At 45.8% G+C, this 142,778-nt stretch overlaps 1 protein-coding gene and 1 pseudogene across 2 annotated transcripts; both read right to left on the reverse strand.

Annotated features, from left to right (window-relative positions):
• Nucleotides 1-15,269: 15,269 nt before the first annotated feature.
• LOC309558397 lies at nt 15,270-68,734 on the reverse strand (annotated as a pseudogene). The gene is made up of 2 exons: nt 68,428-68,734; nt 15,270-15,811 (listed from the first exon to the last, which is right to left on the reverse strand). The product of its transcript is annotated as an uncharacterized misc_RNA (transcript).
• A 13,547-nt stretch (nt 68,735-82,281) lies between these two features.
• On the reverse strand, nt 82,282-101,635 carry LOC309558204 (uncharacterized protein; the record flags this gene model as incomplete). Its single annotated transcript, XM_082261224.1, has 4 exons — nt 82,282-82,829; nt 91,942-92,015; nt 97,453-97,576; nt 101,320-101,635. The coding sequence occupies 4 exons, from the start codon at nt 101,633-101,635 to the stop codon at nt 82,282-82,284; spliced, it is 1,062 nt and encodes a 353-aa protein (XP_082117350.1).
• Between the last annotated feature and the right edge of the window lie 41,143 nt (nt 101,636-142,778).

Consider the following 142,778-nt stretch of genomic DNA (forward strand, 5'->3'; position numbering starts at 1 on the left):
GTCCTTCGAGTCTCGTATGGATTTTAAGGAGAAGCGAGCGCCCCCCCCAAACAACACCAGGCCACACGTGGGTGGGTGGGCTCTTCCCCACCCCAAAGCACCTCGTCCAAATGTTGATGGGGACAAGGACCTCTTCCCGACAACCCTGGGCTGTGGTTGTCAGGGTCAGCGGGCGGTGGGCTTATCTGAATTCAGAAATGGACCCCCAGATACTGCCCCTACCCCCACGTGAATGGGCATTGGGTACATCGTGCCCCTGCCCATTCACCAAAAAAGTGTCAAAAAGTAAAACCCACAAGAAACAGTTTTTGACAAGTCCTTTATTAAAAAATAAAAAGTAAAACAAATTGTGTCCCTCGTTGTATATTCATCGTCAATCACGCCGCCCACTGACCCAAAAAAAGAAGAAGAAGGACAACCATCATTGCGATCCTTCCCCTATCTGGGCTTTATGCCAGAGTGGCTAGATGGAAGCCTCTCCTCAGTGGAAAACACATGAAAACCTGCTTAGAGTTTACAATAATGTACCTGAACATCTCCCAGACTTTGAGGAACAAGATTCTCTAGTCTGATGAAACCAAGATTAAACTGTTTGGCCTCAATTCTAAATGTTATATCTGGAGGAAACCAGACACCACTCAACACCTGCCCAATATCATCCCACCAGGGAAGCATAGTGGTGGCAGTATCATGCTCTGGGGGTATTTTTCAGCAGCAGCGACTGGAAGACTAGTCAGGATTGAGGGGAAGCTGAATGGAGAAAAGTACAGAGATCCTCAATGAAAACCTGTTCCACAGCACCCAGGACCCAGGACCTCAGACTGGGCCGAAGGTTCACCTTCCAACATCACAGCAATCCTAAGCACACAGTAAAGACAACACAGAAGTGGCTTAGGGACAACTCTTTGAATTTCCTAGAGTGGCTCAGCTAGAGACCTGACTTGGACCCTACTGAACATCTCTGAAGAGACCTGAAAATGGCTGTTCACCGATGGTCCCCATTCAACCTGACTGAGCTTGAGAGGATTTGAAATGCAGAAAATCCCCCAATCCAGGTGTGCAAAGCTTGTTGCGTCATACCGAAAAAGACTCCATTCTGTAATTGCTGCCAAAGGTGCTTCAACAAATTACTGAGTAAAGGGTCTGAATACTTAAGTACATGTGATATTTCTGTTTTTTCTTTTTAATAAATTCACAGACATTTCTAAAATGTTGTTTTCACTTTCTGATTATGGGATACTGAGTGTAGAATAATGAGAAAAGAAAAATTAATTTAAAGAACTGTAGTAGAAAGGACCAAAATTGGCAAAAGAGAAGGGAGTCTGAATTTGAATACTTTATGAATGCACTGTATATGCCCTATAACCCAGGACCCTTCAATTTTTTGTTACTTTTAACCCTTTAAGTCGGCCATTGGTGTGATTTTGTTTTCTGCAACCATGTGCTGCAGGAAGGAAAAATGCTCAGTTCCCCCATCAACACAGTCAGTGATGATAAGGGAATCCCTCCCAGGGAGCCATTGTGTTCACCTGACAGGGGGGGCACGGGGAGTCTTTGCATGCTGGGAGAACACCCAGTGATTATTGCTAGCGGCTATAGCCACTGGCAATAATCAAATGAAAAATCTGACATGCTGGTTGATTGATTTCACCCCACCAACCCCATTCTGGTAGTGGATAGTGTGCACAAGTGAAAGCATAACATGCTTGTAATGACTGTTTTTATTAATTAACTAATTATTATTGATCACATAAAATAGGCGCCATCCTTCCAATAGAAGAATTTAGCTGTATTTCATGACTAGCAAAGAAGGTGTTTGGGGTCCAGCACATGGTAATCCTCTTGTAGTTCCACAATTTGTATATGTGATAATGATGATAACTTACCTATAATTTCATGTAACATATTCTGTTGGGGCTCATAATGTTTTTATTTTTTTATCTGATAAAATCACAAATATTTAAACAGTATATGAACAAGTAACACCTAACTAAATATTTGGATCATCGATTTGAAATCAAATTGATTCAAATTCAAAAGCTAAATTTAAAATGTTAACATATTACTGATAAATTCACGATGCCGGGACTATTGCCGATTTCCTTCAAAAACGGTGTGCATTAGTGCACTGGTCCTCAACTCCGGTCCTCAGGGCACACTAACAGGCCAGGTTTGCAAGATAACTGAAATACATCACAGGTGATATCATTTGCTGCTCAGTGATTGCAGTACTCTAGTCTGCATCTCCCCAAGGTAATACTTAAAATCTGGCCTGTTAGTGTGTCCTGAGGACCGGAGTTGAGGACCACTGCGAGTGTACCTAAAATAATTGATACTGCTTTGAAGCCAAAGTGTAATCAAATATTCATTTGATTTCGGTTTTTCTTCTGCTTGCTCGCTTTGCATTTTTTTAAATTGATAAAATAATTATATTATTATTATTAATAAAAATAAACAAGTAAAAGATGTATTTCTGAAATCATTTTGTACTTTAAGTTATGTCTTCACACCTGCCTAAAACTTTTGCAGAGTACTGTACATAGAGACAGCATAAAGATGTTTCTTTTATAGCTTTGAACACTCCACATATGTGGAATAAACTTTATTAGTAATACAAAGAAGATTATGTCTCTAAGAGGAAACCGTCATTTTTTTTTTTTTTTTTTGTGAATGAATAATTTTGGCATCATTTGGGTCCTGACCTACATACAATATATTGTCAAAAGTATTGGGACGCCTGCCTTTACACACACACATGAACTTTAATGGCATCCCAGTCTTAGTCCGTAGGGTTCAATATTGAGTTGGCCCACCCTTTGCAGCTATAACAGCTTCAACTCATCTGGGAAGGCTGTCCACAAGGTTTAGGAGTGTGTCTATGGGAATGTTTCACCATTCTTCCAGAAGTGTATTTGTGAGGTCAGGCACTAAAGTTGGATGACAAGGCCTGGCTTGCAGTCTCCGCTCTAACTCATCTCAAAGGTGTTCTATTGGATTGAGGTCAGGACTCTGTGCAGGACAGGCAAGTTCCTCCACCCCAAACTCACTCATCCATGTCTTTATGGGCCTTGCTTCGTATGCTGGTGCGCAGTCATGTTGGAACATGTTGGGAGTATTAAATTGTCCAAAATGTCTTGGTATGCTAACGCCTTAAGAGTTCCCTTCACTGGAACTAAGGGGCCAATCCCAACCCCTGAAAAACACCAAACCCCCCCCCCCCCCCCCACCATAATCCCCCATCCACCAGTGCACAAAGCAAGGTCCATAAAGTGACAGTATGTAAAAAAAATGTCTTCATTTTCCAAAAAATTATGACAAAAGAATCAAAACTTCAAAAAACTCACCATGCCTATTACTACGTACCTCAGACTGTGTACTTTATAAAAAGGGATAATTTGGGTAGTATTCGTAGTGTCCTGATATTTTTGAGTCTCAAGAAATGAGATAGGCCGTCAGTACATCAAGATTGATCAATTTCAGATATACAGTCAGGTCCATAAATATTGGGACATGGACACAATTCTAATCTTTTTGGCTCTATACACCACCACAATAGATTTGAAATGAAACAGACAAGATGTGCTTTAACTGCAGACTTTCAGCTTTAATTTGAGGGTATTTACATCCAAATCAGGTGAACGGTGTTGGAATGACAGCAGTTTGTATATGTGCCTCCCACTTTTTAAGGGACCAAAAGTAATGGGACAGATTAACAATCATAAATCAAACTTTCACTTTTTAATACTTGGTTGCAAATCCTCTGCAGTCAGTTACAGCCTGAAGTCTGGAACGCATAGACATCACCAGACGCTGGGTTTCATCCCTGGTGATGCTCTGCCAGGCCTCTACTGCAACTGTCTTCAGTTCCTGCTTGTTCTTGGGGCATTTTCCCTTCAGTTTTGTCTTCAGCAAGATTTAAGGAGTGCTGTGAGTGGCCAGCATGCCTTCTTGTCCTTGATGGCACATTGGTGGCAGCCTAACATGACAAAAGACATACCACCATGTTCAGGGACAAGAATCTCAGGCACGCAGGGGCACCATTCCTTCCTCCTCCATGCTGAGGTTATGGAAGAGCAGCATACCTCCCTCAACATACTTTAGTCACTGAAGAAGATGGTGGCACAGTGATAAGGAGAACTGGCAGGCACAAAGGCAGAGATGGGGTTTGTGGTCATTGATGGTGGTGTCAACATGGTTAAAGCTATATGGGATGTACGCTGCTTAGCTCATCTGCTGCATCTAGTAATGAAAGATGCCCTTTATGAAGAGTATACAACTGGAGGGCTGGCAATACTCCTGGACTCCTGTCACAAGATTGTGGGACGCTTTTATTGTAGTGTCAAAGACAGATATATGCTCAGAAAGGTGCAAAGGAAGGCAAGCCTGAAGGAGGGTCGTCTCAAAGTAAATATTGTGACGAGGTGGAATTCAACATTGTGTAACACATTCTGGAACAGCAAAAAGCCCTTCATACCATGGGGCATGAGCATGATCTGTGATGCTTATAGAATGTTCCACAACTGATCAATGAATACTCTCACTGATATCTGAAGTGATCTATAAACAAATAGGTCTGTGAATATTACAGAATGTTCCACAACTGGATAGAATAAGATTAACCAGCGCTATGGAATATGTGAAAAATCTATTGTGTACAGGTGTGAAGCTGCCACCAACCAACCCCTAAATTAGGGGTCAAGTATAAATGAAGGGTATAAGAGGATTGGTATCAGCGCTACCTGTTATAAAGGTGTACAGTATTGCACTAGATCCTATAGGTGTGTGTTAGTGGTAAACACAAGAATATAAAAATGATATATATAAAATCGCAAGTGATAATAAAGTGCAGGTGCCAAATAGCAGGATCTGTGTTTGGGCTGAGAATATATATATGCCCACAAAGGTGCTTAGTGCTAGAAATAAATGTGAAACATATCAAATACAAAGTGCGGATATATTTATTCAAAAGTGCAATGTCAGTACGGGTATTATATCAAAATAAAAGTGTTATCCATAAAACATATAAAAGAAAACCTTTTGCTACTACTATGCTAGGAGCGGTGCTGGTGCAAAATGAAAGGGAAGTGGAATAACTGAGGCTAGTGATAAAGGTGCTTACACCTGTGAGATACACTAGGTATCGGACTCACCCATTCCACCCCTCAGTACAGGGTGTTGAATGCAGGCAGGGGTAATCTCCACGCACACAGTAGGTAAAAAAACTTCAGGCTTCAATCTTTTTATGATGGGCAAACCTCAGGAGGATCCTCCGGATGAGGGTCCAATCTGGGTGCTCAAAACAAAGAAAGCCCCATGGTGTAGTATATAAATTCAAATTGAAGGCAAGTATAGTAAACTCACAGTGCAGGCTGATCAGTTCAGTGTGCAATGCAGACGCTGGGATACTTCTGCGTTCCACGGCTAGAGACTGCAAAACCGGAAGTGACGTTGACATACAAAACTCCGCCCTACGCGTTTCATCACAGGACGTATACTGTGTGCGTGGAGATTACCCCTGCCTGCATTCAACACCCTGTACTGAGGGGTGGAATGGGTGAGTGCGATACCTAGTGTATCTCACAGGTGTAAGCAACCTTATCACTAGCCTCAGCTATTCCACTACCCTTTCCTTTTGCACCAGCACCGCTCCTAGCACAGTAGTAGCAAAAGGTTTCCTTTTATATGTTTTATGGATAACACTTTTATTTTGATATAATACCCGCACTGACATTGCACTTTTGAATAAATATATCCGCACTTTGTATTTGATATGTTTCACATTTATTTCTAGCACTAAGCACCTTTGTGGACATATATATATTCTCAGCCCAAACACAGATCCTGCTATTTGGCACCTGCACTTTATTATCACTTGCAATTTTATATATATCATTTTTATATTCTTGTGTTTACCACTAACACACACCTATAGGATCTAGTGCAATACTGTACACCTTTATAACAGGTAGCGCCGATACCAATCCTCTTATACCCTTTAATGTTCCACAACTGTCCACTCTGACTGATATCTGAAGTGATCTATAATCAAATAGGTCTGTGAATATTATAGAATGTTCCACAACTGATCAATAAATACAGTGACTGATATCTGAAGTGATCTAGAACCCTATAGGTCTGTGAATATTATAGAATGTTCCACAACTGACCACTCTGACATATCTGAAGTGATCTATAATCAAATAGGTCTGTGAATATTATAGAATGTTCCACAACTGATCAATAAATACAGTGACTGATATCTGAAGTGTTCTAGAACCCTATAGGTCTGTGAATATTATAGAATGTTCTACAACTGACCACTCTGACTGATGAAGTGATCTATAATCAAATAGGTCTGTGATAATTATAGAATGTTCCACAACTGATCAATTAATACACTGACTGATATCTGAAGTTATCTAGAACCCTACATGTCTATGATAATTATAGAATGTTCCACAACTGATAAATGAATCCACTGACTGATATCTGGAGTGATCTAGAACCCTACAGGTCTGTGATAATTATAGAATGTTCCACAACTGATCAATGAATACACTGACTGATATCTGAAGTGATCTAGAACCCTATAGGTCTGTGAATATTATAGAATGTTCCACAACTGACCAATCTGACTAATATCTGAAGTGATCTATAATCAAATAGGTCTGTGATAATTATAGAATGTTCCACAACTGATCAATAAATACAGTGACTGATATCTGAAGTGACCTAGAACCCTGCAGGTCTGTGATTAGTATAGAATGTTCCACAGCTGATCAATAAATACACTGACTGATATCTGAAGTGATCTAGAACCCTACAGGTCTGTGATAATTATAGAATGTTCCACAACTGAGCAAAGAATAATACTCTGACTGGTATCTGATGTAAATAAATAAATCTCTCCCTACCTCACACAGGAACCTATCCCTCCCTACACTGCTAGCAATGTCTCTGTGCTGTCTAATATGATGTAAAGAAATCAATCTCTCCCTACCTCACACAGGTACCTGGCCCTCCCTACACTGGTAGAAATATCTTTCTGCACTGTCTGATTCCAAAAGAAACTACTCTCTCCCTGCTTGAATCCCATGCCTGTCCCTGTCTCATCGCCCACACAATGACACTACAAGCTGCTGCTGCGCGAGCAGCCCTTTATGTAGTGTGGGGCGTGTACTTGGCCCCTGAGCCATCATTGGATAAAGGCAGCCTGCCTTTAGTCCAATCATGGCAGAGATAATTTGATTGGCCAAAACATGAGGTCAGGGTGCATGCTTTGGCCAATCACATAACGGGCTGCTCGTGCGAGGCGCATGCAGTGCATTACGGGAAACTCGAATTTCCCACGAAGAAGCACATTTGTTCATCATTCGACGAACGATCGAATGACCGATGTTCGAGTCGAACTTAGCTTCGACTCGAACTCAAAGCTCATCCCTACTTATTGCCAATTTTGTATATACAGTATGTGTACAAATGTTATTGTAGTATAGTTAGTCAGGATGTTTGACCTTTCCCTGTCAGACAAATTTTTGTTTGGCGTGGGGTGCATTGATCCAATACACCTGGTGGAAACCTCTGTGTACATTTGTAAATTCCTGTACAGTAGATGTCTATATTTTTTCACGTAAATTATTGTATCACTGGCCACATATGGTGTATGCCCCATGGCCCTGTATGTATGTTATTTCCTTTTTCCCAAGGGTGATTCTCCTTGTAAATTATATATTATATATATATTAATGTATAGGTATTTTTCTAGGGAAGGATGCCCAGAGCCAGTGAGGACATGGCTCAGTTACACGGGGGGGGGGGGCGTTGGATGTAGCACCCTCCTAGGTAGGTGCTAGAGAGAGAGTATAGTTTTGGGGTCTTTCTGTTTACCAGAGATAGTGTCAGGTAAATTTACAGTATGTTTCTCTCTGCCTACCAAAGATGGATTTATTAGTAAGGTCTGCTCATGGTGCTCAGGGACAGCTCTGCTTGTCTGAAATGTTTCACACTGGTCCAATAGGGAGGCATATTGGACAGTGGGGGGAAAACTGCGCTCTCTGCTAGAAAATATCAAATGGGATAGAACCTTGGGAACAAAGAACACGGAGGAAAAATGGGAGTGCTTCAAGAGCATACTAAACAAAGGGATTGGCCAGTGCATTCCAAAGGGAAATAAATTTAAAAGAGCAAAACTAAACCCTGGGTGGCTAAACTCCAAAATAAAAATGCATATTAGTGCTAAAGAAAAGGCCTTCAAAAAATACAAGACCGAGGGGTCATTGGCAGCATTCAAGCATTACAAAGAGTGTAATAAGAAATGTAAAGACGAAATCAAGGCGGCTAAAATAGAACACGAGAGACATATAGCGGAAGAGAGTAAAAAGAGCCCCAAGAAATTCTTTAAGTGTATAAACAATAAGAAAGCGAGGCCAGAACACATTGGCCCCATAAAAGATGACTAAGGAAATATGGCCACTGAGGACAGAGAGAAGGCGGAAGTGTTAAATCATTTCTTCTCTTCAGGCTTCACAAAAGAATCGGAAACTACACGAACCCAGCTTGTAAGCCCGAACTAAATAACACACCTCAGGAAGTGCCGCCATGGCTAACAGAAGATAGACTTAGAACCAAACTAGGGAAACTTAACATAAATAAATCACCGTGACCGGTTGGCTTGCACCCAAGGGTTCTTAAAGAGCTCAGCCAGGTGATTACCAGACCATTATTCTTGATCTTTAAGGATAGTTTACAGACGGGTATGGTGCCAGCTTATTGGAAAAAAGCCAACGTGGTACCAATATTTAAAAAAGGGCAGAGATATATCCCGAGTAACTATAGGCCGGTCAGCCTAACATCAGTAGTCTGCAAGATTTTGGAGGGGATGTTAAGGGACCACATACAAGACTTTAGTAATGAAAATAATATTATTAGTAGTAATCAGCATGGATTCATGAAAATTCGTTCTTGCCAAACCAATCTATTAACCTTCTATGATGAAGTGAGCCACTTAGATAAAGGTAAGCCTGTGGATTTGGTGTATCTGGACTTTGCAAAGGCCTTTGACACTGTTCCCCACAAACGCTTACTGTACAAACTAAGGAAGGTAGGTATGGACCATAAGGTGAGTACCTGGATAGAGTACTGGCTCCAGGGGCGAGTCCAGAGGGTGGTGATTAATGGGGAGTACTCGGATTGGGCAGGTGTGGAAAGTGGGGTCCCCCAGGGTTCTGTCCTGCGACCAATCCTGTTTAATTTATTCATAAATGATCTAGAGGAGGGGATATCTAGTACAATCTCAGTATTTGCAGATGATACTAAACTAAGCATGCCAATATCTTCTATGCAGGATGTGGAAACCTTACAAGCGGACCTGAACAAAATAACGGGGTGGGCAACTACATGGCAGATGAGGTTAAATGTTGAAAAATGTAAAGTAAAGCACTTGGGTGCCAGAAACCAGAAAGCAAGCTACTCACTAGGGGGGGAACCTCTGGGTGAGTCTAGGATGGAAAAGGACCAGGGGGTACTGGTAGACAACAGGCTTGGCAGTGGCATGCAATGCCAAGCCGCTGCAAGCAAAGCCAACAGAATACTGGCATGTATAAAAAAGGGGATTCACTCCAGAAATAAAGAGATTATTCTCCCACTCTACAAGACTCTGGTCCGGCCACATCTGGAGTATGCTGTCCTGTTCTGGGCTCCGGTCCTCAGGAAGGATGTGCTGGAACTGGAGAGAGTCCAGAGAAGGGCAACAAAAATAATTAGGGGAATGGAGGACATCAGCTATCTGGAAAGACTTCAAGCACTGAGCTTATTCTCTCTCGAGAAGAGACGATTGAGGGGTGATATGATATCAATGTACAAATACTGTACTGGGGACCCTAGCATAAGGAACAAACTATTCAGAGAAAGGGAATACAATAGGACACGTAGCCACTCACTAAAACTAGAGGTTTAACCTTAAAATACGCAGGGGGTTCTTCACTGTCAGAGCAGTAAGGATGTGGAATTCTCTTCCACAAGCAGTCATATCAGCAGGGAGCATCGATAGTTTCAAAAAACGATTAGATGGGCACCTTAAAGACCACAACATACAGGGGTATACAATGTACGGTTAAAAGCAAACACACACACACATCATAGGTTGAACTGGATGGACGGATGTCTAAGGGGTTCTTCACTATTCAGAGCAGTCACATCGGCTGTTAATCCGATGTAGTTGGAAATCTGTCGGTCTAGGCGTTCCCTGATGCTGGATCCAGAGTACAGCTGTCGATGGTTTGGCAAAAATAAGGATCTCATATCTGAAGTGACCAAGACATCTTCAAACCGCCCTCTTCTTGCAGGCGCTGTTGGATTGCTACCCGCAACTGTCTCTCTGTGACTGGAAATTCCTCTGCCAGCGCACGTAAAAGCAGAATGCAGCATTTCCCACAGCAAGGCCTGGAAGTGCTGCATTCTGACCACCCTCTGTGATTGTGGTAACATTTCCACCATTTTTGGTTTGTACCGTGGGTCTAAATACGTTGCCACCCAGTACTGGTCCTTGGCCTTTATGCTTTTTATACGGGGGTCCCCCTTAAAACATTGGAGCATGAAGACCCCCATTCGCACTAAACTGGAAGCGGTGTAGTGGCCTGTTTCCAGCTCATCATCCAGGATAATGTCATCCTCCCTCCATCCACAGATAACACGAGGAATTCCAGAAAGTTTTAAAGCATGCTCTTCTTGCTCCTCCTCATCCCCCCTCCCAGTACCATCCTCCTCTGACTCCTCTTCAGACTTCTGCTGTTGATTTGTCTCAGATGGAGTAGCACCCACTGGGAATTCATCCAACATTGAGACTTCCTCATTTTCCTGCTCCTGCTCCTCGACGGCTTGATCAATGACATGACGCAATGCACGCTCCAGAAAGAAGGCATATGGTACGAAGTCACTGATGGCACCCTGGCCGTGACAGACCAGTTTTGTGATCTCATCGAATGGCTGCAGAAGTCTGTATGCGTCCCACATGAGCAGCCACTGGCGAGGTGAAAAAAAGCCAAGCTCCCCAGAACCTGTCCTGCCGCAGAGTTCGTACAGGTAGTCGTTAACTGCACGTTTCTGCTGGAGCAGCCTATCAAGCATATGCAACGTTGAGTTCCATCGCGTCAGGCAGTCACAAATAAGACGCCTGACGGGCAGGTTGTGTCGCCGCTGAATGTCAGCAAGGTGAGCCATGTCTGTGTAAGATCTTCTGTAATGGCCCGAGATTTTCCTGGCCTGCCACAAGACGTCCTGGACCCCAGGGTATTTGGCAATGAATTGCTGCACCACCAAGTTCAGGACGTGTACCATGCATGGCACGTGTGATATTTTGCCCTGTTTCAGCGCACTCAGCAGATTGGCACCATTGTCGAACACCACTTTACCAACTGTCAAATTCAGCGGTGTCAGCCACTTATCTGCCTGAAAGCAAAGCTGAAAGGAGTACAGGACCAGTGTGGCTCTTGGCTTCCAGGCACAACAGGCGCAGCACAGCATGGCAACGTCTCACCTGGCATGTGGAATTGATTCTGGGGATCTTGGGTGGCACAGCGGAAGAGACTGTAGCAGCGGAATAGGAGGAGTCAGCCGAGGAGGATAGGAAGGATGGAGGAGGAGGAGAAGAAGAGGCAGGCTTGCATGCAATCTGTGGCGGTACAACCAAATCTACACGGGTGCCATGAGTTACATGCTTGACGGCCGTCAGAAGGTTCACTCGGTGGGCAGTAAAAGTGATATACCTTCCCTGCCCGTGTTTGCTAGACCATGTGTCTGTGGTCAGATGTATCTTGGCACCAACACTGTGTACCAGATATATATTCACTTGCCGCTGAACATGGCCATACAGCTCTGGAATGCACTTCTCCGAGAAATATTTCCTGCCTGGGACCTTCCATTGTGGTGTTCCAATGGCCAAAAATTTACGAAAGGCCTCCAAGTCCACCAGTTGATATGGCAGTAGTTGGCAGGCTATCAGTTCCGACAAGCCAGCAGTCAAACATTGGGCAAGAGGGTTATTTGGCGTCATCATTTTTTTACGCTCCAACATTTGGGCCACAGAAGCCTGCCTTTTTCCAGAACAACATGACGACGGCATGATGGAAGGTGGAGTGGAGGACAATTGTGAGGAGAGAGGAGAAGGAGAAGAGGCTAGACGGTGAGAGCCTGGAGTGTGGCTTTGTGGGTTCTGATGGTGTTGCTCCCACTGGGCTCAGTGATGGGAGTTCAGGTGCCTTCTTAAGGCGGTTGTCCCTAGGTGAGTGTTGGGCTTACCGCGACTTATGTGTTGACTGCAAAGGCTGCAGATGGCAACACTGTTGTTACAACAGACACATTGAAAAAAGCCCACACTGCGGAGCCATATGCCGGCATCCTGGGAGCGCCAGATGTGACTGTTCATGGTTGATGGCTCACTCTTGATACATTTGCATTCTGCTTTGTACCTCTTTTGCAGTGCAAGTTCTGCCTGCCTCTCCTCCCTATCTGCCAGTCCGTCTCTCCCTCTGAATTCCCCTCCTCTTCCTCTCTTGTGGCCAACCACGTGACGTCCATAGACACGTCATCATCCACGTCATCTTCCTTCCCCCATGCCACCTTCATTCCAGTGACTCAAGCGGAGGGTATGTGGTGGTGGTGGTGTTTGTGGTGGTGTCTTTGGGGGTGCACACAGCAGAGAGTGAAGAGGGTGCAGATAGAAGGGATGAGGAGGGTGCAGAAGAGGAAGGCTGAGTGAGCCACTCAACCAAGTCTGGTGCGTCCTTTGACGTAATCAAACGCACCTTCTGAAACTTCACACTTTAGCTCCAGCCTACTGCTCCTGCCCTACCCCTACCACCCCTGCGTAAGTGTCTGCCTCTTCCTCTGCCTGTCATGTTTTTAAATTACCCTGTGACAAAAGTCTCTAGAGAATCGCAGTATATATGGAAAAAGGTATATAACACCCCGCTTCAATCTGTGGTATTGGGGGGCTACAGGTTTATCACACCAGTTCTACAAATAATTGGCCAGTAACTGTTGTCACTGTGTGTAGCAGAGTTAACACAGCAAAAGAGGCCACATTTTTGCAGGACTAAAATACAATCTTAGAAAAGTATACTGTTAAATAACACCCCACTTCAATTTGTGATATTGGGGGGCCACAGTTTTATCACACCAGTTCCACAAATAATTGGCCAGTAACTGTTGTCACTGTGTGTAGCCCAGTTAACACAGCAAAAGAGGCCACATTTTTGCAGGACTAAAATACACTCTTAGAAAAGTATAATGTTAAATAACACCCCACTTCAATATGTGGTATTGGGGGGCCACTGGTCTATCACACCAGTTGTTTAAAAAATTGGCCAGTGAGTTTGGCACAGTGTGTAGTAGAGTTAACACAGCCATAGGCATGCGCACAGGGTGTGCCAGGTGTGCCTGGGCACACCCTAATCACCTAGGGCACATAGCATTATCACTCTGTTTGCCAGTGAGGAGATGGGAAAGATCTCCCTCGGACCTGCTCTGCTCTATTTCTCTTTGCCAGCAGGGAGAGTAATATATCGGGGCCATGTACATGTAGGCAAACACATGCATGTGTATTTCAACTTTGGAGTGCACACCCTAATGCAATAGGCTGCGCACACCTATGAACACAGCAAAAGAGGCAATATTGTTGCAGGACACAAATACACTTGTAAAAGTATACTCAGATAACACCCCACTTCAATATGTGGTATTGGGGGGGGCACTGATCTATAACACCAGTTATAATACATTAAAAGTGCTTTTGTCACTGTTTGTAGTATTTCTGCAGCAACGCTCAGTCACCACACCTGTCACAATGCTGCACAGTGCACAATACAAATCCACTATAATATGCTTTCTATATTACAAAGTATATTATACCATGGATTACACCCCTATATAGTGCACTGCACACCTATACCAAATAAATAGCAGCCCTTGAAATGACTTTTGTGGACATTAACAGAGCGATTTGTGTCACTGCTGATCTCTGTCCCTGGAGCACACTGGATACCTGTCCCTAAACTGAAAAATTGCATACCTATACCAAATATATAGCAGCCCTTAACATGACTTTTGTGGACATTAACAAAACGATTTGTGTCACTGCCGATCTCGATCTGTCCCTGATGAACATAGCATACCTGTCCCTAAACTAAAAAGAAAGAGTAGTAGACTTATACCGAAATACCAGCCCTGAAAAGGACTTTTGTGGATCTTAACAGAGCTATTTGTGTCTTGCAATCTCTTCCTGATGCACACAGCTGACCTCTCCCTATGCTGACAAAAAGCAGAATGTGAAATGGCCGCCAGCTCAGGTCTATTTATAGGGTAGGGGGACTGTCCATGTGCTGAAATGTTTCAATTGGCTATCCCGTTCCACCTGACGGCTGTGTCATGGGTCAAAGTTCTCCCCAATGTAAACTAATATGGCCGCCGTGAACAACGCCACGTGTTCGCAAAATTGGCGGGTAGCGAACAAGCATCCCTACTTGTGAGGCCAAGTGACAGCTGTCCTTATCTACTATGAATAGTTCAAGTTGGAGTATCCCACTATTCCCTTCTCTTATCCAAGTTCCACAATAAATATACAACCAAATCCCCTGGACTGTGTATTTAGTAAAGAGTAATGGAGGGATGTGTGAAAAATCCCCTAGTGACTGTCTGCAGGTTATCAGAGGGAGACCCAAGAAGTCATCACACAGCAAACCCTACAGGGAAAGTGCTACAATTGCATTTCCATGTTCTGTGTACTGTGGGAGACCAGATATAGTGAATACAGGTATATAAGCGCTGCGTAAATTGACAGTGCTATATAAGTACCTGAAATAAATAAATAAAATACAGGTTCCTGGGTTTCGTAGAACTTTAATTGAACAAGCTGAAGTTAGAGGCTGATTGGCTATCATGCATAGTTGCATCAGATTTTGCACCATCCAGTTTTAGTAAATCAAACCTATTGCCACCAAAAGGATATTGCTCACAGATACACAATGATATGAACCTCATAATATGCCCAAAAATAAGAATTATTTTACCTCAGTTTATTTTGCTATCATTATGTCATTATAAGTGCGCTTAAATAATTTCTGTTACATACAGTATCTCTCTCCCATTTACATTCTTTAGAAAAAAAAAACTTAAAAGTATACAATTTTTAATTGTAGAGGAAATTTCCTTTGCTAATTGAAGTAAGCATTTTTTTGTCATTTGAAAAAAGTCAAGGTACCAAAATAAATCAAGAATTACAAAAATGACAGAAAAAGCCTCCACATTTTTCTTTCTTTCTTTTGAAGCCGCTCTTGTTCAGCTCACAGATCCTCCTGTAGTTTGGCTAGTTCCATTTGTCTCTGCCTCTCCAGCTCCTCCTTTCTCAGTTTCATGACCTAGTTCTGTGTCTCCCTCTCTCTCTGCCTTTTGATCTCCTCTTCCTCCTCCTTCTTCTTCTTCTCTAATTGTAGTTGTTCAAGAGCTCTCTGCCTCTCAATCCTCTCCTGTTGGGCCTTCAATGCATACTCATGTATGTGATTCATTACAAAACTCTTTCTCTCAATTATCTCTTTTACTAGATCATGTGGTTGGTGTTCCATTTTAAATTGAACATCTTTAATGACTTCATATAGAAACTTCAGCACCTCCTCGTGTCTCCCCCTAGTCTTCATGTGATCTTCTTTCGTGTAGTTTTCAAATGAGAAAATTTTATCCATGCCCATGTTCCGAAACATCGTCTCTGTATCGGTGAGATTTCCCCTGCTCTTGTGGGTAAGGGCAACAATGGGGCTTAAACCTGAAAAAACAAACATAAAGATATGATTTTTTCCATGTTAATGAAATGTAACAAGGTTTTTGGGCATCATGATGACTGACATGGATTTGAATAACTGGAGCACATGATTAATGGTCCAAAACAGTGTGTGCAAATGTATTTATTTTTTTACTTTTTGAGTATGAGTAGGGGTATTATGCACCCCTTTTTCATTCACATAGATGGACTGTTATCTGGGTGACCCCTTATTGTTAAAGGGGGCTTTCAGATTCCAAAACCATCCTGCCCACAGATTCTCACAACCACCCAGCCAGAGTTGTGGGGAAGAGGCCCTTGTCCTCATCAACATAGGGAAAAGGTGCTTTGCTAGGGATCCCCCCCTAGCAGGATAACTGCCATATATGGCCAGTTCAGGGGGAGGTGTGCATGCTTGTCATCCCGCTTTCCTGGCCTGCTCAGTTGCATGCTCAGATGAGGGTCTGGTATGGATTTTTTGGGCACCTCCCATTTTTCTTGTGTAGGGCTCCTCCTTAAAATGTATACCAGATCTAAAGGGCATGTTATGAATGCTCAAGCTATAGCGTACACACACTGTATTTAGTAACAGGTATGGTTGCTATTAGTGTTGCACCGATACAGATACTGATACTTTCCGGCTCGGTTCTTTCAGCTGTCAATAAAATTCCACCATTATCAGCTGAAATGTAAAAAAAAAAAGGCCGGCATTTATTGGTTGTTAAGGAGTGGGGCCGCTGCGTTCTTAACAACCGATGAATCATTCAGTTGTCAGTGGGGTTCCCTTGTTGACAGCTGAAGTGTTAAAGAAGTCTGGCAATTGGGGCTGTCAAAAAAAAAAAAAAAAAAAAGCAACCTGGCAATGTTTATCAACAACATTTCTCAGCCCCTGAATCACTAAGATAAAAGACACATTGTTTCTTTTTGTATTTTTCTGTTTCTTCATCTACAGATCAAAGAGGTGAACGTCAATCTGAAGATGAAGTCAACCACTAGCTAACCGTATAACTTACATATACAGCAGCAAGGCAGCTCTGTTGCTGTCAGGGAAGACATGCCCGTACAGGTGGAGGTTTGCGCCTGTCACTAATGCTGGCGCCAGGCAGACTATTTAAACTGGCTGCAGTATGGACTTGTCACTGTTTGGTCTGCAGCTTCAGTGTGTTATTCCTGTTTCCTGTGCTGACCTCTGATTCTGAATCCGGCTTGCTTCTGACATATGTTTGTCTGCTTAATACCCCAACCTCGGCTTGTTTTTGGATTCTTCTTCTGCCTGCTGTTTTTGCTCGATCTACCTGAATGTTTCCGGCCTGGCTCGACTGACTCTGCACCTGCACTTCCAGTCTGCTTTAGCCACTTCTTCAGTCTGCCAAACTGTGTGCCAGCTTACCCATCACTAGCCTGTCTGCTGCACATCCTCCTGCTGATTGCTGCCACACAGATTACTAGACTGATTGCAGGTGCTCCTACTTCTCTGTGCTCGTGGTTGCTGTCTCCATATCAGTAACCCCCGAGCTGGTGCTGTACAAGAGGCTCTACTCTACACATCAGGCTTACTGACCAAGTACATGACAGTTGCGCAGGATCGTGTACCTGCTGCACTTCTGGGTCTGGGGCAAGCATGCACGTGGCTGGCGGCCCACTCCTGCTATGTTTGTACACAGTGGGAGGGGATTTGCCTGTACTATGGTTTCGCTGTCCGCCGGGACCTGCTAATCATTCAGCACAGAGGCAGAGTGGCGATCTGCCTATGTAAACAAGGCAGATCCCCGTTTTGTCCATAAGAAAGGCATGAATCCTGTGTTCCTGCAAAGCAGGAACACAGATCAATGCCTTCCCCTAATAAAAGCACCTCCCCCACAGTACATAAACACTGGCTAGGCACACATTTAACCCTTTGATCATCCCTGATGTTAACCCTTCCCAGCCAATGTCATTGGTACAGTGCATATTTTTGGCACTGTAATAATGTCACTGATCCCCAAAAAGTGTCAAAATTGTCAGTTAGGTGTCTGATCTGTCGGCCGCAATATTGCATTCCTGCTATAAGTCGCTGATCGGCGCCATTACTAGTATAAAAAAAAATATTAAAAAAATAAAAAAAAATATCCCATAGTTTGTAGCCGCTATAACTTTTGCGCACACCAATCAATATAAACAGATTAGGATTTTTTTTTTTTTTTTACCAAAAATATGTACCAGAATACATATTGGTCTAAACTAATAAAAAGAAAATATTTTTTAAATTTTTTTGGGGTATGATTTATAGCAGAAAGTAAAAAATATTGTTTTTTTTTTTTTTTTTTTCAAAATTGTTGGTCTTTTTTTGTATAGTGCAAAAAATAAAAACCTCAGAGGTGATCAAATACCACCAAAAAAAACTCTATTTGTGGGGAATAAAAGACATCAATTTTATTTGGGTACATCGTTGCATGACCGCGCAATTGTCAATTAAAGTAACGCAATGCCGCATCGCAAAAAATGGCCTGGTCATTAAGGGGGTAAACCTTCCAGAGCTGAAGTGGTTGAAACAAATCTTCTGTTAATGCTCTGTAATTGATGTGTTATCTATTTATTTTGTACATTTTTTGTATAAAGATTTGCATTTAGACAACTGTATGGTGAAACATCAAGATAATACAATTTATAGTAATACAATTACATTTTCATTTTAACCTCCTCCTGTCCACCGTATAGTAAAATTACGGCGGGCAGGATCCCTTCTCATTCTGGGACAACGTCATATCTCGTCGCCCCAGTGTAACTGCTCCTTTGTGCCCAAGGAAGCGTGCAGCATGGCGATTGCAGTTGCGCCGTGTTCCTAGGACACATTGTTACCCTGATTTTGGTAAGGAGCCAATTACAAGGCTCTTTACCCATGTGATTGGCTGTGTCCAATCACAGCCTGTCACATGTAAACGTGGAAGTGTCATTTATTGGCTCTCCTTGCCTCACACTGACAGAGCTATCTCCTCGCAGGGGAGATCTGTACAGGTAATCAAGGCACTGATTAGTTCAGCCCCAGCAGTGCCCATCAGTGACACCAATCAGTGCCCATTAGTGACACCAATCAGCACCCATCAGTGACACCAGTCAGTGCTGCCCATCAGTGACGCTTATCCATGCCGCTAGGGATGAGCTTCGAATTCAAGTCAAAGCTAAGTTCGACCCAAACATTGATTGTTCGCTCGTTCGTCAAATGACGATCAAATTTTCTTCTTTGCGGGAAATTTGAGCACCCATAATGCACCGCATGCGCACGGCGCGTGCAGTGCGTTATGTGATTGGCATAAGCATGCACCCTGACCTCCATGCTTTGGCCAATCAAATGATCTATGCCATGATGGGACAAAGGCAGGCTACCTTTATCCAATCATGGCTCAGGGGCTAAGGACACGCCCCACAATATATAAATTCTGCTCGCACAGCCACAGCGTGTAGTGTGATTGTGTCGGCGAGATAAGAGACAGTGAGAGGAACGTGTTTGAGGCAGGGAGAGAATAGCCATTTGCAGATTGTCAGACAGTGCAGTGTAGCCTAGAGACATTGCTAGCAGTGAGTTAGGGAGGGAGAGGATCCTGTTTTTCACGCAGGGAGAGCAACGTGATTTCCAGTTTTTCAGACAGTGTAGTGTAATTAGAGACATTGCTAGCAGTGAGATAGGCAAGGGGAGAGGTTTGTGCTTTTTACAAGTTAAGAGATCAGATAGTGAAGTATATTCAGATAGTGCAGTATATATCATAGACCATATACCATATATTGAAATCTATATATAGGGCCATTGATTAGATCTCATCAGCCCATTCAGTATCTATTGGTCAGTTGCGTATACCCTATATTGATCTCTATCCACTTCAAGTCCAAAAGGCCGACAAGGAGAGGCAGATGCTCACAGGCCACGAAAAGAGGGCAAGCAGCCTCTGTGTCCACTGTGAAAAGTGATGGTCACAGACATGGTGCATCCTCTGCAGGCGGGGCACGTCCGTCCTTTTTGTCCTGTGCTGGCTGTGTTATTCAGCCACAACATGCAGAAGAGTTGGTGGAGTGGATCAATAAGCCGTCCTCATCCTCCTCGACCTCTGAAACCAACGCTCACACTAGTTTGCCTTCCATCGTAGTTGCCACAGGCTCCTTCTCCACAGCTACTCCTTCTGTCACCCCACCATCATGCACGGAGGAGTCACCTGAACTATTCGATCATAGTGTCAGTGACATGTTGCTGAAGGATTTGCAGCAATTTGAAAGCTGTGATGTTGGTTCCCAGGTTGATGAAGGGAATAGCGTGAGCCTAGAGAGAGGGGGTGACAATGACGGACAAGAAACCAGCAGTCATGTTCCCACAGCTGCAGCATACTGCCAAGCTTGCTCCAGTGACGAGGAGGGAGGGGATGATGAGGTCACTGACTGTACTTGGGTGCCTGACAGGATGAAGGAGGAAAGTGAGGGGGAGGAGGAGGCACACCTCCAAGGATGCAGGATGTGCTCCAGGGGCCTCCATAGGAGTAGCCAACTTATTGCATCACAGCACAGAGCTCCACAGATGAAGGGTGCTGAAAACTCCCCGCAGACTTCAAAAAGTTAATTAGTGTGGGCTTTTTTCAGCACATGTGCAGGAGACAGAAGCATTGCTGTTTGCAACATCTGTCTGAAGTGGATCAAGCGTGGCCAGAACGCCAGCCGCTTGGGCACCACATGCTTGACAAGGCATACGAAGACCTGCCAAGCAGTCCATTGGCAACAACACCTGAAAGAGTCACACAATCAAAACAAGTGTACTGCACCTTGCTCCTCATCTTTGATCTCTAACCTTATACCGCATGTCTTCCCAAATACAGTACCTACATTGAGAGGGATGATGGTATAGCAATGATTGCCACAGAGACTTGCACCCAATCTGCTAGCAGTAAACCATCGCTTTATTTGAGCAGCAGGCAAATTTCACTACCCCAGTTGCTAAACCATAGAAAGAAATACTGTCCCAGCCATCCACATGCTCAGCGTCCCTAATGCTAGCATGGCTGAATTGCTAGCATTACAACAATTGCTGCCTTTTCATCTGGTAGACTCTGCTCCCTTTCACAAATTTGTGGAATGTGATGTGCCTCAGTAGCAGGTACCAAAAAGGGATTTCTTTTTGCATAAGGCCATTCCAGCTCTCTACCGTCATGTGGAAGGTAGTGTTTTGGCCTCATTGGAAAGAGCAGTCAGCAGGAAGGTTCACATGGACAGGGACGTTACATTTCTTTCACGGTACACTGGGTAACTCTGCTGGCAGCTGGGAAGGATGCAGGACAGGGTTCAGTGTTGCAGCTTGTTTTGCCACCATGCCTCTAAAAATTTGGTGCTGGTTCAAAAGGGGCCAGTTGTATCTGTAAGACTAGATGTTAAGAGCATCCCCAACCCTTACATAAGACATCAGGAGCCTCCCCACCATCAAAAGTTGAGTCCCCCACCCTCCCTTACATTACAGTGCACCACCCTTACCTTGTGCTGCTGCTGTAAAGAAGCTGGAGGCATTGCAGAAAGACAGGGTCTGGAGGAGGGCTGGAGCTCTCCTGCAGCTGCAGGAGAGGTGCGAGGGCCACATGAAAGGGCCTGGAGGGCCGGATTCAGCCCGCGGGCCTTGTGTTTGACACATGTGGTCTAGGGCATAGGAGTCCCACCAGGGCAGAGATTCTGTCAGCTCTGCAGGGGCAGGCTCAGAGATGGTTTAAGCCACAACAGCTTGAGCCAGGAATGGTTGTTTGCGACAATGGCACCAACCATCTCTCTGCCCTCTGTCAGGGACACTTGACACATGTCCCATGCTTGGCACATGTTCTGAATCTGGTGGTGCAGCATTTCTTGAACAGATACCCAGCCTTCCAAGATCTCCTGAGGCAGGCCAGAAAAGTATGTGGCCATTTCCGGCGTTCATACAATGCCAGTACAATGGGGGCGCCATATTGGTCACTGGCAAATGCCCTCAAACCGCTACTCAGACACAGCAGAGGAAAAATAAAATAACAGGAACTGAAAGTGAGTCCATCCATACAGGAAACAGCCGCAAGGTGGAACACCACAAACAAAGTAAAAACATCATATAAATGTCTACAAAAAACCTTTTCATTGCCAAAAAGACAAAAAAGGGGGAGGGTTTAGAAAAACCCAAAAATCTCAATAAAACCCTTTAAAATATTTTGAATTTGGATGATTCCCTTCCTCTGATTCAGAAGGACTTTTTGATTGCACTTCTCATCTTCGCCACTAACCATAATTATTTCTGGTTTGGTGGTAGTTTCTACTTGCACAACTGTGGCGTTGCGATGGGGGGCCAAGTTCGCTCTCAGTCTGGCAAATTTATTTATGGCACACTGGGAGAAGGATGTCATCTGGACACGGCCCTCATCACAGCTACGTCTTTGGAAACTATATATAGACAGGAAAGCCAATTGAGACATTTCAGCACATGGACATACCCCCTAGTTTATAAATATACCTGAGCTGGCTGCCATTTTACATTCTGCTTTTTGTCAGTGTAGGGAGATTTTTGCTGTGTGCAGCAGGAACAGATTGTCAGTGACACAGATCGCTCTGTTATAGGTCCACAAAAGTCCTTTCAAGGACTGGTATTTGGTATTTGGTGTACTATCTATATTGATAGTGAAGAAAAGTAGGTGCGCTAAACTTATACACAGTGTTCCCCAAAGGGGAGTAAATCACAACGTGATTAACTATTTTAAAGGAACAATATTCAACAAAATTTAAATATAATAACGTGCTCTAGTGTATCAACTAAGCAATCAAGGTGGAAGATGCTCTCTTCAAAACAATAACAGAAACTGGAATAAAAGTCCAATCCAAACAAAAAGTCCAAGTGGTGTTGTAAATAAGATGAACTCCTTAGTGAAAAATCCACAGCAAATTAGAGTGCACATAGTCCCACCACCATATCTGGATTGGCTCCTTACCAAAAGATGAAAATGTAAGGGCGTAAATAACACAAATCCAGATACAAGATACCCACGATGGATCCCTTAGACCACACTTAGGGAGAGGATGTGCCTCTTACCAGAAAAAACATGGATATGGGCTTAATCACACACTCTCCTGGGAATGGATGGTATCCCTCCTATGGTCCCTGGGTCTGGATGTGTCCCCTCCGGTGCCTGAGATATTCTCGCAGTGTCCCAGAAATAAAAATCGTGCCATAGTGTAGTACTTTACAGACCGTTTAATCGCAAAATACTTAAAACACTTACATAAAACGACTTGTTCCGGGCACAGAAAGCACAGCGGTGGAGAGGAGAGGCCACGGCCGCCTGCAGCGCGGTCCGCGGCGATGAGTGATGACGTTGCGGCGCTCCTTCTGACGTCACTGGTACTGGTGCTGGTGGTGGTGGTGGTCACTGGTGCTGGTACTGGTCACTGGTGCTGGTACTGGTGCTGGTACTGGCCTGGACACTGGTGCTGGTACTGGCCTGGTCACTGGTGCTGGTACTGGCACTGGTACTGGCCTGGTCACTGGTGCTGGTACTGGTCACTGGTGCTGGTCCTGGTACTGGCCTGGTCACTGGTCACTGGTACTGGTACTGGCCTGGTCACTGGTGCTGGTCACTGGTGCTGGTACTGGCCTGGTCACTGGTACTGGCCTGGTCACTGGTACTGGTGCTGGTCACTGGTGCTGGTACTGGCCTGGTCACTGGTGCTGGTACTGGCCTGGTCACTAGTGCTGGTACTGGCCTGGTCACTGGTGCTGGTACTGGTGCTGGTACTGGCCTGGTCACTGGTGCTGGTACTGGCCTGGTCACTGATGCTGGTCACTGGTGCTGGTACTGGCCTGGTCACTGGTGCTGGTACTGGCCTGGTCACTGGTGCTGGTACTGGTGCTGGTTCTGGCCTGGTCACTGGTGCTGGTACTGGCCTGGTCACTGGTGCTGGTACTGGTACTGGCCTCTTCACTGGTGCTGGTACTGGCCTGGTCACTGGTGCTGGTACTGGCCTGGTCACTTGTGCTGGTACTGGCCTGGTCACTGGTACTGGTACTGGTACTGGTCACTGGTGCTGGTACTGGTCACTGGTGCTGGTCACTGGTGCTGGTACTGGCCTGGTCACTGGTGCTGGTACTGGCCTGGTCACTGGTGCTGGTACTGGTACTGGCCTGGTCACTGGTGCTGGTACTGGCCTGGTCACTGGTGCTGGCCTGGTCACTGGTGCTGGTACTGGCCTGGTCACTGGTGCTGGTACTGGTGCTGGTGCTGGCCTCTTCACTGGTGCTGGTACTGGCCTGGTCACTGGTGCTGGTACTGGCCTGGTCACTGGTGCTGGTACTGGCCTGGTCACTGGTGCTGGTGCTGGTCACTGGTGCTGGTCACTGGTGCTGGTACTGGCCTGGTCACTGAAGCTGGTACTGGTCACTGGTGCTGGTCACTGGTGCTGGTACTGGCCTGGTCACTGGTGCTGGTATTGGTGCTGTTACTGGCCTGGTCACTGGTGCTGGTACTGGTGCTGTTACTGGCCTGGTCACTGGTGCTGGTACTGGTCACTGGTGCTGGTACTGGCCTGGTCACTGGTGCTGGTCACTGGTGCTGGTACTGGCCTGGTCACTGGTGCTGGTACTGGTCACTGGTGCTGGTCACTGGTGCTGGTACTGGCCTGGTCACTGGTGCTGGTACTGGTCACTGGTGCTGGTGCTGGTGCTGGTCACTGGTGCTGGTACTGGCCTGGTCACTGGTGCTGGTACTGGCCTCTTCACTGGTGCTGGTACTGGCCTGGTCACTGGTGCTGGTACTGGCCTGATCACTGGTGCTGGTACTGGCCTGGTCACTGGTGCTGGTACTGGTCCTGGTACTGGCCTGGTCACTGGTGCTGGTCACTGGTGCTGGTACTGGCCTGGTAACTGGTGCTGGTGCTGCTCTCAGGTTAGGTCACTGTGTCTGTCACAGAGTGGGGTGTCACGATAATTGGTCCCGCGCGCCAAAATGCCTCCTGGAGTAGAATGTGGCTGTAGTAGAGAGCAAAGCCGCTGCTTGCTCTCTGCAGCTCCTCCCACAGGCGGAGTGCATGACTCATATTACTCCGCCTGTGAGCCGGATCTACTTCGGCTCCGACATGATTTCTCTGTGCAGGCTCAGCTTGCTGACAGCTGACACTCTTCTGCCTGCATCGATGAGTCATCTCATCTGACTCACTGTGACTCACAGTCACACACACAGCCGGGATATTGCCCTGAGCTCGCGGGTGTCCGTGAGCTCAGGGCGGAAAGCGGGAGTCTCCCGCGACTTGTGGGAGACTTGAGATGTCTGACTCTGTGACAGGAGGGTCAAAAGTTCTGGTAAGAGGCTACGGGTGTCAGCACAGGGTGTAACTCATCTCTCTCACTATTCACTGGTGATTGGCTGATTGGATCATGTCCTTTCTTTCTACCTGCAGTTCTATTCCATTAGATTGTCCTTGGACTGTATTACTGTGATAGATTGTTTAATATATGTCTGGCACAGCTCCTAATATACATCTACTACTTTATATGGACTGTGATCTTCCTATTGAGCTAGCAGCCTTGTCTACATATATTTTATATTGTCTTAGTATTTTTCTGTCTTAAGCGCAAATATCATTCCCTTTTTATCAGAATCTATTTAGGCCTGATCCCTGGATTTGGCACGCTTTATGCGAGTGTCTAGTTCTGGGGCAGGTTCCCTATCTGTCAGGGACATTGCTAGTGATAGGAAAAGGTTCCAGTGAAGTAGGGAGAGAGCAGGGACTATGGGGTCAATTCACTAAGAGTTAAATAATGGCAAAAAAAATGCTGTAAAATACCACAAGCAGTAAGTCAGTTGTGAAAGTTCAATTCACTAAGAATTTAGCATTAACCACTTAAGCCCCGGAAGATTTTACCCCCTTCCTGACCAGGGCCTATTTTGCGATTCGGCACTGCATGACTTTAACGGACAATTGTGCGGTCGTGCGACACTGTACCCAAATGAAATTGACGTCCTTTCAGAGCTTTCATTTGGTGGTATTTGATCACCTGCGCAATTTTTTGATCATGCGCTATAAACAAAAAAAAGCGACAATTTTGTAAAAATAACAATATTTTTCAAATTTTTTTTATATGAAATCCCCCCCCCCCCCCCCAAAAAAAAATGTAAAAATCAAAAATTTTTAACATTTTAGGACAATTTGTTTTCTGCTACCTATGTTTGGTAAAAAAAAAAAAATAGCAAAAAGCGTATTTTGATTGGTTTGCGCAAAAGTTATTGCGTTTACTAACTAAGGGAAAGATTTTTGTCATTTTTATTGTTTTCTTTTTAACGAGTAATGGCAGCGATCTGCGATTTTTTTGCGGTACTGCGACATTGCGGTGGACAGATCGGACCCTTGACCGACATTTTTGACACTTTTGGGGTTACCAGTGACATTACTGCAGTAATCAGTGCTATAAATATGCACTGTTACTGCAAAAATGACACTGGGATGGAAGGGGTTAACTTTATTGGAGAGGGAGGGGTTAAGTGTGTCCTAGGGGCGTGCTACTAACTGTGATTGGATGTGGCTTTGTGTGTAACAGCACAGATCAACGGTCCTACATAGCAGGACAGAGTGATCTGTGCTTTTACACAGGGGAGAATAACAGGCGGCTTTGTTTACATCAGCCGTCTGCCTTTCGACCTCTCTACCTGACGATCGCGAGTGACCGGCGGACATCGGGTCTGCCGGTCACACGCGCCGGCATCTTCGGGTACAAGCGGGGGCGGGAGCGCGCCTCCGGCGGCGTGTGCTCGCCCCCTATTCGCTCCCAGGCTAGTGACGTACCGGTACGTCACTTTGCCTGGGAGGGGCTGACCGCCGTCGTATGTAGTCGGGCGGCGGTCGGCAAGTGGTTAAATAACTGCAGCAGTATTCTCTTGATTCTGCGGTAATTACTGCATTTTCTCATGCGGTAATTTATCGCACGTGTTGGTGGTTAAGGGTGGATTAAGTTAATTTCTTGTGGGTGGAGCCAGGCATTTAATAACATCCGCCACGCTGTTGGGCCTGAACGATAGACATGAGGAGAAGCCAAACATGATGGGTTTAGTGGAGTGCATGGTAAGTAGCTATCTACACCCTCATGGCCATGCTCTATCATGCTGTCTGCTTGCAAGCTCTGCATGTGTACACCACACCGCCCAACTTTTTGAGATGGGAGAGAAGGACACTAGGGTTGAGCGGACACCTAGATGTCCGTGTTCGACGGGTTCGGCCGAACTTTAAAAAAAAGTCCGGGTCCGTGTCCCGGACTTTTACCGAACTTTTCCCAGACACCGAACCCCATTGAAGTCAATGGGGACCCGAACTTTAAGGCACTAAAATGGCTCTAAAACACCAATGGAAAGGGCTAGAGTGCTGCAAATGGCAGCAAAACGTAGTTAAGAGCATGGCAAGTGCTCTGCAAACAAATGTGGATAGGGAAATAACTTAAAACAACAAAAAAAAAAAACAGAAAAATAAAACAATGTTCTTCATCTCTGAAGGACGAGGCCCATAAGGAGTAGGAGGGAGGTTGAGGTGGTGGTGGATGTGGCGGTGTCATAGGCGTGCGCACAGGGTGTGCCTGGTGTACCTGGGCACACCCTAATCACCTAGGGCACATAGCATTATCGCTCTGTTTGCCAGTGAGGAGATGGGAAAGATCTCCCTCGCACCTGCTCTGCTCTATTTCTCTTTGCCAGCAGGGAGAGTAATGTATCGGGGCCATGTACATGTAGGCAAACACATGCATGTGTATTTCAACTTTGGGGTGCACACCCTAATGCAATAGGCTGCACACACCTATGGGCGGTATAGGTGGAAGCGGCGGTGGAGGAGGACCAGGGCCGGATTAAGAGCATCATGGTCTTGGTGCTGAGGATTTTGAAGGGCCTTAAGGGCCGTGCCTTGGCATGCACCCAGAGGAGGAAGGGTGCAGCCATGCATGCCTAATTCAACATGGGATGCTGTCTCTGAAGCCCATAAACACATCCATGCATCGGCAACTGTCCCTCCTTGTCCGGCCTTCGCGCTGTGTGGGGAGGTTCTGAGGGTGCTGCCTGGGGAAGCGAGCATAGAAGCCAGACTTCTGTGTTTACAAGTGACAGAAGAGCGGTCACAGTGAATATGGCCAACCCGGGGCCTATATAAAAGGTAGGGGCCTGCATGGAGCTGCAGCTCCAATAGCCCCTACGTTAATCTGGCCCTGAGGAGGAGGACGAGGTAGCCAACACTGCTTCTTTTCACAAATTTTAAATGAGGGTACACCCCAAAAGAGTGAGAAAGAGCAAAAATGGAACAATGGCTGGGTAAGGTCGGTATCCATTGCTATTCTGCACAAGGTACGGAAAAGTCCCGTGGGATCCATGCCTGGTTCTTTTTAATGAACGTGAGCTTGTCCACATTGTCTCTGGACAGGCGGCTGCGCTTGTCTGTTATAACATCCCCAGCCGTGCTAAATACCCGTTCAGATAATACACTGGCTGCAGGGCACGCCAGCACCTCCAAGGCGTAAAGGGCAAGCTCAGGCCATGTGCCAAATTTGGAGACCCAGAAGTTGAAGGGGGCAGACCCCTCATTCACTACATGTAGGCGTGTGCACACATACTGCTCCACCATGTTGGTAAAATGCTGCCTCCTGCTAAGACGTTCCATCTGAGCTGCTGGTGCTGCTGTTTGTTGTGGCGTGCTGACAAAGCTTTTCCACATTTCGGCCATGCTAACCCTGCCTTCTGAGGTGCTGGCTGTGCCCTGGTTGAGTTGGCGACCTCCTCCTCCTCCTCCTCTGCCTTGTGCTTCCACTGTGGCCCCGCTGTCAGATGGGAATGCCAGCAGCATCGCGTCTACCAGCGTGCGCTTGTACTCGCGCATCTTGCGATCGCGCTCCAGTGAGTGAATTAAGGACGGTACGTTGTCCTTGTAACGGGGATCCAGCAGCGTGGCCACCCAGTAATCAGCACAAGTTAGAATGTGGGCAACTCGGCGGTCGTTGTGGAGACACTGCAGCATGTAATCGCTCATGTGTGCCAGGCTGCCCAGAGGCGACGAAAGGCTGTCCTCTGTGGGAGGTGTATCGTCCGTGTCCTCTGTATCCCCCCAGCCACGCACCAGTGATGGCCATGAGCTGGCCTGGGTGCCACCCTGCTGTGAACATGGTTCCATCTCCTCCTCCAGCTCCTCCTCCTCCTCATCCTCCTCAACCTCCAGAACTGTGCCCCTGCTGGACAATTGTGTCCCTGGCGTTTGTGTGTGCAGGAACCCACCCTCTGAGCCCCTTGCGAATTACTGCCCTGAAAGCCTTTGAAATGTTACCTCTTCATCCTCCTCCTCCTCCTCCTCATCCTGTGCCACATCCTCTTCCATCATCGTCCGAATTGTTTTTTCAAGGAGGCATAGAAGTGGGATAGTTAAGCTGAGAACGGCATCATTGCCACTGGCCATGTTGGTGGAGTACTCAAAACAGCGCAACAAGGCACACAGGTCTCGCATGGAGGCCCAGTTATTGGTGGTGAAGTGGTGCTGTTCCGCAGAGCGACTCACGCGTGCGTGCTGCAGCTGAAACTCCACTATGGCCTGCTGCTGCTCGCACAGTCTTTCCAGCATGTGCAAGGTGGAGTTCCACCTTGTGGGCACGTCACATATGAGGCGGTGAGCGGGAAGGCCGAAGTTACGCTGCAGCGCTGCCAGGCGAGCAGCAGCAGGGTGAGAACGCCGAAAGTGCGCACAAACGGCCCGCACTTTCTGCAGCAGCTCTGACATATCGGGGTAGTTTTTAAGGAACCTCTGCACCACCAAATTCAGCACATGCTCCAGGCAAGGGATGTGCGTCAAACCGGCTAGGCCCAGAGCTGCTATGAGATTTCTCCCGTTATCGCACACCACCAGGCCGGGCTTGAGGCTCGCTGGCAGCAACCACTCATTTGTTTGCTGTTCCATGCTCCTCCACAAATCCTGCGCGGTGTGTGGTTTGTCCCCCAAACAGGCAAGTTGTAAAACTGCCTGCTGTCGTTTACCCCTGGCCGTGCTGAAGTTGGTGGTGAAGGTGTTACGCTGTCCGGATGAGGAGGCGGTAGAGGATGAGGAAGCGGAGTAGGAGGAGTTAGGAACAGGAGGCAAACTGAAGCGCCCTGCAATCCTCGGTGGTGGAAGGACATGCGCCAAATTGCTATCCGCCTCAGGCCCATCCGCCACTGCATTTACCCAGTGTGCCGTTAGGGAGATATAACGCCCCTGACCGTGCTTACTGGTCCACGTATCGGTAGTTAGGTGGACCTTGGCACAGATGGCGTTGCGCAGTGCACACCTGATTTTTTCCCTTACTTGGTTGTGTAGGGAAGGGATGGCTTGCCTGGAAAAGTAGTGGCGGCTGGGCACGACGTACTGTGGGACAGCCACCGACATAAGGTTTTTAAAACTGTGCGTCTCCACCAGATGGAATGACAGCATTTCAAAGGCCAATAATTTTGAAATGCTGGCATTCAGGGCCAGGGATCGCGGGTGGGTAGGGGGGTACTTCCTCTTCCTCTCAAGTGTTTGGGAGATGGAAATCTGAACGCTTCCACGGGGCATTGTGGAGATGGTTGTTAGTGACCGAGGTGGTGGTGTTGCTGACAGATTGTCTGTTTGCGGGGTGGCAGGTGCCGGTATCACTACAGATGTGGCTGGAGCGGCCGAGACTTCAGCAGAAGAGGAAGCAGGATGAGCCAGAGACGTTTCTTGGTTTTGAAGGTGTGTACTCCACTGCAGCTCGTGCTTTGCACTTAGATGCCTGATCATGCAGGTTGTGCTCAGGTTGAGAAGGTTTATGCCTCGCTTCAAGCTCTGATTGCACAGGGTGCAAACCACTCGTGTCCTGTCATCAGCACATTTTCTAAAGAACTTCCACGCTAGAGAACTCCTTTGAGCTGACTTTGGTGCGCTCGTTCCCTTGCTGCGTTGGGCAGTAGCGGGCGTAGTGTCTAGGGCACGGCCGCTCCGCTTCTGCACCCTGCTCCCTCTTCTGCTGTGCTGGTGGCTCTGTGCGACCACCCCCTCTTCCTCCAAATTACTCAGGTCACCTGCATGACGTTCATTCCATGTGGGGTCGAGGACCTCATCGTCCTCCACATCATCTTCCACCCAGTCTTCACCCCTGCCCTCCTTGTCGGTCTCCACAATGCTGAACGCCGCAGCAGTTGGCACCTGCGTTTCGTCATCATCGGAGACGTGCTGCGATGATCCTTGCATGTACTCATCTTGAGAAATAAGTGGTTGGGCATTGCTGCACTCAATCTCTTCCACTTCTGGGGCAGGGCTAGGTGGATGGCCCTGGGAAACCCTGCTGACAGAGTCATCAAAAAGAAGAAGAGACTGCTGTATGGCTTGGGGCTCAGACTGCTTGCCTGATTTGCAAGGGAGTGAGGTGAAAGACGGTTGGACATCGGCTGCAGGTGCCAACTCTGACCTTTCTGCAGTAGACTGGGTGGGAGACAATGTGAAGGAACTGGAGGCACTGTCAGCAGCAAACCAATCTACTATCGCCTCCACTTGTTCTGGCCTCATCACTTCTAGGGGCGTATGATGCCCTACCAAATACTGATGCAGGTTCTGTCGCCTACTCACACTTGAGGAAGGTGTTTCACTTGTGCGTGTAGCTGGCACAGATCGACCACGTCCTCTCCTTGCAACAGGAGCTCTAGCAGCAGCACCACCACGACCCAGGCCACGGCCCCTATTTGACGCTCTCCTCATATTTCTGAAATTTAAGATCTTGCCCTAGAAAGGTCTTTATTGAATAGCGGAACAAAAGAACAACAGTATCGCACGGGTGTATCTCACAGTCAAATATGCAAACTATGCCGCAATTTAATGTTTTTTACACCAAAAGGGTGTGTATTGAATAGCGGAATAGGATAAAAAACTGTGTATCTCACACGTACAAACACAGACTAGGCCCGATTAAATTTTTTCCTACCCTAAAGGGAGGATGAGGAAGAGGAGTATGGAACAGGCAGCACCCTCAAATCTTCAGAAGTAGGGTTGAGCGGACACCTAGATGTCCGTGTTCGACGGGTTCGGCCGAACTTTAAAAAAAAGTCCGGGTCCGTGTCCCGGACTTTTACCGAACTTTTCCCGGACACCGAACCCCATTGAAGTCAATGGGGACCCGAACTATAAGGCACTAAAATGGCTCTAAAACACCAAAGGAAAGGGCTAGAGTGCTGCAAATGGCAGCAAAACGTAATTAAGAGCATGGCAAGTGCTCTGCAAACAAATGTGGATAGGGAAATAACTTAAAACAACAAAAAAAAACAGAAAAATAAAACAATGTTCTTCTTCATCTCTGAAGGACGAGGCCCATATGGAGTAGGAGGGAGGTTGAGGTGGTGGTGGATGTGGCGGTGACATAGGCGTGCGCACAGGGTGTGCTGGGTGTGCCTGGGCACACCCTAATCACCTAGGGCACATAGCATTGCCAGTGAGGAGATGGGAAAGATCTCCCTGGGACCTGCTCTGCTCTATTTCTCCTTGCCTACAGGTACATGGCCCCGATACATTACTCTCCCTGCTGGCAAACACATGCATGTGTATTTCAACTTTGGGGTGCACACCTTAATGCAATAGGCTGCGCACACCTATGGGCGGTGTAGGTGGAAGCGGCGGTGGAGGAGGACCAGGGCCGGATTAACAGCATCATGGGCTTGGTGCTGAGGATTTTGAAGGGCCTTAAGGGCCGTGCCTTGCCATGCACCCAGAGGAGGAAGGGTGCAGCCATGCATGCCTAATTCAACATGGGATGCTGTCTCTGAAGCCCATAAACACATCCATGCATCGCCAACTGTCCCTCCTTGTCCGGCCTTCACGCTGTGTGGGGAGGTTCTGAGGGTGCTGCCTGGGGAAGCGAGCATAGAAGCCAGACTTCTGTGTTTACAAGTGACAGAAGAGCGGTAACAGTGAATATGGCCAACCCGGGGCCTATATAAAAGGTAGGGGCCTGGAGCTGCAGCTCCAATAGCCCCTACATTAATCTGGCCCTGAGGAGGAGGACGAGGTAGCCAACACTGCTTCTTTTCAAAAATTTTAAATGAGGGTACACCCCAAAAGAGTGAGAAAGAGCAAAAATGGAACAATGGGTGGGTAAGGTCGGTATCCATTGCTATTCTGCATAAGGTACGGAAAAGTCCCGTGGGATCCATGCCTGGTTCATTTTAATGAACGTGAGCTTGTCCACATTGTCTCTGGACAGGCGGCTGCGCTTGTCTGTTATAACGCCCCCAGCCGTGCTAAATACCCGTTCAGATAATACACTGGCTGCAGGGCACGCCAGCACCTCCAAGGCGTAAAGGGCAAGCTCAGGCCATGTGCCCAATTTGGAGACCCAGAAGTTGAAGGGGGCAGACCCGTCATTCACTACATGTAGGCGTGTGCACACATACTGCTCCACCATGTTGGTAAAATGCTGCCTCCTGCTAAGACGTTCCATCTGAGCTGCTGGTGCTGCTGTTTGTTGTGGCGTGCTGACAAAGCTTTTCCACATTTCGGCCATGCTAACCCTGCCTTCTGAGGTGCTGGCGGTGCCCTGGTTGCGTTGGCGACCTCCTCCTCCTCCTCCTCTGCCTTGTGCTTCCACTGTGGCCCCGCTGTCAGATGGGAATGCCAGCAGCATGGCGTCTACCAGCGTGCGCTTGTACTCGCGCATCTTGCGATCGCGCTCCAGTGAGTGAATTAAGGACGGTACGTTGTCCTTGTAACGGGGATCCAGCAGCGTGGCCACCCAGTAATCAGCACAAGTTAGAATGTGGGCAACTCGGCGGTCGTTGTGGAGACACTGCAGCATGTAATCGCTCATGTGTGCCAGGCTGCCCAGAGGCGACGAAAGGCTGTCCTCTGTGGGAGGTGTATCGTCCGTGTCCTCTGTATCCCCCCAGCCACGCACCAGTGATGGCCATGAGCTGGCCTGGGTGCCACCCTGCTGTGAACATGGTTCCATCTCCTCCTCCAGCTCCTCCTCCTCCTCATCCTCCTCATCCTCCAGAACTGTGCCCCTGCTGGACAATTGTGTCCCTGGCGTTTGTGTGTGCAGGAACCCACCCTCAGAGCCCCTTGCGAATGACTGCCCTGAAAGCCTTTGAAATGTTACCTCTTCATCCTCCTCCTCCTCCTCCTCATCCTGTGCCACATCCTCTTCCATCATCGCCCAAATTGTTTTTTCAAGGAGGCATAGAAGTGGGATAGTTAAGCTGAGAATGGCGTCATTGCCACTGGCCATGTTGGTGGAGTACCCAAAACAGCGCAACAAGGCACAATATATGCAAATGTCAAATATGCAAACTATGCCGCAATTTAATGTTTTTTACACCAAAAGGGTGTGTATTGAATAGCGGAATAGGATAAAAAACTGTGTATCTCACACGTACAAACACAGACTAGGCCCGATTAAATTTTTTCCTACCCTAAAGGGAGGATGAGGAAGATTAGTATGGAACATGCAGCACCCTCAAATCTTCAGAAGTATGAGATGAACCCCAAAAACTTGGAAAGGTGGATCTCTCTCACACGTACCAACACAGACTATCCCCCAATTTAACTGATCCCCAAAGGTTTTTGATTAAATAGCGGAATAGAAAATATGATCCAAAAAAAGTGTATGTATATCACACGTACACAACCACACTAGGCCCCAATTACTATTGTTTGTACCCCTAAAAGGCTAGATGAGGAGTAGGGGGAGTATGGAACAGGCAGCACCCTCAAACCTTCAGAAGTATGAGATGAACCCCAACAACTTGGAAAGGTGGATCTCTCTCACACGTACCAACACAGACTATCCCCCAATTTAACTGATCCCCAAAGGTTTTTGATTAAATAGCGGAATAGAAAATATGATCCAAAAAAAGTGTATGTATATCACACGTACACAACCACACTAGGCCCCAATTACTATTGTTTGTACCCCTAAAAGGCTAGGAGTAGGGGGAGTATGGAACAGGCAGCACCCTCAAACCTTCAGAAGTATGAGATGAACCCCAACAACTTGGAAAGGTGGATCTCTCTCACACGTACCAACACAGACTATCCCCCAATTTAACTGATCCCCAAAGGTTTTTGATTAAATAGCGGAATAGAAAATATGATCCAAAAAAAGTGTATGTATATCACACGTACACAACCACACTAGGCCCCAATTACTATTGTTTGTACCCCTAAAAGGCTAGATGAGGAGTAGGGGGAGTATGGAACAGGCAGCACCCTCAAATCTTCAGAAGTATGAGATTGTGTTCACTGTACCCCACAAAGATTGAGTTCACTGCACCCCACAATGATTGTGTTCACTGCACCCCACAAAGATTGTGTTCACTGCACCTCACAAAGATTGTGTTCACTGTACCCCCCAAAGATTGTGTTCACTGCACCCCACAAAGATTCTGTTCACTGTACCCCACAAAGATTGTGTTCACTGCACCCTAAAAGGATGTTGTTCACTGCACCCCACAAAGATTGTGTTCACTGCACCCTAAAAGTATGTTGTTCACTGCACCCCAAAAAGATTGTGTTCACTGTACCCCCCCAAAGATTGTGTTCACTGCACCCCACAAAGATTGTGTTCACTGCACCCCAAAAAGATTGTGTTCACTGTACCCCCCAAAGATTGTGTTCACTGCACCCCAAAAAGATTGTGTTCACTGTACCCCCCAAAGATTGTGTTCACTGCACCCCACAAAGATTCTGTTCACTGTACCCCACAAAGATTGTGTTCACTGCACCCCAAAAAGATTGTGTTCACTGTACCCCCCCCCCCAAAGATTGTGTTCACTGCACCCCACAAAGATTCTGTTCACTGCACCCCACAAAGGATTTTGTTCACTGCACCCCAAAAAGATTGTGTTCACTGCACCCCAAAAAGGATTTTGATCACTGCACCCCAAAAAGGATGTTGTTCACTGCACCCCAAAAATGATTTTGTTCACTCCACCCCAAAAAGATTGTGTTCACTGCACCCCACAAAGATTGTGTTCACTGCACCCCAAAAAGATTGTGTTCACTGTACCCCCCAAAGATTGTGTTCACTGCACCCCACAAAGATTCTGTTCACTGTACCCCACAAAGATTGTGTTCACTGCACCCCAAAAAGATTGTGTTCACTGCACCCCAAAAAGGATGTTGTTCACTGCACCCCAAAAAGGATGTTGTTCACTGCACCCCAAAAAGGATGTTGTTCACTCCACCCCAAAAAGATTGTGTTCACTGCACCCCACAAAGATTGTGTTCACTGCACCCCAAAAAGATTGTGTTCACTGCACCCCAAAAATGATTTTGTTCACTGCACCCCAAAAAGGATTTTGTTCACTGCACCCCAAAAAGGATGTTGTTCACTCCACCCCAAAAAGATTGTGTTCACTGCACCCCAAAAAGATTGTGTTCACTGCACCCCACAAAGGATTTTGTTCACTGCACCCCAAAAAGATTGTGTTCACTGCACCCCAAAAAGGATGTTGTTCACTGCACCCCAAAAAGGATTTTGTTCACTGCACCCCAAAAAGATTGTGTTCACTGCACCCCACAAAGGATTTTGTTCACTGCACCCCACAAAGATTGTGTTCACTGCACCCCAAAAAGATTTTGTTCACTGCACCCCAAAAAGATTGTGTTCACTGCAGCCCAAAAAGATTGTGTTCACTGCAGCCCAAAAAGATTGTGTTCACTGCAGCCCAAAAAGATTGTGTTCACTGCAGCTCACACACAGAAAAATGGATGTGGATCACTGACACCTGCCTATCTCCAATCCCACACCACACAGCAATATCGATTGTAGTTTGTAGAACACAGTTTCCCTAAAATTCAGCAGACTCTGTCCCTAACAGGATTGAGAAGAGATCGTAGATCAGGATTGAGTGCAGATTCACCCCACCCCCCACACAGCAATATCGATTGTAGTTTGTAGAAGACACTGACCCTATAATTCAGCAGACTCTATCCCTAAAATGCCTACAACTCGCCCTGCCTAAACACTCCGACCTGTCCCTCAATTCTATCCGGACACAAATGGTTTTTTCCTGCCTATCTTTCCCTAATCAGCAGCCAGCACATTGATGTGTGCTCTGTCCCTTAGCTAAGCAGCAGAATGACGCTGCTGCGGCGGCTGCCTCGAACTTATAAAGACTTGGTCACATGCTTCAGACGGCCAATCACAGCTACTAAGACATTTGCAGGCATGGCTGGGATGGCTTAAGGCACACCAGTTAAACGATTGTTGATTGGCTGTTGAAAGCCCGCCATGAAAAGAGCGCCAAAGCATGCAAAACCCGGAAATAAAACGACCGAACACGGATTTTTACCCGAACATACAGTAAAGTGTCCGTGTCCGTGTTCGGGTAAAAAAAATCCAATTATTCGGTACGAACACGAATAATACAGTCCGTGTTCGCTCAACACTATTCAGAAGTATGAGATGAACCCCAAAAACTTGGAAAGGTGGATCTCACACGTACCGACACAGACTATTCCGCAATTTAATTGAGCCCCAAAGGTTTTTATAGAATAGCGGAATAGGAAATATGATAAAAAAAAGTGTATGTTTTTCACACGTACAGAAGCACACTAGGCCCCAATTACTATTGTTTGTACACCTAAAAGGATGGATGAGGAAGAGGAGGAGGATGAGTATAGAACAGGCAGCACCCTCAAAGCTTCAGAAGTATGAGATGAACCCCAAAAACTTGGAAAGGTGGATCTCACACGTACCGACACAGACTATTCCGCAATTTAATTGAGCCCCAAAGGTTTTTATTGAATAGCGGAATTGGAAATATGATCAAAAAAAAGTGTATGTTTTTCACACGTACAGAAGCACACTAGGCCCCAATTACTATTGTTTGTACCCCTAAAAGGATGGATGAGGAGGAGGAGGAGGAGGAGGAGTATAGAACAGGCAGCACCCTCAAAGCTTCAGAAGTATGAGATGAACCCCAAAAACTTGGAAAGGTGGATCTCACACGTACCAACACAGACTATTCCGCAATTTAATTGAGCCCCAAAGGTTTTTATAGAATAGCGGAATAGGAAATATGATCAAAAAAAAGTGTATGTTTTTCACACGTACAGAAGCACACTAGGCCCCAATTACTATTGTTTGTACACCTAAAAGGATGGATGAGGAGGAGGAGGAGGAGTATAGAACAGGCAGCACCCTCAAAGCTTCAGAAGTATGAGATTGTGTTCACTGCACCCCACAAAGATTGTGTTCACTGTACCCCACAAAGATTGTGTTCACTGTACCCCACAAAGGTTTTGTTCACTGCACCCCACAAAGATTGTGTTCACTGCACTCCACAAAGGTTTTGTTCACTGCACCCCACAAAGATTGTCTTCACTGCACCCCACAAGGATTGTCTTCACTGCACCCCACAAGGATTGTCTTCACTGCACCCCACAAAGATTGTGTTCACTGTACCCCACAAAGATTTTGTTCACTGCACTCCAAAAGGATTGTCTTCACTGCACCCCACAAAGATTGTCTTCACTGTACCCCACAAAGGTTTTGTTCACTGCACCCCACAAAGATTGTGTTCACTGTACCCCACAAAGGTTTTGTTCACTGCACCCCACAAAAATTGTGTTCACTGTACCCCCCAAAGATTTTGTTCACTGCACCCCACAAGGATTGTCTTCACTGCACCCCACAAGGATTGTCTTCACTGCACCTCACAAAGATTGTGTTCACTGTACCCCACAAAGGTTGTGTTCACTGCACCCCACAAAGGTTTTGTTCACTGCACCCCAAAAAGATTGTGTTCACTGCACCCCACAAAGGTTTTGTTCACTGCACCCCACAAAGATTGTGTTCACTGTACCCCACAAAGATTGTGTTCACTGTACCCCACAAAGGTTTTGTTCACTGCACCCCACAAAGATTGTGTTCACTGTACCCCACAAAGGTTGTGTTCACTGCACCCCACAAAGGTTTTGTTCACTGCACCCCACAATGATTGTGTTCACTGCACCCCACAAAGATTGTATTCAGTGTACCCCACAAAGATTGTGTTCACTGCACTCCAAAAGGATTGTCTTCACTGCACCCCACAAAGATTGTGTTCACTGTACCCCACAAAGATTTTGTTCACTGCACCCCACAAAGATTGTGTTCACTGTACCCCACAAAGATTTTGTTCACTGCACTCCAAAAGGATTGTCTTCACTGCACCCCACAAAGATTGTCTTCACTGTACCCCATAAAGGTTTTGTTCACTGCACCCCACAAAGATTGTGTTCACTGTACCCCACAAAGGTTTTGTTCACTGCACCCCACAAAGATTGTGTTCACTGTACCCCACAAAGATTGTGTTCACTGTACCCCACAAAGGTTTTGTTCACTGCACCCCACAAGGATTGTCTTCACTGCACCCCACAAGGATTGTCTTCACTGCACCCCACAAAGATTGTGTTCACTGTACCCCACAAATATTTTGTTCACTGCACCCCACAAAGATTGTGTTCACTGTACCCCACAAAGATTTTGTTCACTGCACTCCAAAAGGATTGTCTTCACTGAACCCCACAAAGATTGTGTTCACTGTACCCCACAAAGGTTTTGTTCACTGCACCCCACAAAGATTTTGTTCACTGTACCCCACAAAGGTTGTGTTCACTGCACCCCACAAAGGTTTTGTTCACTGCACCCCACAAAGATTGTGTTCACTGCACCCCACAAAGATTGTGTTCACTGTACCCCACAAAGGTTTTGTTCACTGCACCCTACAAAGATTGTGTTCACTGTACCCCACAAAGGTTGTGTTCACTGCACCCCACAAAGGTTTTGTTCACTGCACCCCACAAAGATTGTGTTCACTGCACCCCACAAAGATTGTGTTCACTGTACCCCACAAAGGTTTTGTTCACTGCACCCCACAAAGATTGTGTTCACTGTACCCCACAAAGATTGTGTTCACTGCACTCCAAAAGGATTGTCTTCACTGCACCCCACAAAGATTGTGTTCACTGTACCCCACAAAGGTTTTGTTCACTGCACCCCACAAGGATTGTCTTCACTGCACCCCACAAAGATTGTGTTCACTGCACCCCACAAAGGTTTTGTTCACTGCACCCCACAAAGATTGTGTTCACTGTACCCCCCCAAAGATTTTGTTCACTGCACCCCACAAGGATTGTCTTCTCTGCACCCCACAAAGATTGTGTTCACTGTACCCCCCAAAGATTTTGTACACTGCACCCCACAAGGATTGTCTTCACTGCACCCCACAAGGATTGTCTTCACTGCACCCCACAAAGATTGTGTTCACTGTACCCCCACAAAGGTTTTGTTCACTGCACCCCACAAAGATTTTGTTCACTGCACTCCAAAAGGATTGTGTTCACTGCACCCCAAAAAGATTGTGTTCACTGTACCCCACAAAGATTGTGTTCACTGTACCCCACAAAGGTTGTGTTCACTGCACCCCACAAAGGTTTTGTTCACTGCACCCCACAAAGATTGTGTTCACTGCACCCCACAAAGATTGTTTTCACTGTACCCCACAAAGGTTTTGTTCACTGCACCCCACAAAGGTTTTGTTCACTGCACCCCACAAAGATTGTGTTCACTGCACCCCACAAAGATTGTGTTCACTGTACCCCACAAAGGTTTTGTTCACTGCACCCCACAAAGATTGTGTTCACTGTACCCCACAAAGATTGTGTTCACTGCACTCCAAAAGGATTGTCTTCACTGCACCCCACAAAGATTGTGTTCACTGTACCCCACAAAGGTTTTGTTCACTGCACCCCACAAGGATTGTCTTCACTGCACCCCACAAAGATTGTGTTAACTGCACCCCACAAAGGTTTTGTTCACTGCACCCCACAAAGATTGTGTTCACTGTACCCCCCCCAAAGATTTTGTTCACTGCACCCCACAAGGATTGTCTTCTCTGCACCCCACAAAGATTGTGTTCACTGTACCCCCCAAAGATTTTGTTCACTGCACCCCACAAGGATTGTCTTCACTGCACCCCACAAGGATTGTCTTCACTGCACCCCACAAAGATTGTGTTCACTGTACCCCCACAAAGGTTTTGTTCACTGCACCCCACAAAGATTTTGTTCACTGCACTCCAAAAGGATTGTGTTCACTGCACCCCAAAAAGATTGTGTTCACTGTACCCCACAAAGATTGTGTTCACTGTACCCCACAAAGGTTGTGTTCACTGCACCCCACAAAGGTTTTGTTCACTGCACCCCACAAAGATTGTGTTCACTGCACCCCACAAAGATTGTGTTCACTGTACCCCACAAAGGTTTTGTTCACTGCACCCCACAAAGATTGTGTTCACTGTACCCCACAAAGATTGTGTTCACTGCACTCCAAAAGGATTGTCTTCACTGCACCCCACAAAGATTGTGTTCACTGTACCCCACAAAGATTTTGTTCACTGCACCCCACAAGGATTGTCTTCACTGCACCCCACAAGGATTGTCTTCACTGCACCCCACAAAGATTGTGTTCACTGCACCCCACAAAGGTTTTGTTCACTGCACCCCACAAAGATTGTGTTCACTGTACCCCCCCAAAGATTTTGTTCACTGCACCCCACAAGGATTGTCTTCTCTGCACCCCACAAAGATTGTGTTCACTGTACCCCACAAAGATTTTGTACACTGCACCCCACAAGGATTGTCTTCACTGCACCCCACAAGGATTGTCTTCACTGCACCCCACAAAGATTGTGTTCACTGTACCCCCACAAAGGTTTTGTTCACTGCACCCCACAAAGATTTTGTTCACTGCACTCCAAAAGGATTGTGTTCACTGCACCCCAAAAAGATTGTGTTCACTGTACCCCACAAAGATTGTGTTCACTGTACCCCACAAAGGTTGTGTTCACTGCACCCCACAAAGGTTTTGTTCACTGCACCCCACAAAGATTGTGTTCACTGCACCCCACAAAGATTGTGTTCACTGTACCCCACAAAGGTTTTGTTCACTGCACCCCACAAAGATTGTGTTCACTGTACCCCACAAAGATTGTGTTCACTGCACTCCAAAAGGATTGTCTTCACTGCACCCCACAAAGATTGTGTTCACTGTACCCCACAAAGATTTTGTTCACTGCACCCCACAAGGATTGTCTTCACTGCACCCCACAAGGATTGTCTTCACTGCACCCCACAAAGATTGTGTTCACTGCACCCCACAAAGGTTTTGTTCACTGCACCCCACAAAGATTGTGTTCACTGTACCCCCCCAAAGATTTTGTTCACTGCACCCCACAAGGATTGTCTTCTCTGCACCCCACAAAGATTGTGTTCACTGTACCCCACAAAGATTTTGTACACTGCACCCCACAAGGATTGTCTTCACTGCACCCCACAAGGATTGTCTTCACTGCACCCCACAAAGATTGTGTTCACTGTACCCCCACAAAGGTTTTGTTCACTGCACCCCACAAAGATTTTGTTCACTGCACTCCAAAAGGATTGTGTTCACTGCACCCCAAAAAGATTGTGTTCACTGCAGCCCACACACAGAAAAATGGATGTGGATCACTGACACCTGCCTATCTCCTATCCCACACCACACAGCAATATCGATTGTAGTTTGTAGAACACAGTTTCCCTAAAATTCAGCAGACTCTGTCCCTAACAGGATTGAGAAGAGATCGTAGATCAGGAGAACTAAGTGCAGACCCCACCCCACACAGCAATATCGATTGTAGTTTGTAGAACACTCTGACCCTAAAATTCAGCAGCAGCCTCTCCCTAAAAGGATTGAGAAGAGATCGTAGATCAGGATTGAGTGCAGACCCCACCCCCCACACAGCAATATTTTTACATAGTTACATAGTAGGCGAGGTTGAATAAAGACAATAGTCCATCCAGTTCAACCTGTGTAGGTGTGTGTGACTGTAATCATCTAACATAGCCCTCAATCTCCTGATCCTTGAGATGTAAGTCTAAGAGTCTTTTGAAAGTCACCATACTACCCGCAGAAACCACCTCTTGTGGTAGACAATTCCACAATCTTGTAGCCCTAACAGTAAAGAACCCCCCACGTTGCCTGAGGTTAAAACGCTTCTCCTCTAATCGCATTGTATGTCCTCGAGTCCTCATGCAATTCCTTCGAATGAACAGCTTTTCTTCTAAGCTGAGATCCCCATTAAGATATTTATAAATTGCTATCATGTCCCCTCTCAGACGTCTTTTCTCCAGGGAAAATAAATCGAGCGATTGCAGCCGCTCTTCATAGGTAAGGTCCTCCAACCCCCTAATCAGTTTAGTTGCCCTTCTCTGGACTTTCTCTAGCTCCAACACATCCCTCCTGAGGACTGGCGACCAGAACTGGACAGAATACTCCAGATGCGGTCGGACCAGAGTTTTATAAAGTGGAAGGATTATAGTCTTATCTCTGGAATACATCCCTTTCTTTATGCATGCTAATATTCTGTTGGCTTTGGAAGCTGCCGCTTGGCATTGCATGCTGTTGCCTAATCTATCATCAACTAAGACTCCCAAATCTTTCTCCATTTTTGATTCCCCCAAGGGTTCCCCTCCTAACGTGTATTGTGTTTTTATGTTTTTGGTCCCCAAGTGCAAAACCTTACACTTCTCCACATTAAACCTCATTTGCCATGTCGTTGCCCACTCCGTAATTTTGTCCAGGTCATTCTGTAGGATATCTGCTTCATGCTGTGCAGTTATTGCCCTGGCCAATTTTGTGTCATCTGCAAAAACTGATAACGAACTACTGATCCCTTCCTCAATGCTGTTTATGAATAAATTGAACAAGGTTGGTCCCAGGACTGAGCCCTGGGGCACCCCGCTTACTACCTCAGACCAGTCTGAGTATGCGCTGTTTATTACTACCCTTTGGACCCGCCTTTTTAGCCAGTTCCGTATCCAAGAGCAAACCCTGCTGTCGATACCTGCAGACCTTATTTTATAAATTAAGCGCTTGTGGGGAACTGTATCAAACGCCTTAGCGAAATCCAAGTACACCACATCCACTGGTCTCCCCCTATCTAGCTCACAGCTCACTTCCTCGTAGAATGCTAAGAGATTGGTTTGACAAGAACGCCCATTTGTAAACCCGTGCTGGTTACTACTGATGATGTTGTTGTCTTTAGCATACTCTACGATATAGTCCCTTATCATCCCCTCCAAAAGTTTACATATTATTGATGTCAGACTGACAGGCCTATAATTTCCCGGGATATGTCTCTGGCCCTTTTTGAATATCGGAATCACGTTAGCCTTCCTCCAATCCCCTGGTACATCTCCTGTCCTAATACTGTCAGCAAAGATCAGGAACAGTGGTCTGGATATAACCTTACTGAATTCCTTGAGTACTCTCGGATGTACGCCATCCGGGCCTGGTGATTTGTTTGTGTTAAGTTTATCCAGTCTTTCCCTGATTTCCCCCTCTGTTAGCCATAGTGGCAAGTCCTGTGTATTACTACTAACCATACAGTCATGGTCAGTGTACCCTTCCTTTTCCTGCGTAAAAACTGACGAGAAAAAGGAATTCAGCACGGTTGCTTTTTCAGTGTCCTCTGTAACCATCCTCCCATCATCGTTAATTATGTGTGCAATATGCACTGCCCTAGTTTTTTTGCTGTTGATATATTTAAAGAATTTCTTTGGGTTTTTTTTACTATCCTCTGCTATTTGTCTCTCAAAGTTGATTTTAGCCATCTTGATTTCGTGTTTACACTTCTTATTTTCCTCCTTGTATTGCTGGAAGGCCGATACTGTGCCCTCTGATTTATATTTCTTGAAGGCCAATTTTTTTCCCCTAATAAGTTTTTTAACGCTACGGTTTAGCCAGCCAGGTTTGGCTTTGTCTCTTCTAAATTTATTCCCCATAGGAATGCACTGCAAGATGCCTTTGCTTAATATTGTTCTAAAGCATTCCCATTTTTCCTCTGTGGTCAGTGATCCCAGGGTTTGGTCCCAGTTTACCCTTTCCATCAATGAGTACAATTTTGGAAAGTCTGCCCTTCTGAAGTTTAGGGTTCTTATGTTCCCCACTTGCCTTTTTATATTGTTATTTATACTAAATGTGATCATCCTGTGATCGCTAGAGCCCTGGTTGTCCTGGACTCCTACCTCCGAGATTATGTCTGGGTCATTAGTGATCAATAGATCCAGGATAGCATTCTCTCTAGTAGGGGAATCCACCAACTGCGACATGTAGTTATCCTGTAAGGTTTCCGTGAATAGCCGGGCCTTATGCGAGTGTGCAGTCCCCTCTTCCCAGTCAATGTCGGGATAATTGAAGTCCCCCAATATGATGACTGATCCTAGTTTTGCCGCTTTACCTATTAGTGCTAAAAATTCCAGCTCTACCTCCTCCCCTTGGTTAGGTGGCCTATAGCAAACCCCCACAACTACTTTTCCCTTATCTTCTTCCCTATCGAGTTTAACCCACACAGATTCTAAATCCATGCTCATCCCATCCGTAATGTCACTCCTTTCTAGCACCTTTATATTGTTCTTGACATAGAGACATACCCCTCCCCCTCTTTTACCAACCCTGTCCTTCCGGTACACTGAATACCCTTGGATATTGGCCAGCCAGTCATGTGAGGGGTCGAACCAAGTCTCCGCTATTCCCACAAGGTCTATGTCTTCCTCATGTACTAACATTTCCAACTCATCCATCTTATTAGCTAGGCTCCTGGCATTAGCATATACCCCTCTTAGTTTTACGGAAGTTAAACGTGATTGGCGGTTTTGTTTATTTCTGTTTGGTCTGCTGTTCTCCCGCACAGACCCGCCAATTGATGTTGTTGACCTACTGTCGCTGTTGACCCTACAACTGCCTTCAGTCCTCTGCTCCCTCCTGACTGATTCTACTTCTGAGCCCTCCCCCCCTGTCTCCTAGTTTAAAAGCCCCTCCAACTCGGTGGCCATCTTTCTCCCCAAAAGAGCTGTACCGTCCCCATTAAGGTGCAGCCCATCCTTACTAAAGAGCCGGTAGCCGACTGAGAAGTCAGCCCAGTTCTCCAGGAACCCAAACCCCTCCTTCCTACACCAATTCCTCAGCCACTTGTTAACTTCCCTAAGCTCCTTCTGCCTCTCCTGTGTGGCTCGAGGTACAGGCAGTATTTCAGAGAAAACCACCTTGGAGGTCCTTTTCCTCAATCTATTACCTAAGTCCCTGAAATCGTTCTTAAGGATCCTCCACCTACCTTTAACTTTGTCATTAGTGCCCACATGCACCATGACCGCTGGGTCATCCCCAGCCCCGCCCAACAATCTGTCTGCCAGATCTGCGATGTGCCGAACTCGGGCGCCCGGTAAACAACAAACTGTTCGGTTCACGAGATCTTTTTTACAGATTTCCCTCTCTGTCCTCTTGATAATTGAGTCCCCAACTACCACAACCTGTCTAACCTTTCCTGCGTTACGGCCCCCCTTCTTCCTGGAGCCGTCCCTCCCCTGGCAGCTGGGGGAGGGCGCATGCTCCAGCTCTGCCACCCCTGAGTTGATATCCCCCTCAACCTGCAACTCGGCAAACATGTTAGGGTCTACCAACTCAGGACTGGCCTCCCTGACTCTCCTCCCCCTAACATTCCTAACAGTCACCCAGCTGCGTACCTCTGCTGCTTGCGTCTCCTCTATTCCTCCCTCCTCTATGCTGACCCCTGCCAGCGCCTGCTGGGTAATGTCCAAGCTCCTTTTCAGGTTGTAGATGCCACGCAGTCTTGTCACTGTGTTCTCTAGATCCACGATGTGGGCTTCCAGAGCAACAAGTCGCTCACATCTTGCACAGCAGTATTCGTCCTCGATTGTTTCATCAAGGAACGCATACATGCCGCAAGAAGTGCACTGAGTGGCATCCCCAATCCTGTCGGACATTATTACCCACTACTCTATGGGGATAATATTAACAACCTGCTCTTCCTTACCTACACTACCTCTAACTTCCCTGGTACAAAACCTGGGGTACCCACCAGTCGCTAATACCCTCACCAGTCACTAGATACTCACCAGTCGCAAGGATCCTCACCAGTCGCAAGATACTCACCAGTCGCAAGATACTCACCAGTCGCAAGGATACTCACCAGTCGCAAGGATACTCACCAGTCGCAAGGATACTCACCAGTCGCAAAGATACTCACCAGTCGCAAAGATACTCACCAGTCGCAAGGATACTCACCAGTCGCAAGGATACTCACCAGTCGCAAGGATACTCACCAGTCGCAAGGATACTCACCCGTCGCAAGATACTCACCAGTCGCAAAGATACTCACCAGTCGCAAAGATACTCACCAGTCGCAAAGATACTCACCAGTCGCAAGGACACTCACCAGTCGCAAGGACACTCACCAGTCGCAAAGCTACTCACCAGTCGCAATGATACTCACCAGTCGCAAAGATACTCACCAGTCGCAGGGATACTCACCAGTCGCAAGGATAAGTCGCAAGGATACTCACCAGTCGCAAGGATACTCACCAGTCGCAAGGACACTCACCAGTCGCAAGTTACTTCACCAGTCGCAAGGATACTCACCAGTGCAAGGATATTCACCAGTTGCAAGGATACTCACCAGTCGCAAGGATACTCACCAGTCGCAAGGATACTCACCAGTCGCAAGATACTCACCAGTCGCAAGATACTCACCAGTCGCAAGGATACTCACCTGTCGCAAGGATACTCACCAGTCGCAAGGACACTCACCAGTCGCAAGGACACTCACCAGTCGCAAAGATACTCACCAGTCGCAAGGACACTCACCAGTCGCAAGGACACTCACCAGTCGCAAAGATACTCACCAGTTGCAAGGACACTCACCAGTCGCAAGATACTCACCAGTCGCAAGGATACTCACCAGTCGCAAGGATACTCACCAGTCGCAAGGACACTCACCAGTCGCAAGATACTCACCAGTCGCAAGGATACTCACCAGTCGCAAGGACACTCACCAGTCGCAAAGATACTCACCAGTTGCAAGGACACTCACCAGTCGCAAAGATACTCACCAGTCGCAAGATACTCACCAGTCGCAAGGATACTTACCAGTCGCAAGGATACTTACCAGTCGCAAGGATACTTACCAGGTACTCAGTTGCAGAGACAGTCACACAGCAGTCAGTCGCAGTACAGACAAACAGCTATTGATTTCTTACAGAGTACAGTCACACAGCTTTCCCCCTGTTTGCAGCTGCTGCTCTACTCACAGCTGCTGACACACACACACACACACTGGGACGGATGTCTCCTCCTCCTCACTGGGCACGGACGGTCCTCCTCCTCCTCTTCTTCCAGGCACTAAGGAAGGCGGGTTCTGACCTCCGCCGCCGCCGCTCTCTGCCTCGGCTCCCGTCCTCCACCTCCGCTCAGTTGCTGGTCCCTGCACGGTGCACCCGCACCCCTTGTGCGGCTTCCCCCGCACGTGTCCCCGCAGCTCCTCTTCCTTCCTCCTCTCTCCCTTGCCGCACGAACCGCACGAGATTGATTGTAGTTTGCAGAAGACACTGACCCTATAATTCAGCAGACTCTATCCCTAAAATGCCTACAACTCGCCCTGCCTAAACACTCCGACCTGTCCCTCAATTCTATCCGGACACAAATGGTTTTTTCCTGCCTATCTTTCCCTAATCAGCAGCCAGCACGTTGATGTGTGCTCTGTCCCTGATCTAAGCAGCAGAATGACGCCGCTGCGGCTGCCTCGAACTTATAAAGACTTGGTCACATGCTTCAGACGGCCAATCACAGCTACTGAGACATTTGCAGGCATGGCTGGGATGGCTTAAGGCACACCAGTTAAACGATTGTTGATTGGCTGTTGAAAGCCCACCATGAAAAGAGCGCCAAAGCATGCAAAACCCGGAAATAAAACGACCGAACGCGGATTTTTACCCGAATATACAGTAAAGTGTCCGTGTTCGTGTTCGGGTAACAAAAATCCAATTATTCGGTACGAACACGAATAATACAGTCCGTGTTCGCTCAACACTAAAGGACACCTATTTACAAAAGTATGTAGACATAGGACACACACCCTGCCACGCCCACTAAAGGAGAATTATTTAAAAAAAAAAAGGATTAGTTGAACTCACAATTTTTTTTTTTTTTTTTTTTACCAATACTATTCTTTTATATTGGCTTTTCAAATCTACAAATGCAGCAATTTAGAAACTGGATGAAAGGTTTTGCACTGGGAAACACTTTTCGATAGATAAATAGTGCATTTTTATACAATTATTAAGATCAGACCAAAATGAGGGACAAATAAGGAGGAAAGGAGGACTTTGTTCCAAATCAGGGATAGTTGGGAGCTATGAACTCCAAGAAGAGAAATCAGGACAGGGGACATATCACATTGAATAATAAAAAAAAAAAAAAAAACCCCTGCATTGAAATCTACCATTAATTTTATTTCTAGGCTTACCGGTCAGCCTTCTGGCTGCTTGAAAAACATTCTTCAATTCATTCATTTCTTCAGGACAATTTTTACTATGTACACTAAACAAGAGGGGAGAAGACATTAATTTCTACAGTCACTAAGATAGGATATACAGTTGGGTTAAAGAAAGAAATAAACAATTTATTGTACGATGATGCCTTCTTAAAACATGAATTAAAGTGTATGCTGTCAAAAGATTAGGGAAAGGTTAAACTCCTTGCAAGTTTATTTTTTGCTGTCTATATCCCATTGGTGAGATTATCCTTCACATTCTGTCCAGGGGACATAAGGGGAAGTGATAGAAAAATTCTCCAAAGTAAGAAGAAGTTATTATCCCCATTGCATTTAGCCTCTTTTCCTATTATGGTGTCAACTGTAAAATTGTGGATTTGCCATCACTTTCTGCCCTAGTGAGAATGGTCAATATAAATCTACACTCCCCAATCTAACAAAAGAAAATATTTTCTAAATATCTACTTGTGCTCAAAGTGTAATAAATCCTATTAAGTTCTATCATATAACACAATGAAGTACTAATACAATCATTTGTGCATATTCATCTTGTAAACCATCACCCTCATAAAGGTGTCCTTTTATGAAACGGAGATGAGCAGTGATCCTGCTGATCGCAGCTCATTTCCGATCTTTATCGGTTTATGTAACAGAGATGATTGGGGGAGAACATGTTCTCCGCTGATCATCTCTACACACTGAGAATCTGTCATTGACTGACGCAGAAATGGCCAGGTTATGAAGCTGCAATCTCCGCACTTCACTGGCGATCTGTGCCAGAATTCACACTCCCAGATTCACCAGCCTGGAGGTGGTGAATCGGGGAGAGAAGACCGAATTGGGGGAGAACTGAGGGGGAAAGACGAAGATTATTGACTTCCTTCTTCCTCATTCAGACCCCCCAACAACAGTAATCATGTCCCCCTGCCATATTTATGTATATATATATATATATATATATATATATATATATATATATATATATATATATATAATGTGTGTGTATATATATATATATATATATATATATATATATATATATTATATATATATATATATATATATATATATATATATATATATATATATATATATATATATATATATATATATATATTGTGAGGGATTAGCTCGGTGGTAGGCGTATGGGTGACCCCTTTGGGGGTGCGTTTTCACAGAGAGATAGCCGAGCAGAGGTTGAAAACAAGACTGATTTATTCATGCAATTTACTTCACACAATTGCAAGCGTCAAAACAGCCAAAATAAAATAAAAGACAAAATAAATCCTTGCCTCTGTGGGCGGCTACCTTCTCACGCTGGAACCTACCTAAGAAGTCTTCCCAACCTACTGTTGGGCCGACACTGCTGATCCTACAGCAGACACTCAAATGTCCATTTGTTTGCTTTTCACACAGCACAAACATTGTCCATTGAACATGTCCCTTTGTTTTCTTTCACACAGCACATGTTCATTTATAACAGGATCCTTTACTCTTCAGATTCTTCACATTGAACACAGTTCATTTAACAGGTCCCTTTACTCTTCACACTCTTCACATGGAACACTTTGTCTTCTCACCTTTGAGACGTCTTCACTCGTGGTTACCCTCCTTAGCTTCACATCGCTGTAGGGGGTCTTCTCCCATGCTCACCAGCTTGTCGGGAGGCACACATCCGACTGTCCCCCTCTCCCAGCCCACACGGCGACAGGCGGCAGCAGTCCTTCTCCCATGCCCACACGGCGTCGGGAGGTACACGTATGTCTGTCCTCCTCTTCCCAGCTCACACAGCGACAGGAGGCAGCTTCTGGAGGCAGCAAACAATAGGAATTTCTCTGAACAAATTATAGAGCCTTAACTCCCTCATTCTGAACAGGTGAAGGCCTTTCAACTTCCTGCTGGCTAGCTCTGTAGCCAACACCCTAAATTAATTAATGGACTTTCTAAATCAGGTAGAAATGTATCTCCTTCCTGTGACTACATTCCCAGATTTAGCTGACTTCCTGTTACAATATATATATATATATATATATATATAATGTATTTGTGTGTGTGTGTGTGTGCAGTATATACATATATTTATGTAGGGGGACTAATTATTTTATTAACATTAGTGGGGGTCGAATGCACGTGTACTCAGCAGTGATAATCTATCACTACTTAATAACCGGGCACCAGTTATGGTAATCTCGCTTTGTCTCACAGGATTACAGGCGGCCCCATTGACTTGTACACCGATCTCGGCAGTTCTCCAAGGAAACACTTCTCCTGTGTTCACCCTGTCAGAACTGAAGTTCACCGCTTCATAAAAAGGGTGCCAGAGAAGATCATTTTCCTCATAGAACTGCCGAGAAGTGAACTGAGAAAAAAATTCACAAACGTACACCAAAGTGGAAATGCTAAAAGTTTGAAAAAAGGACTGTGAAATTCTAAAATTCAAACAATGTGTAAAAAATATATGACAAATGTACATCTACTCATTCAAAACAAAGTTATATATACAGTATATATAGATATATATAGCACCCTACAGGTAGGTGCTAGGTAAATGTATAGTGAGCCTTGTCTGCCTAGCAGCAGGGCTGTGATTTATTAGTCAGGGTGTCAGGGCTTCCAGATGTGCCTGCTGAGGGGAGAAGTCTCCCCACTGGCTCCGGTGAGAGGCCTCTCATAGGGCAGTGTGGGAAGGCCAATCAGGGGACACATCCCAGCTTGTAACTACCCCAGAAGGCAGATTAGGCTGCAAAGGATTCTGGGAGTGGGTATACGTTTGGGGGGAAGTGCATTGGATGGTGTCTTTGGCGGGAGCAGAGTCCCAGGAGGGAGAGTACAGCTGTCTCTCCTCCTGTCTGATGAAGAGGATATCTCGGGGTGTCGCCTGAGTATCCAGAGAGTGCTGAGTTGAGCTGAGGGGATCCGGTGTGCCGAGAGCCTGCAGAGAGTGAGAGAGGAGTCCAGTCCCAGGAAAGCCTACACAGGTCGTGAGTACTAAGGATTGCCCCTGGGGGTCTGCCAGAGTCAGAGGGGACCACTCCGGAAGAGGTTTGGGGATCCAAGGTCAGCTAGCGGAAAAGAGGGTACCTAGGTTGAGGACCCTGAAGTTACAAAGGGGGTACATAGTCAGTGGATCCTGAAGAGTTACAGTCAAGGGGGCCCCTGCATCTGGGCTCTGAATTGTATAGAGTGTGTCAGTTGCCAATACAGATTTACAGAGTTCTACTTCATACTACCTCAAGCTAGTCAAAGTGGGGGACAGTATTCAGTGATTTATACAGCATAACAGTGTCAGGAGTTCTACAGTTTCACAGTCCTGGATCTTCTGGACTTTCAGTCGAGGATTCAGCACTTCTATCAAGTTGTAGTGTGTACTCAGTGTTAGTGAGCGTGGGCGGCGCCGGCTGGCATCAAGGAAGCGCCAACGGGCATTTTCAGGATCAAGGTCCCAATTGTAATTAGTTCGAGCCTAAAAGAGTATCCCACTCATTACCTTCTCCCATCCCCTTTAACTTATAATAAAAACCACAAACAAAGATGCCGGAGTTGTTGCTGCTTCAGTTGTCACACCCAGGGACTCAGCTCACATGGGCTGGAGAGGATTCCGGTACTAATTGCAGACCCACATCGGACCACGGGCCTGGAAACCTTGCTAAATTTGGGGGCTCGTCTGGGATTTTGCCATTAGCTACTGGGCCAGTTGCCAGTTGCAACTGCGGGAGGCAGGGAGAGTGGATTGAGGCTAGAGGCCCACGGAGAGGGGTGCTTGTGGCAGAGCAAATGCTCCAAGGAAGACTGTAAAGTGACCAAGACTCTTCATATGAATTATGAGATGTATTCTGCTGTCAGGAAGTGGAAAGCAGGAGACAAGTGTGTCAGGATGCGTGAATGTAGCAACTGCCTGATAGCAAGTAGTCCTAGTGTGGACAGTGAAAATGGTGTCAGGGGTCCAGGGAAGGACAGAGAAGTTGATGCTGGAGGTCGTAGTGTGGACGGTGGAAATGGAGGCCAGGGACACGGGAAGAGAGGTGCCAGGGGCTGGGTGTTGGTGCAAGCTATGTGGAAGAATGTTGACCGTGCATTTGACAGCGGGACATTTATTTTTTATGGCTGGTGCACACATACTGTGGGGATTGTAGTCGGCCACGCCGAGGAGGGCCATGGAGCTAGTCCCAGAGCCAGTGTGTAACACCTGCCTTCCCCACATCCTTCAATTGTAAAATGGAGACAGGTGGAAAACTGTATGCTAAACAGCCAATGTAAGGTGAAGTCGGCAAACAGGTAAGTATTGATAAAATCAATCTTTATTCAATCTACAGGAGTACATACATTCCAAAATAGAGCCAACATTGGCATGTTTAATCCAACAAGGGCCTTAAAGTGGTAATAAACCCCAGTCATGGAATTTGAGCAAAGCACATATACAGTACATTATATTACCCAAAGCATTGGGACGTCTGCCTTTACATGCACACAAACTTTAACCATTTTACCACCGGAGGATTTTGCTGTCTTACGTCTGGGCCACTTTTTGCGATTCAGCGCTGTGCGACTTTAACTGACAATTGCGCGGTCGTGTGACGCCGTACCCAAGCGAAATTTAAGTCCTTTTTTTTTCCACAAACAGAGCTTTCTTTTGGTGGTATTTGATCACCTGTGCGATTTTTACTTTTTGCGCTTTAAACAAAAAAAAAAGCGTAAATTTTGAGAAAATAACAATATCTTTCACATTTTTTATATGAAATTCCCCCCCAAAAAATGTAAAAATCAAATTTTTTTAAAATTTTTGGCCAATTTGTTTTCTGCTACCTATGTTTGGTAAAAAAAAAATCACAATAAGCGTATTTTGATTGGTTTGCGCAAAAGTTATTGCGTTTACTAACTACGGGAAAGATTTCTGTCATTTTTGGTGTTTTTTTTTTTAACGCGTAATGGAGGCGATCTGCGATTTTTTTTGCGGGACTGCGACATTTCGGCGGACAGATCGGACCCTTGACTGACATTTCTGACACTTTTGGGGGTACCAGTGACATTACTGCAGTAATCAGTGCTATACATATGCACTGTTACTGTAAAAATGACACTGGCAGGGAAGGGGTTAATTTTATTGGAGAGGGAAGGGTTAATGTATGCCTGGTGCTTACTGACGTGTGTGGGGGGAGGGGGCTGAGTGACACAAGGACAGATCGCAGGTTCAGCTATGCTGAATCCTGCAATCTGACCCTGTCTGTCACTTAGGAGATCCGCCCGCTCTGTTTACACAAGCGGGCGGATCTCCACACTCGATTCCCCGATGATCGGGGAAGAGCAGCGGCGATCGCCGCCTCTCCTCCCCTGGTCCAACTCCCGCTGTGACTGAAAACAGCGGGAGCGAGCCTTCGGCGGCGCGCGCGCACCGCCGAGAAGGGGGAATGTCTGATGACGTAGTTCTACGTCGTCAGACGTTATCGAGCCACTTTGCCGCAGTAGTGCTCCTGTGAGCAGACGGCAAGTGGTTAATGGCCTCCCAGTCTTAGTCCGTAGGGTTCAATATTGGGTTGGCTCCACCCTTTGCAGCTATAACAGCTTCAACTCTTCTGGGAAGGCTGTCCACAAGGTTTAGGAGTGTCTATGGGAATGTTTCACCATTCTTCCAGAAGCACATTTTTGAGATCAGGCACTGATGTGGATGAGAAGCAAGAAGGCCTGGCTTGCAGTCTCTGCACTAATTCATCCCATAGATCTTCTATCGGGTTGAAGTCAGGACTCTGTGCAGGCCAGTCAAGTTCCTCCACCCCAAACTCGCTCATCCATGTCTTTATGGACCTTGCTTTGTGCACTGGTCCAAATCATTTGGTGGAGGGGGGATTATGGTGTGGGGTTGCTTTTCAGGGCTTTGCCCCTTAGTTCCAGTGAAGGTAACTCTTAAGGTGTCAGCATACCAAGACATTTTGGACAATTTCATACTCCCAACTTTGTGGGAGGAGTTTGGGGATGGCCCCTTCCTGTTCCAACATGACTGTGCACCAGTGCACATAGCAAGGACCATTAAGACATGGATGAGCGAGGTTGAGGGTGAAGGAACTTGACTGGCCTGCACAGTCCTGGCCTCAACCCAATAGAACATGTTTGGGATGAATTAGTGTGGAGACTTCGAGTCAGGCCTTCTCATCCACATCAGTGCCTGACCTCACAAATGAGCTTCTGGAAGAATTGCCAAACATTCTCATAGACACATTCCTAAACCTTGTGGACAGCCTTCCCAGAAGAGTTGAAGCTGTTATAGCTGCAAAGGGTGGGCCAACTCAATATTGAACCCTACGGACTAAGACTGGGATCCATTAAAGTTTATGTGTGTGTAAAGGCAGGCGTCCCAATACTTTGGGTAATATAGTGTATTTGCACTAGGATTTAGAAATAATGGCTTTCTAAAGTTTTAAAAGCAGATATTCTGTTTTTAATTTAACTTAAAAACAAGACTAAATAATAGAGGAGTTTCTCACTTACCTCTGCACATAAACCGGGACAATGAAATCTGAGTATTTCACTAATTTCTCTGACTTTAAAATTTTGTCAACAAGTTCGAATCCATTGGTAAATTCCACTTTTTGCCCCGGCGGGAGCAGATTACCTGGAAGGGTAAGATCTTTTGATAACTAGCTATAAAATAATGTCCTAAACATTTCTAATTACTTGAAATCATTGGTTAGAAATTCAAGTTCAACCTATTTTTTTCTAATCCAAAAAAATAAACTAGAATTTTGAATAAAATTATTGCATGACCATTTGTGATGGTCACTCCTGGCTCTATTGTACAACTGCCCTCACTTCCCTCCACCGAGTTTTCTGTTGGTTATATTGAGTGTGGTTGTTTGATACTTAACCACTTAAGCCCCGGAAGATTTTACCCCCTTCCTGACCAGGGGGTATTTTGCGATTCGGCACTGCGTGACTTTAACGGACAATTGCGCAGTCGTGCGACGCTGTACCTAAACAAATTTGGCGTCCTTTTTTTCCCACAAACAGAGCTTTCTTTTGGTGGTATTTGATCACCTGTGCGATTTTTTGATCACGCGCTATAAACAAAAAAAGAGCGTCAATTTTGCAAAAATAACAATATTTTTCACATTTTTTATATGAACTTTCCACAAAAAAAATGTAAAAATCAAAATTTTTTAACATTTTTGGCCAATTTGTTTTATGCTACCTATGTTTGGTAAAAAAAATTGCAAAAAGCGTATTTTGATTGGTTTGCGCAAAAGTTATCGCGTTTACTAACAAAGGGAAAGATTTTTGTCATTTTTGGTGTTTTTTTTTTTAACGCGTAATGGCGGCGATCTGTGATTTTTTTTGCGGTACTGCGACATTGGGGCGGACAGATCCGACCCTTGACTGACATCTGTGACACTTTTGGGGTTACCAGTGACATTTCTACAGTAATCAGTGCTATATATATGCACTGTTACTGTAAAAATACACTGGTAGTGAAGGGGTTAACTTTATTTGGGAGGGAGGGGCTGTGTGTATCCCTAGGGGCGTGCTTTCTACTGTGATTGGCTGTGGCTTCAGCTGTAAGGACACTGATCAACGGATCTACATAGTAGATCCGTGTGATCAGTGTCTTTACAGCGAGGAGAATGACAGGTGGCTTGTTTACACAAGCTGCCTGACATTCTCCCTCTCCCCCGCCGATCGCCGAGTGACCGGCGGACATCGGGTCCGCCGGTCACACGCGCGGGGGGGTCCGTGACCACGCGGGAGCGGGAGCGCGCCTCCGGCGGCGCACGCTCGCTCCCTAGACCCTCACAAGCTAGTGACGTAGCCCTACGTCACTTTGCCTGTGAGGGGCTGACTGCCGACGTAGATCGGCGTTAGGCAGTCGACAAGTGGTTAAAGAGGAGCTCCAGGCATCTATAAAAAAAAAAAAAAAGTCAGCAGCTACACATTTTAAGTAAAAAAACAGCCCACGTTCCCACGATCCAGCGATGAGCTCACTGCAGCCGCCTTCTTCCTCCGTCCTCCCTCGGTGGCGCCAGCATCTTCACTATGGGCACCGGGCTGTGACAGCTTGTGGCTTCACAGCCTGCTGCCCATTGCACATGCGCGAGGGACATCCTGTATTGGTGGATGCAGTCTGGGACCTGTCAGTGTCCCAGAAGACTGTAGGGGGGAGGGAGGAGAAGTTCCGTTCCCGACCGCCGCGGTGTTGGGAAGCTGGTACCTGTCAAGATCGGGTACATGCTCCCCCCCCCTCCCCGCTCCTAAACAGTGCCAATTGTATAAGAGGAGTGGTAGACGAGTCCTTAAAGCGGAACTTTTTTGGGTGGCGTTCCGCTTTAAAGTGCTTTAGACAATAGGTGTGAAAAAGGTATGGAAATACCACCTTAGAAAATGTAAAGGGTGGGGGGTGGATTTTTTACATTTGTTTGTCGTTTAACCACTTCTGGACTGGAAGGATTTACCCCGTTAATGACCAGGCCATTTTTTTTTAGATTCGGCACTGCGTTAATTTAAAGGGCAATTGCGCGGTCGTGCAACACTGTACCCAAATAAAATTGATGTCCTTTTTTTCCCACAAATAGAGCTTTCTTTTGGTGGTATTTGATCACCTCTGCGATTTTTATTTTTTGCGCTATAAACAAAAAAATCGACAAATCTAAAAAAATAAAAACAATATTTTTCAAATTCTGCTATATAACATTCCAAAAAAAAAAATGAAAAATCTAAAATTTTTATCCTTATAGGCCAATTTGTATTCTGCTACATATTGTTGGTGAAAAAAAAAATCCCAATAGGTGTATATTGATTGGTTTGTGCAAAAGTTATTGCGTCTACAAACTGGGGGAAAGATTTATGTAATTTTTATTATTTTTTTTTTTTTTACTAATAATGGCGGCGATCTGCGATTTTTTTGCGGGACTGCGACATTGCAGCATTGCGGTTCGGACCCCTAACTGACATTTTTGACACTTTTGGGGGGACCAGTGACATTACTACAGTAATCAGTGCTATATATATGCACTGTCACTGTAATAATGACACTGGCAGGGAAGGGGTTAACCCAGGGGTGATCAAAGGGGTTAAGTGTGAGCATAGGGGAGTGTTTACTAGTTGTTGGGGGATGGGCTTGTGAAATGATCATATGCCTCGTTTCCACTGAGCGGAATGGTTCAGGTCGGTACAGTTTGGAAGGGTTAGAATGGTCCGGTCTATTCAGTTGAGCGTTTCCACTGCAAGTCGGGCCACCAGGGACCATGCGGGGTTTACACCAAATGAGGTGTTTGTTTTGCTCTTTCATTTGATGTGAGCATTGAAGTTTTCCTGTCCGCCAATCAGTGGAATCTATCGTGTGACGCCAGTAGCTCCGCCCTAACCGTACCGTTCCATTTCCTATGGCCCTACATCTGAAGCAGGACCAGGAATGGTGCGGTTTGGTTCGGTTCTATGGGCCACTTTCACAATAGAAACACTCAAATTAGCGTACCGTACCGAACCGACCCGAACCGATCCGCTCAGTGGAAACGAGGCAATAGAGACCGGTGTTCCTATATAGAAGGATCACAGGCACTCTGTGATCATTTCAGGGAGAACAATGGTCTGCTGTGTTTACAACAGCTGACCGTTCTTCTCTCTCAACGGGGAGCGATTGCGGGTACCAGGCGCCAATTGCTGCCCTTGGCCCCATGGATCAGCTTCCTAGCTTCCTAGTGGGGGCGGTAGCGCACCTCAAGGCAGTGCACACTCGCCCCCCAGCACCACATGCGCAACCGACGAAGGGCTACATCGGTTTGTGGAAGAAAGCCAGCGTCACAGACACACCAACTGCTCACAGCCCACTGTTCACTGCTCACTGCAACTTGCTCACTGCACACTGTTCACTGCACATTGCTCACAGAACACTGCTCACTGCACATTGCTCACAGAACACTGCTCACTGCTCATAGCACACTGCTCACTGCACACTGCTCACTGCTCACAGCACACTGCTCACAGCACACTGCTCACTGCACACTGCTCACTGCTCACAGCACACTGCTCACTGCACACTGCACACTGCTCACATCACACTGCTCATATCACACTGCTCACTGCACATTGCTCACTGCACACTGCTCACAGCATACTGCTCACTGCACACTGCTCACAGCACACTGCTCACTGCACACTGCTCACTGCACACTGCTCACTGCACACTGCTCACATCACACTGCTCGCTGCACACTGCTCACTGCACATTGCTCACTGCACGCTGCTCTCTGCACACTGCTCACAGCATACTGCTCACTGCACATTGCTCACTGCACACTGCTCACAGCAAACTGCTCACTGCACATTGCTCACTGCACATTGCTCACTGCACACTGCTCACAGCAAACTGCTCACTGCACATTGCTCACTGCACACTGCTCACAGCACACTGCTCACTGCCCATTGCTCACTGCACACTGCTCACAGCATACTGCTCACTGCACATTGCTCACTGCACACTGCTCACAGCACACTGCTCACTGCACACTGCTCACAGCACACTGTTCACTGCACATTGCTCACTGCACACTGCACATTGCTCACTGCACGCTGCTCACAGCGCACTGCACACTGCTCACAGCATACTGCTCACTGCACACTGCTCACAGCACACTGCTCACTGCACATTGCTCACAGCACACTGCTCACTGCACATTGCTCACTGCTCATAGCACACTGTTCTCTGCACACTGCTCACTGCACATTGCTCACTGCACATTGTTCACTGCTCACAGCATACTGCTCACTGCACATTGCTCACTGCACACTGCTCACTGCACACTGCTCACAGCATCCTGCTCACTGCACATTGCTCACTGCTCATAGCACACTGCTCACTGCACATTGCACACTGCTAACTGCACACTGCTCACAGCACATTGCTCACTGCACACTGCTCACTGCACATTGCTCACTGCACACTGCTCATAGCACACTGCTCACTGCACAATGCTCACTGCTCACTGCACACTGCTAATAGCACACTACTCACTGCTCATTGCACACTGCTAACTGCACACTGCTCACAGCACATTGCTCACTGCACATTGCTCACTGCACACTGCTCACAGCACACTGCTCACTGCACATTGCTCATAGCACACTGTTCACTGCACACTGTTCACTGCTCACAGCACACTGCTCACTGCACATTGCTCACTGAACACTGCACACTGCTCACTGCTCACTGCACATTGCACACTGCTCACAGCACACTGCTCACTGCACATTGCTCACAGCACACTGCTCACTGCACATTGCTCACAGCATACTGCTCACTGCACACTGCTCACTGCACATTGCTCACTGCACGCTGCTCACAGCGCACTGCTCACTACACATTGCTCACTGCACACTGCTCACAGCATACTGCTCACTGCACATTGCTCACTGCACACTGCTCACAGCACACTGCTCACTGCACATTGCTCACAGCACACTGCTCACTGCTCATAGCACACTGTTCTCTGCACACAGCTCACTGCACATTGCTCACTGCTCACTGCACATTGCTCACTGCACACTGCTCACTGCATATTGCTCACTGCACACTGCTCACAGCACACTGCTCACTGCACATTGCTCACTGCTCATAGCACACTGCTCATAGCACACTGCTCACTGCACATTGCACACTGCTAACTGCACACTGCTCACAGCACATTGCTCACTGCACACTGCTCACTGCACATTGCTCACTGCTCACTGCACACTGCTCACAGCATACTGCTCACTGCACACTGCTCACTGCTCACTGCACACTGCTCATAGGACAGTTAAATTATTATTAGAATTCATATTTATGTTCCTATAGATATATGTGTGCCAGAGTCCTGTGTCAGCCATGTATTGTTTGACCTTTTCCTTTTATGTTATCTTTGAAAGAATTAGCTGGCCAGCCTAGGAGCTTCACAGACTTAAGACAGCTAACAATTTACTGCCCTCCTGTGCTTGAGCAACTGACTGCTCATACATTTTATTATTTTTTTTTTTTTTTTTTTGGGGGGAGGGGGCACTTAATTATTTCTTGTAAACTCCTGTTTACAACTACCATAGCTTTTTTTTCCCACACTGGTCACTACTAGGACACACTTGTACTATGTCCACAGTCTCTGACCATCTCCTGTATCATTTCTGCAGTCTCTGACCATCTCTTGTATCATTTCTGCAGTCTCTGACCATCTCCTGTACCATGCCCGCAGTCTCTGAGCATCTCCTGTACCATGTCTGCAGTCTCTGACCATCTCTTGTATCATGTCCGCAGTCTCTGGCCATCTCCTGTACCATGTCCGCAGTCTCTGACCATCTCCTGTACTATGTCTGCAGTCTCTTACCATCTCCTGTACCATGTCCGCAGTCTCTGGCCATCTCCTGTGCCATGTCCGCAGTCTCTGACCATCTCCTGTACCATGTCTGCAGTCTCTTACCATCTCCTGTACCATGCCCGCAGTCTCTGGCCATCTCCTGTGCCATGTCCGCAGTCTCTGACCATCTCCTGTACCATGTCTGCAGTCTCTTACCATCACCTCCTGTAGTATGTCTGCAATAAAGGGGGTCTACAGGCACAATAGGTGGTGAGGGAAGGTGTGCCTAGGCATGCTGAATAGTGAGGGATGGGGGGCCCAAGCATGGTGGGTGGTGAGGGAAGAGGGCTGCAGGTGCAGTGGGTGGTAAGGCAAGGGAGGCTGCAAGCACAGTAGATAATGAGGAAAGGGGTCCCAGGTGCAGTGGGTGGTGATTGAAGGAATGCCTAGGCACAAGTGGTGGTTAAGAAAGGCAGGTCTGTAGAGAAATTTTTAATGAAGGTACAGGGCAAGGGACTTCATAATCCAGGTAATCTTATATATTTTTTATAATGGCACACAGTGAAAATATAAAAAAGTGCCATTATAAAAAAAAAAAAAACACAGTGACAGATTACAAGAAAGGAACAGAACCCCCCCACCCCCACCCCCCCCCCCCTACATAGGAGGGCTAGGGATTTTTTAAGGTGCCAATTAACTTGGGTCAAAACATTTATTTAAAAATGTATACATTTTTATTCATCAATAAAAATAAAAATGAGCAAACAAACCACATTGTTAAAAAGTTCCTGAATACCTTATTCAAAGTTCACATATGTTTTTTTTTTTTCTTTGCGATATTGTCGCAGAGTAGCAATCCTGATATGTTTCACCAAACGGTTTCTTCAGGGGATATGTTAAATGCTACCTCTTTTGTCTTAAAACCCCGAGAGGATCCAACCTGGATCAGAGGGATCCTTAAATAAAATTACTAAAAGATCCAAATACAAGTATCCTAATTATTCCTCCTGCGGTTGACTAAGGCCACCTGGTCCACACCTTGATCTAAAATAGCCGTCTATTTGCATTTAAAGTGATATAGTCCCAGTTTTTGTACTCTATAGTCTGTGACAGCTATTTCTGGAGGTAGCATTTAACATATCCCATGAAGAAACCGATTGGTCAAACATGTCGGGATTGTTACTCTGTGACAATATCGCAAATAAAACCATATGTGAACTTTGAATAATGTATACAGGAACTTTTAACAATGTGGTTTGTTTGTTCATTTTAATCTTTATCGATGAATAACAATTTATATTTTTTAAATATATGTTTTGAACTAAGTTAATTGGCACCTTAACCACTTGCCGACCATAAATTTTATATATACGTCGGCAGAGTGGCTCTCCCGGGCAGAGTCACGTGTCAGTACGTCACTTGCCCGGGAGGAGCTAGGGGTCAAGCGCGCGCCACTGGAGACGCGATCCCGCCCCGCTTTCAGCGGGGAAGCTGGCGCGTGTGTCAGACGGCTCCGATGGCCGTCTGAAACTCTCAATCTCTCCCTGCTGAGAGAAAAGGACGGACAGCTGATGTAAACACAGCCGACCGTCCTTCTGCCTGCAATGATCATAGAGACCATGCGATCCTTCTATATAGGATCACATGTTTCTGTAATCATTTTACAAGCCACGCCCCCCCACAGCTAGAATCACTCCCCTAGGCTTACATTTAACCCCTTGATCACCAACAGGGTTAACCCCTTCCCTGCCAGTGTGATTATTACAGTAACAGTGCATATGTTTTAGCACTGATTACTGTAGTAATGTCTCTGGTACCCCCAAAAGTGTCAAAAATGTCAGTTAGGGGTCCGATCTGTTCGGCGCAATGTCGCAGTCCCGCAAAAAATCGCAGATCGCCGCCATTACTAGTAAAAAAAACAATAAAAATGACATAAATCGTTCCCATAGTTAGTAAACGCGCTAACTTTTGCGCAAACCAATCAAAATACGCTTATTGCGATTTTTTTTTTTACCAAAAATATGTAGCAGAAAACAAATTGGCCTAAAATGTTAAAAAATCTTGATTTTTAAATTTTTTGGGGGGGAATGTTATATAGCAGAATGTGAAAAATGTTTTTTTTTTTTTTCAAAATTGTCGCTCTTTTTTTGTTTATAGCGCAAAAAATAAAAATCATACAGGTGATCAAATACCACCAAAAGAAAGCTCTATTTCTGGGAAAAAAGAACATCAGTTTTGTTTGGGTATCGTAGGGTTGCATGACCGTGCAATTGTCCGTTAAAGTAACGCAGTGCAGAATCGAAAAATAGGGCCTGGTCATTAAGCAGCAAAATCTTAAAGTGGTTAAAAATCCCTTGCCCTCCTATGAAGGGGGGTTTCTGTTCCTTTCTTGTACTTTACAATCGAGATGTGGTGCCTTTGAGCCATTCTCTAAACATCACTCTCTCTTGTATAACTGTGACAGATTGTCACACAATACACACTGGGATCTGTGATCAAAGAGTGTGTTGGATTATTATTTAATTAAACATCAGAAAGCCATTCATTTTTTTTTTTTTTTGGGGGGGGGAGCGCAATTAGCTGGCCTCGCTGGTTGAGTGGATATGCAAATGGCTGAAGGATAGATATCAGAGTGTGAATATAAATAGGGTTTATTCAGGACAGAGACCAGTGACTAATGGTTCTGTTCTATTTAAAGCGGAGTTCCACTCAAAAGTGGAACTTCCACTTACCTGTCTCCTCCTCCCCTCCGGGGCCACATTTGGCACCTTCCAGGGGGGGAGGGGGGAACGGGTACCTGTTTTTGACAGGTACCCTTCCCCACTTCCGGGAGACAGCGCTGTCCCCTGGAAGTTCGGCCCCCTCCTCCTTCCCTCACCGCCGAGCCAATCCGAATGCACAGCGCACTTCGCGCATGCGCAGTAGGGACCCGGCCGTGAAGCCGACTGCGGTGCCGACATCGCTGGACTCCAGGACAGGTAAGTGTCCTAATATTAAAAGTCAGCAGCTACAGTATGTGTACCTGCTGACTTTAAATTTTTGGAGGGGGGGGGGGGACACCACTTTAATAGTTTAGTTGGCTAGAAGGGTCACCAGCAGGAGGAAGGAGGTCCTGATTCCTCTATATAGATCTTTATATCACTAGAAGGGTCACCAGCAGGAGGAAGGAGGTCCTGATTCCTCTATATCAAGGGTCTTCAAACTATGGCCCTCCAGCTGTTCAGGAACTACAATTCCCATCATGCCTAGTCATGTCTGTGAATGTCAGAGTTTTGCAATGCCTCATGGAAAGTGTAGTTCCGCAACAGCTGGAGGGCTGTAGTTTGAGGATCCTTGGTCTATATAGATCTTTATATCACTAGAAAGATCACCAGCAGGAGGAAGGAGGTCCTGATTTCTCTATATTGATCTTTATATCACTAGAGGGGTCACCAGCAGTAGAAAGGAGGTCCTGATTCCTCTATATAGATCTTTATATCACTAGAGGGGTCACCAGCAGGAGGAAGGAGGTCCTGATTCATCTATATCAAGGGTCTTCAAACTATGGCCCTCCAGCTGTTCAGGAACTACAATTCCCATCATGCCATGTCTGTGAAGTTCAGATTTTTGCAATGCCACATGGAAAGTGTAGTTCTGCAACAGCTGGAGGGCTGTAGTTTGAGGATCCTTGGTCTATATAGATCTTTATATCACTAGAAAGATCACCAGCAGGAGGAAGGAGGTCCTGATTTCTCTATATAGATCTTTATATCACTAGAGGGGTCACCAGCAGGAGGAAGGAGGTCCTGATTCCTCTATATAGATCTTTATATCACTAGAGGGGTCACCAGCTGGAGGAAGGAGGTCCTGATTCCTCTATATAGATCTTTATATCACTAGAGGGGTCACCAGCAGGAGGAAGGAGGTCCTGATTTCTCTATATAGATCTTTATATCACTAGAGGGGTCACCAGCAGGAGGAAGGAGGTCCTGATTCCTCTATATAGATCTTTATATCACTAGAGGGGTCACCAGCAGGGGGAAGGAGGTCCTGATTCATCTATATAGATCTTTATATCACTAGAGGGGTCACCAGCAGGAGGAAGGAGGTCCTGATTCCTCTATATAGATCTTTATATCACTAGAGGGGTCACCAGCAGGAGGAAGGAGGTCCTGATTCCTCAGTATAGATCTTTATATCACTAGAGGGGTACCCTGTAGAAAATATTGATAAGATAGAATGAATTCAAAGGTGGGGAACAAAAATGGTGAACTGTCTGAGTAATAAAACATCAGAGAAACTACAAGAACGTAATAGATACAGTCTTGGTGAAAAAAGGGAAAGTTGGGCGAAACTTAAACTTTTTAAATACATAAAGAGTGGGAAAATGATTCAGAAGGACAATATTATTGATATGAAGTAAAGGCAACAGGATATGACCTCAAACTAGCAAAGAAGACAATTAATAACTAACCTTAAATGTAACATTTTATCAATAGAGTGGATGATGCTTGGAATAGACTTCCAGCAGAGGTAGTGAGTCATTCAACAATTAGTGAATTGTTTAAACATTAAAAACAAATTTTGTGTTGCGCTATTATTAGAAAGTGCATAAGATCATTGTAATAATCATGCAATCAAGTGGAAGAGAAAAAAAAAATATGATTAAAAACATATGTGCAAGAAATAAAAAAATAAGTGCTTCAGCGCAAAAAAGGTCATATAAACATTTAAGTGTTAACAAAATACAGCGCACTTAAAAGTGAATAAAGAAGGATTCTTCACACCCAGACAGTGCACACCCCATTTAATAGCCGCTTCCCAGCTATTAAAACCCCAGGATGGAGGTCAGACTGTGCCTTATGCCAATATACCTACGGGATGGATGGATGGATGCCAGGAGCCAGGATTTCAAAATGGACAAACCAAGCAAACAGGATGATCCATAATCAACCGCTGGGACCCAAGGTGGAATTATAACTGCGTCTAAACCCAATATATTAATGCAAATGGAAATTTGAATTAGAAAAATTAAATAAATTACATAGGAACTTTTGGTGTTTAGATTAAAATAGAATTTGAATTTGAATCTCAGCACCACATAACATCTTTTCAGCTCTCAGGTAAAATACTGTATATGCCATACGTCACCTTACTGTGGACTTTTATAGGTTACCAAAAACTAAACTTTGTTATCTTTAGGTTCCCCTTTTATGACTGCACTCAAAGTAACATGCTGATATCTAATAATTGGATCAATAACAATAGTGGTGCCGAATTATCAAAAGGTCTAAGGTGAAGGTCAAAACCGCTCACTACAGGCGAGCGTATGTAAAGGAGAAGTGGGTCCAACCACAGCCAATTATATATCTGGCCAATACCCATTCCCCTATTAAATATCAAGAAGTCAACATTATCACCTAATCACTTTATCACTTTAACTATTTATTCACATATTTTATAATTTTTATCGGCAGCACTGATTATCGGCTCACCCCGATCAAATCAGACACATCACTGGTTCGCACAAAATGTAGTACAAAACATAATGTATTATAACATATTATAAGGTTTTTAATATGTGGAGTCGTATTCTAAGTTTTAAATAAAATGTATGTTTATGTATACGGCACACGCAACAAATAGGGAGTTCACATGATGAGTTATGCTATTTAGGCTGCGGTATGGGTGCACCAAGATGGCCGCCATGTCCGGCCTCAAATCAGTACACTAAGATGGCGCCGACCCAGCCTATAAAAAGACCGGGAGTAGCGATAGATGGCACGCTCCAGATAATGTCGTATGACAAAACGCGTAGGGCGTGGTTTGCGTACGTCAGTACATCACTTCCGGGAATGGTGGTTTGAGCTGGTGGAACGCGGAAGCAACCCGGCGAACACCTCAAGCTGATAGTGAACTCCCTAAATGTGAGTGGATGCTACGTTGTTTCACCCTAACAAGTATATACTACGCAATGGAGGCTTATTTTCTGTTCTAGTGACCAGGGAGTGCTGAGCCACCTTCCTAAGAGTGCGGTAAGCAACGGTGCAATCGGTGGTACACCCACTGGCGCCATACTTTGTTATAGCACGCAATCACACACGTGGTTATCAATAGCACTCAGCACTTTATATGTACACATGTGATTTTATATGGTACACTGAGCACAGCCCATGCGAATGTATTGAAAGTTTTTTAGCACGCAGCACTTTGGTTTAAGCACTATATGCACTTTTTGTATGAATTATACAGTTTATGGAATTGCACAGACATAATATTTATGTGGTAGCGCCGGTCCCAACATCACTTGCACTTTTCACCATTCTACTACCTCAGTGGTAGGTTGGGGGCAGCTTACACCACCATTTTTAGTCCAATAAAGTACTGAAACTCCATAGCGCTGGTATCTAAACCCTCTTTATACCCATTCCCCTTTGCCCTCCCCACCCCCTTTTTTTTCCTTTCCCTTTCTCTCTCTTTCTTTCCTTCTCTCTCTCCTTCTCTCTTTTTCTAAAGTCCCCCATAAACACATAAGCAATGGAGATGATAATTCTTTGCCTTGAAACAAACCTGTATTTTATTTTTCTTTCTCTGTTGAAAAACTGTATTTCGCACAAAAACCTCTTTATAGCCTAAGTTTGAATTACTGGTTTGTTTCTGGCTATTATGCTCGATGATGCAGCAACATCTTGTTCTCTACAATGTCCATGCATGTCATGCTCTCCTAAAGAAACGATGTGGTTTTTATGTTTGTAGCACTTTTATTGCTCTCAATAAATATCTTTGTGGGAAAAAAAAAGAAAATACTTTGAAACAGAGTTTATTATAGGTGTAAGCAATCCATTACATTCCAATTCTGTTTCTACCAGTCATGGTAAAGCATCACAGAAAATAAAATCACGGTCCTCAGTTCCAAAAACATTGAAAGCATCTCTAGATTATTCTCACTTACCAAGCTGAGCGTAGATCTCTCCGGTTTCGTAACCTTCCATTTTTGTCAGTCCTCGATTATCCACCAGTGTGATATTGTTTGTGAGTTTATATTCTATTCTTGCAAATGTAGCACCACTACCTGCTCCTGCCCAGTTCTGGTATTCACCATCTTCCCAGACGTATATACAGGTGTTAATGAATGAGGACCTTCCATGTCCCAAGAACCCGAACAGCTGGATGAGGATTCTGTTGAAGCCCTGGTTGCCCCCTTTACATCTATCAAAGCTAAAATTATTAATCATGTGTCTGAGCTCCTCCATATCCATGTCTACCTCCCAGAATGATGTCCTTCTTCTGACTGCTGCAGAAGGAAATCCCAATATTCTTATTGGTTTGTGGCTTTCCTAACCGAGCAAAGAACTTTTTGTTAATTTTCAACTGCATTTATAGCACTTTCCTTGATATGGTTCCTTATTGCCTGAAGTCTAAAGTACAAAGATTAAACTATTTAAAGTTATCATGAAACACACAGGGGTCTCCAAACTACGGCCCTCCAGCTTTTGGGGAACTACATGTCCCATGAGGCATTGCAAAACTCTGAAATTCACAGACATGACTAGGCGTGCTGGGAATTGTAGTTCCTGAACAACTGGAGGGCCATAGTTTTGAGCCCCCTGTGGAGATCCTCCTACAAACCTTTCTACAAGAGTTATATATAGATAAGATAAGATATAGATATATATATATATATATATATATATATATATATATATATATATCTATATCTTCCTGCATTCTGTGAGCGATGAATAGAGCCAACTTTTTCTGGCATCAGATTGGACCTGTCCATAAACCCCTCATTCTAATATTACAGTAAACCCCCCTCCATTGCGGGGGTTACGTTCCAGACCCAAAAGTGAAATTCCGCGAAATAGAAAAACCCTATTAAAATGCATTGTAGGCATGTTTATTTTACTGTCACTGTACGTGTAAAAGCATTTTAAGGTCTTTAAACACACTTTTAAAACAATAGAAACTCATTTAAACACATAAAAGATACTGAGAGACAGAGCAAGAGCTATGGAAAACACAAAAATATTTCATTTTTAATGATTTATATAGTAAAATAACATTACAAAAAAAAACGTGAATTACCGGGACCGCAAAAACTGAACTGTAATAGAAAAAAATTAATGTGAAAGTCGATTTGTTCATGTGAATTTCTTGGCACCAGTAGTGTTTTACCAGATATGTACATTAGCCACTTGAGTTCTGGAAGGTTTTACCCCCTTCCTGACCAGAGCACTTTTTGCAATTTGGCACTGCGCTGCTTTAAATTGTAATTGCATGGTCATGCAACACTGTTCTCACACGAAATTTGCGTCCTTTTTTTCCCACAAATAGAGCTTTCTTTTGGTGGTATTTGATCACCACTGGGGATTTTTATTTTTAGCATCAAAACGAAAAAAAAAAAAAAAAAGAACTTTTTAAAATAATTATTTTTTCTACTTTTAGTTATAAAAAAATCCATTAACCACTTTACCACCGGAGGATTTTCCTGCTAAAAGACCAGGGGGTTTTTTGCGATTTTTTACTGCGTGACTTTAACGGATAATTGTGCGGTCGTGCGACGCTGTACCTAAACGAATTTCACGTCCTTTTTTTCCCACAAATAGAGCTTTCTTTTGGTGGTATTTGATCACCTGTGCGATTTTTTGATCACGCGCTATAAACAAAAAAAGAGCGTAATTTTTGCAAAAACAACAATATTTTTCACTTTTTTTTATATGAAATTCCCCCCCCCAAAAAAATGTAAAAATCTAAATTTTTTAACATTTTCGGCCAATTTGTTTTACGCTACCTATGTTTGGTAAAAAAAAATCGCAAAAAGCGTATTTTGATTGGTTTGCGCAAAAGTTATCGCGTTTACTAACAAAGGGAAAGATTTTTGTCATTTTTGGTGTGTTTTTTTTTTAACGAGTAATGGCGGCGATCTGCGATTTTTTTTGCGGTACTGCGACATTGCGGCGGACAGATCGGACCCTTGACTGACATTTTTGACACTTTTGGGGGTACCAGTGACATTACTGCAGTAATCGGTGCTATATATATGCACTGTTACTGCAAAAATGACACTGGCAGGGAAGGGGTTAACAGTGTTGGACAGGGAGGGGTTAAGTGTGTCCTAGGGGCGTGATTCTAACTGTGCAGGGACAGGTCTACTAGTGTAAAAACAAAGATCAACAGTTCTACATAGTAGAACTGTCTGATCTTCACTTTTACACAGGGGAGAATGACAGGCGGCTTGTTTACATAAGCCGCTCTGTCTTTCTCCCGCTGTACCGGCGATCGTAGTGTGACCGGCGGACATCGGGTCCGCTAGTCACACTCCCGCACACCTCCGTGAACGAGCCGAGGCGGTCGCGCGCCTCAGCGGGCGCGCGCCCGCCCGCTATTGGCTCTAGAAGGAGTGACAGGCGAGCGACGTAGACCTACGTCACTCTGCCTGGCAGGGGCTGACTGCCGCAGTAAATATACTGTGCGCAGTCGGCAACCGGTTAAACTCAATGTTTGTCATACATTTAGGCCAAAATGTATTCAGCCACATGCATCGGGTAAAAAAAATTCAAAAAGAGTATATTTATTGGTTTGCGCAAAAGTTATAGCATCTAAAAACTATGGTACATCTACTGGAATTCACGCAGCTTTTAGTTTATGACTGCCTATCTCCTTTCTTGAGATGCTAAAATGTCAGGGCAGTACAACCAATACCCCCCCCCCCCCCACACACACACACACACAAAATTACCCCTTTATGGAATGAATGAATATTGAATTATTTTGTCGCAAGTGACTGAAAAAAACGACAAAACAAAAAAAAAATTATAGTTTTACACAAAGTTGACACTGAAATATATTTCTCACACATGCCATGGGTACAGTATATGTAGAATTACACCCCAAAATACATTCTGATACTTCTTCTAAGTATGGGGATACCCCATGTGTGAGACTTTTTGGGAGCTTAGCTGTGTACAGGACCCGAACACCAATCAATGCCTTCAGAATTTCAAAGGGCGTAAATTGCTCATTTCACTTCCTCACTACCTATCACGGTTTCGGAGGCCATGGAATGTCAAGATAGCACAAAACCCTCCAAATGACTCAATTTTGGAAAGTAGACACCCCAAGCTATTTGCTGAGAGGCATGGTGAGTTCATGGAAGAGAGAGGCAGCGCTGTCCGAATGTTAATTGTGTAAATTGCTATGAAAACAGCCCATGAGAATAAGCCACATTTATTGAAAGAAACAATGGTTATACGTTTGAAAAGTATATATCTCAATCAGATTTAAAAGCAAATCAAACCTGGCATTGAAAGTCCAAAAAGAGAAAAGAAAAATAGACGAGATAGCTGAGGAGGTAAACGGGAGAAGAGAAAGCAAGAAAGAAAGAACAGAGTCAAAAAAACAGAAAGTACAATGAAAATTTACAATCTATTGTCACATGCGTTAACGGGCGCATAGCTCGCCTAACTTAAGAAAGGGTTACGTTTTTCTCCCTCAACAGGACCAAACAAATTTGGCCCATTCAAAGACCTTAATAAATTCATCCGCACAATAACTCTAAAAAGACATTACTCTGAACATGGCAAATTTAACAATCTTACATCCGGAATGACAGTGCCCCCTGAGACCGTTAGATCATCTGCCGATGATATTCTTTCCATCCTACAAGAACTCTGGTTAGAGGGTAATGTGGAGGATCCACCTTGTGAGATCTTTCTAGACCCAGAGATTTTACATACCAACTTCAAACCTGTGTCAACCTTTTCCCCCACCCGTTCCAAGGGACCATACATAGAGACCTATTATCAAGAGGTGTATAGGGATTTAGCCAAACTATGCGATACCCCACATAATAGGAAAAAGGACAATTTGACCATATCTGAAAAACAAGCGTTGAAAGATCTCACAGCTAACAAAGATGTCATAGTCAAACAAGCAGATAAGGGTGGCAGTCTGATTGTCCAGAACAAGAAGGACTATAAACAGAAAAGCTATCAGATTCCACCACGTAAACACAACTTATATATGATCCTCTTCCCGTATTTCAGTTGGAACTCCAAAATCTGGGTGACAGAGCATGGAGGGATGGGGTGCTGCACAAGAGAGAGAAAGCCTTTTTGCTCCCCCCCCCCCCCAGTGTGCAGCACCCCTTACTTTTATCATCTTCCCAAGGTGCATAAGTCTCTGACCAATCCACCAGGCAGACCCTTTTGGCTAAGATCAAGTGTAGTATCTGTTCTTATCAGTTGGTATGGACCTTGATGGTTAGTATCGGCATGGGGCTGAAAGGTATCGAGCGCTCTGGGCGTAACTGGAGGACTGGGAAGTAAGCCATGTCAGAGAAAGCCGGATGGGTCCGCCGCCTTCTGATTTGAATGGGTCCGCCCCTACCAGTTTGAAGGGAGCAAGAAAGCTGGGGAATGACGGTTAGTATTGCTCCTGGATGTAATTGGTGAGGAATTTGGATGGCGGTGAGTGGGCCTTTCCTCCTGGGTTGAATCTGGCCTTGCAAAAGGCTTGTCCCCAGTTGAAGGCAGGCTCTCCCTAAGCTGTCCACGTTCCAAACCACCTGGTAGGTAAGGGTTACACTGGGTCTGGCCAGGGGCTGAGACTGAAAAAGCCTGTGGTGTACGTGCCCCTGGGGTGGCAGCCCAGGGGTGCCTCAATTTCACTGGTGAGGGGCAGCTCACCTGAGTTTTTGTGGCACCTTGGTCACTGCACCATCACACTTTTTCAGCACCTGCCTCTTGGGGCGGGCCTTTTGGCCAGCACCAGAGGAATTTTTTATTCCTGGCCGGGGGGCCTGCCAAGGTCCTGCACTTTGGCACTACCCAGCACTTCTCCACTTCCCCTTTCCCCACTCTTTTTTCTTTGTTGTGTGTCCACGTTTGTCCCTTTTTTTGGTTGAGCACTTGCACGATGAGTATGGCGTAGGTCCTTGGGCCTGCCCTGAAAGTCTTGGGAGGGGGTGGATATGGCCCTCTGGCTTAGTTCGCCCTTTCTCATGGGGTCTCCCTTCGGGGGAGCCCCACCTAGTACTTGGGGTGGGCTGTTTTGGCAGTCCCCCTGAAGAATGGGGTCTGCCCGGCTTCGGCTGAGTGGACCAAAGTGAGTACCTCAGTCCCTGTCAGGAGCTTCGCGCCCCGGGGGATCAGGGTCAGGGCCCTTCCTCTTCGGAGGAGGGCCATGTGTGTACGCCTTGTGCACTTTTTGTGTGTCCACGTTTGCGTGTGTGCACTTTTTTATGCACCGGGTGTTAAGTCTTTTGAGTGTGTTTCACACACCACGGGCTTTAAAAAAAAAAAAAAAAGTTTGTGAAGTCCTGCCCTAACAGGCTGAAATGGGGCGGGGTGAAGTCTCTGCTCTCTGCACATCTATCGGGATGGATTGGATTACAGTGCAGTGTATTCTTATGTGAGAAATGGCGGGAATATTGTCTGATAGAGAACACAAACACAGCTTTAATCGGGGCTCATTAAAAGGGGACTCTGAACACACTATTAAAGGGGACTCTGACCACATATGTTCTAGCGCCCGTTAATTTAACGTGCTTAATGTCTAGTTTAATATAATATGACATGTCAACCAAAATGGACAAACAATATTTAAATGTCCATAAAAATAAATATATATAAATTTATTAATGGAATTTTTTTTTTCTTTTTTTTTGTTAGAAAACTTACACACATGTAACAGGAGAATACAAATGCACCCCCCACTTTTCACAGATTTATTTGTAAAAAAAATGTATTATTTTCCTTCCACTTCACAATTATGGCCACTTTGTGTCGGTCTTTCACATAAAATCACAAAAAATACATTTATGTTTTTGGTTGTAACATGAGAAAATGTGGAAAATTTCAAGGGGTTTGAATACTTTTTCAAGGCACTGTATATATCAAGTGAAAGAAAAAGAATACATTTATAAAAACAAAGGTTTTATTAACCACTTCTGGACAGGAAGGATTTACCCCCGTAATGACCAGGACCTATTTTGCGATTCGGCACTGCGTTATTTTAACGGACAATTGCACGGTCGTGCGACGCTGTACCCAAATAAAATTGATGTCCTTTTTTTCCCACAAACAGAGCTTTCTTTTGGTGGTATTTGATCACCTCTGCGATTTTTATTTTTTTGCTTTCTGCTGTAAAACATATCCAATAAAACATTTTAAAAGTCTAATTTCTTCATAAATTTAGTCCAATTTGTATTCGCTATAAACAAAAAAAGAGCAACAATTCTGAAAAAAAAAAAATAAATAAATAAAAAAACAATATTTTTCACTTTCTGCTACACAGTATAACATTCTCAAAAAAAAAATTGAAATATCAAAAATTTTTAACATTTTATGCCAATTTGTGTTCTGCTACATATTTTTGGTGAAAAAAAAAATCGCAATATGTATTTTGATTGGTTGAAAAGTTATCACGTCTACTAACTAGGGGAAAAATGTATGTCATTTTTATTGTTTATTTTGTTTTTTTACTAGTAATGGCGGCGATCTGCGATTTTTAGCGGGACTGTGACATTGCAACTGACATATTGGACCCCTAACTGACATTTTTGACACTTTTGGGGGGACCAGAGACATTACTACAGTAATCAGTGCTAAAAATATGCACTGTCACTGTACTAATGACACTGGCAGGGAAGAATTTAACACTGTGGGTGATCAAAGGGTTAAATTTGAGCCTAGGGGAGTGATTCTAACTGTGGGGGGATGTGGCTTGTGAAATGATCACAGAGACCTGTGATCCTATATAGAAGGATCACAGGGCTCTGTGATCATTCCAGGGAAAACGGTAAGATGTGTTTACAATAGCCGACCGTTCTTCTCTCTCAGCCGGGAGCCATCGTGGGTGTCTGGCGGCAATCGGAGCCACCTGCCCCATGCATTGGAGTCCCCGCTGCCGAGTTGGTCTGCGCAGGAGAGCTGCCCTGCCGCAGTAAAAAGGAGGCGGGTGGTCCGGAAGAGGGTAATACATTACTGGATAAAAGGAACATAAACAACATGGAATGAACAGCCGTAAAGTACACTGTGAGAATGATATAAAACCAATATGGCTTTCTCCACCTGACGCATTCCTACTTCATGCCCAAAAGGGACACAACACATTTCTCTCCGGCTACCGGATATAACCACAGATCTTTAAGCCAACCCTATTGACAGGATATTGTGACATCTATACAATCTCCCTTTGAGTGCAGAATCAAGCTTTCCAGGCATCAGTGTTTCATATTTCCCTCCCATGGGCACCACTTGATTAAATATCAATTTTACCTCTCACATCCCTGATGAAGGAGACATCCAAATTTCTGAAACGCGTCGGGTGGAGGAAGCCATATTGGTTTAATATCATTCTGACAGTTGGTGTACTTTATGGCTGCTCGTACCATGTTGTTGTTTTTGTTTATTTTATCCAGTAATGTATTAATAAAACCTTTGTTCTTATAAATGTATTATTATACTTTCACTTGGTATATAAATGAGTGCCTGAAAAGTCCCACAAATAAGGGAACCCCCCGTTGTCTGTGTGTTTTAGGGATGTGGCATATCACCGAATCCAATCATCCTTACCTTTGTATTTCGGACACTGGGTGCTCCTCCCCATTCAAATAATTTTTCTGCTGAAGCGCTTCCACACCAGTAAGGTAGCAGCCCAAACTTCCACACAAAAAAAGGGAACCAGCAGCATCATCCACCCGCTAAACCACCAAATAACTACCAGTTACCCTTTAACCACTTCTGGACCGGAAGATTTTCCCCCTTAATGACCAGGCCATTTTTTTGCGATTCCGCACTGCGTTACTTTAATGGACAATTGCATGGTTGTGCGGCGCTGTACCCAAATAAAATTGATGTCCATTTTTCCCACAAACAGAGCTTTCATTTGGTGGTATTTGGTCACCTGTGCAATTTTTATTTTTTGCACTATAAACAAAAAAAGAGCGACAATTCTGAAAAAAAAAAAAAACAATATTTATCCCATTCTGATATATAACATTCTCAATAAGAAATTTTCTTTTTTTTTTAACATTTTAGGCCAATTTGTATTCTGCTACATATTTTTGGTAAAAAATAAAAATTGCAATAAGCGTATTTTGATTGGTTTTCGCAAAAGTTATCACATCTACTAACTACGGGAAAGATTTATGTAATTTTTTTTTTTTACTAGCAATGGCAGCAATCTGTGATTTTTAGCGGGACTGCAACATTGCGGCCGACAGATCGGACCCCTAACTGAAATTTTTGACACTTTTGGGGGGACCAATGACATTACTACAGTAATCAGTGCTAAAAATATGCACTGTTACTGTACTAATGACACTGGCAGGGAAGGGGTTAACATTGTGGGTGATCAAAGGGTTAAATGTGAGCCTAGGGGCGTGCTTCTAACTGTGGAGGGGCGTGGCTTGTGAAATTATCATAGAGACATGTGATCCTATATAGAAGGATCACAGGAGCTCTGTAATCATTCCAGGGAGAAGAATGGTCAGCTGTGTTTACAACATCCGACCGTCATTCTCTCTCAGTGGGGAGCGATCGCAGGTGTCGGGTGGCAATCAGAGCTGCCTGCCCCGTGCATCGGCTTCCCCGCTGCAAAGTGGGGGCGGGAGTGCGTCGCCAGCGGTGAACACTTGCCCCCTAGCTGCCTGCGCGCGACCGGCGTAGGTCTACGTCGGTTCGCGCAGGAGGGCCGCACTCCCGCAGTAAAAAGGCAGCGGGCGGTCCGGAAGCAGTTAAGCCACTCCCACTGTTAGCACAATTTGACCACACCCACCACTTGGCATTCCTCTCTTCTGAGTGCCCCAGACCTTTAACAGTCCTAGCGATGTCCAGTGTCCATGGTCTCCAATTTAATGTCCTCTGCATTAATCCATCAGGGGTATAGAAGAAGTAAACCACTCACAGATAATGATGTTTTATTTGAATCCATAGAATGTCACCATTATACACGGCTTCCCATATACAGTACAACTTCTCTGTTCAGATCTGCATCTACAGTAAATCGTGCGCATAATTTAAAGCTGAAGACACAAATGAATTCAGCTCTTTGTTCATTACTTTGTGGTTAAAACAAGTGCGAGTACCTGAATTTCACTTGGTGCCAGCCATTTGGAATTCCGATACAGAAACACCCAGAAAGACTGGGAGAAGGAGGGGCAGGGTTGAAAGCCAATCAAGGGTGCTGCATACAAATATATTCACTAAGAGCGCACTGATAGCAGAAGAGATCAGAGTGAGCAGAGAGATGACTTCATCGGTCTGCTCCTGATTTTTCACTGTCCAGTAAGCCAGCTGAGGGGGGTGGGGGTCGGGTGGGAACATGAGTGTTTTTATTTAAGCTCAAGTTTGGTTCCCACTTAATTAAGCACATGGGGTGGAAAGGGCGGGCATAGTTGGCACATGAGGAGTGCTTTCCAGAGCTATAGTTGCTCATGTTAATCTCCCTGCAAAAATTGGAGAAAGAAAAAGCGGAACTTTATAGGCGTTGAACTCCCCCCTCAGATACTATTAAGATAACTCATACTGTATTTTCCGGTCCATAAGACGCACTTCCCCCCCCCAAAAAAAAATGGGGGGAAATGTCTGTGCATCTTATGGAGTGAATACTGACTAAATCCCTACATGTTGGACACCGGGCTGTCTGCGCACACTGATCCCGAGTCTCCCCGCAGTGTCCCCGAGTCTCCCAGCAGTGTCCCTGAGTCTCCCTGCTGTGTTCCTAAATCTCCCCGCGGTGTCCCTGAGTCTGCGATGTCCCCGAGTCTCCCCACAGTGTCCATGAGTCTGCAATGTCCCCCGAGTCTCCCCGCGGTGTCCGCGAGTCTGCGATGTCCCCGAGTCTCCCAGCAGTGTCCCTGAGTCTCCCTGTGGTGTCCCTGCGTCTGCGATGTCCCAGAGTCTCACAGCAGTGTCCCTGAGTCTCCCTGTGGTGTCCCTGCGTCTGCGATGTCCCAGAGTCTCCCAGCAGTGTCCCTGAGTCTCCCTGCGGTGTTCCCAAGTCTCCCAGCAGTGTCCCTGAGTCTCCCTGCGGTGTTCCCGAGTCTCCCAGCAGTGTCCCTGAGTCTCCCTGCGGTGTCCCTGAGTCTGGGACGTCCCAGAGTCTCCCAGCAGTGTCCCTGAGTCTCCCTTCGGTGTTCCAGAGTCTCCCTGTGGTGTCCCTGAGTCTGCGATGTCCCCGGGTCTCCCAGCAGTGTCCCTGAGTCTCCCTGCGGTGTTCCCGAGTCTCCCAGCAGTGTCCCTGAGTCTCCCTGCGGTGTTCCCGAGTCTCCCAGCAGTGTCCCTGAGTCTCCCTGCGGTGTCCCTGAGTCTGGGACGTCCCAGAGTCTCCCAGCAGTGTCCCTGAGTCTCTCTGCAGTGTTCCTGAGTCTCCCCGCGGTGTCCCTGAGTCTGCGATGTCCCCGAGTCTCCCAGCGGTGTCCCTGAGTCTCTCTGCGGTGTTCCCGAGTCTCCCCGCGGTGTTCCTGAGTCTCCCAGCAGTATCCCTGAGTCTCCCTGCGATGTTCCCGGGTCTCCCCGCGGTGTCCCTGAGTCTGCGTTGTCCCCCGACTCCCGGCTCAGCTGGGTGTTTGCATGGGGAAATTTTTCCAAATGGGTTAAATTTTCCCATGCTAAACCTCCCTGAAAAAGCCGTAAGGCAAAACGCATTGGGGAGGAGTCCCGTCCTCTGCATCACCGGCTACTTGGCTGCCTGTATTGATGTGTATAGGGGCGGTACCCTCAAGTTTGCTACCTGGGGATTTCATGTCATGAATTGTATCTTCATCTAGGGTTACTTTATGTTATACATTGGTTTTATATTCTATGTCATATCTCTGAATACTGGAATTTTTTAAACTTTAATACTAATAAAATGTGAATTTTTTACAACTTACGTGTTATCTTAATAGTATCTGAGGGGGGAGTTCAGCGCCTATAAAGTACCGCTTTTCTTTTCTCCAATTTAATTGGGATGTGGCGTTGACAGAATTGCCCGTGGCCCATATATGTAACTAATCTCTGCAGCACCAGAAGATCACAGCTGTGGGGGTATCCAGGGGCAGAGGACATCCGATTTCAACCAATCACAGCAGCCACCAGGACATGGAGCACTCTTCATTCATGGTAAGTATTGACTCTGGGGAGCTTTTTTTAATTGCACTAAACTTCAGCTTTAATTATAAGTCATGTCTTCTACCTGGCTGTGCTGTGTGAAACTGCTTGGTAAAACTGAGGACTGGTTGGACAGTAATAGAAATAGTTTGGCAGGTAAAACAACTCTCATATATACATTTTATTTGTGTATTTAGCAACTTGCTTGGAATTCAGCATTAATAACCATAGCATGCATTTCTTTATTAGATAAGTAGCAGTGCAGTGCACACCTATACAAAGTACACAGTAAAGTAAAACTAAAGTAGCAATCCATCTGAAGAAACAAATATGATGTTCATTATGTATTATTTCAGGCAGTTTTATCCTCTGAAAGAAGCAGCTTTAAAATTTGGTGTTCAGAAAAAAAGTTCTTTCACTTTCCAGGCTTTAGTTGTTGCTTTGGTTATGCTAATAAAAAATTGGAATAAAACATAGATGGCCGTAGTCTTCTGTGGAGGCGTGGAAGGTTCCCTGGAGTTATAGAAAATGATGTGGAACTGTAAAAATACATCTGTGGAGGTGTTGGAGATTATGCAGAGGTGTAGGAGGTGTTGTGGAGGAATAGGTGGTTCTGTGGAGGTGTGGAGCAGTGGTCCTCAACTCTGGTCCTCAGGGCCCACCAACAGGCCAGGTTTGCAAGATAACTGAAATACATCACAGGTGATTTAATTTGCTGCTCAGTGATTGCAGTATTCTAGTCTGCATCTCCCCAAGGTAATACTTAAAATCTGGCCTGTTAGTGGGCCCTGAGGACCGGAGTTGAGGTCCACTGGTGTAGAGGATTATGTTGACATGTAGAAGGTTTTGCGGAGGGGTAGACGGTTCTGTGGAGTTATAGTAGGTTCCATGGAGATGTAGATGATTCTGTGGAGGTGTAGAAGGTTTAGTGAAAGTCTAAAAGATTCCAGTGAGGTTTAGAAGATTCTGTGGAGGCGTAAAAGATTCCGTGGAGGTGTAGAAGATTCCGTGGAGGTGTAGATGGTTCTGTGGAGGTGTAGATGGTTCTGTGGAGGTGTAGATGGTTCTGTGGAGGTTTAGATGGTTCTGTGGAGGTTTAGATGGTTCCATGGAGGTGTAGAAGATTATGTGGAGGTGTAGAAGGTTTAGTGAAAGTCTAAAAGATTCCAGTGAGGTTTAGAAGATTCCGTGGAGGTGTAGAAGATTCCGCGGAGGTGTAGATGGTTCTGTGGAGGTGTAGATGGTTCTGTGGAGGTTTAGATGGTTCTGTGGAGATTTAGATGGTTCCATGGAGGTGTAGAAGATTCTGTGGAGGAGTAGATGGTTCTGTGTAGGTATAGTAGGTTCCATGGAGATGTAGAAGATTCTGTGGAGGAGTAGATGGTTCTGTGGAGTTATAGTAGGTTCCATGGAGGTGTAGAAGATAAGATTCTGTGGAGGTGTAGAAGATTTAGTGAAGGTGTAGAAGATTCCATGGAGGTGTAGATGATTCTGTGGAGGAGTAGATGGTTCTATGGAGGTATAGTAGGTTCCATGGAGGTGTAGAAGATTATGTGGAGGTGTAGAAGGTTTAGTGAAAGTCTAAAAGATTCCAGTGAGGTTTAGAAGATTCTGTGGAGGTGTAGAAGATTATGTAGACATGTAGAATATTCTGTGGAGGTAAAAAGGGTTTTGTGGAGGAGTAGACGGTTCTGTGGAGGTATAGTAGGTTCCATGGAGATGTAGAAGATTATGTGGAGGTGTAGAAGGTTTAGTGAAAGTCTAAAAGATTCCAGTGAGGTTTAGAAGATTATGTGGAGGCGTAGAAGATTCTGTGGAGGTGTAGAAGATTCCGTGGAGGTGTAGATGGTTCTGTGGAGGTTTAGATGGTTCTGTGGAGGTTTAGATGGTTCTGTGGAGATTTAGATGGTTCTGTGGAGGTGTAGAAGATTCTGTGGAGGTGTAGAATATTTTATTGAGGAGTAAATAGCTCTGTGGAGGTGTAGAAGATTCTGTGGAGGTGTAGAAGATTTAGTGGAGATGTAGTAGATTCCATGGGGTGTAGAAGATTGTGTGGAGTTGTAGAAGGTTTTGTGGAGGAGTAGATGGTTATGTGGAGGTGTAGAGGATTAATTAGAGGTGTAGAAAATTCTGTGGAGGTGTAGAAGGTTTTGTGGAGGAGTAGTGGGTTCCATGGAGATGTAGAAGATTCTGTGGAGGTTTAGAAGATTTAGTGGAGGTGTAGAGGATTCCATAGAGGTGTAGAGGATTCCATAGAGGTGTAGAAGATTCCATGGAGGTGTAGAAGATTCTATGGAGGTGTAGAGGATTCCATAGAGGTGTAGAAGATTCCATGGAGGTGTAGAAGATTCCATGGAGGTGTAGACGATTTTGTGGAGATGTAGAAGGTTTTGTGGTGGAGTAGATGGTCTGTGGAGGTGTAGAAGATGTTTTGGAGGAGAAGATGGTTCTGTGGAGGTATAGATGGTTAAGTGGAGGTGTTGAAGATTCTGTGGAGGTTTAGAAGATTCTGTGGAGGTGGAGAACAGTGCTACAGAATGTACTGCTCAGTATTAGGCTTGTGTCTTTTAGTAGAAAGGGACACCTCTTTTTATACTCCACCATTGGAAAGACTTTCCCCTGAAGCTTCCATATATAACCAAATATAGCACAAATATTTTTTTTCTAGAATCCCTATAATGTTTTTGAGTAATAATTATTTATGATTTCTACTTCTTCTTCCCAAACAATCCAAACAATTTCTTGCCTCCTTTGGCCTTGGCTTCCTGTTGTGCTCGGATTTCCTCCTCATATCTGGCTTTGTCAGTTGATCTCTGCCTCTCCAACTCTTCTCTCCGTTTCCTCAGTGCAGCTTCTTCAGCTTCTCTTCTCCTCTGTCTCTCTCTTTCTAACTCTTCTCCTTGTCTTTTCATTTCTTTTTCCCTCATTGCTCTTTCCAAGGCTTTCTTTCTCTCCAGACTTTCCTGCTCCATCATCTTCTCTCGCTGGTGAACATAATTCAAGACAAACTGTTTGCGGTCATTCATCTCCTTCACTGGATTCCTTGTCTGATGTTCTACCCGGAACTGAGCATCTTTAATGACTTCCTGTAGGAACTTCAGCACTTCCTCGTGTCTTCCTCTGGTTTTAAAGTGGTCTTCATGGGTGTAATTTTCAAATGCAAAAATCCTTTCTATGCCCATGTCCCTGAAAGAGGACTCAACGCTAGTTAAGTTTCCATAGGTCTTGTGGGTGAGAACCACAATGGGATAGATCCCTGGAAGGAGAAGAGAAAGGAATTACATTCAAATATAGAAGAGTTCAAATGCATTGGTCATGTGTGTAGAACCCTCCTAGGTAGGCACTAGGATTAGTTAGAATTAGTTGTGGCTCACTGTGTTCAGTGGAACTGTATTTTTGCTAGGTAAATTTAGCTTGTCTCACTGTAACCAGCATGGCTGCCATGGTTGTGTTAGGTAAATGTAGTTGTGCTCAATGTAGGCAGTGCAGTGCAAAGTTTCTCCTTTACTGATGTGCATTTATGAGGCTGCACTAGTGGGTACTGATAGGTGGCACTAATAGGCACTGAGGAGCACTAATAGGTGGCACTGATGGGCAATGATAGGTAGCACAGATGGGTACTGATGAGGCAGCACTGCTGGGCCCTAAAGAGGAAGTACTGATGAAGAGGCACTGATAGGTGGCACACATGGGTATGGATGAGGAGGCACTGGTGGTCCCTAAATAGGAAGTACTAATAAGGAGGCACTAATGAGGAGGCACTGATAGGTGGCACAGATGGGTACTGATGAAGCGGCACTGATGGGCCCTAAAGAAGAAGTACTGATGAGGAGGCACTGATAGGTGGCACAGATGGGAACTGATGAGGCGGCACTGGTAGGCCCTAAAAACAAACCACTGATGAGGAGGCACTGATAGGTGGCACCGATGGACTCTAATAGGTGGCACTGATGGACTCTAATAGGCGTCACTGAAGGGCAATGATAGGTGGCTTTGAAGGACAATGATAGGTGGTACTGATAGGCAGCACTGATGGACTCTAATAGGTGACACTGATGGGCTCTAATAGGCGGCACTGATGGGCTCTAATAGGCGGCACTGAAGGGCAATGATAGGTGGCACTGATAGGCAGCACTGATAGCTGGCACAGATGAGCACTGATACACCCATGTAGGTGGCACTGATAGGCGGCACTGATGGACTCTAATAGGTGGCACTGATGGGCTCTAATAGGCAGCACTGATGGGCTCTAATGGGCGGCACTGATGGGCAATGATAGGTGGCACTGATAGGCAGCACTGATGGGCTCTAATAAGCCACACTGAAGGGCAATGATAGGTGGCACTGATAGGCAGCACTGATAGCTGCCATAGATGAGCACTGATACACCCACGTAGGGGCCACTGATAGATGCTAATAGGCAGCACTGCTAGGTTACACTTATGGGCACTGATTGGCAGAACTGGTTGAACTGCATTGATAATCAGGACACTGACAATCAGTATCCTGATTATCAGTGCCAATGTCCCTTTACCTTAAGCTGATTATCAGTTCTCTCCTTCTCTCCTCACACTGTCAGCTTGTGTTTATATCCATGATCAGGTGTTATGGAACACAGCTGATCACATGGGAATCGGCCGCTGTGATTGGCCCTGTACCCCGATCTGTGATCACTGAGTCTGAAGGACTCAGTGATCACAGGGCACGCTGCCCATGCATCACGGGGGGTGCACAGGCAGTGCGATCACAGGAGGACATCCATGTACGCCCTCCTGACAAATTAAGCCTACAATAGCTATAGTGCGGGCGGGAAGGGGTTCAATTGATGTAATAAAGATTGTTGATTTTTTTAAACATATTTTGCTGTAAATGTTTGTCCATTGGAGGGGTATTTATAGTCCCATCATACATCTATTTTTGAATCATGGGATGTAGGAAATCATTTTAGCCTAGGGTAGAAACCAGGAAGACACAGAAAAAATGTAACAAAAAAAAAGTATAACACAAGTTTAATGATATATTGTCCTATTTATTTACCAATGTTAGCAACATAAGGATTATAAATAGTTTTATGTTAATTGAGAGAGTTTAGTTTTGTTTAATTCCTGTTGTGTCTGTGTGGGTAAGGCCCCTTTCACACTTTTGCGACCTAAAAGTTTGGCGCAATTTTTTGGGTGCAGTTTTTGCCACAATTTTGACCCAATTTTGACTGGACTTGAAGCAATGCCTGTGTAATCCTGAGGTTTATGGACCTCAAAATGCATCAAAGTCAGACCAAAGGAGTGCAGGGACTACTTTGAAGTTGTTGCGACTTGAAGTTGCTCAGATTTGAATTGTACTCATTGGAAATCATGGAGTAAGACTTGTCATGTGACTTTGCCTTCCCAAGTCCCAGGACAAGTCGGACATGTGTGAAAGGGGCCTAAGATGTAGGCCCCTATCGCACCTGTGCAACTTGTCATGCAACTTTGGACATCAGAGTTGCAGGACATGTCGTTCCCCAAGTTTTCCTATAACACCCATTCATATATGTGCAACTTAAAGTTGCAGCAACTTCAAAGTAGTCCAATGCATTACTTTGGTCCGACTTTCATGCAAATTAAGATCCATAGACTTCAATGGTAACCCTCAGAAGTTGAGTCATACCTGAATGTTATGCAATGCAACTTGTGTGCAACAGTTGCCAATTAACCACTTGCCGACCGCTCACTGAGCTTGTACTGCGGCAAAGTGGCTCGTTATCATCCAGCGACGTAGACCTACGTCGCTGGATCCCGCCCCCTCTCGGCGGCGGGAGCACACCGACGGAGGCTCGCTCCCGCTGTATTCAGACACAGGGGGAGTCGTGCCTGGGGAGGAGAGGCGGTGATCACCACCGCTCTTCCCCGATCGTCGGGGATCGAGTGAGGAAATCCGCCCACTTGTGTAAACAAAGTGGGCGGATCTCCTATGTGACAGACAAGGACAGATTACAGGATTCATCATAGCTGAACCTGCGATCTGTGTCTGTGTCACACAATCCCCTCCCCCCACACACGTCAGTAATCATGAGGCATACATTTAACCCCTTGATCACCAATAAAGTTAACTCCTTCCTTGCCAGTGTCATTATTACAGTGACAGTGCATATTTATAGCACTGATTACTGTAGTAATAACACTGGTCCCCCCAAAAGTGTCAAAAATGTCAGTTAGGGGTCCGATCTGTCCGCCGCAATGTCGCAGTACCGCAAAAAAAATCGCAGATCGCCGCCATTACTAGTAAAAAAAAATAAACAATAAAAATGACATAAATCTTTCCCGTAGTTAGTAGACGCAATAACTTTTGCGCAAACCAATCAATATACACTTATTGTGATTTTTTTTTTTACCAAAAATATGTAGCAGAAAACAAATTGGCCTAAAATGTTAAAAAATTTTGATTTTTAATTTTTTTGGGAATGTATCAGAATGTAAAAAATATTGTTTTTTTTTTTTTTTCAAAATTGTCGCTCTTTTTTTCAAAAATTTAAAATCGCACAGGTGATTAAATACCACCAAAAGAAAGCTCTATTTGTGGGGAAAAAAGGAGGTCAATTTAATTTGGGTACAGTGTCGCACCGACCGCGCAATTGTCCGTTAAAGTAACGCAGTGCCGAATCACAAAATATAGCCTGGTCAGAAATGGGGTAAAATCTTCCGGTTATAAAGCGGTTAAAAATACGCTCTTTGAGGATTTTTTTGTCAAAGACATGTAGCTAAATACATTTTGGCCTAAATATATGACAAAAATTGAATATATTGGATATTTTTTAACTGTCAAAGTAGAAAATGTAACTTTTTTCGCAAAGTTTTCGCTATTTTTTTATTAATATCGCAAAAAATGAAAAGCGCACAGGTGATCAAATACCACCAAAAGGAAGCTCTGTTTGTGGGGAAAAAAAGGACGTCAATTTTGTTTGGGTACAGGGTTGCCTGACCGTGCAATTGTCGGTTAAATTCGCGCAGTGCCAAGTTGCAAAAAGTGGCCTGGACGTAAAGCAGGAAAATCCTCCGGTGGTAAAGTGGTTAAAACTTGTCAAAGCCAAAGTTGTATCCAAGCAGTGTTAATATTGTTGACTAAAATATTTTCGTCCACTAAATTAATACTTCTTTACTCAACTAAAATGCATTTTGAGGTCCGCAGATATAGGTACTGGTTCAAGTTCAGTCAAAATCGCGGTAAAAATCACAACAAAATTGCGGTAGAATTGCGTGACTTTTAGGTGGCCTAAGTGTGAAAGGGGCCGAAATCCTAAATGGCTTTTTAGTCAACAGCCTATAATTAAAACTAAATTGAAATTTGATGTAAAAATTAACACTGCACCAAAGTTGCACCAATGTTGCACTCCAAAGTCAGTGCAATTTTGGAGTTGAGATGTGGGAAAGGGGCCGTACAGAGAAATCGAATTATTAGGGCGCAGACAACAATAAAAAAGGCAAAGTTTTTAAACCCTTTGTTTTCTCTACAAAATAAAAATTAACAATTTTTGACTGGGGAAGATGATAAGTGAAGACGTTGGTGGCCATAATGGTCATTCCTGTATATTAACCACTTCTGGACCGGAAGGATTTGCCCCCTTAACCACTTTACCACCGGAGGATTTTGCTGTCTTCCGTCCAGGCCACTTTTTGCGATTCGGCACTGTGCGACTTCAACTGACAATTGCGTGGTCGTGCGACGCCGTACCCAAACGAAATTTACGTCCTTTTTTTCCCACAAACAGAGCTTTCTTTTGGTGGTATTTGATCACCTGTGCGATTTTTACTTTTTGCGCTATAAACAAAAAAAGAGCGTTTATTTTGAAAAAATAACAATATTTTTAACATTTTTTTATATGAAATTCCCCCCAAAAAAGATGTAAAAAACAATTTTTTTAAAAATTTTTGGCCAATTTGTTTTCTGCTACATATGTTTGGTAAAAAAAAATCGCAATAAGCGTATTTTGATTGGTTTGCGCAAAAGTTATTGCGTTTACTAACAAAGGGAAAGATTTCTGTCATTTTTGGTGTTTTTTTTTTTTAACGCGTAATGGCGGCGATCTGCGATTTTTTTTGCGGGACTGCGACATTGCGGCAGACAGATCGGACCCTTGACTGACATTTTTGACACTTTTGGGGTTACCAGTGACATTACTGCAGTAATCAGTGCTATATATATGCACTGTTACTGTAAAAATGACACTGGCAGGGAAGGGGTTAATTTTATTGGAGAGGGAGGGGTTAATGTATGCCTGGTGCTTACTGACGTGTAGGGGGGGAGGTGACTGTGTGAGTCATGGACAGATCGGATGTCCAGCTATGCTGAACAGTCCGATCTGTCACTCCCTGTCACTATGGAGATCCGCCCTCGATCCCCGACGATCGCCGCTGCTCCTCCCCTGGCCCGACTCCCGCTGTGAATGAAAACAGCGGGAGCGAGCCTCCGGCGGCGCGCAAGCGCCGCCCAGAAGGGGGAGTGTCTGACGACGTAGTACTACGTCGTCAGATGATAACGAGCCACTCTGCCGCAGTAATATTACTGTGAGCAGACGTAAAGTGGTTAATGACCAGGCCATTTTTTGTGATTCAGCACTGCGTTACTTTAACTTACAATTGCGCAGTCGTGCAACGCTGTACTCAAATAAAATGTATGTCCTTTTTTTCCCACAAATAGAGATTTCTTTTGGTGGTATTTGATCACCTCTGCAATTATTATTTTTTGCGCTATAAACAAAAAAAGAGCGACAATTCTGAAAAAAAAAACAATGTTTTTCATTTTCACATTCCCAATAAAAAAATTAAAAATCAAAAATTGTCATCATTTTAGGCCAATTTGTTTTCTGCTGCATTTTTTTGGTAAAAATAATCCCAATAAGCGTATTTTGATTGGTTTGCGCAAAAGTTATCGCGTCTACAAACCAGGGGAAAGATTTAAGTCAGTTTTATTTATTTTTTACTAGTAATCGTAGCGATCTAGTAATTAGCGGGACTGCGACATTGCGGCGGACAGATCAGACCCCTAACTGACATTTTTGACACTTTTGGGGGAACCAGTGACATTACTACAGTAATCAGTGCTAAAAATATGCACTGTTAGGGTCCTTTCACATGGTCAGCGTCCGACGAGGTCCATTCTTTGCTCACCAGGGGATCGATCCGCTGATCCCCGCTGAGCAGCGGATGACAGCTCCGTCTCCGCTCTGTGTGCAGAGAGGGAGGTGTCAGATCCCTGCTGTTCTCTATGGGGAATCGGATGAGAACGCTGGATGGATAGAAAATAGGGTTTCCATCCATCCAGATTTCACGGACAGGATCGGAATCGGATAGCAGCGGGTGTCAGCAGAGATGTCTCCACTGACACCTGCTGCCCAATAGGATCAGGTCCGCCTGAAAAACTGACAGGCGGATCTGATCGGATCACCAGTGTGAAAGGACCCTTACTGTACTAATGACACTGGCAGGGAAGGGGTTAACACCAGGGGTGCTCAAAGGTTAATTGTGAGCCTAGGGAGTGCTTTCTATCTGTATGGGGGAGGGACTTGTGAAATGATCACAGAGATCTGTGTTCCTATATAGAAGGATCACAGGGGCTCTGTGATCATTTCAGAGAGAACGACGGTCTGCTGTGTTTACAACAGTGGACCGTCCTTCTCTCTCAGCGGGGAGCAATCGCGGGTGCCCGGCGGGCAATTGGGGCCGCCGGTCCCATGGATCGGCATCCCCTCTGCCTGGTGGGGAATGGGAGCTCGCCATGGGCGGCGCGCGCTCGCCCCCCAGCACCACTCCCGTGAAGCGACATATCCATACGCCGGTTCACGTAGCCGAGCCAGCCTGCCGCAGTATATATGACAAGCCAGCCTGCCACAGTATACATGACGAGCCAGCCTGCCACAGTATATATGACGAGCCAGCCTGCCACAGTATATATGACAAGCCAGCCTGCCACAGTATATATGACGAGCCAGCCTGCCACAGTATATATGACAAGCCAGCCTGCCACAGTATACATGACGAGCCAGCCTGCCGCAGTATATATGACAAGCCAGCCTGCCACAGTATATATGACGAGCTAGCCTGCCACAGTATATATGACGAGCCAGCCTGCCACAGTATATATGACGAGCCAGCCTGCCGCAGTATATATGACGAGCCAGCCTGCCACAGTATATATGACGAGCCAGCCTGCCACAGTATATATGACAAGCCAGCCTGCCACAGTATACATGACGAGCCAGCCTGCCGCAGTATATATGACAAGCCAGCCTGCCACAGTATATATGACGAGCTAGCCTGCCACAGTATATATGACGAGCCAGCCTGCCACAGTATATATGACGAGCCAGCCTGCCGCAGTATATATGACGAGCCAGCCTGCCGCAGTATACATGACGAGCCAGCCTGCCACAGTATATATGACGAGCCAGCCTGCCACAGTATATATGACGAGCCAGCCTGCCGCAGTATACATGACGAGCCAGCCTGCCACAGTATATATGACGAGCCAGCCTGCCACAGTATATATGACGAGCCAGCCTGCCACAGTATATATGACGAGCCAGCCTGCCACAGTATATATGACGAGCCAGCCTGCCGCAGTATATATGACGAGCCAGCCTGCCACAGTATATATGACGAGCCAGCCTGCCACAGTATATATGACGAGCCAGCCTGCCACAGTATATATGACGAGCCAGCCTGCCGCAGTATATATGACGAGCCAGCCTGCCACAGTATATATGACAAGCCAGCCTGCCACAGTATATATGACGAGCCAGCCTGCTGCAGTATATATGACGAGCCAGCCTGCCACAGTATATATGACGAGCCAGCCTGCTGCAGTATATATGACGAGCCAGCCTGCCGCAGTATATATGACGAGCCAGCCTGCCACAGTATATATGACAAGCCAGCCTGCCGCAGTATATATGACAAGCCAGCCTGCCACAGTATATATGACGAGCCAGCCTGCCACAGTATACATGACGAGCCAGCCTGCCACAGTATATATGACGAGCCAGCCTGCCACAGTATATATGACGAGCCAGCCTGCCGCAGTATATATGACGAGCCAGCCTGCCACAGTATATATGACGAGCCAGCCTGCCACAGTATATATGACGAGCCAGCCTGCCACAGTATACATGACGAGCCAGCCTGCCACAGTATATATGACGAGCCAGCCTGCCACAGTATATATGACGAGCCAGCCTGCCACAGTATATATGACGAGCCAGCCTGCCGCAGTATATATGACGAGCCAGCCTGCCGCAGTATATATGACGAGCCAGCCTGCCACAGTATATATGACAAGCCAGCCTGCCGCAGTATATATGACAAGCCAGCCTGCCGCAGTATATATGACGAGCCAGCCTGCCACAGTATACATGACGAGCCAGCCTGCCACAGTATATATGACGAGCCAGCCTGCCACAGTATATATGACGAGCCAGCCTGCCGCAGTATATATGACGAGCCAGCCTGCCGCAGTATATATGACGAGCCAGCCTGCCACAGTATATATGACGAGCCAGCCTGCCGCAGTATATATGACGAGCCAGCCCGCCGCAGTATATATGACGAGCCAGCCTGCCACAGTATATATGACGAGCCAGCCTGCCACAGTATATATGACGAGCCAGCCCGCTACAGTATATATGACGAGCCAGCCTGCCACAGTATATATGACAAGCCAGCCTGCCACAGTATATATGACGAGCCAGCCTGCCGCAGTATATATGACGAGCCAGCCTGCCACAGTATATATGACGAGCCAGCCTGCCACAGTATATATGACGAGCCAGCCTGCCACAGTATATATGACGAGCCAGCCTGCCGCAGTATATATGACGAGCCAGCCTGCCACAGTATATATGACGAGCCAGCCTGCCACAGTATATATGACGAGCCAGCCTGCCGCAGTATATATGACGAGCCAGCCTGCCACAGTATATATGACGAGCCAGCCTGCCGCAGTATATATGACGAGCCAGCCTGCCACAGTATATATGACGAGCCAGCCTGCCGCAGTATATATGACGAGCCAGCCTGCCACAGTATACATGACGAGCCAGCCTGCCGCAGTATATATATGACGAGCCAGCCTGCCGCAGTATATATGATGAGCCAGCCTGCCACAGTATATATGACGAGCCAGCCTGCCGCAGTATATATGATGAGCCAGCCTGCCGCAGTATATATGTGGTTAGCAGCAGTGAATCCTGCATGTACAGATGCCGGGAGGTGTTTGGAAAATCCCTATTACTTCTATAGCAGAGAGAAGATTGGATGGCAAGCAAAGAGAGAAACGTTTGAAACATTTGTCATCTTTTGTTTCAAATTTTATTTCAGAGAAAAAAAGTTACAACTTACCAGTCAGCTCTCTGGCTGTATGAAGAACGCTCTTCAATTCATTCATTTCCTCGGGGGCAATTATGTGCTTCACACTAAACAAGAAGGATGAAGACAATCATTTCTAAAGCTAGACAGACAGTATTATACAATAGGGTTATAGGGTTACACCCAATAAGGTACTATAAAGCCTCTAAAACAGTGGCGGCTGGTGCTCCATGGGCCGGGGGGGCAGCAGACGGACCGCACCATACCCCCCCCCAACCACACCAGGCTGCACACCATACACCCCCCCCCCCCCCCCCGTCACTGGCTCACTCACCCTGCCTGGATATGTGGAGGGAGGGCAGGCAGCAAACTGCGGCAGCTTCGGCTTCTTTCCCCTCAGTCTCTTGCGTCTCATCCCTCCTCCTCCATGGCCAATGGCATGGCTTCTCCTTTCGGCCAATCAGGAAATGGGTCTCCTGATTGGCCAGGGGGAGGATCCGTGTGACAATAGCTAATATTCGTTCGCTATTGTCAAAAAACTGTTGGGCTCGGGCGTAGTGCTCTGCGCCCCGATCCCACCTTTTTTTTTTTAGCCTATTAGAGCCTCTGGCTCTAATCACCTGCTAAGAAAAAAAGAAAAGCCCCATTGAACTCCATGCGTCTGGCGCCCTGCATGTAGATTAGGGGGACGGACGCATGGATAGGGGGGCGGCGCCCCTGCGCCCCCAATGCACCAGCTGCCCCTGCTTTAAAATGAACACCAGGCACCCACATAAATACACCAACAAATACATATATTTTACCTGCCAACGATTTACAGTACTGTGCAAAAGTTTAAGGCAGATGTGAAGGAATGCTTTCAAAAATTTATATTTTATTATTTTATTTTTTTTATCAATTCACAAAACGCAAGCAGTGAGCGAACTGAAGAACAATTTAAATCAAATAAACATTTGGTGTGACCACCCCTTTGGCTTCAAACCAGCATCAAGTCTTACACTTGCAAACTTTGCACACTTACACAAAGTCAGAGATTTTGTAGAATTAGAGTCAGGCTTATATTTAACCAATTACACCAAGCAGGTGCTAATGATCATCAATATCATACGTAGGTTGAAACAAAGTCATTAACTGAAACAGAAAGAGCTGTTTAAGTCCCAGTTCACACTGCCACAACTTGTCAGGCGACTTGGTCGCCTGACAAGTCATGCTCCATTCTGTGCAATGGAACCATTCTAATCAGAGCGACTCAAGTCGCTTAGACTTAGAAAAAGATTCCTGCACTACTTTGGGGCGAAATCGGAGTGGCTTGCATTGACTTCTATTAGAGAAGCGGTTTGCAAGCCACAATGAAGTCGTGCTGCACAGGGCGGCTCAAAGTCGAGGAGACTTTGAGTCGCCCCAGTGTGAACCGGCTCTAAGTGACTTAGAGTTATTGTAAAGTCTTGTTTTAATTTTTTTTTCCAATAAAAGTAACAAACATGTAATACTTGCCTCCTCTGTGCAGTGGATTTGCACAGAGCAGCCCAGATCCTCCTCTTCTCAGGTCCTTCTTTGGCTCTCCTGGCCCCTCCTTTCCTTTAAGTGCCCCCCCCCCCACAGTAAGCAGCCCAAGCCAAATCACAGCCCCGTGTATCCATTCAGACACAGAGCTGCAGTTCACCCCCACCCCTCTCTCTCCTCATTGGCTAATGGACTTTGATTGACAGCAGTGGGAGCCAATGAGGAGGTTAGTCTCAGATGGCTGAAACAATTGTGGACATCACTGGATTGAGAGGGGGTTCAGGTAAGTGTTAGGGGGGCTGAGGAGGGCTGCTGCACACAGAAGGCTTTTTATCTTAATGAATAGAATGCATTAGGATAAAAAAAAAACCTTCTGACTTTACAACTACTTTAAAAGTGGGTGAGGAACAGCCAAACTCTGCTACTAAGGGGAGGTTGTGGAAGACTTTCATGTCATTGGTCATACACCATGGCAAGACTGACAACATTTAGGGCTCCCGGACCAAATAAAGCAAGAGCCTCCTGTCAGACCCTGCCCATGACCCGCCCCTGATCCTGCCCCCTACATTTTGCACAAAGTACAACTTCTGAATTTTTAAAATGGAACCTGGAGGGAGGTCACTCTCTAACGTTGTCCCTTAGAGACTAAAAAGGAGTCTAATGGGACCTGGAGGGGGGTCTCTCTCTAGCAGTGTCTATTAGACAGTCTGTTAGAAAGCGTCCCCTCCAAGCCCTATTAGAGTCTACAACAGAGTCTAATGGGACCTGGAGGGGGGGTCTCTCTCTAACAGTGTCCATTAGAGACTACAAAGGAGTCTAATAGGACCTGGGGCGGGTGGGGTCTCTCTAGCAGAGGCCCTTTCTGTGTCCATTATAGATTCTATTAAAAAGATTCCCCCCCCCATGTTTAATTAGAGAAGCAGCATCACCAGTGCCCATCAGTGCAGCCTGGTCAGTGCCTATCAATGCAGCCTCACCTGTGCCTATCAATTAAGTCTCACCAGTGCCCATCAACGCAGCCTCATCAGTGCTCATTAATGCAGCCTCATCAGCGCCCATCAATGCAGCCTCACCAGTGCCCATCACCACAGCCTCACCAGTGCCCATCAGTGCAGCCTGGTCAGTGCCTATCAATGCAGCCTCACCAGTTTCCATCAATTAAGCCTCCCCAGTGCCCATCAACGTAGCCTCACCAGTGCCCATCATTGCAGTCTCAAAAGTGCCCATTAATGCAGTCTGATCAGTGCCCATCAATGCAGCCTCAATCAGTGCCCATCAATGCAGCCTAATTATGGCATATCAATGTAACCTTACCAGTGCCCCTTTAATGTAGCCTCACCAGTGCGCATCAATGCACCCTCACCAGTGCCAACCAATGCAGCCTCACCAGTGCCCATCAATGCAGCCTGATCAGTGCCCATTATTGCAGCCTCATCAGTGCCCCATCAATGTCCTGTGTGAAGAATTGCTGGTTGTTAAAGTGGAGTTCCGGCCTCGGGGGTCAAATTTAGATAAGAATACCCCCGGGACAGTCAGGGCTAGTACATTCCATAATGGATAGCCTCTGAACTGCCCCGGGTCGCACTTACCTGTAAGAAGAAATACTTACCTTGGAAAGTTCTTCTCCAGCGCCGCCATCTCAGGTATGGGCAGTTGAAGCCAGCGCGTCCTCTTCTGCGGCCTCTTCGGTGACGTCGCAGTCCCACAATGCACTGCACCAGCCCCGCTCGTCACTTCCGGTGCAGGCGAGGCATCCCTGCACAGCTTCTGGGCATGCCCAGAAGCTGTTTAGCACCATCTAGTGGCTATTAAAACGAAACAACGTACAGGCACATCATTTTGCACAATAGCGTCACTTTGCCGCAGTATATACACGGCAGCTGGTCAGCAAGTGGGCAAAGTGTTACCAAGCCCACAACAGTAAAATCAGTCTGAATACGCAGTAAAGCATGCTTGTTATAATTACTGTGGAACCTAAGGGGTTGAAAATTGTTACTTGCAAAATATAGATAAAATTCATATTTTACATTTACATTGTTGTTCATTTGCCCACTTTTAGAATTAAATGTGAGCAATATATTTCCTAAATCAACACACCAAGTGAAAGCTTTACTTGTCCTTAAAAAAAACTTTATTCAGGTAGACGAATTGGAAACACATTTATTGCTAAGTTAACCCCCACATGCTAAAGTTGCTGAATTTGGTCTGGACATGTACTGTAGGCAGGGCTGGCCCTACCATGGGTCCCACTAGGTCCCAGGGGCGTAACTACAGGGGTTGCATTTGCAACCGGGCCCCCATGCTCCAGGGGGCCTGTGCGGCTCCCCTGTACACCTGGATAGGAGGGGCGTTGGGGGCAGCATGTAGAGAAATCACTGTCCTCCTTTTTCCTCCTGTACCTGCAGGAGGAAAATGGAGGAGATTGGTTCCTCTGTATGCTGCCCCCGCCACTCCTCCTATCCAGTTCACTTGTGTTCTGCTGTCTCTGGGCCCCTGTGTGCTCCTTTCCCTCTCCTGCCGGCTGCTGTAGGGGATGTGTCACAATAAAGAACCAGGAAGGGGTCGATAAATATGTAATTTACCAGCTCCTTCCTTTTCTGATTGGACAGAGTCATAGTCAGTGACATTGTAAAAAATAAAATAAAATGATAAAAAATAATACAATTAAAATATCAAAAAATACTGGCACCAGTGGGTTCACAAAGGTCACACTTGCGACCGGGTCATGGCATTCCACCTTCGTGGGTGAGGCCTTAAGATGGCAGGAACGGGGCCCACTGCAGAACTTCTGAAAGGGTCCCGCTGCAGGACTGTAATAAAGGGCCCTGCAATGAGATTAAAGGGACCCAGGGTCAGTGGGAAGAGCCCCAGGCTTGAAGGGAAGGGCCCTGGCCAAGGATCCGGCGGGCCCTTCATGGTTTCTTGCACCGGGGCCCTGAAGGTTCTAGTTACGCCTCAGCTGGGTCCATTGGACCCAGGCGGAACTTGGAGAGGGGCGGCAAATTGACGCCCAAGATTTTTTTCCCAGCAGTTTTGTGGGTCATCGGTTTGTGACGTGTTACGGGCGGCATTTCCCCATCTCATACTGCCGCCCATAGTGCAAACTGATGAGTATGAGGCGGCGGAGTGTCTCTGGGGGGAACGCACCACGTGAAATTGTGGTGTGTGCAATGACATCAGACATCAGCGCACTCCATCTCACGCAGGGCAGGCTGGGCAGACACAGGAGTGACAGGAGGACTAAGGACAGACAGCAGGTGTTTGGTGGAATAACAGTATATAATATTTTTAAAATGTTATATTCATATAAAATAATGGATGTGGCGACCTTTTGGTGGCCATGATTTTTTTTTTTTTGGATGGAGGGGGCAGCATTTAATTTTTGGACCAAGGCAGCACAATATCTTGGGCCAGCCCTGACTGCAGCGCTGTATTTTGGCCTAGGCCGACAAGGCCCAGGCCTAGGGCAGCACTTTGGTGGGGGGGGGGCTGGTCAGCAAAACAAAAAGTGCCCCCCACCTCCACCTGAGACTCTATTGGCCACTGGTTGCTAGAGCTACCTGGCATCTATAAACCAGTGACATAATGGCCGTGACTCCCTGGCCCTGCCCATAATTCAAAGTGAAGGATGATTTAACTTCCTTCTCTCTCTCCCTCCTCCTCCCCCCCCCTACCCTCTCACCCCCACCCCATCACCCCCCTCTCGTGAGATCTCAGGGGTTCATGCTGAGATTTGCAGTCCTTTAATTTTGGAGAGAGTCATATCTGTTAAATAGGAAGAGGTGGGGCACATTTACATAAGGGGGGGGCGCCCAATTTTAACCTTGCCTAGGGCAGCACAAAACCAAAATACACCACTGCCTGACTGTAGGTATCAATGACCAATGATCATGAGGAGGTTAATGTCTAGTCAAGAACAGTTGCGCTTGAAGTCAAATGTAATTTTGTAACCATATTGGAGGCACAGATGTGCAAAAATGATCTTATTTTTATTGAATTGAAATCAGAGCTTTAAAAATGAAGGAGTCGCCCCCTACTTACCTGTGTACAAAGACCGGGGCAATGAAATCGGAGTCTTTCACTAATTTCTCTGACTTAACAATTCTGTCAACAAGTCCGAACCCCTTGGTAAATTCCACTTCTCTCCCCAACGGAAGCAGATTACCTGGAAGGAAGAAGACTCTTAAAGTGGAGTTCCACCCATTTTTAATAGGTTGGAATACATAGATCTATGTAATCCCCTTTAAAACGGCTTTTACCGATGGAAACTTTTTTTTTTTTTGCTAGTAAATACCTTACTTTCGGCTTTATTCCTCCTCTCCTCACTTCCGGGTCCGATCGGCGATGACGTCATTCGGTGATTCGCAGTGTCTGCTGGGATGTATTCTATTCCAGAAATCTCGCAGTAGCTGTATCTGTACTGAGCCGTGCCTGCCCCGCCTCCGCCCCGCCTCCTCTCACTGAGTTGCATTGTATGAATGTATTAAGGCCGTTTTCTGCCCCGCCTCCTCTCATTTAGTTGTATTGCATACAATAGTAGCTGTATCTGTACTGAGCCGTGCCTGCCCCGCCTCCGCCCTGCCTTCTCTCATTGAGTTGCATTGTATGAATGTATTAAGGCCGTTTTCTGCCCCGCCCCGCCTTCTCTCATTTAGTTGTATTGCATACAATAGTAGCTGTATCTGTACTGAGCCGTGCCTGCCCCGCCTCCGCCCCGCCTCCTCTCATTGAGTTGCATTGTATGAATGTATTAAGGCTGTTCTCTGCCCCGCCTCCGCCACGCCTCCTCTCATTGAGTTGTATTGCATACAATACAACTCAATGAGAGGAGGCGGGGCGGAGGCGGGGCAGAGAACAGCCTTAATACATTGCATACAATACAACTCAATGAGAGGAGGCGGGGCGGAGGCGGGGCAGAGAACAGCCTTAATACATTGCATACAATACAACTCAATGAGAGGAGGCGGGGCGGAGGCGGGGCAGAGAACAGCCTTAATACATTGCATACAATACAACTCAATGAGAGGAGGCGGGGCGGAGGCGGGGCAGGCACGGCTCAGTACAGATACAGCTACTGCGAGATGTCTGGAATAGAATACATCCCAGCAGACACTGCGAATCGCCGAACAGACCCGGAAGTGAGGAGAGAAGGAATAAAGCCGAAATTAAGGTATTTACTAGCAAAAAAAAAAAAGTTTCCATTGGTAAAAGCCGTTTTAAAGGGGATTACATAGATCTAAAGTTCCAAAAATGGGTGGAACTCCACTTTAATTATTGGTTATGAACAACTCTTCATCAAAACTTCTAAATCAAAAAATACTTGGAAACAAAATCAACCTGACCCTGAAAGTAAGATTGGGGCAATGGATGCAAAGTGAAGTAATTAGGGTCACTCCTATGCTCTCTCCTCCAACCAGATGGCTCCCTGTACATAGTGGAACATTTTGATTGGCTTACGGTGCTACCCCTCCCTCTCTCGAGGACAAAGACAACAATGTCCATAAAGACATACATGAATGAGCGAGTTTGGGATGGAGGAACTTGATTGGCCTGCACAGAGTCCTGACCTCAACCCAGTAGAACACCTTTGGGACAAGAGAGCCAGGCCTTCTCTCCAACATCAGCGCCTGACCTCACAAATGGGCTTCTGGAAGAATGGTCAAAGATTCCCATAGACACTCCTAAACCTTGTGGACAGCCTTCACGGCTGAATCGCAAAAAATGGCCTGGTCATACCTTCCGGTCCCTAAAGTGGTTAAGTGGGGTAAACCTTCTGGAGGTCATATTTTACTGGATGATTTTTGAACCACATGTTTTTATTATTAATAAGAAATGTTTATGTTGTTATATGATCACTTAGGGTTTATTCATTCACTACAGTTCTCTTTATCTTACTACATTGCACTATCTTGTATTATACTTATGTTTGAAGGAACAGCGCACAATTTATTTAAGGTTATAACTATTATTAGAAGGATTGAGTACACTTGGTAGGTGGTTGCAGCAGTTCCAAGCATGTTCGCAGTTATCTATTAATTCATTTATTCATATATTTAGCAGCGCATGAGTTTACCAACTTAATTGTGTGTCAGATATAGTACACCGGGGGTGTCAAACTCAATTTAATCGCAGGCCGCACCAGAATTATGATTGCCCTCAAAAGGGCCGGTTGTATCTGTAAGACTAGACGTTCAGAGCATCCCCTACCCTTACATAAGATGTCAAGAGCCTCCCCACCAAGGGCCAATTGTGTCTGTAAGACTAGATGACCAGAGCATCCCCTACCCTTACATAAGATGTCAAGAGCCTACCCACCAAGGGCCAATTGTATCTGTAAGACTAGATGTCCAGGGCATCCTCTACCTTTACATAAGATGTCAAAAGCCTCCCCACCAAGGGCCAATTGTATCTGTAAGACTAGACGTTCAGAGCATCCCCTACCCTTACATAAGATGTCAAGAGCCTACCCACCAAGGGCCAATTGTATCTGTAAGACTAGATGTCCAGGGCATCCTCTACCTTTACATAAGATGTCAAAAGCCTCCCCACCAAGGGCCAATTGTATCTGTAAGACTAGACGTTCAGAGCATCCCCTACCCTTACATAAGATGTCAAGAGCCTCCCCACCAAGGGCCAATTGTATCTGTAAGACTAGACGTTCAGAGCATCCCCTACCCTTACATAAGATGTCAAGAGCCTCCCCACCAAGGGCCAATTGTATCTGTAAGACTAGATGACCAGGGCATCCCCTACCCTTACATAAGATGTCAAGAGCCTCCCCACCATGGGCCAATTGTATCTGTAAGACTAGACGTTCAGAGTATCCCCTACCCTTACATAAGATGTCAAGAGCCTCCCCACCAAGGGCTAATTGTATCTGTAAGACTAGATGACCAGAGCATCCCCTACCCTTACATAAGATGTCAAGAGCTTCCCCACCATCAGAACTGGAGTCCCCCACCCAGACCCGGGAGAAGGTAATCTTGAGCCCAGGGCGAACATGCTAAACCCCTCCCCCCCAACTTCAGATCCCTCCCAGCAAAATCTTCTTCCCCCATCCCCCCTCCAAACACAGATCCCCCTAGATCACCACTTTTAGCACCCCCTCCCCGCCAGATTTCCTCTCCTAGAACAATACTTACTCCCTGCCACCCCCCAAATTCTTCCTTTCAACACATATCCCCTCCCCCTATTCTCCTTGTGGCGCCCCCAACCTCCACAGTGCCCAGGGCACCCGCCGCTCCTGCCCACCCCTTGTCCCGGCCCTGCCCCCCACCCTCTCTTACATCACTGTGCACCCCTCTTACCTTGTGCTGCTGCTGGGAAGAAGCTGGAGGCATTTCTGGAAAGCAGAAAGTACAGGGTCTATAGGAGGACCAGAGTAGGGCTGGAGCTCTCCTGCAGCTGCAGGTGAGGTATGAGGGCCACATGAAATGACCTGGAGGGCCAGGTTCAGCCCGCGGGCCTTGTGTTTGACACATGTGTAGTACACCTACCATTGAATTCTGAATAATCCTAAAAGGATGTCTAACACGAGCTGGATGCACCTGAAAGTACACTGTATTTGCCCCCACAAGCCCTTATACTTGTAGCAAGCTGTCTATTATTTTTACATGTTGGATAACTTTTTTACAAAATACGTGAGATCCAAGTGTTGTTTTTAATGACTGTGACAAATTTTGGGAACCACTGACTTGTATGTTGCATTGAAATGCAATTTTTAAAGCATATTTCCTGGCCACAGCAACCAACCCGGCCAATTTCCACCGACCACTTTAGAACTTCATAGAAAACAAACTGCTACAGTATCATTCATGGGATTATTTCCCCCATCTTCTAATTTTAAAGTTTCTCATGTTATACTTCAGTTCTACAAACAATGTAATCATTTGATCTATTCACACTCACCAAGCTGGGCAAAGATCTCTCCACTCCCATATCCATCCAGTTTCGGCAATCCTCGATTATCCACCAACATGATGTTACTTGTGAGTTTATGTGGAATTCGCTCCGTTGTCTGGCCTCCATATCCTTCGTTTGCCTTTGCCCAGTTCTGGTATTCACCATCTTGCCAGACGTATATACAGGTGTTAATGAATGAGGACTTTCCATGTCCCGCCAACCCAAACAACTGGATGAGGCATCGGTTGAAGCCCTGGTTGCCCTTTTTACATTTATCAAAGCTAAAATCATTAATGATGCGTTTAAGCTCGTCCATATCCATGTCTACCACCCGGAATTATGTCTTTCTTCTGACTGCCGTGAATGGAAACTCCAATGGTTTTCGTCTTTATACTTTGAAAAATAACTTCCTACTAATTTTCAACTGATAGTTTATCTACAGCAATTACCTTAAGGTTGTTCCTTATTGCCTGAAGTCTAAAGTACAAAGAGTAAAGTCATTAAAGTTACAGCTAAAAGGAAAGTTCTAGGATTTCCTCCTACAGCCTTCGTCATGGGAGAAACAATCACTCAATAACTAGAAAAAACGTTTACATCCCTCCCTACATTCCATGGGAGGTGAAGAAGACCATTGTCATTGTCCAATATTTCAGTCTAATTCAATATCTGCTATAAATGATCTATTTGTTGTAACACAAAGTAACTTCTAACATCTATCAGAGAATATAGTAACGGGAGGTGGAAATTCAGCATCAAAGTGTAAAAGTGAAAATGCCAAACCAAGTTAGGCTTCAACAGCAATATTTTATCCAATAAGCGTTTTAAAACTTAATTGTGGGAGGGGCAGAAAGACACAAACTACTGCAGGAAATCTCACCATTGTGGGAGGGGCAGAGATACAAACTTTACAGGAGAATCCCCTTTTGTGGGAGGGGCAGAGACACAGACTCCTGAAGGAAATCTCCCCATTTTGGGAGGGGCAGAGACACAAACTACTGGGGGAAATCTAACCCTTGTGGGGGGGGGCAGGGACACAAAATGCTACAGCGAAATCTCACAATTGTAGGAGGGGCAGAGATACAAACTTCTACAGGGGAGACCCCCATTGTGGGACGGGCAGCGACACAAACTACTGCAGGAAATCTCACTATTGTGGGAGGGGCAGAGACACAAACTACTGCAGTAAATCTCACCATTATGGGAGGGGCAGAGACACAAACTACTGGGGGAATCTAACCATTGTGGGAGGGGCAGTGACACAAACTACTGAAGGAAATCTCACCATTGTGGGAGGGGTAGAGACACAAACTACTGCAGGGAAATCTCACCATTGTGGGAGGGGCAGAGATACAAACTTCTACAGGGGAATACCATATTGTGGGAGGGGCAGAGACACAAACTACTGAAGGATATCTCACCATTGTGGGAGGGGTAGAGACACAAACTACTGCAGGGAAATCTCACCATTGTGGGAGGGGCAGAGATACACTTGTGGGTGGGTTTTTTTTCCTTTCTTATTCCCCTACCTTCTATCCCTCTCTACCCTTCCCCTCTCCTCCCCTACCCCACTTTTTTTTTTCTTTTTTTTTTTTTTTACTCCTTACCTTTACTGGTTATGTTTTCTGGCTAGTTATCTGCCTTACTTGTATGGGTCTGTTTCCTACAATGTATTTGCATTTATCCTGTGAGTAGTTGGGCCGGGGGTCACTCTGTGTATTCACCCCAACACCCCTCCTAGGCCCTTCAGTGCTTTGTCAATGCTCTGTTCTATGTTTAACATTTTTTTCTTCTTATGGTTACAATATTTAGGTATTTTGTGTACTACATGGTAACCTAGTGGCAATTGCCCTCAGTATTTTTCTAGGTTCTGCCTTTTAATTTCTAATTTCTTTCTAGTTCTTTTCCCCTTTTTTTTCATTCTGTAAGCGGTCTTGGAGGACATGTTTATATTTAGTTTTAAATTGTCTTTCTATGCCACAGCGGCGGATAGAAGATTTATAACCATGTCCTCATTCAACTGTAGGGGGTTTAATACACCTGAAAAGTGGAACCAGATTTTGTACCATTTTCCCAAAGCTAGGACTAAGCTATTATTCCTATCAGAAACACATTTTCGTTGCAATCATATCCCTGCTTTGCAGAATAAATATTACAATACTTGGTTTCACCGTTCTAATCCACATGCTAAGACCAAAGGGTATCTATTGCTTGCGCTATTCTTTTTTAATATACATGTTGCTTGGTCCATAGCTGCACCGGCTTTAGATATACATGTTCAGGGTTTGCTACCCCAATTTTTTGCTTGTTTATTATGTATTCGGTCTGACCAGACTTCTGGGGTTGAGCATCCCACCCCCCACACACACCTGTACTCTATCAGTGTCCACCATCAAGTAGATACAGGAGGAGTCCCCTGTAGTGCATTAGCACATCCATCCCAGCAAGGAGTGTTGTCTCCAAGGGTTGGAGAGGCTGGATTCACCCCTTTTTTATGGATAGTGTAGGACCCACTGATAATGGGGTACTTTGACGCAGTGGTGGGCTTGAGCACGATATGGCCATATGGTGGGACTAAACCCCCATTTTTATTTATGGATTGTCTCCATATTTAATAGTCATTTCTTTTGCATGGTTGCGCTATTCTTTTTTAATATACATGTCACTTGGTCCATAGCTGCACCGGCTTTAGATATACATGTTCAGGGTTTGCTCCCCCAATTTTTTGCTTGTTTATTATCTATTGCTTGTCACAAATTTTTCACTCCAAATGTTTTGGACTCTCTTATAGACTCTACAGGTCGTTTTATTTTTCTTAAACTGGGTTATCAAGCTTTTGTTTTTACAGTGGCTAATATTCACGTGCCCAACCAAGGTCAGAGTATTTTCCTTCTGGCAGTCCTTTCCAAATTGGTTGCTTTTGGGGATCCCTTTTTCATTGTGAGTGGAGATTTTAATGTCGCTCTCTCCCCTTCTGTGGACATGTCTCTTGGTAAAGCCCCGTACACACGTACCGATCGTCGGCCGAACGATCGGCAGTCTTTTGTCCAGGGCTGTCGTGTCTGTTGAAAACTGCAAAAGACTGCACACGAATTTTGTCGGCCAACAACAGCCGACTGCAGAAGTGATGTCATGTGATGGTTAACTTTCCTTGTCTTTTTTCTTTTCTGAGCATGCCCAGTCTTGCAAATCTGCTGTCTGTCGGCCGAAATCTGTACTGACTGGCGAACAATCGGCCGTTCTGGTGTTGGCCAACAAAAATTTTAATGCCTGCACGACAGATTCTGTTCGGCCGAAAATGCGCTGTCGGCTGTCGGAAGCATCATACTAACAAGCCGACAATCGGCTGATCGTTCGGCGGCCAAATATTTACGGCCGACAATCGCTACGTGTGTACGGGGCTTAAGTCTTCATTTATCCCAGTTCTTTATCTCGTATCAAATCTCTACTAGGAGAGTCTCAGCACAGTTGACATTCGGTGTATTCAGCATCCCAGAGAGACCACAGCTATTACACTGTCACTCATAAATCATCATAATTTTTTGTCTCTCAATCACTATTGGACTTTCCACTCCACAACTCCATAGGTCATTGTTTATGGTCAGACCATGCCCCTATTCATTTGACTTAAGGTCACTCGCCCAAATCTTGCAGTTCCTCTTGGCATCTGGATACAGAAGGGCTGTGATGATCTCTTCCTGGAATTTTAGGAAGTATCCACTTCTTCCTGATGCTTTGTATAGTACATAAGCATTGAAAAGAGCCAATTGGAATAAGTATACAGACACTTTTTTGTACAAGCGTCTGGCCTTACGGCAATTAAGTACGGTGCCATCATCTGGTCATGAAAGTCCTCCTCTCCCATGTTAAGGTTGGATTCATGGACACAGAGGGACCTCTCAACAACATCAGTCGCCATTGTAATTTGGACTGCCGTGTCTGTGTGAATGGAAGACAGAATGAAAAAGTTCTGTTTGTCCACTTCACTGCAAGAAATCCATTGCAACTCAAGCAGGCTTTCTCCCCCTCACTAAGTGGGGCATTTACAAGCCATTGGGAGAAGCCCTGGCGATTAGATTGCACAGCGCCACATGCGCCAATTCCTAATTGAAAGAGGTGTCTAAAAAGTGACACACTTGTATGTCCACGTATATATGGTATCCCTTTCCGAATAAGGGTGACATCAAGTCCCAAACAATCTTGCTGTTGCTCCCTATGTAGTCTGGACAGCTGGGGGGCTCCACATTGCTATCTTTTCCCTCGTAAATGATAAAACTACATGTATAGCCTTTAGCCCTGTCACAGAGCTTATACATCTTGACCCCATATCTGGCACGCTTGCTGGGGAGAATCTGTTTGAAAGCAAGGCGGCCAGAAAACTTAATCAGGACTCATCAAGGCAGACATCTTGTTGGGGGATAAACAGCAATGAGCTGCAAATTTTTGTTTGAAGTGGTTTATGAGGGGCCAAATTTTGTGCAGCTGGTCATATCCAGGGTCACCCCCTGGACGACAGAGTTCATTATCACGGAAGTGCATTAACCGCAATATTTGCTCGTATCGAGCCCTGGCCATGGCAGCAGAGAACATAGGCACATGATGAATTGGGTCAGTGGACCAATATGACCGCAACTCGCTAGTAATGCCCATGTTGAGGGATAGGCCCACAAAGGTTTTAAATTTGGGGAACTGTTTCCAGCCAAATTGTCTAGCAAGGGTCAAATTTGGATTTGCGGCAATACATTGATTAGCATACAAATTGCTCTTGTCCACAATAGATCCGTACAGTTCTTCCATGAAAAACAGCTAAAAAAAATCAAGGGGAGTAAAATTGGCTGTTTCCACCTGAATTCCGGGTTGGCCAGTACGGGCGCAGCAGAATCTGTGGGCTACCAATTAGTATTTGCAAGCACATCAGGAAGGGCATTATGGGATCAATGGGCCTGCGTTCAAATTCTTGGTGGCTGCGGGACACTACTTGTGCTAGCCACCACACCAGCTTGAACTGTACTTATGGGACTTGCCATGTCACCAAGTGATACTGCAGTGCTGGTTTGTCCATGACCAAGATGTACTAGGTCGCTGGTGCTTGCCAGTTCACCAGGAGGTTGAGAGGCACTAGTACCAACACTCTGCTTTATATGAGAATCATGCAGTTGTTGCACCTCAGCAACAGAAGAATGGGGTCAGGTACGCCTGACCTTAGCAGAGATCACTACTCCATCTTCAGAGCTATCTGTCAGGGTGCTGCTGCTCTCTACAGCAATGTTTCTCAACTCCGGTCCTCAGGGCCCACTAACAGGCTAGGCTTGCAAGAAAACTGAAATACATCACAGGTGATATAATTTGCTGCTCAGTGATTGCAGTATTCTAGTCTGCATCTCCCCAAAGTAATACTTAAAATCTGGCCTGTTAGTGGGCCCTGAGGACCAGAGTTGAGAAACACTGCTCTACAGGTTTCAATACTGAGCCTGATTCTGACAGTGAGGACTCTCCATTGCTCTCATCTGTCATGCTCAATATCCTATAGGCCTCTTTATTAGTGTACTTTTCGTTTGACATCTTGGGCAATAAATGTACAGGTACCTAGTGTGACTCACAGGTAAAAAAGCCCCTGGTTGTCAAGGACTGTTTAAACCGCTCTGAAAAAAAAAACTGCTAGTGCTAGCAGAGATCAGGCCAGATTTGGGTCCATTTTGTGTGGGCACATTGGTGTCATATACCACCTATGGAGAATGTTTTGTGAATTATCTTACTGGTCCACACATGCTGAGGATTTGCTGTTATTTGTAATCGTGAGGAGCCATTGTGGTAAAGGGAATGACCGTTGTAGCTCAGTTTCCCATTTTACCATAACTGGCAGTTTATGGTGTATAGGGTGGTAATTACAAAATTTATAGCATAAGGATATGCCTTTAAATTTAGATGTGGTCTTGTTCATTGGGAAGTCCCATATTTGAAGGGGCATTTCTATGGGAACAGCAAGATTTTTCACATGATAGTGATTCATTTGTTGTATCTTAAACTTGTCAAGGGTACTCAGGTTAATCAAGTAATTTAAAGAGAAGTGGATGCCTTTCTGTTTTCATTAGTGGGATGAGAAGCCCTGAATTGAATAGGCATAGGTTGTTAATGGAATATTTAAGCAAAACACTTCTACATCTGAAAATCTTTGTCTGACTAATGAGGACCAAGCAGTAACCGTGGCTTTTATGGTCGGATGCGGGGGTAATAGGGTTGTGATGTATACCAGAAGCTATTAGTAGGGCAGTAGTAATGGCATGTCCTGGTGTTACTTCTTGTTTCATAGTCGACAAGAGGTTATCCTCTTGGCATGAGAACCAGTAACGCAATTGTTCTAGCAGTGATGCTTGGTAATAAGCTTGGGCATTTGGGAATCCACTTCCTTCCAGATGTCGATGTTTGTACAGACTCGCTAGGAGATGGGTGTTGGGCGCTAATTACCAGAAGAAGTGTCCACCAAAAAGCACAGACAGATGACCAATGGGTGCTTTCCAGACTGTCCAATAATAGCCAACGTTCAGGGCAGCACTGGCGGTCAAAAGAACAGGAAATCCTGCTGGCAACAATAGAAAAGGACAAGCGCCACTGTAGTAAGCCAAGACTTTATTGCATAACATAAACGATATAGTAACTTACATAAGGGATAGCTTTAGTCCATGTCTGAAGAAGGAGTCGAGTACGCACGCTCCGAAACGCGTTACGTCACTTCCGGTTGGCCTGCGCTCCATTGCGGCTTCCGGTTTAACCAGCTCCGTGGTTCAGCTTCCTAGAACGTCACTTCCTGGCTGCAGGACGGCCGGAATATTGGAGACTACACTCTAGGAATATCACCACTCGGAACATGGACTAAAGCTATCCCTTATGTAAGTTACTATATTGTTTATGTTATGCAATAAAGTCTTGGCTTACTACAGTGGCTCCTGTTCTTTTCTATAGTACAGACTCGCTAGGGCTATCCTGGGTTTTTTCCCTGCCCATTCGTTGTATGTAGTTGTATGCCAAAGGAGAGGCATGGGAGGGGCAAGGACAGTGACGGCACCGGGCGGCTAGGCAGAATCAGCTCCTAGGAGTGTAGACTGATGGCTTGAAGGCACAAATGAAACTACTGTTGGAGGATATTTTGTATGTTTAGACTGGTGAACTGGAAGCCCCAGCAAAATGTGAGTACCCACACTATTGTTTTTAATAAAGATATGCTTTTAAGGGTATAAGCACTATTGAATTCTTTCTTTGTATGTGGCATTGTAACTGTGCTGTGGAGGAGTGGATTGAGGAGATAGGCAGTACGTATTGGGGCTAACGGGATGCTCATCCCCAGGACGGGGGTAGGCAAAAAGGTGTTATTAGACCAAGCTTAGGTGTGAGGTCACATCATTTGAGGTGAGAACCCAACTATACGGGGGGTAACACTCATCATGGTGGCATAAATGAACACATCTTAACTGCATGAAAGGAGAAGGAAGAGTGAGCACCCTATACAACACAGATGTTGGTGGCGGGAAGGATCATCACAATATATTTACATAAAATTTGCATGGTTGTGGATGTTTTTAAAGAAGCATCTGATTATATCATAAGTATTAATAATGCACATATTAGCTATAGTATAGCGCACACTCGTCACAACTGAGTTTTCAGCAGTTGGTATTATTTATTCATTTTTGATTGTTTTATATGATATTATTTAGCGCAGCACTGAGATTTGTTTTATTATGGCACTATACACTTTAGTATGAGATGGTGATCAGTGCTTGCAGCTGGCTTGATTTAAATAGTATTGGTCGTAGTAGCTCGCAGGATCCTTTGATATTTGCATAGTGATTCATTTGTTGTATCTTAAACTTGTCAAGGGCACTCGGATTAAGCAAGTCATTGAAAGAGAAGTGGATGCTTTCTGTTTTCATTAGCGGGATAAGAAGCCCTGAATGAAATAGGCATAGGTTGTTAATGGTATATTTAAGCGAAACACTTTTACATCTGAAAATGTTTGTCTGACTAATGAGGACCAAGCAGTAACTGTGGCTTTTATGGTTGGTTGGTGGGGGGGGGGAGGGTTGTGATGTATACCAGAAGCTATAAGTAGGGAAGTAACGGTGTGTTCTGGTGTTACTTCTTGTTCAATAGTCAACAAGAGGTTATCCTCTTGGCGTAAGAACCAGTAAAGCAGTTGTTCTAGCAATGATGCCTGGTAATAAGCTTGGGCATTTGGGAGTCCACTTTCTCCCAGATGTCAATGTTTGTATAGACTCACTAGGGCTATCCTGGGTTTTTTCCTTGCCTATATAAATTTTCTTAAATTTGCTGCTAATTTTGAAAATAATTTTTGAGGAATGGATATAGGAAGTGTTCTAAAAATGTAAAGCAGTTTCGGAAATACTTGCTTCTGGTAAGCTGCAATGCGTCCTACCCATGTTAGATGATTTTTTATTTAATTTGTGAGAGTTCTTTGACAATAGTGGGGGGAAGTTGGTTCTCTATAGCGTGAAAGATGGGTAGGTTGAGTCTCCAAACCTACCAGGCGGTTTATATCTTGCCTTCTGGTTGCGGCTAGAAGAGCAATCCCGCTGTGCTGGCGGCAGGCGGGGCCGTCTGATGCTGCCCTCTTCCAGCGCCTGGTATTGGAGATTCGGAGAATGGAATTCCTAACGGCTATGGTTCATGATGAAGTCTCACGGTTTAACGCTATATGGGCTGACTGGGACCTTCAGGACTCTACTCTTACATGAATGGTATTGGAGATTCGGAGAATGGAATTCCTAATGGCTACGGTTCATGATGAAGTCTCATGGTTTAACGCTATACGGGCTGACTGGGACCTTCAGGACTCTACTCTTACATGAATGTATTGTGTTTTTTGCCGACTGATGTCTCTCTCTACTGTATCATCTGCTTCCTTGTCATTCAGAGCCTGTGGTGTGTAATGTACTTTTTCCTTTTTAATACATCCCTTAGTACCTGCATATTCCGACTGGGACTGTTTTGAAATGCTTTGCAATGTTATTGTTTTTGTATCTTTAGGGGTTCCCTACCCCTTGTATGTTCCTTATCTTTGCTTATATTCTTTTTCTGGTTCAAACATTTTATTGGAGAACAAAGTAAACAGGTAACAACAATTGGTAAACAGAGTGTCAAGATAAGTACAAGCCAGATGTGCTAACAAAATAATGGCTACAATAACCATGGGTCAAACTTAGGAGTAGGTGGATAAGAGGCAACCGGGGGGGGGGGGGGGCTGTGGCCAGGACTCTGCAACCGGCGTAGCCAACCCATAGGCACCCCATAAAGGGAACACTCTGTGCCCAGGTGGGGAGGCGCAGCCAAGCAGCAGGCGGAGCAAGGGTGAACAAAGCCAAGTAGCTCGGTAGTACGTGAGAAGGGATAAATGTGTGCGATAATCCACATGGTTATGCAACTAGATGGGGGAAACAGAGGATACAATAAGTAAAACCAGGAAAAGCAGGTAAAACCAGGGAGCCTGCGGGGTGCACTCTGTAGTTCTTGACAGGCTCAAACAGGTGTGTTGTTGGTGCCAGAACAAATCACGTGGGGAGGCGGAGAAGGAAAAAAGGGGGGGGAGGGAGGTTCGCCGGGGGGGGGGGGGGGGGCAATGAACAGGGAGTAGTAGCCAGTGCTTATATTCTTAATAAAAATTACAATTTATAAAAAAAAAAAAAAAAGAAGATGGGTAGGTTAGTTGTATGCCCAGGTATGTAATGTCCCAGTTGCATGGGAATATGTTTTTAGTCCTATGGATGCTGTCCATAGACATTTTTATGGGGAGAGCATAGCATTTAGTATTGTTAAGTTTGTTAAATAAACCCCACCCAAATTCTGTTAGAAGTGATTGCACTTTTTGCATTGAGGATTATGGACTAGCTATGGTTAAAATAATATCATTGGCGAAAAGCCCTAGTTTGTGGTCTTTGGGTCCAACTGTGATTCCCTGGATATGTTTGTTGGATCTAATGCACTCTGCTAATGACTCTATAGCGAAGGAAAAAATTATCGTTGATAAGGGACATCGCTGACGTGTTCCGTTTGTCAGACGGAATGGGTCAGATAGCATTCCCGAGGTGTATACTCTGGCAGTAGGATTGGAATAGAGTGACATTATTGCTGAGAGGATTAAGCCATTAAATCTAAATTTAGAAAGAGTTTTGGACCAGTTCAACCGATCAAAGGCCTTTTCTGTGTCGAAAGCCAAGAAAACACTGGGTTTATGAGTAAGTTCTGCTACTTTAGTAGGTTTATCATTCTTCTAGTTCCATCCGGGGCCTGCCTTCCCTTTACAAATCCCACTTGATCCAGACCTACAAGAAACAATGTGATTTCCATCAGTCTATTGGCCAAAACATTGGCATATATCTTGAGGTCTGAGTTCAGTAGGGAGATGGGTCTGAAGTTTTGGGGGAGGGAAGGATCTTTACCAGATTTCTGTATGGTTACTATTATTGCTTGAAGCACTTCGTTAGGGAAAGTACCTAATTTTGCGGCAGCATTGTAAACTTCTGCGAGTTTTGGGGAGAGGAGAGAAATGAAAGCCTGATAGTACTCGGCTGAAAAGCCTTCTGCACCAGGGGACTTATGCTTTGGTAGTGCTTTAATCACTGCTATGACTTCATCAGTGGTGATTGGGCAATTCAGTTGCTGGAGTGCTTTTACATCTAAGGAGGGAAGGTTAATCTTTTGAAGAAATTTGTTAATCTCAGTATCTGTGGGTTGGTGCGTAGCTGGGTCCTGATTCAGATTGTAAAGAGAATCGTAAAAGTTTTCAAAAACCTTAGCTATGTCTCTGGGATTTTGAAAAGTACAATCAGTTTGATGGTGTTTAATCATCGCTAGATTAGATCGAGTGTGTCGCTTTTAACCACTTGCCGACCGCTGCACGACTATTTACGGCGGAGCGCAGCCCCTCACAGGCAAAGCGACGTATGGCTACGTCGCTAGCCTGTGAGGCTCTAGGGAGCGAGCACGCTCTGCCGGATGCGTGCTCCAGCTCCCTTGCGGTCACGGACTCTCCTGCGCGTATGCCCGGCGGACCCGATGTCCACCAGGTACTCGTGATCGTCCATTACACCGGGAGAAAGGCAGGCGGCTATGTAAACAAAGCCGCCTGTCATTCTTTCCTGTGTAAGAATGGTGATCAAACGGTTCTGCTATGTAGGACCATTGATCTCTGTTCTTACACATCAAGCCACAGCCAATCACAGTTAGAAACACGCCCCTAGGGACACACTTAACCCCTCCCTCTAAAAAAAGTTAACCCCTTCACTGCCAGTGTCATTTTTACAGTAACAGTGCATATGTATATTGTAAAAGGTAACTGATGCTAAAAAACGTCAACCACCCGCCCGGCGCTAACATATATATATAAATCAGTGTAAGGTATAAAGAAATAAATATATCTACTTAAATCATGAATAAATAGTAAATAAAATCATGTAGATAAAATCATGTAAAACATGTCACTCTGTGCATCCTTTTAATGCACTAGCTGCCACTGTAAACGTAAAACTTGCAAAATCAAATGTATAATAATAGCCCAATCTGTGCGTCTGTTCGTTATATCATACATTCAGCGGCGGTTCAGCACACACAATGTATGTGTGCAAGTATATTAGTCAGTTCCTGCAGTGCTTCAGAGCCTGCAATTGCAAACTAGTCCCAACTCCACAGGATGAGCAGTCACAGCCAGCAAAAAGATTTCTCCTCTGATGTTCAGCACCAGTGATTGTACACACAGTATCACTAATCCTTCACCACACCGACTGTGCACAGAGGGTCCTCTGTTGAAGTCTACCAGATGAAACCGGTCAGGATGAACGTACGCTGCTGCTGAGGAGACGAAGGGAGGATACCGCTGTTGTTCTGGATCTCGCCTGTTAGACGATTTTGCAAGTGCATATGTATAGCACTGATTACTGTAGTATTGTCACTGGTAACCCAAAAAGTGTCAAAAATGTCAGTCAAGTGTCCGATCTGTCCGCCCCAATGTCGCAGTCCCGCAAAAAAAAATCGCAGATCGCTGCCATTACGCGTTTAAAAAAAAAAATGACAAAAATCTTTCTCTTTGTTAGTAAACGCAATAACTTTTGCGCCAACCAATCAAAATACACTTTTTGCAATTTTTTTTTTTACCAAACATATGGTAAAAAAAAAAAATTGGCCTAAAATGTTAAAAAATTTTGATTTTTAAATTTTTTTGGGGAATTTCATATAAAAAATATGTGAAAAATATTGTTTTTCCCCCATATCTTATACGCCAGAAAATACAGTACATGGGATTTTTTTGTTTTTTATTTTTAATAAATTTGCAAATATTTCAAACAAACATCTTTCATGTTGTCATTATGGGGAACTATTTGTAGAATTTTGAGGAAAATAATGAATTTCATTTTGGAATAAGGCTGTAACATAACAAAATGTGGAAAAAGTGAAGCACTGTGAATACTTTCCGGATACTCTGTATCAAGGCTCCCCTAGAGAAAGCCTTGTGTGCACACCAAACCATAGAAGGGGAGCATTCCTCATCGGTATTGGTATAAGTTTATCTCTGATGTGGGGGTGGAAGAGGAGGTAAGTAATATTGTGCCATAGTGATGCGTGATGTGTTTTGTGTGTATCCACAATATGAACTGTAATGGGACCATGGTCTGACCTTGTAATATTGTGGATATCTGCTTTCGTCACTTTTGGAGTACAAATTTGTCAGTAAGAAAAAAAGTCTATCCTGGAATAGCTTTTATGTACAGATGAGTGAGTGCAGTCCCTCTCAGTGGAGTGGAGGCACCGCCATGGGTCATTTAGGTCTTCTGTTAGACAGTAAGGTCCTAGGGTGGGTCGTCGGCTCTGCCCCACTGAGGAGGAGTAAATCTTGTATTTTTGGACCGCATTAAAATCACCACATTAAATTACCCTTCTGCATTTGTTTTGCAGTTTTCAAAGTTTTGTGGATGAAGCCCAGAAGATTTTACCCCCTTCCTGACCAGGGGGTATTTTGCGATTCGGCACTGCGTGACTTTAACGGACAATTGCACGGTCGTGCGACGCTGTACCTAAACAAATTTGACGTCCTTTTTTTCCCACAAACAGAGCTTTCTTTTGGTGGTATTTGATCACCTGTGCGATTTTTTGATCATGCGCTATAAACAAAAAAATAGCGTCAATTTTGCAAAAATAACAATATTTTTCACATTTTTTTTTTATATGAAATTCCCCCCCAAAAAAAAGTAAAAATCAACATTTTTTAACATTTTAGGCCATTTTTTTTTTTTTACCATATGTTTGGTAAAAAAAAAAAAATCGCAAAAAGCGTATTTTGATTGGTTTGCGCAAAGGTTATTGCGTTTACTAACAAAGGGAAAGATTTTTGTCATTTTTGGTGTTTTTTTTTTAACGAATAATGGCGGCGATCTGCGATTTTTTTTTGCGGGACTGCGACATTGTGGCGGACAGATCGGACCCTTGACTGACATTTTTGACACTTTTGGGGTTACCAGTGACATTACTACAGTAATCAGTGCTATACATATGCACTGTTACTGTAAAATTACACTGACAGGGAAGGGGTTAACTTTATTGGTGAGGGAGGGGTCAAGTATGTCCCTAGGGGCGTGTTTCTAACTATGATTGGCTGTGGCTTCTAGTGTAAGAACAGAGATCAATCGATCCTACATAGTAGAACCGTGTGATCACCATTCTTACACAGGGGAGAATGACAGGCGGCTTTGTTTACATTAGCCGCCTGCCTTTCTTCCGGTTTAACGGAAGATCGCCAGTGCCCAGTGGACATCGGGTCCGCCGGGCACACGCGCGGGGGGGGGGGGGGGGGTCTGTGACCACACGGGAGCAGGAGCGCGCCTCCGGCGGCACGCGCTCGCTCCCCAGAGCCTCACAGGCTAGCGACATAGCCCTACGTCGCTTTCCCTTTGAGGGTCTGACCGCCGACGTAAATCGTCGTGCGGCGGTCGGCAAGTGGTTAAGGGCTTCTTATTAGTTGCATATAAATCCACCAAAGTATAAAGAATGTTATTGAGTTCAGCTACCAATATTAAAAACCGACCATGTTCATCAGTATTCTTGCCTAGAAGTGTAAAGGTAATAGAGTCCTTAAAGAGGTTGTAAACTTCAGAAAAATAAAATTAAAAAAAATAAACAAAAACCTTAAAGACATGCCTGAGTACGCATTGCATACTAGCTCATTATGAAATACTTACCTTGAACAAAGCCCCCTGCAGTGCCGACCGCTCACTGATAACATGGCTGACATGTTCAGCCGTTTTACTTCCGGGTTCGCGTCATCCAGCCATCTGATTGGCCAGGGCCGCAATGATGTCACTCCTGTGCATGCGCGTGGGAGCCACCATTCACGGCACAGCGCTCTGAAGGAAGGGCACAGGCAGCAGTTCCTTCAGAGCGCATGCGCCGATGATGTCATCAACTGCATGCTATGTAAATATCTCTTAACCACTTGCCGACCTCCTGGGCAAAGTGACGTACCGGTATGTCACTCGCCCATGAGCCAATAGGGGGCGAGCGCGCGCCGCTGGAGGCACGCTCCCGCCCCAGCTCATTCCCTGACATCCCTGTGTGAGTGACCGGCGGCTCCGATCAATCAAAATACGCTTATTGCGATTTTTTTTTTTACCAAAAATATGTAGCAGAAAACAAATTGCCCTAAAATGTTAGAAAATTTTGATTTTTACATTTTTTTTTGAGAATTTCATATAAAAAAATTTGAAAAATATTGTTATTTTTTCAAAATTGTCGCTCTTTTTTTTGTTTATAGCGCAAAAAGTAAAAATCGCACAGGTGATCAAATACCACCAAAAGAAAGCTCTGTTTGTGGGGAAAAAAGGACATCAATTTAATTTGGGTACAGCGTCGCACAACCGCACAATTGTCTGTTAAAATCACGCAGTGCCAAATCACAAAATAGGCCCTGGTCTTTGAGCAGCCAAATCTTCCGGGGCTTAAATGGTTAAAGGGTGCAAGTTTAGGAGATATTTACAGTACCTATAGGTAAGCCTTATCATAGGCTTACCTATAGGTACAAACACTACCTGGGGGTTTACAACCACTTTAATAGCTATCAAAACACCATTACGTTTACTGGAGTCATTTGCCGTAAAAATATGTGAGAATTTTTTATGTGAGCACTTTGGGGGTTTTTGGCTGGAAAAGTTCATCTCTTGTATGCACAATACATCAAATTTCTAGTCTAAGGCTGTTTTCACAGTTTCCTGCACTTAAAAGGGCTATTTAGGCCTCTGACATCAATAGACAGCAGCTTAACCGCTTGCCGACCGCCGCACGACTATTTACGTCGGCGGTCAGCCCTCACAGGCAAAGTGCCATAGGACTACGTATCTAGCCTGTGAGGGTCTAGGGAGCGAGCGAGCGCTGCTGGAGGCACGCTCCCGCTCGGTCACGGACCCCCCCGCGCGTGTGCCTGGCAGACCTGATGTCCGCTGGGCACTCTGCGATTGTCCGTTACACCGGGAGAAAGGCAGAGCGGCTAATGTAAACAAAGCCTTCTGTCATTCTCCCCTGTGTAAGAATGGAGATCACACGGTTCTGCTATGTAGGATCGTTGATCTCTGTTCTTACACATGTAGCCACAGCCAATCACAGTTAGAAACACGCCCCTCGGACACACTTAGCCCCTCCCTCTCCAATACAGTTAACTCCTTCACTGCCAGTGTAATTTTTACAGTAACAGTGCATATGTATAGCACTGATTACTGCAGTAATGTCACTGGTACCCCCAAAAGTGTCAAAAATGTCAGTCAAGGGTCCGATCTGTCCGCCGCAATGTCGCAGTCCAACAAAAAAAAAAAACCCAGATCGCCGCCATTACTCGTTAAAAAAAAAAACAACAAAAATGACAAAAATCTTTCCCTTAGTTAGTAAACGCAATAACTTTTGTGCAAACCAATCAAAATACGCTTTTTGCGATTTTTTTTTTTACCAGACATATGTAGCAGAAAACAAATTGGCCAAAAATGTTAAAAAATTTTGATTTTTACATTTTTTGGGGGGGAATTTCATATAAAAATATGTGAAAAATATTGTTATTTTTGCAAAATTGTCGCTCTTTTTTTGTTCATAGCGCATGATCAAAAAAAAAAAGTCAAGGTGATCAAATACCACCAAAAGAAAGCTCTGTTTTTGGAAAAAAAAAGGACGTCAAATTAGTTTAGGTACAGCGTCGCACAACCGCGCAATTGTCCGTTAAAGTCACGCAGTGCCGAATCGCAAAATACCCCCTGGTCAGGAAGGGGGTAAAATCTTCCGGGGCTTAAGTGGTTAAGGCCCCTTTCACACCTGTGCAACTTGTCATGCAACTTTGGACATCAGAGTTGCAGGACATGTCTTTCCCCATGTTTTCCAATGATACCCATTCATATATGTGCAACTTAAAGTTACAGCAACTTCAAAATAGTTCATGCACTACACTGACACTCTCTGAAGAAGTCCAACGCCGATACGTGTAAGGGTGTGACTACGTGGCTCTGTCAAGCACCTGGACTGCTGCATCCATCAATCGCTCCGTTCCCCTGCTGGTCGGTGACTGGAGTTATGATAAGAATCCTGGTTATCCCCCTTCCTGGAGTGAAGAGGAATGGTGTGGAGAGAATTGCTGATTCCAGGATCACTGCTTTTATCTGCCTAAGAAGACCCAGTCTGGGGTGGTCATTGAGGTCCCAGTCTGGGGTGGTCATTGAGGTCCCAGTCTGGGGTGGTCATTGAGGTCCCAGTCTGGGGTGGTCATTGAGGTCCCAGTCTGGGGTGGTCATTGAGGTCCCAGTCTGGGGTGGTCATTGAGGTCCCAGTCTGGGGTGGTCATTGAGGTCTTGGTTGCATCCAAAGGATATGATGTGCCTTTTACCCATTGATTTCTGGTGAGTGCATTACCATTGGGAGAGGCTGCATGTGGTGTGGTGAAGGACTATTTACATCGTTTATAGGATTTCCCTCACATGGAGCACTTCAGGATCATCCCCTATTAATTGGACTTGTTTATAGAGCATTTACATATTTATTATTGTACTATAATTTATCCCAATACTGCAAATTCTATTTATTGTGTAATTTTATTTTATTTTATTTTTGGATTTAATATCATTGGTGTCCTTGGAATATAGTTCACATTCAGATTTACCATGTATATATGATTTATCAGCGCCGCCTGGTGGTCTGGGTCCTTTGATCCAATTCCCCCTTTTTTTTTTTTTTTTTTTTTTTTTTTTTTTTTTTTTTTAGTTCATGCACTACGTTGATCTGATTTGCATGCAACTTCAGGGCTATAGACTTCAATGTTAACCCCTTAGAAGTTGCATGAAAGTCGTACCTGAATGTTATAAAATGCAACTTGTGTGCAACAGTTGCCCATTAAAACTGGTCAAAGCCAAAGTCGTATCCAAGTTCCACCCATCCAAAGTTGCATCAAAGTTGCACTCCAAAATCAGCGCAAATATGGAGTCGTACAAATGTGAAAGGGGCCTGAGAGAGATTCCTTTGAAAGATATTGCTATGGCTCCATCTAGTGGTAGGATCACGTAGGTACACTGAAAATAATTTTGGTTTCATTACTCTTGTGTGATCTGGATAGTAATTTGTAGGAACTGACATATAACTGTAGCACCCTCCTAGGTAGGTGATAGTGAGAAAGTATAGTTTTGAGCTCTGTCGGATTACCAGAGGAGCTGCAGGTAAATCTATATTGTTCTCTGCCTACCAGAGAGCAGGATCTGTTAGTGAGGTCTGCTCACTGTGCTCAGGATGCAACTCATTCTGTCTGGAGAGTGTTTCACACTAGTCCAATAGGGAGGCATGTTGGACAGTGGAAGGAAACCTGACAAATGGGTGCATGGGCTTTAATTACAGTCCTGGTGATTGACAGAGGGCAAGTCGCCTCGGGGCATGTTGGGATACTGTATAAAAGCCAGGAGCACATGTGCTTGAGGTCTTTCGTCTGGATAGTGGAGTCCTGGAGGGAGTGGGGCGGCTGCCTCCTCCTCTGTAGAGGTGCCATGCTGCCACAGAGGGTCGTCCTGAGGGCCTGGAGAGTAGCAGTGAGGAACTGAGCCCAGAGGTTCAGAGAGGCTGACTGAGAGGGGAGACACTGGAGGATCTGTCTCTACAGTACAGTGAGTATGGAATCTGGTGTCAAGGGGCCTGACCTGAGGGGGGACACCACTGCTCCTAGGATAGTCAGTGGATGGGTGTCAGTTGAAAGAGGATGCTAGTGAGAGTGTCCTGAAGATAAGTTATCATCCACCAAGTCATCTTGTCAGAGAGTAAAAAGAGCAAGAAACTTAACCCTTTCTACACTTGTGGCAATGTGGATTAAGCAGCCTAGCTGTTTACAATTGACATAGAAGTCCTCAATCAATGTGAACAGTTCAGCCAGAGTATCCCACTATTCCCTTCTCCTATCCCAATTACAAATAAACACCAAAAAACCCAACAACCCTAGACTGTTTATTTGTGTGACGAGCCATCAGGAGCAAGGAGGGATTCATGGACTACATCTCTAGGCAATTGTGTGCTGGTAATCAGGGGAGCCCGTCAAGTTACTATTCAGCAGGCCCTGTGGGGACAGTGCTACATAAGCTTCATATAAACATGCAAGTAGTAACTTATAACTGTCAAAAACTGGATAAATACGGGAAAGTCCCAAAACAAGAATGGAGAAAAATATTCTCAGTTCAGCCGAACATCAGATGCAATTGGTATTGACACTGGGGAATCCAGTGTTGTCCATTGAGGCACCGAGAGGTGATAAACCTGTGAAGGCACATGGAGGTAAGTCTATGTTGTAGTAAATGGAGGTGATTATCAAGAATATTAGGCAATTTTGTTGTGGTGGTTTCTAGATTGACCTCTAGATGATGATGATGATCCTGGAACGCCAGGGCTGTTGTTAGCGGGTAGTAGCCCCCATTTTTGGAGAAGTTCCATGCGCCTTTCTAGGAAAGAGATGGAGTGGGACTCATTATTCATGTCTACTATTAGTTTGGCCGGAAATCCCCACTTATAGAGGATTTTTTGATTGCACAGCATTTTCGTTATAGGCACTAGGTTGCTCTTGGCAGCCATTGTGGCTTGTGAAAGATCAGCATATAAAGCGATGCCTGCATAGAGATCAGGGAGTGTATGATTTTGACTGGAGAATCACATGAATTGATCCTTTATGTGATAGACGTGGATCCTTGCTAATACTTCCCTGGGGATCCTTTCAGGTAGGTGGGGCGGTTCGGGCAATCCGTGAGCTCTATCAATGATGACATCCGCGGGAGTGAGAGAAGGTAGAGCTTTGAGCATGAGCTGTTGGAGGAAGCGGCGCAGATCAGCTGGTTTTACGGTTTTAGGGATCCCCTTTAATTTAATGTTGTTTCTGTGTGACCTATCTTCCAGATCTGCCACTTCCAGCCTTAGAGATTAAAGCCCCGTACACACGCGTCGACCGATCTGCCGATTTTCGGCTTGTTAGTATGATGCTTCCGACAACCGACTCCGACTTTTCGGCCGAAAAAAATCTGGTGTGCATGCTATAAAATTTTTGTCCTCAGTCAAAACACGGCCGATTTTCGTGCAGTCAGTACAGATTTCGACAGGGAAAAATCTAATGAGCAAGACTGGGCATGCTCAGTGAAGAAAGAACACAAAGAAAGCAAACCAACACATGACATCACTTCTGAAGTAGAATTTTGTCGGGCGAGAAAATTTGTGTGCAGTCTAGGCACATTCCAACCAACAAAACACCACTCTGGACAAAAGACGGACGATCGGTCGGCCGATAATCGTTGCGTGTGTACGGGGCTTTAGGCTCATCCTTCACATCAAACTGGGCATCCACAAGCTCATTATGCACTAATTTTAATTTTCCCATCTTATTTTCCACATAATGCACTCTGCTCTCTAGGTCTGCTATTTCCTTTCATGTGGAGAGCATACAGCTAGCTATATCCTTCTCTATAGCTCCTCTGCGTGTGAGTAGCATGTCCTTCATGATGATGTCTGTCATAGGTTGCCCTGAGGTGGGGAAGGCATCTAATTGCTGGCTGTGTGCAGAGGCCTCCCCCATTTCATGCTCCTCTAAGGAAGTGTCATCAGGGTTGTCATCTGGAGAGTTAAATCTCCTTTTTTGTTTATTAGGGCTGCTGAAGGCTGAGGATGGATGTAGACTGCCTGTACCAGGCAACTCACCAGTTCCAGTGCAGGGAGAGCTGAAGGATCTGTCTCCTTCAGATACCGGAGCATTGATAAAGGACCCTAAATAGTAAAATGAACAAAGTCCATGAAGTCCGTCTGAAACTGATGCTGAGGTGCAGAAATGAATACAGATAAATTCCAACACCGTTAGTGCAGACACAATCCTGACGATCACCACGTGCATAAATAAGGTAGTCTCCTTACCAGAATTATAGACCCCCTGTTACGGTAGGTCTACCAAGCATGAGGTATAAAAAAGATCACCAGTGAAGGGTCCACTCCAAATCAGCATCCAATCCACCACGGAATGTTCATACAGGACAGTACAACTTTGCAAACTTCATAAACCCCAAATGATGGACATTGATGTTCCTACACAACGCAAGTCCTGGCGGTGAGATTTTATTGCGTCCTTTACTTCCCGCAGAGGTGGCGAGGAGCCCCGGCTGCTCACACAAACACTTCCTCGCCTGTTTTTAGTGTGCTAAAGGACTTTAAGCCATGTTCTTGCTAGAACATGGCTCAAAGTCCTTTAGCACACTAAAAACAGGCGAGGAAGTAAAGGACGCAATAAAATCTCACCACCAGGACTTGCATTGTGTAGGAACATCAATGTCCATCATTTGGGGTTTATGAAGTTTGCAAAGTTGTACTGTCCTGTATGAACATTCCGTGGTGGATTGGATGCTGATTTGGAGTGGACCCTTCACTGGTGATCTTTTTTATACCTCATGCTTGGTAGACCTACCGTAACAGGGGGTCTATAATTCTGGTAAGGAGACTACCTTATTTATGCACGTGGTGATCGTCAGGATTGTGTCTGCACTAACGGTGTTGGAATTTATCTGTATTCATTTCTGCACCTCAGCATCAGTTTCAGACGGACTTCATGGACTTTGTTCATTTTACTATTTAGGGTCCTTTATCAATGTGGCGCTGTACTTGAACACAATTGCTTTATGGTTTGATTATACTTTTGTACTGGCAGCCTTTACTCTTGCTAGTGTATTGAGCGCAGCTTTCTCTTTTCCTTGTTTAGATACAGGAGCATGCATAGGCGTGCGCAGGGGGTGTGCCGGGTGTGCCTGGGCACACCCTTATTACCCTGTGCAGCGCAGATTCCCCCTGCTGATATTTCACAAAACCCCCCAATGGGACTCCTAAAAAAATAGTAAAAAAAATAAAAAAATACTAACACTGTCAACTGCCCTACTGACACCAACTTCTGCCCTACTGACACCAACTTCTGCCCTACTGACATCAACTTCTGCCCTACTGACAAGTCCACTGCCCTACCGATGTCCTACTGACAAGTCCACTGCCCTACCGATGTCCTACTGACAAGTCCACTGCCCTACCGATGCCCCACTGACAAGTCCACCGCCCTACCGATGTCCTACTGACAAGTCCACTGCCTTACTGATGTCCTACTGACAAGTCCACTGCCCTACCGATGTCCTACTGACAAGTCCACTGCCCTACCGATGTCCTACTGACAAGTCCACTGCCCTACCGATGTCCTACTGACAAGTCCACTGCCCTGCTGACACCAACCTCTGCCCTACTGACAAGTCCACTGCCCTACTGATGCCCTACTGACAAGTCCACTGCCCTAACGATGTCCTACTGACAAGTCCACTGCCCTACCGATGTCCTACTGACAAGTCCACTGCCCTGCTGACACCAACCTCTGCCCTACTGACAAGTCCACTGCCCTACCGATGCCCTACTGACAAGTCCACTGCCCTACCGATGCCCTACTGACAAGTCCACTGCCCTACCGATGTCCTACTGACAAGTCCACTGCCCTGCTGACACCAACCTCTGCCCTACTGACAAGTCCACTGCCCTACCGATGCCCTACTGACAAGTCCACTGCCCTACCGATGCCCTACTGACAAGTCCACTGCCCTAACGATGTCCTACTGACAAGTCCACTGCCGTCCACTGCCCTGCTGACACCAACCTCTGCCCTACTGACAAGTCCACTGCCCTACCGATGCCCTACTGACAAGTCCACTGCCCTACCGATGTCCTACTGACAAGTCCACTGCCCTGCTGACACCAACCTCTGCCCTACTGACAAGTCCACTGCCCTACCGATGCCCTACTGACAAGTCCACTGCCCTACCGATGCCCTACTGACAAGTTCACTGCCCTAACGATGTCCTACTGACAAGTCCACTGCCGTCCACTGCCCTGCTGACACCAACCTCTGCCCTACTGACAAGTCCACTGCCCTACCGATGCCCTACTGACAAGTCCACTGCCCTACCGATGCCCTACTGACAAGTCCACTGCCCTACCGATGCCCTACTGACAAGTCCACTGCCCTACCGATGTCCTACTGACAAGTCTGGGGCCCTTCTGACACCAATCTCTGCCCTACTGACAAGTCCACTGCCCTACTGACACCATCCACGTTTTAATACATTTGGGGTGCACACCCTAATGCAATAGGCTGCGCACACCTATGGGAGCATGTCTCCCAGTGCCAGCACCATCTTGGATCGGTCTGCTCGGCATTGTAGTGAAGAATTCTGTAGGTTTTTGTGGTCCTTCCTTGCCCATGATGATGGACTGTCTCTCCTCGGTCTTCCCTTACTGTTTGGCCGCAATCAGGCTGTGTCAGGTCGCTGTGGAAAGCTTAACAGCACCCGATGTGTCAGAGCTCCTCTCTCCCACCACCATCCACTCTGGCTGCCGGCTCCGCCCCCTCTTTTGGTGGTATGGAATTACCACTGGGTTATTGTTTTTTTCTCCCTATAATCAAAAAAATACAGAAAATATTATAAGAAAAATGCATTTTTCTTTGTTTCTGTTATAATATTTTGCAAGTTAGTAATTTTTGCTTCAAATATTTTGGCCAAAAGTTACACTGCTACAGTTTTTTGGTAAAAATCACCCAAATTAGTATATCATTTTTGGAGGATGACATACTTTTGGTGAACAATTAGACACATTGCCAAAATAAATCTACTTACAGAAACCCCATGATATGAACATGTGTACATCCTTAAAAACAATATTAATTCCAAAATATACAATATTTTGCCATTACCTTGTCATAGTATTCTTGTGACATATTTCTCTCTTATATAAATAGATTGATCAATATTTTTCTATATTTTTACTATATATTTTATAGCATAACAGTTTAAAATATATCATTTTTAGATTTTAAAAGACTTAGAGGAAACATTTCTACTGATAATTGAAGCAAGCTTTTTTTTTTTTTTCCTTTGTGTGGATTAACCACTTCCCGAAAAACCGATGTACCTGTACATTGGCTTGAAGAAGTGGTTGTACCGGGGTGATGGGTGCAGCTGCAGGCATTACCCCGGTACCGTTCTTTAGAGCTGGCGGTCGGCTCGCTGGAGATACCAACTGATGCGGCTCAGCAGCTGCTCGGCCGTTATCCCAGCGAGCGGGAGGGGACGCCCCCCCCCCCTCCCGCTGCCTTCCGTGGCTCTGCCACCGGGAGACCCAAGCAAAAGATGTTCTGGCTGGTTAGAGTCCCAAAGGACCCTGGATTCAGCTTTGATTGGGTCTCCGATCATGTAACCCGGAAGCAACATCACAATGTCACTTCCAGTTTACTCAGCTGCCATTGGCGCCGATTTGAAAAAAACTGTCAGTATTCAAAAATGCAGATTTTGGCATTTTGAATACCTTGAAGTGCAGTGGAGGGGTCTGGGGTCTATTATACCCCCTAAGCCTCCATAAAGAGTACCTGTCACTCCTATAACTGTCACATTCCCCCGATCCCTCCATAAAGAGTACCTGTCACTCCTATTACTGTCACATCCCCCCGATCCCTCCATAAAGAGTACCTGTCACTGCTATTACTGTCACAATCCTCCCGATCCCTCCATAAAGAGTACCTGTCACTGCCTATTACTGTCACATTCCCCCGATCCCTCCATAAAGAGTACCTGTCACTGCCTATTACTGTCACATCCCCCCGATCCCTCCATAAAGAGTACCTGTCACTCCTATTACTGTCACATTCCCCCCGATCCCTCCATAAAGAGTACCTGTCACTGCCTATTACTGTCACATCCCCCCGATCCCTCCATAAAGAGTACCTGTCACTCCTATAACTGTCACATTCCCCCGATCCCTCCATAAAGAGTACCTGTCACTGCCTATTACTGTCACATCCCCCCGATCCCTCCATAAAGAGTACCTGTCACCGCCTATTACTGTCACATTCCCCCCCCCCCCCCCCGATCCCTCCATAAAGAGTACCTGTCACTGCTATTACTATCACATTCCCCCCGATCCCTCCATAAAGAGTACCTGTCACTGCCTATAACTGTCACATTCCCCCCGATCCCTCCATAAAGAGTACCTGTCACTGCCTATTACTGTCACATTCCCCCGATCCCTCCATAAAGAGTACCTGTCACTGCCTATTACTGTCACATCCCCCCGATCCCTCCATAAAGAGTACCTGTCACTCCTATAACTGTCACATTCCCCCGATCCCTCCATAAAGAGTACCTGTCACTGCCTATTACTGTCACATCCCCCCGATCCCTCCATAAAGAGTACCTGTCACCGCCTATTACTGTCACATTCCCCCCCCCCCCCCCCCGATCCCTCCATAAAGAGTACCTGTCACTGCTATTACTATCACATTCCCCCCGATCCCTCCATAAAGAGTACCTGTCACTGCCTATAACTGTCACATTCCCCCCGATCCCTCCATAAAGAGTACCTGTCACTGCCTATTACTGTCACATCCCCCCCATCCCTCCATTAAGAGTACCTGTCACTGCCTATTACTGTCACATCCCCCCTGATCCCTCCATAAAGAGTACCTGTCACTGCCTATTACTGTCACATTCCCCCCGATCCATCCATAAAGAGTACCTGTCACTCCTATTACTGTCACATTCCCCCCGATCCCTCCATAAAGAGTACCTGTCACTGCCTATAACTGTCACATTCCCCCCGATCCCTCCATAAAGAGTACCTGTCACTGCCTATTACTGTCACATCCCCCCCATCCCTCCATTAAGAGTACCTGTCACTGCCTATTACTGTCACATCCCCCCTATCCCTCCATAAAGAGTACCTGTCACTCCTATAACTGTCACATTCCCCCCCCCCGATCCCTCCATAAAGAGTACCTGTCACTCCTATAACTGTCACATTCCTCCCGATCCCTCCATAAAGAGTACCTGTCACTCCTATTACTGTCACATTCCCCCCAATCCCTCCATAAAGAGTACCTGTCACTCCTATTACTGTCACATTCCCCCCCCCCCGATCCCTCCATAAAGAGTACCTGTCACTCCTATTACTGTCACATTCCCCCCGATCCCTCCATAAAGAGTACCTGTCACTGCCTATTACTGTCACATTCCCCCCGATCCCTCCATAAAGAGTACCTGTCACTGCCTATTACTGTCACATTCCCCCCCGATCCCTCCATAAAGAGTACCTGTCACTTCTATTACTGTCACATTCCCCCCCCGATCCCTCCATAAAGAGTACCTGTCACTGCCTATTACTGTCACATCCCCCCTATCCCTCCATAAAGAGTACCTGTCACTGCCTATTACTGTCACATTCCCCCCGATCCCTCCATAAAGAGTACCTGTCACTGCCTATTACTGTCACATTCCCCCCCGATCCCTCCATAAAGAGTACCTGTCACTTCTATTACTGTCACATTCCCCCCCCGATCCCTCCATAAAGAGTACCTGTCACTGCCTATTACTGTCACATCCCCCCCATCCCTCCATAAAGAGTACCTGTCACTGCTTATTACTGTCACATCCCCCCCGATCCCTCCATAAAGAGTACCTGTCACTGCCTATTACTGTCACATTCCCCCCCGATCCCTCCATAAAGAGTACCTGTCACTGCCTATTACTGTCACATTCCCCCCCGATCCCTCCATAAAGAGTACCTGTCACTTCTATTACTGTCACATTCCCCCCCCGATCCCTCCATAAAGAGTACCTGTCACTGCCTATTACTGTCACATCCCCCCCATCCCTCCATAAAGAGTACCTGTCACTGCTTATTACTGTCACATCCCCCCCGATCCCTCCATAAAGAGTACCTGTCACTGCCTATTACTGTCACATTCCTCCCGATCCCTCCATAAAGAGTACCTGTCACTGCTATTACTGTCACATTCCTCCCGATCCCTCCATAAAGAGTACCTGTCACTCCTATTACTGTCACATTCCCCCCCCCCCCGATCCCTCCATAAAGAGTACCTGTCACTGCCTATTACTGTCACATCCCCCCCATCCCTCCATAAAGAGTACCTGTCACTGCCTATTACTGTCACATCCCCCCCATCCCTCCATAAAGAGTACCTGTCACTGCCTATTACTGTCACATTCCCCCCCGATCCCTCCATAAAGAGTACCTGTCACTGCCTATTACTGTCACATTCCCCCCCGATCCCTCCATAAAGAGTACCTGTCACTTCTATTACTGTCACATTCCCCCCCCGATCCCTCCATAAAGAGTACCTGTCACTGCCTATTACTGTCACATCCCCCCCATCCCTCCATAAAGAGTACCTGTCACTGCCTATTACTGTCACATCCCCCCCATCCCTCCATAAAGAGTACCTGTCACTGCTTATTACTGTCACATCCCCCCCGATCCCTCCATAAAGAGTACCTGTCACTGCTATTACTGTCACATTCCTCCCGATCCCTCCATAAAGAGTACCTGTCACTGCTTATTACTGTCACATCCCCCCCGATCCCTCCATAAAGAGTACCTGTCACTCCTATTACTGTCACATTCCCCCCCCCCCCCCGATCCCTCCATAAAGAGTACCTGTCACTGCCTATTACTGTCACATCCCCCCCATCCCTCCATAAAGAGTACCTGTCACTGCCTATTACTGTCACATCCCCCCTATCCCTCCATAAAGAGTACCTGTCACTGCTTATTACTGTCACATCCCCCCCGATCCCTCCATAAAGAGTACTTGTCACTTCTATTACTGTCACATTCCCCCCCCCCCCGATCCCTCCATAAAGAGTACCTGTCACTGCCTATTACTGTCACATTCCCCCCCGATCCCTCCATAAAGAGTACCTGTCACTTCTATTACTGTCACATTCCCCCCCCCCCCCGATCCCTCCATAAAGAGCACCTGTCACTGCTATTACTGTCACATTCCTCCCGATCCCTCCATAAAGAGTACCTGTCACTGCTATTACTGTCACATTCCCCCCCCCCCCCCCGATCCCTCCATAAAGAGTACCTGTCACTGCCTATTACTGTCACATTCCTCCCGATACCTCCATAAAGAGTACCTGTCACTGCCTATTACTGTCACATTCCCCCCCGATCCCTCCATAAAGAGTACCTGTCACTTCTATTACTGTCACATTCCCCCCCCCCCCCCCCGATCCCTCCATAAAGAGCACCTGTCACTGCTATTACTGTCACATTCCTCCCGATCCCTCCATAAAGAGTACCTGTCACTGCTATTACTGTCACATTCCCCCCCCCCCCCCGATCCCTCCATAAAGAGTACCTGTCACTGCCTATTACTGTCACATTCCTCCCGATCCCTCCGATCTCTCCATGAAGAGTACCTGTCACTGTCTATTACTGTCACATTCCCCCCGATCCCTCCATAAAGAGTACCTGTCACTGTCTATTACTGTCACATCCCCCCCGATCCTTCCATAAAGAGTACCTGTCACTGCTATTACTGTCACATTCCCCCCGATCCCTCCATAAAGAGTACCTGTCACTGCCTATTACTGTCACATTCCTCCCGATCCCTCCATAAAGAGTACCTGTCACTGCCTATTACTGTCACATTCCCCCCGATCCCTCCATAAAGAGTACCTGTCACTGCCTATTACTGTCACATTCCCCCCGATCCCTCCATAAAGAGTACCTGTCACTCCTATTACTGTCACATTCCCCCCGATCCCTCCATAAAGAGTACCTGTCACTGCCTATTACTGTCACATTCCCCCGATCTCTCCATAAAGAGTACCTCTCACTGCCTATTACTGTCACATTCCCCCCGATCCCTCCATAAAGAGTACCTGTCACTGCCTATTATTGTCACATTCCCCCCGATCCCTCCATAAAGAGTACCTGTCACTCCTATTACTGTCACATTCCTCCCCGATCCCTCCATAAAGAGTACCTGTCACTGCCTATTATTGTCACATTCCCCCCGATCCCTCCATAAAGAGTACATGTCACTCCTATTACTGTCACATTCCCCCCGATCCCTCCATAAAGAGTACCTGTCACTGCTATTACTGTCACATTCCCCCGATCCCTCCATAAAGAGTACCTGTCACTGCCTATTACTGTCACATTCCCCCGATCCCTCCATAAAGAGTACCTGTCACTGCTATTACTGTCACATTCCCCCGATCCCTCCATAAAGAGTACCTGTCACTGCCTATTACTGTCACATTCCCCCGATCCCTCCATAAAGAGTACCTGTCACTCCTATTACTGTCACATTCCCCCCGATCCCTCCATAAAGAGTACCTGTCACTCCTATTACTGTCACATTCCCCCCCCCCCGATCCCTCCATAAAGAGTACCTGTCACTGCTATTACTGTCACATTCCCCCGATCCCTCCATAAAGAGTACCTGTCACTGCCTATTACTGTCACATTCCCCCGATCCCTCCATAAAGAGTACCTGTCACTCCTATTACTGTCACATTCCCCCCGATCCCTCCATAAAGAGTACCTGTCACTCCTATTACTGTCACATTCCCCCCCCCCCGATCCCTCCATAAAGAGGACCTGTCACTCCTATTACTGTCACATTCCTCCCGATCCCTCCATAAAGAGTACCTGTCACTGCTATTACTGTCACATTCCCCCCGATCCCTCCATAAAGAGTACCTGTCACTCCTATTACTGTCACATTCCCCCCAATCCCTCCATAAAGAGTACCTGTCACTGCCTATTACTGTCACATTCCCCCGATCCCTCCATAAAGAGTACCTGTCACTGCTATTACTGTCACATTCCCCCCCGATCCCTCCATAAAGAGTACCTGTCACTCCTATTACTGTCACATTCCCCCCTATCCCTCCATAAAGAGTACCTGTCACTGCCTATTACTGTCACATTCCTCCCGATCCCTCCATAAAGAGTACCGGTCACTCCTATTACTGTCACATTCCCCCCATCCCTCCATAAAGAGTACCTGTCACTGCCTATTACTGTCACATTACCCCCATCCCTCCATAAAGAGTACCTGTCAATGCTATTACTGTCACATTCCCCCCGATCCCTCCATAAAGAGTACCTGTCCCTGCCTATTACTGTCACATTCCCCCCGATCCCTCCATAAAGAGTACCTGTCACTGCCTATTACTGTCACATTCCCCCCGATCCCTCCATAAAGAGTACCAGTCACTCCTATTACTATCACATTCCCCCCGATCCCTCCATAAAGAGTACCTGTCACTGTCTATTACTGTCACATTCCTCCCGATCCCTCCATAAAGAGTACCTGTCACTCCTATTACTGTCACATTCCCCCCCGATCCCTCCATAAAGAGTACCTGTCACTGCTATTACTGTCACATTCCTCCCCGATCCCTCCATAAAGAGTACCTGTCACTGCCTATTACTGTCACATTCCCCCCGATCCCTCCATAAAGAGTACCTGTCACTGCTATTACTGTCACATTCCCCCCGATCCCTCCATAAAGAGTACCTGTCACTGCTATTACTGTCACATTCCTCCCGATCCCTCCATAAAGAGTACCTGTCACTGCCTATTACTGTCACATTCCCCCCGATCCCTCCATAAAGAGTACCTGTCACTGCCTATTACTGTCACATTCCACCCCGATCCCTCCATAAAGAGTACCTGTCACTGCTATTACTGTCACATTCCTCCCGATCCCTCCATAAAGAGTACCTGTCACTGCCTATTACTGTCACATTCCTCCCCGATCCCTCCATAAAGAGTACCTGTCACTCCTATTACTGTCACATTCCCCCCGATCCCTCCATAAAGAGTACCTGTCACTGCCTATTACTGTCACATTCCACCCCGATCCCTCCATAAAGAGTACCTGTCACTGCTATTACTGTCACATTCCTCCCGATCCCTCCATAAAGAGTACCTGTCACTGCTATTACTGTCACATTCCCCCCGATCCCTCCATAAAGAGTACCTGTCACTCCTATTACTGTCACATTCCCCCCGATCCCTCCATAAAGAGTACCTGTCACTGCTATTACTGTCACAATCCTCCCGATCCCTCCATAAAGAGTACCTGTCACTGCCTATTACTGTCACATTCCGCCCCGATCCCTCCATAAAGAGTACCTGTCACTGCTATTACTGTCACATTCCTCCCGATCCCTCCATAAAGAGTACCTGTCACTCCTATTACTGTCACATCCCCCCGATCCCTCCATAAAGAGTACCTGTCACTGCTATTACTGTCACAATCCTCCCGATCCCTCCATAAAGAGTACCTGTCACTGCTATTACTGTCACATCCCCCCCGATCCCTCCATAAAGAGTACCTGTCTCTGCTATTACTGTCACATTCCTCCCGATCCCTCCATAAAGAGTACCTGTCTCTGCTATTACTGTCACATTCCTCCCGATCCCTCCATAAAGAGTACCTGTCACTGCTATTACTGTCACATTCCGCCTCGATCCCTCCATAAAGAGTACCTGTCACTCCTATTACTGTCACATTCCCCCCGATCCCTCCATAAAGAGTACCTGTCACTGCTATTACTGTCACAATCCTCCCGATCCCTCCATAAAGAGTACCTGTCACTGCTATTACTGTCACATTCCTCCCGATCCCTCCATAAAGAGTACCTGTCACTGCTATTACTGTCACATTCCCCCCGATCCCTCCATAAAGAGTACCTGTCACTCCTATTACTGTCACATTCCCCCCGATCCCTCCATAAAGAGTACCTGTCACTCCTATTACTGTCACATTCCTCCCCGATCCCTCCATAAAGAGTACCTGTCACTGCTATTACTGTCACAATCCTCCCGATCCCTCCATAAAGAGTACCTGTCACTCCTATTACTGTCACATTCCCCCCAATCCCTCCATAAAGAGTACCTGTCACTGCCTATTACTGTCACATTCCCCCCGATCCCTCCATAAAGAGTACCTGTCACTGCTTATTACTGTCACATTCCGCCCCGATCCCTCCATAAAGAGTACCTGTCACTGCTATTACTGTCACATTCCTCCCGATCCCTCCATAAAGAGTACCTGTCACTGCTATTACTGTCACAATCCTCCCGATCCCTCCATAAAGAGTACCTGTCTCTCCTATTACTGTCACATTCCCCCCGATCCCTCCATAAAGAGTACCTGTCACTGCTATTACTGTCACAATCCTCCCGATCCCTCCATAAAGAGTACCTGTCACTGCCTATTACTGTCACATTCCGCCCCGATCCCTCCATAAAGAGTACCTGTCACTGCTATTACTGTCACATTCCTCCCGATCCCTCCATAAAGAGTACCTGTCACTCCTATTACTGTCACATTCCCCCCGATCCCTCCATAAAGAGTACCTGTCACTCCTATTACTGTCACATTCCCCCCCGATCCCTCCATAAAGAGTACCTGTCACTCCTATTACTGTCACATTCCCCCCCGATCCCTCCATAAAGAGTACCTGTCACTGCTATTACTGTCACATTCCCCCCCGATCCCTCCATAAAGAGTACCTGTCACTGCTATTACTGTCACATTCCTCCCGATCCCTCCATAAAGAGTACCTGTCACTCCTATTACTGTCACATTCCCCCCGATCCCTCCATAAAGAGTACCTGTCACTGCTATTACTGTCACAATCCTCCCGATCCCTCCATAAAGAGTACCTGTCACTGCCTATTACTGTCACATTCCGCCCCGATCCCTCCATAAAGAGTACCTGTCACTGCTATTACTGTCACATTCCTCCCGATCCCTCCATAAAGAGTACCTGTCACTGCTATTACTGTCACATTCCGCCTCGATCCCTCCATAAAGAGTACCTGTCACTCCTATTACTGTCACATTCCCCCCGATCCCTCCATAAAGAGTACCTGTCACTGCTATTACTGTCACAATCCTCCCGATCCCTCCATAAAGAGTACCTGTCACTGCTATTACTGTCACATTCCTCCCGATCCCTCCATAAAGAGTACCTGTCACTGCTATTACTGTCACATTCCCCCTGATCCCTCCATAAAGAGTACCTGTCACTCCTATTACTGTCACATTCCCCCCGATCCCTCCATAAAGAGTACCTGTCACTGCTATTACTGTCACAATCCTCCCGATCCCTCCATAAAGAGTACCTGTCACTCCTATTACTGTCACATTCCCCCCAATCCCTCCATAAAGAGTACCTGTCACTGCTATTACTGTCACAATCCTCCCGATCCCTCCATAAAGAGTACCTGTCACTGCTATTACTGTCACATTCCTCCCGATCCCTCCATAAAGAGTACCTGTCACTGCTATTACTGTCACATTCCCCCCGATCCCTCCATAAAGAGTACCTGTCACTCCTATTACTGTCACATTCCCCCCGATCCCTCCATAAAGAGTACCTGTCACTCCTATTACTGTCACATTCCTCCCCGATCCCTCCATAAAGAGTACCTGTCACTGCTATTACTGTCACAATCCTCCTGATCCCTCCATAAAGAGTACCTGTCACTCCTATTACTGTCACATTCCCCCCAATCCCTCCATAAAGAGTACCTGTCACTGCCTATTACTGTCACATTCCCCCCGATCCCTCCATAAAGAGTACCTGTCACTGCTTATTACTGTCACATTCCGCCCCGATCCCTCCATAAAGAGTACCTGTCACTGCTATTACTGTCACATTCCTCCCGATCCCTCCATAAAGAGTACCTGTCACTGCTATTACTGTCACAATCCTCCCGATCCCTCCATAAAGAGTACCTGTCACTCCTATTACTGTCACATTCCCCCCGATCCCTCCATAAAGAGTACCTGTCACTGCTATTACTGTCACAATCCTCCCGATCCCTCCATAAAGAGTACCTGTCACTGCCTATTACTGTCACATTCCGCCCCGATCCCTCCATAAAGAGTACCTGTCACTGCTATTACTGTCACATTCCTCCCGATCCCTCCATAAAGAGTACCTGTCACTCCTATTACTGTCACATTCCCCCCGATCCCTCCATAAAGAGTACCTGTCACTCCTATTACTGTCACATTCCCCCCCGATCCCTCCATAAAGAGTACCTGTCACTCCTATTACTGTCACATTCCCCCCCGATCCCTCCATAAAGAGTACCTGTCACTGCTATTACTGTCACATTCCCCCCCGATCCCTCCATAAAGAGTACCTGTCACTGCTATTACTGTCACAATCCTCCCGATCCCTCCATAAAGAGTACCTGTCACTGCTATTACTGTCACATCCCCCCCTGATCCCTCCATAAAGAGTACCTGTCTCTGCTATTACTGTCACATTCCTCCCGATCCCTCCATAAAGAGTACCTGTCTCTGCTATTACTGTCACATTCCTCCCGATCCCTCCATAAAGAGTACCTGTCACTGCTATTACTGTCACATTCCGCCTCGATCCCTCCATAAAGAGTACCTGTCACTGCTATTACTGTCACATTCCTCCCGATCCCTCCATAAAGAGTACCTGTCACTCCTATTACTGTCACATTCCCCCCGATCCCTCCATAAAGAGTACCTGTCACTGCTATTACTGTCACAATCCTCCCGATCCCTCCATAAAGAGTACCTGTCACTGCCTATTACTGTCACATTCCGCCCCGATCCCTCCATAAAGAGTACCTGTCACTGCTATTACTGTCACATTCCTCCCGATCCCTCCATAAAGAGTACCTGTCACTCCTATTACTGTCACATTCCCCCCCGATCCCTCCATAAAGAGTACCTGTCACTGCTATTACTGTCACATTCCCCCCCGATCCCTCCATAAAGAGTACCTGTCACTGCTATTACTGTCACAATCCTCCCGATCCCTCCATAAAGAGTACCTGTCTCTGCTATTACTGTCACATTCCTCCCGATCCCTCCATAAAGAGTACCTGTCACTGCTATTACTGTCACATTCCCCCTGATCCCTCCATAAAGAGTACCTGTCACTCCTATTACTGTCACATTCCCCCCGATCCCTCCATAAAGAGTACCTGTCACTGCTATTACTGTCACAATCCTCCCGATCCCTCCATAAAGAGTACCTGTCACTCCTATTACTGTCACATTCCCCCCCGATCCCTCCATAAAGAGTACCTGTCACTGCTATTACTGTCACATTCCCCCCCGATCCCTCCATAAAGAGTACCTGTCACTGCTATTACTGTCACAATCCTCCCGATCCCTCCATAAAGAGTACCTGTCTCTGCTATTACTGTCACATTCCTCCCGATCCCTCCATAAAGAGTACCTGTCTCTGCTATTACTGTCACATTCCTCCCGATCCCTCCATAAAGAGTACCTGTCACTGCTATTACTGTCACATTCCCCCTGATCCCTCCATAAAGAGTACCTGTCACTCCTATTACTGTCACATTCCCCCCGATCCCTCCATAAAGAGTACCTGTCACTGCTATTACTGTCACAATCCTCCCGATCCCTCCATAAAGAGTACCTGTCACTCCTATTACTGTCACATTCCCCCCAATCCCTCCATAAAGAGTACCTGTCACTGCCTATTACTGTCACATTCCCCCCGATCCCTCCATAAAGAGTACCTGTCACTGCTTATTACTGTCACATTCCTCCCGATCCCTCCATAAAGAGTACCTGTCACTGCCTATTACTGTCACATTCCCCCCGATCCCTCCATAAAGAGTACCTGTCACTCCTATTACTGTCACATTCCCCCTATCCCTCCATAAAGAGTACCTGTCACTGCTTATTACTGTCACATTCCCCCTATCCCTCCATAAAGAGTACCTGTCACTGCTTATTACTGTCACATCCCCCCCGATCCCTCCATAAAGAGTACTTGTCACTTCTATTACTGTCACATTCCCCCCCCCCCGATCCCTCCATAAAGAGTACCTGTCACTGCTTATTACTGTCACATTCCTCCCGATCCCTCCATAAAGAGTACCTGTCACTGCTATTACTGTCACAATCCTCCCGATCCCTCCATAAAGAGTACCTGTCACTGCTATTACTGTCACATTCCTCCCGATCCCTCCATAAAGAGTACCTGTCACTGCCTATTACTGTCACATTCCTCCCGATCCCTCCATAAAGAGTACCTGTCACTTCCTATTACTGTCACATTCCCCCGATCCCTCCATAAAGAGTACCTGTCACTGCTATTACTGTCACATTCCCCCCGATCCCTCCATAAAGAGTACCTGTCACTCCTATTACTGTCACATTCCTCCCGATCCCTCCATAAAGAGTACCTGTCACTGCTATTACTGTCACATTCCTCCCGATCCCTCCATAAAGAGTACCTGTCACTGCTATTACTGTCACATTCCCCCCGATCCCTCCATAAAGAGTACCTGTCACTGCCTATTACTGTCACATCCCCCCCGATCCCTCCATAAAGAGTACCTGTCACTGCTATTACTGTCACATTCCTCCCGATCCCTCCATAAAGAGTACCTGTCACTGCTATTACTGTCACAATCCTCCCGATCCCTCCATAAAGAGTACCTGTCACTCCTATTACTGTCACATTCCCCCCCGATCCCTCCATAAAGAGTACCTGTCACTGCTATTACTGTCACATTCCCCCCGATCCCTCCATAAAGAGTACCTGTCACTGCTATTACTGTCACAATCCTCCCGATCCCTCCATAAAGAGTACCTGTCTCTGCTATTACTGTCACATTCCTCCCGATCCCTCCATAAAGAGTACCTGTCTCTGCTATTACTGTCACATTCCTCCCGATCCCTCCATAAAGAGTACCTGTCACTGCTATTACTGTCACATTCCCCCTGATCCCTCCATAAAGAGTACCTGTCACTCCTATTACTGTCACATTCCCCCCGATCCCTCCATAAAGAGTACCTGTCACTGCTATTACTGTCACAATCCTCCCGATCCCTCCATAAAGAGTACCTGTCACTCCTATTACTGTCACATTCCCCCCAATCCCTCCATAAAGAGTACCTGTCACTGCCTATTACTGTCACATTCCCCCCGATCCCTCCATAAAGAGTACCTGTCACTGCTTATTACTGTCACATTCCTCCCGATCCCTCCATAAAGAGTACCTGTCACTGCCTATTACTGTCACATTCCCCCCGATCCCTCCATAAAGAGTACCTGTCACTCCTATTACTGTCACATTCCCCCTATCCCTCCATAAAGAGTACCTGTCACTGCTTATTACTGTCACATTCCCCCTATCCCTCCATAAAGAGTACCTGTCACTGCTTATTACTGTCACATCCCCCCCGATCCCTCCATAAAGAGTACTTGTCACTTCTATTACTGTCACATTCCCCCCCCCCCCCGATCCCTCCATAAAGAGTACCTGTCACTGCCTATTACTGTCACATCCCCCCCGATCCCTCCATAAAGAGTACCTGTCACTGTCTATTACTGTCACATTCCTCCCGATCCCTCCATAAAGAGTACCTGTCACTGCTATTACTGTCACATTCCTCCCGATCCCTCCATAAAGAGTACCTGTCACTGCTATTACTGTCACAATCCTCCCGATCCCTCCATAAAGAGTACCTGTCACTGCTATTACTGTCACATTCCTCCCGATCCCTCCATAAAGAGTACCTGTCACTGCCTATTACTGTCACATTCCTCCCGATCCCTCCATAAAGAGTACCTGTCACTTCCTATTACTGTCACATTCCCCCGATCCCTCCATAAAGAGTACCTGTCACTGCTATTACTGTCACATTCCCCCCGATCCCTCCATAAAGAGTACCTGTCACTCCTATTACTGTCACATTCCTCCCGATCCCTCCATAAAGAGTACCTGTCACTGCTATTACTGTCACATTCCTCCCGATCCCTCCATAAAGAGTACCTGTCACTGCTATTACTGTCACATTCCCCCCGATCCCTCCATAAAGAGTACCTGTCACTCCTATTACTGTCACATTCCCCCCGATCCCTCCATAAAGAGTACCTGTCACTCCTATTACTGTCACATTCCTCCCGATCCCTCCATAAAGAGTACCTGTCACTGCTATTACTGTCACATTCCTCCCGATCCCTCCATAAAGAGTACCTGTCACTGCTATTACTGTCACATTCCCCCCGATCCCTCCATAAAGAGTACCTGTCACTGCTATTACTGTCACATTCCTCCCGATCCCTCCATAAAGAGTACCTGTCACTGCTATTACTGTCACATTCCCCCCGATCCCTCCATAAAGAGTACCTGTCACTCCTATTACTGTCACATTCCCCCCGATCCCTCCATAAAGAGTACCTGTCACTGCTATTACTGTCACATCCCCCCCGATCCCTCCATAAAGAGTACCTGTCACTGCCTATTACTCTCACAATCCTCCCGATCCCTCCATAAAAAGTACCTGTCACTGCTATTACTGTCACATTCCTCCCAATCCCTCCATAAAGAGTACCTGTCACTGCTATTACTGTCACATTCCGCCCCGATCCCTCCATAAAGAGTACCTGTCACTCCTATTACTGTCACATTCCCCCCGATCCCTCCATAAAGAGTACCTGTCACTGCCTATTACTGTCACATCCCCCCCGATCCCTCCATAAAGAGTACCTGTCACTGCCTATTACTCTCACAATCCTCCCGATCCCTCCATAAAGAGTACCTGTCACTCCTATTACTGTCACATTCCCCCCGATCCCTCCATAAAGAGTACCTGTCACTGCTATTACTGTCACAATCCTCCCGATCCCTCCATAAAGAGTACCTGTCACTGCCTATTACTCTCACAATCCTCCCGATCCCTCCATAAAGAGTACCTGTCACTGCCTATTACTCTCACAATCCTCCCGATCCCTCCATAAAGAGTACCTGTCACTGCTATTACTGTCACATTCCCCCCGATCCCTCCATAAAGAGTACCTGTCACTCCTATTACTGTCACATTCCCCCCGATCCCTCCATAAAGAGTACCTGTCACTGCCTAATACTGTCACAAGTGATGTTTACATTCCTTGTGACAGCAATAAAAGTGATCAGATTTTTTTATTTTTTTTATAAACAGTGTTAAAAATTAAAAAATAAAATAAATAGGAAAAAAAAACTAAAATGCCCCCGTGCCCGTGAGCTTACACACCAAAGAAAAAACATATATAAGTTGCGCTCGTAATTGTAAAGAGACTTTGCTAAAAATATATATAATGTTTTGGGGGTTCTAAGTTTTTTCTAGCATAAAATACTGATTTTAACTTGTGTCAGAAATAGGCCTGGTCCTTAAGTGGTTAATTGCCAGCTGTGCATAGAAACCAATCAGCTTCCAGGTTTTATTGTCAAAGCTTAAAGTGATAATAAAGTCTGGGGTTATACTTACCTCCTCTGTGCAGTTGGTTTTGCACGGCCTGGATCCTCCTCTTCTTGCATCCCTTGTCGGCGCTCCTGGCTCCTCCCTCCTGTTGAGTGCCCCCACAGCAAGCAGCTTGCTATGGGGGCACCCGAGCCAAGCTGCTGCTCTGTGTGTCCATTAAAGCGGTAGTATACCGCTTTTTTTTTCACTTTTAACTACAGGTAAGCCTATAAGGCTTACCTGTAGGTACAATTAATATCTCCTAAACCAACACGGTTTAGGAGATATTTACAGTGCATGCAGCCGCCAATCCATCTCCTCATATGATGGAGCATTTGGAGTTACTCTGCACATGCTCAGTTTGATGTGAATTGCTAAAGAGATTTTTTTTTTCTTTGGAGGGTGCATGTGATCAGCACAGGGCCAATCAGCACTGTGAAGACAGAGGGTAGGGGTCATGCAGCCTCATAGGACAGTCAGAGGAGAAAAGAAATCCTCCAATAAGCTTTAAACATACTTTGATAGAAGTCACAAGAGATCAGATATAGTGAATGCAGAGTCCTGAGGAGATCAGATATAGTGACTGCAGAGTCCTGGGGAGACCAGATATAGTGAATGCAGAGTCTTGGGGAGATCAGATATAGTGAATGCAGAGTCCTGGGGAGATCAGATATAGTGAATGCAGAGTCCTGGGGAGATCAGATATAGTGACTGCAGAGTCCTGGGGAGACCAGATATAGTGAATGCAGAGTCCTGGGGAGATCAGATATAGTGAATGCAGAGTCTTGGGGAGATCAGATATAGTGAATGCAGAGTCCTGGAGAGATCAGATATAGTGAATGCAGAGTCCTGGGGAGATCAGATATAGTGACTGCAGAGTCCTGGGGAGATCAGATATAGTGAATGCAGAGACCTGGGGAGATCAGATATAGTGAATGCAGAGTCCTGGGGAGATCAGATATAGTGAATGCAGAGTCCTGGGGAGATCAGATATAGTGAATGCAGAGTGCTGGGGGGATCAGATATAGTGAATGCAGAGTCCTGGGGAGATCGGATATAGTGAATGCAGAGTCCTGGGGAGATCAGATATAGTGAATGCAGAGTCCTGGGGAGATCAGATATAGTGAATGCAGAGTCCTGGGGAGATCAGATATAGTGAATGCAGAGTGCTGGGGGGATCAGATATAGTGAATGCAGAGTCCTGGGGAGATCGGATATAGTGAATGCAGAGTCCTGGGGAGATCAGATATAGTGAATGCAGAGTCCTGGGGAGATCGGATATAGTGAATGCAGAGTCCTGGGGAGATCGGATATAGTGAATGCAGAGTCCTGGGGAGATCAGATATAGTGAATGCAGAGTCCTGGGGAGACCAGATATTGTGAATGCAGAGTCCTGGGGAGATCAGATATAGTGAATGCAGAGTCCTGGGGAGATCGGATATAGTGAATGCAGAGTCCTGGGGAGACCAGATATAGTGAATGTAGAGTCCTGGGGAGATCAGATATAGTGAATGCAGAGTCCTGGGGAGATCAGATATAGTGAATGCAGAGTCCTGGGGAGACCAGATATTGTGAATGCAGAGTCCTGGGGAGATCAGATATAGTGAATGCAGAGTCCTGGGGAGATCAGATATAGTGAATGCAGAGTCCTGGGGAGATCAGATATAGTGAATGCAGAGTCCTGGGGAGATCAGATATAGTGAATGCAGAGACCTGGGGAGATCAGATATAGTGACTGCAGAGTCCTGGGGAGATCAGATATAGTGAATGCAGAGACCTGGGGAGATCAGATATAGTGAATGCAGAGTCCTGGGGAGATCAGATATAGTGAATGCAGAGTCCTGGGGAGATCAGATATAGTGAATGCAGAGTCCTGGGGAGATCAGATATAGTGAATGCAGAGTCCTGGGGAGATCAGATATAGTGAATGCAGAGTCCTGGGGAGATCAGATATAGTGAATGCAGAGTCCTGGGGAGATCAGATATAGTGAATGCAGAGTCCTGGGGAGATCAGATATTGTGAATGCAGAGTCCTGGGGAGATCAGATATAGTGAATGCAGAGTCCTGGGGAGATCGGATATAGTGAATGCAGAGTCATGGGGAGATCAGATATAGTGAATGCAGAGTCCTGGAGAGATCGGATATAGTGAATGCAGAGTCCTGGGGAGATCGGATATAGTGAATGCAGAGTCCTGGGGAGACCAGATATAGTGAATGTAGAGTCCTGGGGAGATCAGATATAGTGAATGCAGAGTCCTGGGGAGATCAGATATAGTGAATGCAGAGTCCTGGGGAGATCAGATATAGTGAATGCAGAGTCCTGGGGAGATCAGATATAGTGACTGCAGAGTCCTGGGGAGATCAGATATAGTGAATGCAGAGACCTGGGGAGATCAGATATAGTGAATGCAGAGTCCTGGGGAGATCAGATATAGTGAATGCAGAGTCCTGGGGAGATCAGATATAGTGAATGCAGAGACCTGGGGAGATCAGATATAGTGAATGCAGAGTCCTGGGGAGATCGGATATAGTGAATGCAGAGACCTGGGGAGATCAGATATAGTGAATGCAGAGTCCTGGGGAGATCAGATATAGTGAATGCAGAGTCCTGGGGAGATCAGATATAGTGAATGCAGAGTCCTGGGGAGATCGGATATAGTGAATGCAGAGTCCTGGGGAGACCAGATATAGTGAATGTAGAGTCCTGGGGAGATCAGATATAGTGAATGCAGAGTCCTGGGGAGATCAGATATAGTGAATGCAGAGTCCTG

This window comes from Pelophylax lessonae (assembly GCF_965119305.1).
Source record: "Pelophylax lessonae genome assembly, chromosome: 6".
NCBI classification, from domain to species: domain Eukaryota; kingdom Metazoa; phylum Chordata; class Amphibia; order Anura; family Ranidae; genus Pelophylax; species Pelophylax lessonae.